Here is a 144,179-nt window from a genome sequence, read left to right as displayed (position 1 = left end):
ATTTTTTGGCCTGTCCGTTTTTCCCTTTTCTGAAGTTTTCCTTTTCAATGTAAAATCCTCCCCCACAAGTCTGTGAAGGCATCGTTTTTATTTCCTGTAGCTTTTGGCTATTTCTCAGCTAAGAACTTCAATATACACAAGCCCCCTGTGAGTATGTGTGTGTAAATGTATGGGTTTCTTAGCCTCATGTCATTTTGATGGAGCCATTTTTTTACTGTTTCCAGTGTCGAGTTATGGGTGGATCTTTTGACATTTCTTAAAAGCCCTCACATAACATCCCTTCACATTTGCTTCTTAATGGAAGATTGAGGTGCTTAAGTAAGAGATATGACTGTAACATTGCAAACATTAACACAATCATCACATCCAGTTGTGTGCTTCATAACTTTTAAGTTAATGGTGGAAATTTTGTAAATGTTGAGGTTGATGAAGAAAATGATACCCGAGAATGTTGCATGCCTACAGAGATGCTTCATATATTACAAACCTGTAGTTATATGCAAGTAAACTGAATCTTTTTATTCCAGTTGTAAATGATTCATTATTTAAATCTCCTATTGAGAAAAATTCAATTGCTTGTTTTTTTCTGCATTGCACTTTTGGAGTCAATTCATTGTATGATGGTGGCATTTAAAACATATTGATCATTCCAATTACAGTGTGAATTTTTTTAAATCACAGACAATCTGCTCAGTCTATTATTCAATTTATAAAATGTTTAAACACGTACAATGGTAAATGTAGCTTTTTGTAAACATCAAACTGATGAAAATACACTACTAAATATCCTTTACAGATCATGACAGATTTGTGAGCATTCTTCTGTCTGGTATGTTGCTGTTTTCTCAACATTGGCAAGTTAGAAGTAGTGCCGGGGAGATGGATAATGCGGTGGATGATACAGTGACTGTGAGGGTGGATGATGCGGTGCCTGTGAGGGTGGATGATGCCGTGACTGTAAGGGTTGGTTGATGCAGAGAAGCATTCAGTTTTTCCGCTTGCAAGTTCCGCCAAGTAAATAGTGAATCTGCCATGGCACAAGCGCAACTGGCTCTTCAAGGGAATGGGAGATGAAAATCTGATTGGTTTTCTGCATGTTACTTCCAAAACACACCCATTACTCATTAAGAGAACATGGACAACCCTTTAGATCATGCGTCTGGCGCAACAGCTGTTTGTCCGTTTGTTAAACTAGCAAAATTGGATTTGGAAACCCACTAAGCGCATTTAGATTTATGTGCTTAGATTATTGAAATAGGGCCTCTAGCTTTCAGACCAACATGCCCCCTGGGCGAACAGATTGAAGAAAATGCTTTTTTTTAAACAACGTGGCCTGGTGTCCTGTAGCTCATTGGTTAGAGCATGGTGCTAGCAATGCCAATGTCACAGATTTGATCCCAGGGATTGCACATTCTCAAAACAACAACAACGTTTGCTTGGATTAAAGCGTCTGCCAAATGCGTAAATGTAGTAATTTATGAACATTTAAATTCACACACATGTATTTTATGGGGAAGCATGGTGTGCACAGTAGTGCTTTTTGCTACATTTCATGAAAATGTCAAACAACTTGTATGGCGTTAGAAATTAGACAAAACTAAGTGAGCGTGTAAACACAGCGCGCAAGCAGATAACAGATGCACGAGCACACTGAAAATGCTTGCGTGTAAATATGAACCTGTAGATATCGCAAATCTCCAAGTTGAACAGAAAAACCAGATTGTGCACATAAATCAACACTTGCGAGGGGAAACAACAAACCCCTGAGTCAAAGCAGATAGCGAGTCATTTTGACTTGGCACCAAGGGGACGGGACACCGGGATTTTGTAACAACTAATGCCATTGGCCCTGTGTAGCATGTCTGGAACGGACTCCCGAACACAAAAGACCTGCTAGAATTTCCCCCAAATCATCCCTTGGTAAACTTACCAAACCAGGACACATAGTCTTCACCCTGTTGCTAAACAGGGGTAAAGGGAGTACAAATTTAACCCCCCTAACTATCAAATATGATTACATACCTGAATTTAGAGCAGTCAATAAATCCACTATATCAACGTAAGAGACATTATAGACGAAAAGGACAGGCTGGGATGCAACAAACAATCTGTCAATACGGAGGAATGTGATTAAGGAAAGAAAAGGCTGCGACATGTTACATGCTTAACAGCACATACCTTTAACTACCGCACACAAACACCCACAGGGAAAGATCTGGACGTGACGCATGCTAGGCTGCACACAACCACATCTATATAGCCGGCACTGGTCGCTATTTGGCTATCCCAAATGTCAATCGCCACACATTCACTAGCTCACACTGTCACACAGTTATCAGATCGCACAGTCAATGCGCTCTTAAAGCCAAATTACAGTTCCTTTATAAAGTGACCACACAGGGAAAAACTAATTCATTTTCCTGACTAGAAGCACAACAAAACAGGTTAGAAGCCTGAGTGGTTGCAATAGGTGGAATATACGCATAGCACACACAGGGACTACACTTTCTCCCATTGAGGACATCCATAAGAACTACGTCGAGCTCGCAGCATTCTCAAGGACTCCTCTCACCCCACTCATAGACTGTTTACTCTCCTGCCTTCTTGTAATTAATATCTAGTAAATGCAGTCTCCCGGTGGTTTATTTTGCATATTTTGCATTAAGTGAATGCTTGGTTGAAACGATGTGTCTGATCCACGAATAGTGTCAGGAAGGCTTTTACAGAGTTTAGGTGCTACATATGAGAAACCTGGACCCCCTTTGGTGGATTCAGGGGGCAAAAGCATAGGGTAGAGGTGGCAGTTAATCCGCATCTCCGACACCCGCTGATTCTTTGAACCAATTGGCCTCTTTTCAGTGATTTATTGGGGTATCAATGTGTGGGTGCCGCTTGGGGAACGGGGGCACAGGGAGGTGGCGCACTCGTGCAGGCTGGCGAGGCCAAACCAGGTCGACACCGGCTTCTCGTTCAGGGGAACGGAGTTGATTGGAGAGGGAAATCCTCCACGAACACGATGACTTTCCCCTGGAACAGTTCTTTAAGTTTGCATTGATGAATCCTTTAAGTTTGCGTTCAAACTGGTCTGTTATATGGTCAGCCTCTCCATACGACCGTGTACCTATCCTTACTTTGCGATCATAAAAGACCGGTTGTATCGAGTAACCCAAGATACTCAGACAAAGGAAGATACAACCCAGTTATTAGTTCCAGGGGGCCGCCGGGAAATGCTTTTCCAGGTGTCACATTGTAATCCTATTGGGGGGGGGGGCATTTAGGACAGACAACGACACAAAATCGCCTAATGACCCGTTTTGTTTTTGGCCGGGCATTCACGAGAACGTGAGCCAATCAGTTGGTAAACCCACCGGCCTCCCCAAAAGCCTGATTGCGCCCACTGCCGTTAATGCAGGTTCCCTTCGACAGAATTGTGATGGACCTCATCGGCCCATTAGAGTGATCAACGAGAGGACATCGATTAGCACTAGTCCTAGTGGATCCTGACCCAACCCGATATCCTGTAGCAGTACCGCTCCACAGCATCTCTGCTAAGAGTGTTGCGGAGGCACTGTTTCGCATAATCTCCCGTTTGGGGATCCCGGGATATCCTCATGGACAAAGGCACAGCACTCATGTGACATATGACGCACATATAATACAGTCATGATCAGGTGCCATTTGTATTCCATTCAACGTGCAGTCAGCTCCCGGTGTGGAGAGAGATTAGCGGTTTCACATCAAAAGAGGAATAAATGCTTTTTATGCTTTTCGAGTTATCTTCAATTAGCTGTATTTGTTTGCTCACTATAACGCTGGATTTGGATATCCTTTGAAACTGATAGATGGCGCGGTCCCAGTGCTTAAAGATGCCGGAAATGTCATATGTCTGTGTGGCAGGAAGGGCGTTTCTGTATTTCATCATTGTTATTGATGGCCATTCTAGCCTATCATCTGTGTTCCTCGGCTTTAAAACAGCAGCGCATTTACAACTCGTTAGGCGTCACATTTTGAATCGTTGCATCGTTAACGTGCTCCGTCACTGCTTCCTGGAAACCAGATGCGAGCACCCGAGCCAGTAAGGAGAAGACAGTGCTAGTTGTCTTTAGCTCATGAAGTGAATTTAGTTATGAGAAGTGCATTCTTTTAATGTTCCTTTTAGAGACATCGCTTTGCTTTGGAGAGTGTGCTTTTGTCTTCCACTGCACAAGCTTGTTACTATTGTTATTGTTGGCGTGTACTTGATGTGGACACTGGAGAAGGTAGGGAGAGGTTGCTAATCTCTCGCTAATCGTGCTCCGTTGTATGAAATGTGTGTTTTAAAGTGCTAGTTGGTATTTAAGTTGGTGTCCTAATCCATGACCAAACCTGAGTTCCCCCTCCAGAGAAAGCTACTTTTCATTTTCCTCATCGATCGGTATGTATTAGCTTTACGTGCATGCATTAAGTTAAGAGAATTTATCTGGCAGAGTAACAATCTTATGTTGTTTATCGGGCCCTGTGTATAAGTCCATTAGGGGCTATAACTGTATTCCAGTTGGGGTGCTCCATGTTCATTTACGGCCGCAATGCTGTCCTGTTTCGGACCTGTTTCAACTGCATCAACCGTCAACTTATTCAACTGCTGCTTGGGACCTCAGTTGATTCTTTTGTTTCTTTTTGTTTTTTATTTAGTTTTCATTTTATGTTGAACTGAGATTAGCTACAAAGATTGGTGCTAAACCTGAACTGCAATCTTCGCTCTTCTCTCATTCTAATTTATTTAGCTTGCACTTAAAGAAGATTAAAATTGACAGCCCAACACCGTGGTATAGTGAACAAACTCAGGCTCTAAAGAAAGCGGCACGGAAAATGGAGCGCAACTTTAAGAAAACTAAATTAGAGGTATTTCGTACAGCATGGAAGGATAGTACTCGAAAATACAGGAAAGCCCTAAAAACGTCTAAATCCGCCTACCTTTCATCACTTCACACACTCAGTCTTAGGGCCTATACTCTTCGCATTATACATGCTACCTCTAGGCGATACAGCGGGGAAAATAAGTATTTGACACATCAGCATTTTTATCAGTAAGGGGGCTATTGACACAAAATTTCCACCAGATGTAGCCATCAAGCCAAATATTGAATTGATACAAATAAATCAGAACATTTAAGTATACAAGTTGAGTCATAATAAATAAAGTGAAATGACACAGGGAATAAGTATTGAACACACTTTATTTAAAACTTTGTAGAAAAGCCTTTGTTGGTGATTACAGCTTCTAGATGCCTTTTGTATGGAGAGACCAGTTGTCTGAATTGCTCAGGAGTGATTCAAGACCATTCTTCCACACAAATGGTCTTGAAGGTTACTTGGGCCTCTTTTATGAACTTTGATCTTCAGTTCTCTCCATAGATTTTCTATGGAATTTAGGTATGGTGATTGACTGGGCCATTCAAGCAGCTTGATTTTCTTTCTTTGAAACCACTTCATTGTGTCCTTGGCCTTGTGTTTGTGATCATTGTCTTGCTGAAATGTCCACCCTCTTTTCATTTTCAGCTTTCTGGTAGATGGCAGCAGATTTTTATAGAGAATCCCCCGGTTAATTTCTCCATTCATCCTGCCTTCAATAATATGAAGTCTGCCAGTACCCCTTGCTGAAAAGCAGCCCCAAACCATGATGCTTCCACCCCCATAAGTAACTTTTGGTATGGTGTTCTTGGAGTGGTGGGCAGTGCCATTTCTTAGAATGACTGTCAAAAAGGTCAATTTTGCTTTCATCTGACCATACTAAAGTCTCCCAAAAATCCACAGGCTTCTCCAAACACTCTTTCGCAAACTTTAACCAAGCCTCAAAATGCTTTTTGTTCAGCAATGGAGTCTTGCGTAGTGAGCATGCATGGATGCCATGGCGGTTCATTGCACCCCTTATAGTTTTCTTTGAAACAACAGTACCTGCTGATGCTATGCCATTTTGCACCTAGTTATCTTCATGTGTTCAATACTTATTCCCTGTGTCATTTCACTTTATGTATTATGACTCAACTTGTATACTTAAATGTTCTAAATTCTTTGTATGAATTCAATATTAGGCTTGATGGCTACATCTGGTGAAAATTTTGTGTAAATAGCCCACCTAGAAATCCCCTTACTGATAAAAATGCTGATGTGTCAAATACTTATTTACCCAGCTGTATATTAATCGACATGGAGTTAGCTTTCACTGTTATGCTGATGATACACAACTTTATATTTTCTCGAAGCCTCATGAAACACAGCAATTCCCTCAAATAAGCGAATGTATAGTCAATATACAAAAGTGAATGAGTAACAATTTGTAATTACTAAACTCGGACAAAACAGAAGTGTTACTTTTTGGACCGAAAACCGCCACACATAACAACCAAGAATACTTCTTAACTATTGACAGATGTTCCATAAAACCCTCGACATCAGCAATCTTGGCGTTTCATTCAATAATACTCATTTTGAGTCCTTTGAGAACCATGTCGCCAACTCCTGTAAAATTGCTTTTTTCCGTCTTAAAATATAATATATATATATATCTAAACTTTGTCATATGCTGTCACCATCAGATACAAAGAAGGTAATTAATGCATTCATGGCATCAAGACTAGATTACTGTTATGCACTATTACATGGTTGCCCTGCAAGCTTATTATAAAAACTCCAACTTTTCCAAAATGTGGCCACTCCAGTTCTTACACGTACAAAAAAGTATGAGCAGTTCTGTCAACCTTTCACTGGTTAACTATAAAGCATTGCATTAACTTTAAAATCTAGCTTATTGCCTATAAAGCCCTATAGGGTTTAGGTCATCACTACTTGAGTAAACTTCTCTTGTATTACAGTCCTTCACGTCCACTACACTCTCAGGCGTCCAGTCAGTTGATAATACCTAGAATTTCGAAATCAGGTGGTAGATCGATTCGAAACACTGTTACAAAAAACCTCTTATTGGCATTCGAGAATAGAGTTATTTGACAACTAAGGGTCTCCTGTGAGACTGCATTTATTAGATATTATTTACTAGAATGATTGCTTTTTCTATAAATATCAGGCACTGTGCTGTGTTTGCATTTTCTGTTTTTTTCTGTTTTTCTTATTTTCTCCTGTAAAGCTGCTTCGAAACAATGCACATTGTGAACAGTCCTATATAATTAAAATTGTATTACAATATAGAACATAAAAGAGTAAAGTGTATTTTGTAAATGAACTGAAAATGTATTTTCATTACACTACTGTTAATTAATCTAGATGAAAGTAGATAAAGAAGATGAAAAGTTAAAAAAACAAAGAACAATATAAATTATTGTTTACCTCATTTGTAAGCTGCTTTCGATAAAGGTGTCTGCTAAATGACTAAATGTAAATGTCATGTAACTTGGTGTGCAACACAATCCAGTATTATTATACAGTACATTATAGTGTATAACTGCATAAATAAATAAAAGTGGCATCCTCCGCACCTTTGGACCAATTTTGTAAAAGTATACTATAGCAGTTTCTTGGTCATCTCTGAATTCTACAAAAATACAGAAGATGTGTACATTTTACATTTACATTACATTTATTCATTTGGCAGACACTTTTATCCAAAGCGACTTACAAGTAGTTTTCTACAGTGGCACATTACTGCAGAGCAATCAAGGGTAAGGTGTCTTGCTCAAGGGCACTTCAGTCATGATCTGGAGATTTGAACCGGCAACCTTCTGATCGCAAGCCCAACTCTCTAACCACCAGGCCACAGCTGATTTTACCAAGGTCATTGGTTTGAACCCGGGAGATTGCACATGTTAGAAACAAAAAACTTTTAGCTTTTGATAAAAGTTTTGCTACTGAATGTGTACTGATAGATAAATGTGTGCTATTTGAGTTTACATCGTGACACTTCAGTTAATTATATTGTGTTTTAGTCTTTTGAATGAGAACATGTTTAAACCTTTGCAAAATAAGGATGTTTTTGTGTAGGGTTTTGCAGAAATCACTAAAGGAATTGACATGCGAGTGAAAACCATTGAAATGTGTTAAATGTTTTGAGAAATGTGTGTTCCCCTTCAGTCGGTCTCTCGACGTTGTGAGAGACTGACTGGGGTTTCAATTAGAACCTACCTTCTCCGAGATAATTAATTATAAAACGGCAATGGGCTTGGCGAATGGCACGCGCACGCCAGTCTCCGCCCCGTACATACGGGTATAAAGGAAGATGGTGGCGGTCATTCACTCATCCTTTGTTCTTCGGAACCTGTGTGTTTGCTGATGCTACACGCGATACTCGATTTCGAGAAAACTTTTAACCTGCTGGATTTATGACGCGGAGCAGCGGACATCTCCTTTCGGTGGACTTACCCTGGGCGTTTCGGCAGAAGGCTACAGACCTTAAGAGGTAAGTCCCTCCGGCTACGAGCATGTCTCGTAGCTGTATCCTTGGGTGCGACAGACTCATCCCGGAGTCTGACGGCCATGATTCCTTTGTCACATGCTTGGCAAGCATGCTGAGGCAGGTTTCACTGATGCGGTATGTCCCGTGTGTGCGGACATAGCAATCAGGGTGTTGCGGTCAAGGTTGGCTACGTTCTTTTGAGCGCTGCCACCACCCCGTCTGTTTCCCAGGCGTGTTCAGCTGCCGTTTCGGCGAGGTTGACCGCTTTGGCGAGCGGCGGGGGTGATTTAGGGACTCCGATAGATGTTGCTCCGTCAGCTTCACGCTCGCGGACCATCTATACCCCTTCACGCTCACCTGGTTCGTCCCCTACGAGCGGCAGACGGCCGTCTCATAGTGGTAAGAATCCGCACACGGATGATGATGCTATCTCTGTCGCTGCGTCGGACAGCTGCCTGCTGGCATCGGATGCGGAAGACTCCTCTGATCTCCTGTCGTTAGGCAGTCGAGCTCCGGAGGAGACTGACGCTGAGATGTCGGCCATGCTTTCCCGGGCAGCCGCGTGCATCGGGTTGCAGGGTGTAACAACACCCTCCCCGGAACGCTCGCGGCTAGATGCGCGGTTTCGGGGCCGTGGTCAAAAGCCACGCCCGCTCCGTTACCATTATTCCCGGAGGTGCATGACGAGCTTGCCAAGTCCTGGAATGCGCCCCTTTCGGCGCGTTTCAGGCCGGAGGGCTCGGTGGCTGTGACTTCCCTGGTTGGTGGGGCGGCTAGAGGCTATGTTGACGTCCCCCGGGTGGAGTGTGCAGTCGCGGGCCACTTGTGCCCGCAGACAGCTGCCACTTGGGGGGCTCGACCTAGACTCCCGTCCAGAGCATGTAAGCTCTCTTCGACACTCGTGTCGAAGGCTTGCAGTGCTGCTGGACGAACCGCCTCCGCTCTCCACGCCATGGCGGTCCTCCAGGTTTTCCTGAAGGATTTGGATGGCGGGAAGTCCAACCCAACTCGTATGAGTGAGCTGCGTACTGCCACAGACCTCGCGCTACGAGCGTCGAAGGCCACGGCACGTGTCCTGGGTCGGTCGATGTCCACAATGGTGGTCCAAGAGAGGCATCTGTGGCTTAGTCTTGCGCAGGTCTGGAAGTAGACTGAGGCGATCGGACAGATCCTGCCACGCCGTAACGTGCCCGCCAACAGGTCGGCATGGTCTCGGGCGCAGCCTGGTTCCCAGCAGCCCTGCCCTCCCGCGGCGGCCCTCCGGTTCCAGGAATCTTCCAGAGGACGACCCACCAGAGACGTAGACCCCCGCGGAAGAGGGCATCTGTTCCCCGTCAGCAGCCCGCCAAGAGGTCCTTTAAGCGGCCCTGACGGGACGAACCAGGGGGAGATTTTACTGGGCCCGATTCCCGGCCTTTCCAACGCCGGATCGGAGAAGGACGCTGCCTACCGCATTTCCATAGAGTCTGGGCCCTTTTCAGGGTCCGGCGCCCACATACTCACAAAGAGACAAATCTCCCCTGGGTTTTCCTCCACAGCACTCTCGTCCAGACGGTGTCTTGGATGGATCGGGCCGCCGACCACAATCTCCCCCAGACGTTGCGTCAGGCTGCCTGAAGCAGGTAAACATACAGAGCCGTTAACCTCCCGGGGGGGTCCCCCCTGTGCGAGGTGACCGCACTGTCAGCCACCGAACCAGCCTCCCCCGGCACGGTCAAGCAGATTGTCCCTCTGGTCCCGGCCGCTGCTACGGTTTGCGTTCGGGGGAAGGGAGTATCAGTACAGGGTTCTGCCATTCAGTCCTGTCTCCACAGCTTTTTTCCAAACTAGTGGAGGCTGCCTTAGCTCCTGTCAGGGAGCAAGGCGTGCGAGTGCTAAACTATCTTGACGACTGGCTTATCTTGGAACACTCGCGAGATGTGTTGTGCACGCACAGGGACCTTGTGCTGCGGTACCTAGACCGTCTAGGCCTCCGGGTCAACCAGGAGAAGAGCAAGCTCTCCCCCGCACAGAGCACCTCTTACCTCGGTATGGAACTAGACTCTGTCAGTATGTCAGTGCGTCTCACCAACGAGCGTGCACAGTCAGTGCTGCGCTGTCTGAGGTTGATCAGGCAGAATCCCTTGACGCCGCTGAAGAACTTTCAGAGGCTCCTGGGGCACATGGCGTCCTTGACGGGGGTAATCCCTCTCGGGTTGATGCACATGCGGCCGCTTCAGCACTGGCTACAGAGTCGGGTTCCCTGGACGGTGTGGGACGCCGGTACCAGGCGGATTACGGTAACGCCTCAGTGCCTTCGCACTCTCTTACCCTGGTCAGACTTGACCTTTCTCCGAGCGGGGGTTCCGCTCGGACAGGTTTCCAGGCGTGTCGTGGTAACGACAGACCCCTCCCTGCAAGGGTGGGGTGCGGTGTGCAAGTGGGCACACAGTATACGCTTATAAGTGGCGCCAATTTGTCCTGGTGTTCTCCCCGGGAGGAGAACCCGCGGAGTTGCCTGATCGGATCAGTGCTGACCCACAGGTAAGTATCTCCGTCAGCACTACCGGGTCACCAGGTTCCTCAGGAGCGCGAGAAGGGTGTATCCACCTTGGCCGTACTCCGTACCCTCTTGGGACCCTAATGTGGTCCTACAGGGCCTTGGTACGGCCCTGGTGAGCCCCTAAGAATTGCCAATCTTCCTCAGTTGGATGAAAGATGCACTCTTGGTGGCGCTCACCTCCATCAAGAGGGTGGGGGACCTACAGGCATTATCTGTGTCCCAAAGGCGCCTGGAACTTGGGATCGGTAATTCTCACGTGGTCCTGAGATCCTGTCCCGACGACGTGCCCAAGCTTCCCACTACTCCCTTCCAGGACCAGGTGGTGAACCTGTAGGCGCTCCCCTCCGGAGAGGAAGACCCAACCTTTTTATGTGTTGTGTCCAGTACGCCTCGGTCTGAACCGCACACAGAGCCTCAGAAGCTCTGAGCAGCTCTTTGTCTGTTTTGGGAGACAGCACCCGGGGGGGGCTGTCTCCAAAAAGAGGTGGCGCAATGGGTACCAAACCCAGGATCGCCGTGCCCGCTCGCAGTGAGAGCCCACTCCACTCGTGGGCACTGGCACAGGGCGCCTCTCTGGCAGACATTTGTAGAACTGCGGGTTGGGCTACGCCCAGTACCTTCACGAGGTTTTACAATCTCCACGTGGAACCAGTTGCAGCACATGCCCTTAAACGCCGCCAACGTTTAGGTTGGGCTCCTGGTTTGGGCGTACGCCTGCGAAAGCGCCTTCTCCCCTCCTCAGGTGAGACTAGTGCGCTATTGTAGCCTCCCTACTTTCCCCTCTCGGGCGAAGTATAGGCATTCCATCCATCACTAAGCATTTGCACTTGGTAACAGACTGAGCGGAGCCATCTGTTAGAACCAGGTCCGTTATAGGTAGTCATCCCTGCTCAGGCAGACCCCTGTATTAGGACTAGTGCCCCATACGTAGTGACTCCCCTCTGGGTCGTCCCGTGTGTTGAATTCCTCACTCAGGATTTCCCGATTGGTGAATCTGTGACCTCCCCGCCGGTGGTAATCCCACCTGGATTGTCCCCCTATTCGGACTAACACCTTTCCGCATGTTGTTCTCCCCGCCGGGGAGACCATGTTAGTGTCTCCACATGTAACCTCCCCTCCGGGTAGGATGTGGCCTCCGTAACACACTCTTCTAAGAGGAGAGCAGTGTTTCCCCAGTGTTCGGCTCCGGACAGCTCCTCGCTACTAGAGGCGTACGCCACTGTCCGTGAGGCCGTCAGTAAAGGCTTCTCAGTATGACCAATACAATGTGACTGGAAGATTACGTCTCGCGGTAGCACTCTTGTGACTCGCTAGCCCAGTCAGGGTCGCTCCGCTAGAGGTCGTGATATCGGTGCAAGCGCTGTGGCGTTTAAGATTGATCCCCAGTCAGTCTCTCACAACGTCGAGAGACCGACTGAAGGGGAACGTCTCGGTTACGTCTGTAACCTCCGTTCCCTTATGGAGGGAATGAGACGTTGTGACTTCATGCCACAACGCTGCACCGAATCACTGCAGTGAACGGGAGTGCCCTCTCAGGTTCCTCAGTACAAAGGGTGAGTGAATGACCGCCGCCATCTTCCTTTATACCCGTATGTACGGGGCGGAGACTGCCGTGCGCGTGCCATTCGCCAAGCCCATTGGCGTTTTATAATTAATTATCTCGGAGAAGGTAGGTTCTCAAGATCAAACCCCAGTCAGTCTCTCACAACATCTCGTTCCCTCCATCAGGGAACGGAGGTTACAGACGTAACCAAGACGATTTCTTTGAGAACTGAATGAATGGTTTGGAAAATTGTGTCAACTGTATCAGTTTTAGTGTGTTAGCTATCGAGAAAAATTGTAAACATATTTAGATAAATGAATCCCTAATAATTTGTTAACGTTAGTAAACATTAGTATGCAGTTTTTATATTAGTATGTCATTGAATCTAGTATACAAAAAGCATAGGTTTGCAAGAACCACACTTTACATAAAGAACTCTATGAATTCTGATGAGATCTTTTTGCAAGTTCATACTTACAATACAACACACACAACTGTACCTTTGTGTTTCGTAAAATTTTTACTGCATGTAACTCAATCCCCCAGGAGCCGAATTAACAGCTTTCTAACCTGTCTTTTGTTTCTACATTCCTTCTGTCACACTCTCTCTTCCTTGTTTGTCTGAGTTATTTTGTAAGTCCACGCCTGTCGATGAGCTCACTGTTTCAAGCTCATATTTCAGTCTCTTACAGAAATTTCGGAGCGCAGCCAGGTTCTGAAAGTGAGGCTGAAAGAGGTAGTGAAAAAAAGATTCACAAAATACTCACGATTCCCCAGGGCGATGATGGGTAGCAGTCCTCCAAAGAGAGTACTACTCGTGTCCAAAACTTTGTCCGGATTAGATCAGATGTTGTTTTACTATGTTGCTTATTTGTTGGTAGGTTGCTGAGTAAAGAGCAAAATATAACTATTTTAGCAAAAGCCTTTCGACCTTGATTTATGTTTGCAGGATGAAATCCAGTTATAGAATTTATAGAACAAGAACAAGATTATTTTATTCTTGATAGTTTAGGGTCTAAGTGTACATGTATGATGGGACATAACAAAGGCTCTACTATTTGCAGAAATATAAGCTTTTTGCACATCAAGAGATTTGCAGAACAGCCAACGGACATTGTTATTTATGTCATGTTTATCTGACCAGCTACAGATACAATTACCATGAAATCGCATAACGAGCAGATATACTTCTATTCGCTTTTATTGATAGATAAATAAGCAGTTTTTATGATTATTTAAGAATTAAATAATGTTATCATTATTATTATATTTTGAAATAGTTTGTTATGTGATACTCAGAATCAAGCAGTGGCTTTGTATATTGTACTATAAGTCATATCTGAATGGCATAGCAACACTTTGATGTGATGAATAAGGCTAATGAAGTAGTTCCAAGCCTGTTGACTAATATTACCGTTCCATATCACTTAGAAAATTATTTTATTTTATATTAAATAGCCATACTGCCCAATATAATAAAATAACCTACATAAGACAAAGACATTGGCAAAGTACAGCAGATTTTTATTTTCTGAAATTACTTTCGCAAACCACACTCACTTTACATTTAAGGTTTATCAATTACTTATGGAGTTGAAAGACAATTAGCTCTTATAAGATGTTAACCCATCTGTTATCAACATAATTTGTCTACAATATGTTTTACACAATTCAAACACACCAATCTTTCACGATAGGCTATTAAAACTCCAAACACATCACCACAATTTCAGATCAATTAAAATGAAGTTGTCTACAAAAACAAACATCTGTTTACATTCTAGTTTATGGATATGTTGTGCTTATTTGCATATTTGTTTAGCTCTGGACTTATTTCAAAAAACATATTTCTGTTTGGTTTCTACTTCTTGAGAACACTAAAACGGAAGTATAAAACAAAACAGGAGAAAACTAAATAGAGTATTTGTTTAGAAACAGTAATTTTATCAACCATAAAGGTAGGTTCCTCATAGTGTTTTTGTTTATCTTTTGTTTACTTCACATGTGTAGCAGAAAGAGTGGCCTCTTTTACTGACAGGAAATATCTAAGGGAGCACTTCAGGGCAAGATATGAGGAATCTTGAAATCAACCCACCTTCACCCCTCCACCGTGGCAGTTTCACAAGTGCAATAGGCTAATCTCTCACAAGACTAAGACTCTCATCTGTCAGGAAACTCTTTCCCCCAGTCAGGAATGTGGAATGAGTCACTGGCTGAACTGAACAGGGGTTTTATGACAGCACACACCCCTGACCTGGTTCCCATGGGAACCTTTTTGCTGTGAACCCAGTTGCTTTTTATCCATTACATTTCCGGTAGCATATTCATTTATCAATTACATTCTGAATATGCGTAGATGGAATCAGTAGTTTGTTTAAAAAAAATCTATATTAATACAAAATATTGCTGTGAAAAAAATTATTTCATTAAAAGATAAGTAACTTATACAAAAATACAATAATTTTTACAAGCAATCATTTGAAGTGCGAGAGTAACAGAGCAGTTATATACGCAAAAGAAAAAGAGAAAGGTTTTCTAAACAGTAGTCCATCAAACACTCAAATTTTAGCAACACACTTATATACACATGTAGACCTTTTTTATATTATCATATTTATTGATGTATCTCATTCTCCTGTGACCTACCCGCAATTGATCAGAATGTTGTTTTTTATTACTTGATCTACCTGCCCGCGAGTATTTCTGCTATCAGATAAATTCTAGCTATTTGCGCTTAACTTCTGTCCTGTGACTTTCAGTGAATGATAATTTATACTATATTTTACTAGATACTTTTACCTTATAGCACTTTGAGCACAAAAGCAGTTGCTTATCCTTCTTTACTTATAGTAAATCAAAGTTCAGCAAGAGTGATTGGAAAAAGTAGCTTTCACTCTTGCAACATTTTAATGTTGTACACCAATTGGTCAAAGCACGATGGCTTTCAGCCTCGGAATTAGTCAAACGCACCTAATAACTGGCAGCTCTGACTCGGTTGAAAAACTAATAAAAACTTATAAATTAAGCTAGTGGGTGGGCAACCCATGCTTTGATGCTCATCCAGATGTGCCGTGATTGCCTGTTTGTTCCCAGGAACCCGTTGTCCCTCTTTCCAAGGCGCCCGGTTCACTGAAAGACCCCGGCCATGCAATAAATTATCCGCCGCCTCACGGACATTATGACCAAGCAGCAGCACTTTACTGAACAGCTCACTCACCGGCAGGAGAGACTGAAACATGCGTTCGAGACGATGCAGGTGTCCGCAGCCAGAATCTCTCTGCCGGACACCAGACTTGCGCGCACCACCACATCACCAAGCTCACGGAGCTCGATGACATCGATGCCTACCTGCACACCTTCGAGGTCGTCACTACCCGAGAGGCGTGGGATAAGGCAGAATGGGTGCGGCTTCTGGCACCCTTCCTGACTGGCGAGGCACAATAGGCTTACTTCTCCCTCCGAGCCCCAAAGAACGAGGATTACGAGAGGCTGAAGGCAGAGATCCTCGCCCGGGTGGGGTTATCACACTGGTTCGGACCAGTGTACTAGCCCCCCGGCGAACAAATTCAAGGATCCCCATCACCTTTGTTCACGGGGACACCAGAGAGGTGCAGAGCCAGAAGAACGAAATAGCCACAGAGCCGTGTACCTGGCCCGTGGAAGTAGGCGTAGTGGCCAACCTCCCCGTACCGGTTTTGCTAGGACGAGACTGGCCCGGGTTTGACCAGCTGTTGGCCATGAGGATACAGCCCCGCACCCGGAAGGACCGTCAGCCATTGCGTCGCCAGACCTCGAGACCCCAGCCCGTCCTGATGAGAAGTGAGGGAGAGTGTCGTTTACTTTCTAACCCACTGTCTGACTTGTTCCAGAGAGTCACAGAGGGAGGATCCTTTGGGCGAGAGCAGCGGGAAGACGAACGACTTCGCAACTGCTGGGGCCAGGTTCGAGTTGTAGACGACATAGGCTGTTCCCAGAGTGCTGTATCAAGGCACCTCAGTGGGAAGTCTGTGGGAAGGAAAAAGTGTGGCAAAAAACACTGCACAACGAGAAGAGGTGACCGGACCCTGAGGAAGATTGTGGAGAAGGACCGATTCCAGACCTTGGGGGACCTGCGGAAGCAGTGGACTGAGTCTGGAGTAGAAACATCCAGAGCCACCGTGCACAGGCGTGTGCAGGAAATGGGCTACAGAGAAGCAGCACTGGACTGTTGCTCAGTGGTCCAAAGTACTTTTTTTGGATGAAAGCAAATTTGCCAAAAATGCCAAAATGCCTGAGTTCCAGTGTCAAGTACCCACAGTCAGTGATGGTCTGGGGTGCCATGTCAGCTGCTGGTGTTGGTCCACTGTGTTTTATCAAGGGCAGGGTCAATGCAGCTAGCTATAAGGAGATTTTGGAGCACTTCATGCTTCCATCTGCTGAAAAGCTTTATGGAGATGAAGATTTCATTTTTCAGTGCCAAAACCACTGGTAAATGGTTACTGACCATGGTATTACTGTGCTCAATTGGCCTGCCAACTCTCCTGACCTGAACCCCATAGAGAATCTGTGGGATATTGTGAAGAGAAAGTTGAGAGACGCAAGACCCAACACTCTGGATGAACTTAAGGCCGCTATCGAAGCATCCTGGGCCTCCATAACACCTCAGCAGTGCCACAGACCGATTGCCTCCATGGCTACGCCGCATTGAAGCAGTCATTTCTGCAAAAGGATTCCCGACCAAGTATTGAGTGCATAACTGAACATAATTATTTGATGGTTGACTTTTTTGTATTAAAAACACTTTTCTTTTATTGGTCGGATGAAATATGCTAATGTTTTGAGATGAGGGTTTTCATGAGCTGTATGCCAAAATCATCAGTATTAAAACAATAACAGACCTGAAATATTTCAGTTGGTGTGCAATGAATCTAAAATATATTAAAGTTACATTCTTATCATTACATTATGGAAAATAATGAACTTTATCACAATATGCAATTTTTTTGAGAAGGACCTGTATTAGCCCGGTTCTGTCAACCTTGCACTGGTTACCTATAAAGCAGCGCATTAACTTTAAAATCTTGCTTATTGCCTATAAAGCCCTACATGGTTTAGCTCCTCACTACTTGAGTGAACTTCTCTTGTATTACAGTTCTTCACGTGTACTACGCTCTCAGGCGTCCAGTCACTTGGTAATACCTTGAATTTCAAAATCAAGTGCAGGTGGTTGATCCTTTTCCTATCTTTTGCCCTTAACTTTGGACTTCCACGTCTTCCTCGCACTGTCCCGGAGGCAGACACACTGTCAGTTTAAATCTAGACTAAAGGTGCATCTTTCTAATCTTGCATACATAAGTATTCCTACGGTTTAGGCTGCACTAGTTGGATCAACAGGAACCAGGAACACTTTCAATAACAACTGATGTATTTGTTGCATCTAAGAGTACTCTACTCTCAGCCAGTCTTGTCTTATTGTTCCAATGTGAAATCCATTCCATTTGGGTTCCTCTCCACCATTTGCATCCGTTTTGCACTATTTGCCTGGCCGGGGGCTACTTGAATTTTAAAATTTTATTTAATTAACACTGCATATAGGAATTTATAGTCAGTTCAATATTTGACTTGTGTTTCTCTCTCCTTATCTTGGGTGTGTGGCACTTGCTGATGTACCCTGTGTGCGTGCGTGCGTGCGTGCGCGTGCGTATCTGTCTGTATGCATGTCTGTATGTATGTGTGTCTGTGTGTGTTGGTGCGTCATGTGTGGAGTGTTTTGTGTTTGTCTGAATCTATGTCTGTGTCTTCTGTGTTTTCAGCTTTTTTGTTTTGACTTGCATAACCTTATATGTTTTGTTTATAGTCAGTATGTTTTCTTGTACAGACTTACATTTACATTTATGCATTTGGCAGACGCTTTAATCCAAAGAGATTTACATAGCATTATCCTATACATTTGTTGCTAATTATGTGCAATCCCCTGGGATCAAACCCACGATCTAGGCGTTGTTAGCGCCACGCTACAGGAAAGCTTGCAGTCTGTTGTCATAACAGATTGTGTGGGCAAATACATACATACAAATGCATACATATATTTTGTACATACATTTTGGTGTCATGGTTCAAATGAATCGTAATGATACTAAAATGAATGTGCAATATCTGATCAAAAGTGTTTTATGTGGAATAATAAAGACTCCTGCAGTATTTAACAACTTGTTAGCCTTTTTTATTAGATTTTAAGGTGGCAAACAATATGAAGACTTTGTTTTTAAAAAACAGTCTGCTTAGACATTTAAGTGATTGTACTCTGTATAGCACCATCTACTTGTAGCAACCTGGATAAATTCATAATGGTTAGACTCGTTATTACTATCAGAATTTATCAGGGATTATTATCATTACAGAGAATTACAACCGACTGGTTCGTGATGAGCTGCAATGGCGGCTACATACACTTTCAGTGTGGATGGGGAGAGATTGTGCTCAAGTCAACACACTCCCGACCGAGCAACTCTGGGGGTCTTCTCCTTGAGAAGAGCACCAGGAAGACAGAGGGAAAACCACTTAAAGGCATGCTGCCGCCTCTTGGCAGGGGCCCTAGCCTGAGTGAAGGGCTCAATGACCGCAAGGGGGTAGGCCACTCAGGATACCCTCGTACCATCCAGGAGCCAGACATTGAGGTTTCAGAGGTCTGGTCTTGGATGCCACAACTTGCCCTTCCCCTTTGAAAGAAGGTAATTTGTCAGGGGAATCAGCCAGGGGGAATTGTCCTCATGAGCATTAGCTCTGAGAACCAAGTCTGGTTGGGCCAGTATGGCGCAACTAGTAGCACTTGATGCTCCTCTTCCCTGACCTTGAACAGGACCTTTGCAATGAGGCCCACTGGGGGCAAGGCTTCCGGCCAACTGTGTGCTAGGGCATCCGTGCCTCAGTCAGGGAGACCATAGCGGGCAATGGGTAGTGTCCAGGGAGGCGAACAGGTCTATCTGTGCCGGCTCAAACTTCACCCAAAAAACTGTGCCGGACTGCGCGGGGGTGGAGTCAGCACTCTCTTGGGGGGTGTCGACTGACGAGAGAGCGCATCAGTTGTCTGGTTCAGGTCGCCCAGCATGTGTGTGGCTAGCAAAGACTTCGTCACCTGCTGACTCCCCAGGTTGAGGCGTCGGGCGAGTTGTGATGACTGCCGTGAGCGAATGCCACCCTGGTGGTTGATTTTCGCCATGGCAGTTGTGCTGTCTGACAGGACCAGCACGTGCTTGTCCTGCAAGAGAGGTTACAACCTCTTCAGTGCAAGTAGCACAGCCAACAGCTCTAGGCAATTGATGAGCCAATGGAGGCGGGGAACTGTCCACTTACCCGACACTGCATCCATATTGCAGACAGCACCCCAACCCTGCAGGGAAAACCTGCTCAAGAGGGACCCCTGTACGTAAAAGGGTAATTGAAGACCACAACCTTCGTGAAGACTTGTGGAGACAGGGACAGACCGAAGGGGAGGGTACTCATATGCCCAACCTTCTGCATCAGCATCCTGAACACCAGCTTGTGTAGGTGCTTGTTCAAGATCTAGAATGGGGCACAACCCCCCGCTTTTCTTGGGGACGATGAAGTACGGGCTGTAAACCTGCAGAACACTCGATCGCTCCCTACGCCAGAAGGGTGGCAACCTCGGCCCGAAGCACGGAGGCATCCTTGCCTCTGACTGAGGTGGCGAATTGGATCACATAACAACAGATTTCACCAGTCACCATGGAAAAGTTTAAGGAACTTAAAGTCCTGGTGACATGCAATATTGCATTGTTTGTTATAAATAGCTTATCAGTGTGGGTCATTCCTTTTTAAAATTCTTGTGCTTTCATGATCTTTAATCCAAATCTGAAAATGCACTTCAACCCTCTAGTGGCTATCTGTCTCAGATGATGTCAGTTAGACGGTTTAAATCCCTCCAAAGCATATGCAAACACAAGTGGTTCTCTTGCTACTGGTTTATTTGAAGACTCTTCTCCATTTCTACCGTGAAAACTAAACAGTACAAACAACAAGATACAGAAATATAACATTAGCTTAACACAAAACAAAAGCATACACAAAGTGCGTGCAAACAGACGTAATGGCATTTAACGAACACAAAATACAAGCAAATAAAACAAAATACCTCGTTGGCTGCATGCTGCGAGAAAGAGAAATAGTCTTAGAACATTCCTTATAAATGTTCAACTCCTTTGTGATGTTTAAGCCTTCTGAGCACCATGTCCGTGCCTACCGCTTGCTTGCATGAACTAGAAATATAACGTGAAGTTAGCATCTGCCGCTTAACTCCATCTTTCAAAATAAAGGTACTGCAACTTATAATAAAATAAATATATAAATAACAAACAGCTTAAATTCAAATTATTGTAATGATTAGCGATTAAAGAAAAATAAACAAATTATATACACATTATATCAACAATATAATGGCAGCATTTACAGAGCAGAGCCGTTAACTCCTCCCCTTCAACGGTCAGTCTGCAAAACTGCCTGTTTTTATACATCCAATATAATCGCAATGGAAAAAAACAAGCCACGGCTGCAATCACTCAAAAATATGTCAGATTGCAGAAGTAAAATCAATCGCAACTCCTGGTTTTTGACTGTGAAACGTTTGTAACAGAACCACTAAGACGGCGACAGGGAAAAGCTTCAACAATGTTTATTGTACACACAGGAGATAAACAGGTAAGTAATAAGCATATGGTATAGGCTGATGGGTAGGTTACTGAATAATATTCTCCTTGTCTAGCAAGAGAACATGGATGGCGGGCTGTGGAATCCGGTTGAGTTCAGATGAGTAAGTGTACCGTGAGGAGGATGAGGAAAATGTGGAGAACTTCCCGCACAATTGGGCTTCTTCTGAATGGGTTCAAATGCATTGGACCCAAGCAGCTTGCCTTTTCCTTGCTTTTATTTAGTTAGGTTATTTCAAAACGTTCGAAAATAATGTTTAGTGAGTGCAATCATAAACAAATTATTCCTCAACACAGCACTATTGGTTCAGTTGAACCAGTCAGGTCTGGGTCTGGGATAGGGAGACCTGTCAATCAATCTACCGTTGATATGTGATATTTTGGTGCGATAAAGGACCCAATTTTGTATAATGAAGAGATTGCAATTCCTAAAAGGCCCAAAACTTTTTGCAGTTGCGTGGTAGGGATTAACTCAAATCTAACAACGTGTATTACACATGTGGTGACAGACGACTCGAAGACTTCGTTAATAATAACGTAATATAACTATAACTGAATTCAGAGCACAGTTGAAGGATTTAATAAAAATCTAACTGAATATAGGATTAAACTACTTCTGTTCATCAGCAGTACAAAGACTGTAAATTACTCTGACAACCTCGCCCTTGACAGCTGCTAGACTTGCTAAATTTCGCATTATATTGTCATGATTCTCGTGGTGAGACACAGAGAGCGGACCCAAGCGCAGACAGCGGGTAAGGGGTTAACAGATAATTTAATAAATAATAAAACAAAGATCCACGAGGGGGTAACAGCACAAAACATGGATACAATAACATGACTAAGTCTAACTACACAAAGACTTAACATAAACTCAAAACAAGAACTACAAATACACTGAACTAGACTTGACCAGACACATGGACTCACCACACAACCACAATGAACCAGCACAAGACAGAAGACACAAGACACAAGGGCATTAAATAAGGGAGCAAATCAAGAGGGAAACAGGTGAAGGGCATTAATCAATAACGAGGGTAACGAGAGGATGGGAACAAAGACGAGACAGGAGAGAGAGTATGGAAGGCCATAAGAACAATAATTGCCTCTCTCCACACAAAACATGAGATTCTGTCACGATCCTGCCACTAAACCAAGAGAAACATGACATGATGCGGCAGAATCATGACATATATGCTCTGCAATAAATACTTCACAAAAGACGTAAATTACTGTAGTTCTGTTAGATATTAAGGCAACTCTCAAAGGTAAATGCATTATTGTTGCTGCTGTTCTTTTTTGTTCTGTCGTATTCGTATGTATCACTGAATTGCTAACTTTTTGGCTGCCGTGGTGTGTGCATGAAGTTCATGAACAAGTTAAATAATGGCTACTTATGTTGCATTCCCATAAATGATAGTGGGCACTTTTCGAACAAAATTTAGCATAGTGATGCTGCATGTGTTTTTTGAGGGTTAAAGTAATTGGTTAGTTTCTTGATTGTCAATTTGAAGTGGTTTCTTGACATATTAGTCATATTTTCTAACTCTCTTTAATTTACATTTACATTCATGCATTTGGCAGACAGTTCAATCCAAAGCGATTTACATTGCATCATATATCGTTTTTTTAATGCATCAGTTATGTTTAATCCGTTTGATCTGTGACAGGTAAAACACATATAGAATATATCAGTTCCCTTTCCGTCGGTCTCTCATCGTTGTGGCGCCACGCAATGGCGAGTATAAAAATATCGAACCACCACCCGCAGGGTCGATGAAGATGATCGTACCTTTAGCCCCCTGTTTCGGCCCCTGGGTGCTTGGTTAGCACTCCCAAACGATCATGGTGGGTAGAGAATACGATGCCAGCACTCCCCTCAAGTTTCAGGGCATCCTCTTCACCTCAGTCAGAGGCAGGGATGCTCCCGTGCTTCGGGCCGAGGTTGCCACCCTTCTGGCGAAGGAAGTGATCGAGCCCATCCCAACGAGCGTTTACGAAGGTCGTGGAAGTCGTCCTCACTCCCCTAAGGGAGAGAGGTGTGCGCATGCTCAACTATCTAGACGACTGGCTCATCTTGGCTCACTCGCGAGATCTGTTGTGCTCTGGCATCTAGAACGTTTGGGATTACGGGTTAACTGGGAAAAGAGCCAGCTCACCTCTGCACATAGAACCTTTTTTAGAACTCGACTCTGTCTCCATGACGGGTGCTCACTTACGAACGATCTCAGTCAGTGCTGAACTGCTTGGACCTTCTCAGGCAGCAACCAGTGGTCCCTTTGAAGTTATTTCAGAGGCTCCTGGGACACATGGTGGTCCCCCTCAGGTTGATGCACATGAGACCACTCGAGCTGGCTACAGAGATGAGTTCCCTAGAGAGCGTAGCACACCTGCAGCAGGTGTATCGTCATTACGCCTCTCTGCCGCCGCATCCTAACCCCTTGGTCTTCGATTACCTTTGATTACCGGGGTCCCTCTTTCAGGTATCAAGGTCTCTTACGATGAAGACTGCTCTCCTGCTGTCCGCTTGCGTCCTTCAAGAGGGTGAGGCATTTTCCATGTCCACTGATTGCCTAAATCTCGGGCCCGGTGACTCTCACGTGATCCTGAGAACCTTGCCTACGTGCCCAAAGTTCTCGCCACTCCCCTTCGGGACCAGTTGGTAAACTTGCAGGCATTCCCCACCGGGGAGGAAGACCCAACCCTGTCAATGTTGTGTCCAGTACGCTCACTGCACCTCTACTTGGACCGCACGCAGAGCTTCAGGAGCTCTGAGCAGCTATTTGTCTGTTTGGAGGTCAACAGAAGGGGGGGGGGGGGGCTGTCTCCAAACAGAGGTTGGCGCACTGGTGATGGACCACGTCCTACCGATCCCAAGATCTCCTGTGCCCACTCGCAGTGAGGGCGCATTCCACCAGGGGTGTGGCCTCCTCGTGGCTCAGGGCGCCTCTCTGGCAGACATATGTAGAGCTGCGGGTTGGGCTACCCCAATATCTTTGCAAGGTTCTACAGCCACTGCGTGGAACTGGTGTCAGCACAAGTCTTACATGGTACCACCAGGTAAGACCGGCAGCCAATGGTGCTTACGACTGCGAAAGGCTCTAATCGGGCCTAGAGCTCCACACGTAGTAACCCCGCCCACAGGGCGGTTCCGTCTGATTTTTCCTCATGATTGGCTCCCGTACGGTGGCACATGACCTCTCCTAGGTGGACTTCCACCTTCTCGCGGCACTCCCTTGCAGTGCGCACATTCTCCCACAAGCTCTCCCTGATCGGCTAGACCGTGTGGGTCTCCACTAAACTCCCTGCGGTAGAAAGTGGTCTCTGTAGCGCGTTTCGTCATGTCTGACACAACCAGGCCAGTCAGCGTAGCTCCGCTAGAGATTGTGATGCGGGCACAGCGCCGTGGCGTTTTCATAGGAACCCTATTCTGTCGACACAAGAGACAAGAGACCGACAGAAAGGCAACGTTTTGGTTACGTATGTAACCTCCGTTCCCTGATGGAGGGAACGAGACGTTGTGTCCTTCATGCTACAATGCTGTGAATGAATGCAGCACGCCATCTCCCTTTTATACCCAGATGTACCGGGGGGAGACCAGCATGCAAATTTAATTCGCCAATTCTCATTGGCCTTTTCAAGTCAGTCAGAGATGAAAGGTTCTCAAGTCAAACAACATTCTGTCGACACAATGTCCTGTTCCCTCCATCAGGGAACGGAGGTTACATACGTAACCAAGATAATTTTTCAGAGAATTTTGGTACCAACTATTTTTTTTAAACATTTAACATGGAAAAATGTAATTAGGTTTTAAATGTTGGCCCAAAAAGAAAAAACTACAATTATGCCCATAGTGTTGATCAGCTCATAACTACCGATCAATATAATAGATGGAATCAAAATCAATTCAGTTTTCAATTCAAAGTGTGTGGCAGACTCATTAGGCCATGATTTATTTGAAGGTATTGTGGCTAATGACTTGGCGGTTTACATTAAACATTTGGTAACTGTTGAAAAGCATTCAGGCATTTAGGAAGTGACTGTAACAATGTACAAAGTGCAGTTAAAGCAGATGGCAAATGGCTTGGAGGATCTGCTGTACACAATTGGTGTATTTACGACTCTTACCAGTTTATGGAGGAAATCGAATTAACATTCCAATGGATAGTGAGGTTTGGCAATTGTGCCTTAAACTGAATGAAATGGTTGAGCAGATTTGTGCTCCCAAAATTAGTCATAATGAGATTGGGTACCTCAAGACTTCAGAGGTATCTGGTGTTGTTTATAAAGGAACCAAATATTCCAGTGGCCTTGCTGTTGTATATCTGTGGGTATATCTTTGGGAAAATATTACTGATACTCATTAGTGTAACTGATATTCACTTTGTTTTAGAACTTTATGAATCCATGTTTTTGACTGACCTTGTAGTTCACTCTCCCCACAACTCATATACACATTTACGTGTGTGTCAATGCAGATAATCTCTTGGATTAGTACCCTCTACCAGTGTAAGAAGTGGCAGACCTTTCTGTGGTGTCATTACATCACTCAGTATGTTCTTTTTAACTGTAGACACAGAGATTCAACAAGAAATCAAAAGAGTACTTCCAGAATTGGACAATATCAAACTTCTCACAGTAGTCAATCATTTTTGTTTTGTGGTTGAAGTTAAAAGGAAACACTACCTTACACTAGTGGAGGTGACGGACCTTCAGGACTTTTTATTTCCCATTCAATGTTGAACACTCATTATGGACTTCAAACAAAGAGGTAGGTAAAACCTTTATTTTCCTTAAAATTTGTATGCCATTTTTGTAAAACACACTAAACAGGTGAACATTTAGATAGAACTGTTCCATGTGAAGTATGTAGTCTATGAAGAGTCTGAAGCCTTTTGTACTTCTTTTACAGCATCTATAAGCCAAGTGGATGTGACCACCGTAACCCAACTACAACCTGACTCTGCCATATCAGAACAGCCTTCCACTTCTTATACTCCTGCAAATTCTGACTGGCTCAGTATGTTCAAGATTCCTTGGAACCCCATGCAGGCAGCCCTTTTTAATGCAGCACTTAATAAGTAGACTTGGACCAAGGAAAGAGTTTGTATGAACTGTTGTGGCAGCCATGAGGGAACTTTCCCACACTTACCTGACTATGGGCAAGTGGCAAGAAACATATTTTATAAACATCCCTTAACCTTTGGGGACTTTTCAGAGGAAGGTGAAAACATAGGAAAAGGCTATAGTTCGCTTCAAAGACAGCTGAATACCAGGGTGGAACATGTTAATAGAGACAATGTAACGCACAAGATTCATCATCCCTACATGGACCAAAGTGCCCCGTCTCACTGTGTACTGGATTTCTAGTGCAGAACAAGAATTGAACAATTGCGCAGTCAAAAAAAGTTATTTGTAAAATGGACAGTTATGGCAACATACCTCCATGCCAGATGGAGAGACCTCAGAATCTCTTGAAATGAAGAGAAAGGTTGTTTTAGAAAAGTTTCAATCTGAAGGCCCAAGGTCTGCTGAAGGGTCTGATGTGGACAACCTAATGCAAGAGACTTACATCTGTCAGCCCCATAAGATTAATTCATGCCCCCCTCCAGCTATTAGTGACATAGAACTTGAGTGGCCATGTTTATTCACTAAAAGAGGCCTATGCAATCACTTTGAAACCCTTACAGGGATCGACATAAACAGTCACCTCAGTGAATGCTTGACTGGAAAAAGCCAAAGAATTATTAACTATTTTCAAAAGCAAAAGCAGACATTAAAATGTAATTCAGAGGTTCAGGCTCTCTTAAAATAAATTGAAGCCACACCAGCAACCAATCATAAGAAAGTCATATCAGCCATCCTACTGACAAAAAAATACTTCAAGGAAGAGGAAAACTCCCTCTTCGTTTTAGTAGATGTAAGTAATAATTACATTACAGCACTAGTAAATAATCGTTCACAGATATGGATTCTGTTATGTTTTGGTGTAGTATGTGCTCCTTTTTTCTTTGGTTTTATTACTTATGTTGTTATATTTGGTTTCTTTTCTTATTGCCAACATTCCTCCCGCCTAGTCACTGGTTTACCCAATTATCATTTTGTTCATTGGACATACCTGTTCCCTATTAGCAATTTCACTATTTATACCACAGTGTGTCCCTCACTGGTTGTGGTGTTGTCATCTTTACTTACCAACCCTAGTGGATTACGGTGTGTTTTGTTTCTGTCTTTTTCTAAACAGTTTCACTGAAGCCGGTTTGGAAGTTATCTCTCCCATTTGGTTTCCCTGTTTTACCAGACGGATCCGGCGCTTGCTCGCCTTCTCTGGATTATAGTTTTTTTGTTATTGTTTGCTGCCTTCGAGCCGGGAGTGCCCCGTCTCACTGTGTACTGGATTTCTAACCAATAAACAATTTTTGTGATCTCACCTCCTTCATCTGAGTCATTATTCGCACGCATTACAGATTCAAATTAAACCAGGAGTTGGTCTCAGTTAAACTATTGGACATTTAAGCTTTTAAACATGCATTTTAGACTGGGATTATAAATAAGGCTTGATATGAAATAAATTTTAAGAAACAACCTCAGGTATTAAGAATTAGGAACACTTTGGTAATCCATTACTATAATTGCATCGCTCATTTTATTATCTCGTTTCTAAGAAAACTTCCACAAATATGTCACTGGAAAATGATCTAAACCTACCAGCCACACCACGGTTAATCATGCTGGGTAAGTAGAAAATATGTAGTCAATAAATTGTGTTAAGATGTTTTCACAGTTTTGATGGTGAGCCTCTTATTTCAGGAGATACACTTCTTACTTCAAGTGGATCATCAGCATTGAGGGGAAAGAGACACATTGCATTGATGAGGAGCTAGATTTTGCTGCAGCACTCACATGTTTTTTTTGCTTGCTTTTATGTTTTTAATATTGAGTACCAAGAGTCAGCGAGTGCCACACTAGAGTTCATTCAAAGGTAAGTGTTAAAAGAAACATTATATGCACAGTACTGATTTTAATTATATTATATTATGTCTGTATTTGTTATTGTTAGTGGTTCTCATGATCCTGTGTTTGATTTGTTACTAACTGATAAAAATCATTTGATCTTGATAACACCTAGAATAACTAAATCCACCAAAGGGGGCCGAGCTTTCTCATACGTAGCACCTAAACTCTGGAATAGCCTTCATGACACTATTCGAGGATAAGACACACTTGCCCATTTTAAATCTAAATTAAAGACACATCTTTTCAGCCAATCATTCACGTAATGCAAATTATGCTAAATAAACCACTGGGAGACTACATTTATTAGATATTATTTACTAGAATAATTTAACTTGTTATATAAACACCATGTACTGTGTTTTACATTTGTTGTGTTTTTCAGTTTCTTATTTTCCCCTCTAAAGCTGCTTTGGAGCAATGCACATTGTGAAAAGCGTTATATGAATAGAATTTTCAGATTCTTTGTGAGGATTAATCCTGAGGGGACAAAATGTGCTGCAAAAGCTGGAACTAGCCGCAAAACTGGCTCATCTGTTACAAGAAAGGTTCAAACCATGAATCCACATGTTCATACATTTTTGCAGCGGCTCACCGAATTTGAGTGGACAACATGTAATTAAGTAAGTGCAAGCAATATTTATGAATACAATTATTGTAAACGCATAAAGAGTTTATTAAATTTGTGCTGAGTTACTACCGGTTTGAAACAACATGCTAAACCAAATCCACAAATGATTAGTATTGTTAATACATTTTTTATGTTTTTGTGTGTGTAATATTGTAAGTGAATATTTTACATTTTTGGTAACTTTTATTGTTGTGACTACTATTTAATTTGCAAAGTTGTGATGAAAATATGTTTAATGAATTGATAAGTGACAAAATTTATGTTATTTATTTTTAAAATAAAATAGAATGTATTTGGTTAACATTTTGACTGATCTTTGCCATACATGTCCAATATCTACAATACAGTGTTATTGTTTTCTATATTTTCCTTTTATTTTATTTACACTTTTATTTGCCATACACTAGCAGTGGATGTTTTGTTTCAGAATAGCATTCAGTTTTGTTTAATTGTCTTATGTAATTATGAATTTTCTTGTGTTTTGTATGTATGTTTTTGTTACGAGTCTGTGACATGTTTGTTTTTTTGTTCTTAGGAGGAGCTGCGGGAAAGCCGCACGGGATGGGAGCCAATTGCGTCATCGGGATTCCGGATATAAAAGGGCTGCTACTCCGTAATGGCGCTCTCGGTCTCTCGGTTTCTCCCTTCCATTGCTCTCGGGCGTTTCTCCCAGCGCCGCCTTGGATTAGTTATTGTTTTGGTTCTATTCTGTTTGGAATTTTGATAAGGTTGTTTTTGTTGTAAATTAGCAGTAACGGGTAAGGTTTTTCTTTGTTTAGTTCACATTTTTATTTATTTAGTATGGAGCGAGGTAAGCAGTTGCCCGGAAGACTCACCTTAATACTTTATTCGGGAGGTAGGTAAGATCTTTTTCACAGAGAACAGGTGTAGTTAGGGAATCTGTTTTCTTAGTTTCCTACCCGTGAACTCTTCCTGTGAAGAACCCGTGATTCTTTTGTTTATTAATTCGTTGGATAAACCTTTTGAATTGTTATATTTGTCTGTTGAATTTCACGTTCATCAATTAAAACTGAAGGTGATTTAGAACTCAATCTGGAGTGGTGTTTTTCATATGTTCGGCCTATTTTCCTTTCTTTATTTAATAGTTTTGGTTGAATTAGCCAAACTGGTTATGGGCTGTAACAGTTTTGCTAAAGTAATAAATTACGTTTGTTGAAACCTTTTGAATCTTTTTAGAAAATAATACCATTAAATAAAATTGCATTTTGTAGTATTCTACTGTGATTGTGTTGCATTACACAAAATAACTATCACTAATCCTGCCAGTTATTAGCTGTTATTCTTGATTTACAGTACAATACTGACAAAACTGTTGCCAGTTAGTCGGTCTCAGTTACTGTTAAATATTGGCAACACTGTTGAATATACATTACAGTAAGTAGCTAGCAACAGTGTTGCCAGTATTGACTGTAGAAATGCATGGAAAGGTCCAACAGTGTAGACTAGGTCCCAAGGCACTACTCCATTGACCTCAAGGGTGAAGTACAACGTGTAGCTATAAACAGTTTTGTGATTGCACTTACAAACTCTGATAGTGAAAAAACTTGTGCTTACTATACTTAAACATCTGGGTTATAGCAGCAATATTTACTCTTACGTCAACTTATGAATATGGATAGGAACTTTGTCTACTACCACCTATGGAAGCACAGCATGAGTACACATATCTGCCCTTAACAGCTGACCTGGGATTAGCCAATAGACCAAATCACCTAAATGATCCCAGAGGAGGCAGATAAAGGAGAAAAAACAAAACAGCTTGCCCTTTCCCTAACAATCTTCTTGCAAACACTTGGTGAACTGCACTAATCTCCAAAAAAGAGCTACTTGCAAAATTGAAAATGACAAGACAAATTATATTAAGATTTACAGTTTAAAAAGATTGAAAAGATTTGCATATTTAAAATAAAAAGAATGTACAGAAAATGGGAATAATAACAAGATAAATTGTACAGGGTTGTGTGTTGTTGAATTTACATATTTACAGATGGTAAAGGCACAAAAAAATAGTTTGTGCCATCCAAAGGTGTTTGTTATGAGGCCAAAGGGCTCATTTGACACACCTTTTTATCTCTCTCCACTGGCTACCGGTTGAAGCCCGTATTAGATTCAAGTCACTGATGCTTGCCTACAGAACTATCACTACACTCCTACACCCCATCAAGAACCCTGCGTTCAGCAAACGAGCGGCGCCTTGAAATGCCTTCTCATAAGGTCATTAAATCCCTTTCCCGCTCATTCTCCTTCACAACTCCTTCCTGGTGGAACATTCTTCCTAAAACGGTGCGGTCAACAAAATATCTCACAACTTTCAAAAAACGACTTAAAACCCATCTCTTCTGTGAATACTTGACAGACAAATGAAAAAAACTAACTCTCTCTCTTCCCTCAACAGGTAGTGGTCTAGCTTTTGTTGAAACTAGAAACTTTGTATTAGCAGCTAATGTACTATTGCTCTTTTACGACATATCGCTTATTGCTCCCTAAACTCTTTGTAAGTGAATTTGGATAAAAGCGTCTGCTAAATTACTAAATGTAAATGTATTTTAAACAGGGCACTTTTAATTATTTTTTTTCTCATAGAGCAAGTTACATTTAACATAGCCCAGTGTAACTAACATGTAATTAGGGTAGCTGTTATTCACACATGAATTTGTGCTGACTCATGTCATAGTGTAGGTTAATTCTTGATTAGTACATCCCTTAAATCATCATTAGTTCATAAAAAAAGTAACACTTAGTTTGAATATTAGTACATAATAATTTATGTACTGTTATTGTAAAGTGTTACCACAGTGCCTGACATCGTGTTTGCGAGATTACACACCTATTTAATATTATCTTTTGTGATCTAACATAATTTCTGCCCACGTGAATAACAATCTTAGTGAATTTACGATTAGTCATTTAAATTTGACTTGATGGCAGGCGCTCTGGCTCTCCGTAAATATTTGACTATGGTGGCTGGTGCCTCTATATTAACGTTCCGAAAAATAGAATCACCGATAAATAGGACACTTTCAGCAAGTTTCTCAGTCGGTGCATCACTGAGAGGGGCAAACCTGTTCGAGACTGTAATTATATATACGACATCTCACAGTCACAAAGTTTCCCAGCTGCAGGGGATGTCAGTACACGATCCGTTCCACCTGCACGATCCCTTCTGAACATGCGCGTAATTCCGTATTAGAAAACGTCATGGTTTTCCTACACTATTGGTACCACACATTTGACGGCCAGGCGGCATTTTTTAAGATAACGTTTAACCGTTCACGGCGAGTCTGTTTTTGTTTTTAAATGTTGCTCACGTTACCATTACGATGTGTTTAAGTGGTTGCCAATCCAAAATAATAGAGTTGTTACATGAACATAGATGATTTTGGTTACATGTGGAATAAAGTATTTTTATCGACTGCTAATCTTCAGTTTCCTCCAAACTCCATTTTGCGATTCATTGCTGTATGGCATGTCTATTTACCTTACCGTGTTTCATTCTGAGGTCAGTAGTATTGTCAAAGACGGTTTGTGTTGTTTTTTTATTAAAATCTGATAACGCAAGATAACTTTAAATATATTCATGTATTAGTATGGGTCTATATAGGCTTATATATCTATCCATTTGATCTAAATTAGTAAAATAATCCCTTCAATGGCGTTAACAGAAGGCAATAAGGAACACTTATGTCTAACTAGACTATTAATTTACATAAAGAAATAACTACAAACTACAAAGTCAGGGGAAACATTACAGTATTTCAAACTGACTTGACAGAACGCATAGTGAAATGATACCAGGTGGACAGCAGCAAAGTAAATTGACTATTGTATTTTATTTAACAGTAAAAAATATAAACAAAGTAAAACAAAGCTGCACAAGTGTGGAACAGATCGTGCGCTGTCGTAAATCGTCGCAAAACAAAATCATCATTTGCGCATGAGCGGTTTCTACAACGTCGTTGTGCGCATGTGCGAACGGATCGTGCAGGTGGAGCGGATTGTGTACTGACAAGGGATCTTCAACCGGAACTGAGCTGTGCGCGTTAATTGTTTTCTATGGTCCTTACACTGTTATTATCCTCAGATAAAGATTGGATGCAAGACTCTAATTTTGAGATCTCTGTCAGACAGTGGCACAACTGCACATTTTCTGAGGGGTATGCAAGATCAGTTTTGGCCCCCACCCCCCTCCTCAACTCAATATAGAAAACACATAACAAATACAAAATTAAATTAAAAAAAGTTGTATATTAACTTTTTGAGTCATTCTAGTGTTATGATGTCCAATCAGATTGGCATCTATAACATAAGCATAAAGGTTTCCTTTTACATAAACACTTTTCCATCTGTTTCACAGTGTAACAGATACACAATTCTGAAAAGATAGATAACACATCTGAAGGATAATAAAACAATTAAGTAGTAAAAGTACATAAAATGTATGTTCCGACATACACAATAAATTACGGCTGCAACTAACGATTATTTTTATAATTGGATGATTGTTTTTTTTTAATCGGCTAAACAAATTTTAACTCAATCATTTGCTTATAATAACTAAATAAAACTGCAAATAAGGGTATTTATTGTTTTTTGAGTTTTACTTATATAATCTATAATTTTGACATGTAATACCTTTTATTACAGTTTTTCTCAAATGCTAAAACACAATAGCCAATCCTCTAAACCAAATGACCAGTTGTCTAAACACATTAACTAAATCTAGCCATAATTTTCCAATATCATAAACACATTTCACATGAAGACACAATTCACAAAACACAATCCTCCGTTTGTCATGATTCTGCTGCATCATGTCATGTTTCTCTTGATTTAGTGGCAGGATCATGACAGAACCTCATGTTAAATGTGGAGAGAGACATTATTGTTCTTATGGCCTTCCATACTCTCTCCGGTCTCGTCATTGTTCCCATCCTCTTGTTACCTCGTTATTGATTAATGCCTACACCTGTTTCCCTCTTGATTTGCTCCCTTATTTAATGCCCTTGTGTCTTCTGTCTTGTGCTGGTTCATTGTGGTTTGTGTGGTGAGGTCCTGTGTTATGTTAGTTTAGTCATGTGTAGTTTATGTCAAAGAGTTAATTTAAGTTTTGTTTCAGTGTAGTTAGTCTTAGTCCTGTCATGTTATGTATCCATGTTTTGTTCTGTTACCCCCTCGTGGGTCTTTGTTTTATTATTTATTAAATTATTTGTTAACCCCTTACCCGCTGTCTGCACCTGGGTCCTCTCTCTGTGTCTCACCACGAGAACCATGACACCGTTCTCATAAATCTTAACACATTTTTCCTTGCTAAAACACAAGTTGCAAAAGAACTCTGCTCATATTCTCAAATGAAAGCTAATGTGATGCAAAATGCTTGCTACAGTCAGCAATATTTGAACACAATGAACACACCTGTCGTCATTTATTACACACAACGACTCAAAATTGAAGACACTTGTTGCTAATGTTGTGACCACATGTATAAAAGCAAGTTCAGAGTGCACAGTTTGCTGAAGATTCCAAACAAACCGAGGAATTTGAGTCAGAGGAGGGAGAAGAGCTGGCCATGGAAGAAGAGGAGCAGGCCAACAAGGGAGAGGAGAAGGTCCAGGAGGGAGAGCAAGACAACCTAGCACCATCATTACGGACGAGATGCGAGCAACAGTCATTGACTATGTCATTGTCCATGGCATGACAATGGCTGAAGCAGGACTAAAAGTCCGTCCAAACCTGAGTAGGTTCACCGTGGTCACCCTTATCAGGGCATTCAGACAACACAACAGGTATTGTACTCTATTGCTTTCTTTGTCACAATACAATTTACAAGCCTGTGAAAGTAGTCTATTGGTTTCAAATCAGTTGTTACTGTATTGTTAAACATGTCAATGGACAACACATGTTTCTTTAGAGTTGAAAGAATGCCACATAGAGGTGGGAGGGTTGCCATATATACAGCGGCATAAGAAACCCTCATTGTGGATAAGGTTCGTGAGAAGAACCTCATCAGACTCCGGGAGATCAGAGACAAAGTCATTGCCGATAATGTCAACTTTGAGAGCATTGATGATGTCAGCTTGGCCACAATAGACCGAGTTCTCTGGCACCAAAAGATGCGGATGAAACAGGTCTATAGGGTTCCCTTTGAGTGCAACTCTGCGCGACACAAAGACCTACGTTACGAGTATGTGCAAGTAAGTATACATCCATGTTCACAGTACAGCTAGTGGCCTACATTACTTCTGGACAATACAGTGCTACCTGACTGACTGTTGTTCTGAACACCTGTGCACTTTCACATTTTCACAGAGGATATTACAGTTGGACGCGATGGCCAGACCTCATGAGTATGAGGCTGGCTTCAACCTGCAGAAACGAAGGCAAAGAGGCCGTAACATCATTGGCCAAAGAGCCATCACTGAGGTTTCTGGCCAACGGGGGGGTAATATTACTCTTTGTGCGGCCATGGGTTTGGAGGGGCTTGTCCACCGGCATGCTGTCCTTGGGTCTTACAACACCCAACGTCTCCTCACTTTCCTAGAGGAGCTAAAAGACATTCTCCTGGACCGCCAACAACACCATCCTGGGCCCGCACATCACATTTATGTGATCATTTGGGACAATGTACGCTTCCACAGAACAAACCAAATCAGAGAGTGGTTCACCACCAACAGTAACCACTTTTTAAACGTCTGTCTGACACCCTACTCCCCTTTCCTGAACCCTATAGAGGAGTTCTTCTCATCGTGGAGATGGAAGGTTCATGACAGACAACCATACACTAGAGAGAACCTCCTAAGGGCAATGGAGCTGGCCTGTATTGACATCCCAGTGGAGGCCTTCCAAGGATGGATTCGCCATTCCAGGGCGTTTTCCTGCGGTGCCTGGCAAGAGACAATATAGCCTGCTATGTGGATAAGGTGATGTGGCCCGATGCAGCTCAGCGACATGATTCCGCACAGTGATTGTGGTGTGAATAAAGTAAGTAAAAAAACTTCACACCCTGATCATGTTTTTGCAGAGATCTAAGAAGATCCATTACTGTAAAGTTTCTAAAAATATGCATTGGCAGTTATGAAACAAAGAACCTTCTCACAAATTGAGCATTGTGTTTTCAATTGTTTTGCTGTAGTGTGTAATGATGTGTATAGTGTTTACATTTTTGAAAGCTTCGAGCTGCTCTTTTGGTGTGAAAGTTTGAGTTTTGAAGTGAGAAGGTGTGGTTGTGTTTATGTAGCTTTAGAAAAGGGTGTTGTGTTTAGACATTGGGGAACATGGAGGAAACATTTGTGAAATGTGTTTTAGCATTTGAGAAAAACTGTAAAAAGGTCTTGTCCCATTTTAAACAATAAAACTTCTTTAAATATCCCAAATATAAGTGTGGTAGGGCTGATAAGTCTTGCGCTGATTGGTGAATTTGATTATTAGTTGTCCTATCATTCGATATGGGGGTGTATATATATCCTATGTGAAAGCTGTTTTGATATCACTAGTCCCGTCCCTTTGCTTTGGTGTTACATCCGGTCGTCCAGCAGGTACATAGTGCTGTGGATTATGTCATTGGTAGCATGTGGTAGCTAATGTTAGCGGTTCTTTGCAGAATGGCACGTTAGGAAAAACCTTGTGGCTGACATTTGGTTGGCGTCGCCCCCTACAGGTAAATGTACTGACTGTGGTGGTTTGATATAAGATTGTGCTAGTGGTGACACTAGACAGCCTTTGTTGTTTACAGGCGAACGCTTGAGTGAGCTGGAGTCGAGCTTGGTGTCTGTTATGGATATTTTGATGGTTGGCTGTGTGCGTACCCAAAAAATGGAACAAGTTGTCCTCCGCACATTTGTGTGATTACCTGATCCGCAGTGTTACGAGATCGGATGTGTACGGTGGGTTAAACAGCGTCCCTGTTAGCCACTGTAATGAGTCGTGCCTCTACCAACAAGTATTTCCCATGTTTTTGAGCTACATGGGAGCCCCCCCGGATAAAGAATAAAGAAACAATTTTTCTTTAAAAAATAAAGAAACAATTTTTCTTTATTTTAACTTGTTTTGCTTGTTGTATTTGCTGTTTCTACTTTATTCTTTTATTTTACTTTACTTTGTTTGTTTGGCACTACTGTTTTCATGTTTTTGCTTTCTTTTGTTTAATTGCTGCAGTTAACTAGCCGTGTTACATTGGCTAGCCCTGGTGTATGGGCATCTTTAATTTACTTTGATTCTATTATATTGGTTTCTTCATACTTGTTATTTTGTGAGCAGGTAAAGCGCCTACTTGCTATATTGCAGAGTGCGTGCACCCTTGAAACTTGTGCCAAACCTATCCCTATCCATTTTCTCTACAGGAGCTGAGTGCTGAAGGCGGGGCGGAGTTTGGGGTGGCGGTGTTCTCCCACGAGTGCTGTTGTGTGCGGTGTGTCCCTAGTCCCTGCGGTCGTGCCACAGTTCCTGTTCCTTTTCATTTTGGTCTGTTAAGAGGGGTTTGTTGGCCTAGGCCGCTTACTGTGGTATTTTCCCATCCTAGTTATTTTTTAATAACTACCCCCAATAGACCGATAGGACCTACTCGAGAAAACGCTCTGTCATCTTTACGTTTAAAATTTGTTCTTACAGTCACAAGGAGATTTAATTTTTCCGATCTCAATGACCTGGACGGAATGTATATAGACAACAACTCAGAAAGGAAAACCAGAATAATGATCTTGTAATGTACTCTATACTCGACTGGCAGCCAATTTAGGGATCTCAATAAAGGGGAACCCCACACAATAACAGCGACCTCCAGGACATGCAATCTTTTACACACACAGAAACAGATCTATCAGCAAGATATGATTTAAACCACTTAAGGACATTCCCCTTTAGGCCGACCCAAGATTACAGATGCTGCAGTAAAATATTGTGGTCCACCATATCAAACGCAGCACTGAGATCAAGTGCCATCAATACAGAGTTTTCCCCTTTGTCCAAAGTAAAAAAAATCATTGAGCACCTTCACCAGTGCTGTCTCAGTGCTATGCCTCAACTTAAAACCAGATTGAAACACCTCAGTTATGCAGTAACTCTTTCTAGCACCTTTGCTAAAAATGGCAGATTTGAAATCGGCCTAACATTTTTTGGGTTGTCCATTGGGAGGTTTGGCCGTTTTAACAAACCTTCTAGTGGCAGAATCATGACAGACCCACGTGTTTTATGTGGAGAGAGACGTATTATTGTCAATCAGGACATAATATGCGTTCTCTGCAATCTCGTCATTGGCCCCGCCCCTCTCGGTCCTAGTATTGCTTTCCACACATGCTTTCCTAGTCTCATTCCCCACACCAGCCCATTGCTATCTCCTTTATTAGTTTCCCTATTTAATGCCCTCTTGTCCATTGTCTTGTGCTCCTTCGTGGTTCCAAGTTCATGTTCATGTACGTATATTTCCAAGTTCCTCGTCCTTTGACACTGTCGTGGAATTTTCTCATTCCTTAAACTAGGTGAGTCAGCCCAGACAACGCACAGAGAGGCATGAGGTACTTTGCAAAGTATTTTATTGTCGTTCAATCTGCATCACAAACAATGAAGAAGGCGCTCTTCTTACCTGCCCACAAGCATTATGTAGTATTCCAACGTGACACCCCCTCCCTTTGCCCCCATCAAGAATCCTGAGCTGGTTTACGAGAAGTGATGCCTGTTTTTCCAAACAGAACATCTTGGCCTTTGCTCGAGGGCAAAGGCAGAGTGGTATGACGCGTATAGAGAAAAACATTATAAACATTTAAAAGAAAACAAAGAAAAACATTTCATGAAGCAAGGATAGAATAACAGGAATTGAAAACAAAGGTAAACCAACACGTCATGAAGCAAGACTACAACTTTTATCATATATGATCCAAACTCTTTATACTTTGACCTGTAAGATGAGCAATGTCCTTTCTCTTACAGGTTTCATTCTTCTATCTAAACAGTTCTGAAAATAGTGAATTAAACATGGTAACATAATCATAACCAATCCTACAAGAATCGGCAAGGCAAGGCAAGTTTATTTGTATAGCACATTTCATACACAATGGCAATTCAAAGTGCTTTACATGGAAGAAATTAAAAATATCCATTTGATAAAACAGTTAAGAAATAAGAAAAATAAAAGTAACCAGTTAAGAATAAAAAATTAAATAACATAGTTTAGAAGAAATAAGAAAAATAAAAATTAACCAGTTAAGAATTAAAATAAAATATAGTTTAGAATGGATAATAAATAAAATAAAGTACAGCACAAACAGTCGGACGGTCAGAGGCACAGTGGCATATTAATCAAATGAAAAGTTAAACAGATGTGTTTTGAGTCTGGATTTGAATGTGGCTACTGTGGGAGCACATCTGATCTCTTCTGGAAGCTGGTTCCAGCTTCCAGAAGAGCAACACCACCTGCTTGAGCCCCACTCCCCAACCTTGGCAATTCCACCACTTCAACAGGCTGGTTAGTCATATCATCCAGGCTTCCTGAATGTAGAAACAAGAACTGACCGAGAGCATTTTTCACACACCGCTTTTCTCTGCGGTGAGCATATCTAAAACTTACCTACTCTGCAATCCTACTTCCCTACTTCCAAACCGTTCAATTTTGTACTTAACTTACCACCTGGTTCTCTGCACTTTGTATTTTCTTCGGTCTTGTTGGTGCTGTTTGCAACTGTCAACAGGGTTGTGACTTTGCAGGGTAATAGACCCTTCAGCCTCTTCCGGTCCTCTAATTTCAGAGGACTGACTTTCCATGCCTGCTCGAGATGCATAAACCACAAACAACTCTCCACTTCTTCTGCCTCTTTTTCTGCACTTATCTTAAACCTTATAACCTGTGTTCTTTCCTTTCTCTCCTCGACCACATACACCAATACTGCCCTGCTTCGTCTCCTTCCATATTCCCACTCTTATTTGGGAAGTTGCTCCCGTTCCCTCATAATTAAAATGTTTCTGAGTTAGAGCTAATCGAAAACACTTTCTTTTGGCTTTTTATTTCGCCGTCCCAGGGGACATAATGGCCCACATTTTCAAAATGTATTGTCTTATCCACCACATCACCTGAGGTACACGTACCTCTACACAAATACATATTCTTTCCCCAGTACCTAGCAGAATTAGGGTCCCACTGTCCCTCCCCATACCATTTTATAAAACCTCGGAATATAGGGTTGCACAGAAACAAAATGTATTTTCCTTCTTCCTCTCTAATTTCTAGGGGGTTCGATGCGTCCCAACTCGAACAGTTGATTCCCTTTGCGAGCACCAGCATCGCCGCTTGAGTCAGCACGACCATTGCGAAGAGCCATGTGGATGCCATTGTGATGGGCCTACTGTTGGGGTTGCCACTCCTTGGATACCCCTTTTTGCAGTGGGAGGCGTGTCTTTTCCACGACTTCCTCCTGAAATCTTTGGGTGCTTCTCATTTCTTATTTGTGCGTCCTCGTTTCCTTTCCTCGTGTCTTAGCTCCACCTTTTCAGGATGAGAGAGAAGGATGGAAAAGACGCAAGGACTGAGGAATCGAAGCAAGTGAAATGATATATCCTCGCCCTTTAGCATCACTTCAAAGCGTCGTCAACTAATGATGACTGATGACCGCTGGATTTAGTTTGCACATCAGGATTCTTGAACATAAGATTTGTTTCAACCTCCACAAAATACCACATTTGTTCTTATTTTTTTACCAGTTATTATTAATGAATTATTGTTGTTGTTATTTCACATACATTGTGTCTTGTACATGTAAACAATAATGATAATGATTATAATTATAAAAATAATCATTAATAAACAGTGGCAAGAACACCATCCATCCATCCATTTTCTACCGCTTATCCGGGGCCGGGTCGCGGGGCAGCAGTCTAAGCAGAGATGCCCAAACATCCCTCACCCTAGACACTTCCTCCAGCTCTTCCGGGGGGACACCGAGGCGTTCCCAGGCCAGCCGGGAGACATAGTCCCACCAGCGTGTCCTAGGTCTTCCCCGGGGTCTCCTCCCGGTCGGACGGGCCCGGAACACCTTCCGGGGAAGGCGTCTAGTAGGCATCCGTAACAGATGACCAAGCCACCTTAGCTGACCCCTCTCGATGTGGAGGAGCAGCGGCTCTACTCCGAGCTCCTCCCGGGTGACCGAGCTTCTCACCCTATCTCTAAGGGATTGCCCAGCCACCCTGCGGAGGAAGCTCATTTCAGCCGCCTGTATCCGGGATCTTGTCTTTCGGTCATGACCCAAAGCTCATGACCATAGGTGAGAGTAGGAACGTAGATTGACCGGTAAATTGAGAGCTTCGCCTTGCGGCTCAGCTCTTTCTTCACCACGACGGACCGGTACATCGACCGCATTACTGCAGAAGCTGCACCGATCCGTCTGTCAATCTCCCGTTCCATCCTTCCCTCACTCGTGAACAAGACCCCGAGATACTTAAACTCCTCCACTTGAGGAAGGAACTCTCCACCAACCTGAAGTGGGCAAGCCACCCTTTTCCGACTGAGGACCATGGCCTCGGATTTGGAGGTACTGATTTTCATTCCAGCCGCTTCACACTCTGCTGTAAACAATCCCGGTGCATGCTTAAGGTCCTGGTTTGAAGAGGCCAACACGACAACATCATCCGCAAATAGCAGAGACGAGATCGTGTGGTCCCCAAACCTGACACCCTCCGGCCGGGGTTATTTAACCGGACACCCTCCGGCAAAAGTCTGGGTTATTTAACTATGAAATAATGCACAATACATAGCCTACTGTAAAAAAAATGTAATGCTTCTACAAACATACATGGATCAATTGTTTATAACGCTACTTGCTAGCCTAGTGATTATTGTTAATTCCATTACATCATCATTGGACTTTAATAAGAGTCAGGTGTGTATTCTCTATATAAATCAATTTGCGTTACACATTTCCATCTACAATTACGATGAAAACGATAGTAGGTATATCCTGTGCCCTATCATTACACCACATTCTTCAGCAAATTGCACAACATGAAAGGGTCGTTCAAGCAGATGGAAAGCACGATTCCGTCATTGTGTCCTACTCCTAGCTGAGGTATTGTTAAAAAAGACTATGTGCACATACTGTATGTTTTGGTGTTAATATTGAATTCAGATTCACAGCATTCTATGTTGTTCTTAATTATAGGTTAATAGAACAGCTACTCCAATTTATACTGAAATAAATGCCACCGTACCACTGCTGAAATTATACTTCGATGGTAGGCAGAACCTCAAGGTGGACTTTCGACTCAACCGGGACTCATGGAAGCTTTGATGAGGATTGCTGCCACAAGATGAAGCACATGGATGGGGACATCTCATAACCACACTGATACTGTGTACTGGCTAGCACATGGTCTGTCATACATTGTGGTGTCCCGGGCCTTTCAGGTGCCAGTATCGTCTGTTTGTAGGCTGGTTCACACAGAAAGATTGCAGCCTTGCACCAGCAGGTCATTCAGTTCCCAGATGCACAAGACCTTGATGAGGTTGTCCTTGGTTTTGAAAATTTGGCCAACAGCCCCATCTTCTCCAAGTTTGTGTGTAGCACATGCGACTACAATCTGCATAAAGCACTTTCCAATAGCTTGGACAAGATCAAAAGAACCTATGTTCGCTCTTGAGCCAGCGTTGCAGCAAGACAAGGGAAATGACGACAAGAGACTATGATTGAAAAGGAAAATAGGAATTATTAAATTCTACTTATGTTTTATTGTATTTAATACTACATAGTTAGAGTTATTTAGTATGTTATTCTTTAATTAGCTTTAATACTCCTTATTTACTCAGTTTAATTTTCTAGCTTGGTTTGGTTAGCTGTATACCTTTAACAACCTTTTCCTTTTACATACAGATGGTATAACCCATTTACACAATTCACAATTTTATAACAGCTTGTGCTCTCTTTCCAGAACAATTTCAAATAAAAATAAACAAAGATAACAAAATAACCACAATAGGGACAATGCTCAAGAAAATTTCAGATGACACAGAATCAGAGTCCTTTTCAATTTGATTGTGTTTGAAGCAAATAACTCAAACAATTCAACAGAAATTTAGTTCAGTTCAATATTCCTTCGTACTCCTGTTTCACGGCTCCGTTAGTGTGTAAAGAGCGCAGATTCGCAATTCCAAATTGAAAAGTGCCGAAATAAAAAAATTTAATAATAGTTCTTGTTCACAGAATAAGTGAGCTCCTACCACTTCGAAGAAACAATTAAATGATGTCCAAGCTTGGGAAAACCAGGTTGGCTCGCCAGTTTCCACCAATGTTGAGCACTTGTCGTTGTTGGCAGAAACAGTTCAAACTCAAAACTCCTCGTTCAATGTCAAGAGAGATGCAGAAGGACCGGAAACAACAAGATAGAAAAAAAACAAAAGACAAAAAGGAAAAAAAAACCTTGCAAAGAAAAGGCAGAAAAATCACAATGAATTCCCATTTAACAATATTAATATTTCAATTTAGCATTTTCAGCACAATAATTGCTTTAAAATGCATCAATACACATTTTAACACTTGTTCCTTTTCTTTTTTTAACATTTGTCAACAGAAATATAACTATTGACCAAGAATAACATCATAAAGTGACCTATGTGCACTCAATTAGCTAGCTCGTAGCACATGGCCCGCATGGTTAGCAAAACTCACGTGAGCTACATTACACTCATCACACTCATAAATTTAGAAACCGGACTTAAACACTTTTAAACAGCAAATCGACACCTAATTTAAGTGATAAATTCACATTTGAACTAATTTCACAACATATTTCACAAGAAACATACATCACAGTATCATCACGAACACTTGACTCCACAAAAGACTGAAAATGCACAATCATAACTAAATAAGGAGATTTATGAGCTCACTTACCAAGATTAAATCAACAATGATCAGAAATGATCTCGATGAATCAAAGAAATCTGTTTTATGCAGATTGTAAGACGAATCAGCTCCAATTCTCACTTAATCCTTAGAGTCAATACAAACGCAATTAAAACTATTTAAATAAAATTTCTTTGTTAACGATGCTTCAAACTATGCATTTCAATAATTAATCTCACTTACTTTCTTGACTTTAGGACTGCGATTGACATGCACCACTGCTCAAGCGGCCATTTCACTTCACTCCGTGGCGAGAGACTGTTTACCTCTGCTCAGCGCTAGAGATGACGCAACACCCTAAAGGCAGAGCTATTCCTGATTGTTTAATTTAATTCTTTTTTCAATCTGCGACATTTTCTACATTTGTTCAACTATATATATATTTTTTCTTTTTTTAAACATTAAATAAATCAATAAAATTGTTTGTGAATTTTAAATTATTTTCAGGTTTGACATGGGCCATAGTAACCAGGGTTACATGTGGGTGCTATATATGGATGTCATATATGTGGGATATCCTGGTTCTGTCCACGACACTAGAGTCCTGAGAAACAGCAAGATGTTTAAAGATGCATTGTATCCTCCACAAGGATACTTCCTTTTGCATCATTCATCCTGTGGCCATTATTACTGGGGAGCCAGTGCAAGGGAGAGTGCAGGCCCGCTTCAATCACTACTATGCCAAGGCTTGCTCCATAATTAAGCGGGTCTTTGATATGATGAAAACACGCTGGAGGTCCCTGCTTTTCAAGTCTCTTGAGGTAGACAACACCTTAGCCCCAACAGTTATGGCGTGTGCAGTTCTGCATAACATTTGTCTGACAACAGGAGACATGATTGTAGCCCCTGAAGTGGTGGATAATGTTGGTTTACCTCCACCCTGTGCAGTGAGAGGGGTCTGTAGTGGGAATGCCTGACATGATAATCTGGCAGCAAAACTCTCAGCTCCTCAGGGGCATCCGGTGGAGTTAAATGAACATGATTATTTGTAGACACAAAGACATATTTTGCGCCTCACAATGTTAAGGTCCAGATTGTGTATGGAGAAAAAAAAATCCCTGTCTCGCTAGCCTCATGGGTATTGCTAATAATTTAATGCATATCACCAATAGATACAATAGTTTAATGTAAATAAACATGTTTACCAATTACACCAATATTTTTGTTTTGTACTCATATGGCAACCGTGTTTACCGTAAATTGTCCATTAAGGCACATAAATGAACAAAGCAAAAACTAACAAACAAACAGAGATTGTGTTCAACTTTTTTTAATCAATTGTTCAAAGAGGTCAAGGAACCTATTTGAAGTGGATTGCATTAATTCTTGCGTGGCTTGAAAACATTCCTCTTTTTCTGTCTCCTTTTCTAGAAAATCTAGAACTATGTTGGTTATTTTCTTTTTAGGTGGCGGGGGACCCAAAGAAGTACAGGGTGTTTCCTCGTGAAAGTTGCCTGTGCCAGACGGTGCAGAGGTTGTGGAGTCCTCCTCCCTTTCCTCCACAGATGCAGATGGTGACAAGCCAGGCTCATTGGACACAGCAGAACTGACAGTGACTTCTGCGTCGCATGAGTCTATCAGAATGGGAGTCTCAATAGACTGCCTCATGCATCGCAGAAAACCACAGCCATGTGGCTGCTGTGGCCTCCCCACTATCTGTTCCTGTTCCCGTAGGAGGGCAGCGGAACTCCTAAAATAAAAATAAATATATTGTCTATTAAACTAGCAAGAAGAAAATGCACAAAATTAAATACATGCATTCAGTTTGTACCTTATATTTTCTTTTTAAATTGTCACATTTTATGGAAATTTGGTTTTGTGTTATAATTCCATCCAAACGAATCCTCTGAAGAACTTGTAGACCAGCGTCAAAAGGGGGGATGTTACAAGGCAATGTGTTTTTGCTCTCAAAATATTTGTGCAGGTCAAAGGAGCAGTAGCAAACGGAGCTTACAAATCATTACACAGCTTCCAGCCAGGAGACTTCGAAGTAGTCAAAGATTTCAGGAGGAAGTCGTAGGAAAGACATGCCTCCCACAGCAAAAAGGTGTCCAAGGAGGGGCAACTCCAACCGTATGGCTCTTCGCAATGGTCGTGCTGACTGAAGCGACAGGAGAAGCGACACTGCTGGGGCTCGCAAAGGGAATCAACAGTTTGAGTCGGGACGCATCGAACCCCGAGAAATTAGAGATTATAGAATTTTGTTTCTGTGCAACACTATATTCCAAGTTTAATAAAATGGTATGGGGAGGGACAGTGTTACCCTAATTCTGCTAGGTACTGGGGAACAATATGTATTTGTACCTCAGTTGGTGTTGTAGATAAGGCGAACATTTTTTTTTAAATGTGGGCCATTATGTCCCCTGGGACAGCCGAATAAAAAGGAAAAAGAGAAAGTTTTAGACTAGCTCTTACTCAGAAAATTTGAATTATGAGGGAACGGGAGCAACTTCCCAAATAAGAGTGGAAATATGGAAAGTGATGAAGGTTTATGAAGGTGATGAAGGTTTAAGCAGGTCAGTATTGGTGTATGTGGTCGAGGAGAGAAGGAAAGACAACGATCAGAAGGTTCAGATATCATTGCAGCCAAGGAATTTTCAGGCAGAGCGGGCAGGAAAAAGAGCTAGAATGTAGATATGAGAAAGACAATATTACAATGCAAAGGCAATAAGGCATGTGCATTGGCACTGATAGAAAAGAAAGAGGTTGGAATGAATGACAGTTGTTGGTGGTGTATGCGGCTCGAGCAGGCGTCGAAAGTCAGTCCTCTTAGAGGACCGGAAAAGGCTGAAGGGTCACCCTGCAAAGTCACAACCCTGTTGACAGTTGCAAACAGCACCAACAAGGCCGAAGAAAAGAGAGTGCAGAGAACCAGGTGGTAAGTAAAGTACAGAATTGAACCGTTTGGAAGTAGAGAATTAGGATCGCAGGGTAGGTTAGTTTTAGATGTGCTCACCGCAGAGAAAAGCAGTGTGTGTGTGTGTGTGTGTGTAAAAAGCTCAGGGTCAGTTGTTGTTTCTACATTCAGGAAGCCGGATGATATGACTAGCAATTCCACCACTTCAACAGGCTGTTCAAAGTTGGGGAGTGGGGCTGAAGCAGGTGGTGTTACCAATTCTAGTGGGATTTTAAGAACTGTTTAGATAGAAGAATGAAACCTGTAAGAGAAAGGGCGTTGCTCATCTTATGGGTCAAAGTATAAAGATTTTGGTTACCATAATATGGTAAAAGGGGGGAATGTAATGGAAATTTTCTAGTCTAGCTTCTTGATGTGTCTGTCTATATGTTTACGAAGTGTTTATCTACGTTTTCTTTAAAAAATTTATCATGTTTTTCTCTATACATGTCATACCACTGTGCCTTTGCCCTCGAGCAGAGGCAAAGATGTTCTGTTTGGAATAACGGGCATCACTTCTCGTAAACCAGCTCGGGATTCTGGCTAGGGGGCAAAGGGAGGGGGTGTCACGTTTTAATATATAAACTCTGGGTGCAGGAGGAAAGAGCGCCTTCTCTCTGCACCATGCTTGTGATGCAGACTGAATGTCAATAAATATAAAATACCTTGCAAGGTAACTCATCCTCTCTGTGTGTTGCATTTGTCTAAAGTGTATCAAACTCACCTTGATTAAGGAATAAGAAAATTCCACAACAAACTTTACTACACAATAAAAATCAACAAATTCTTTACTCAAACAAAGACAAAGATAGTGTAACAATATTATGATAAATATTATCTAAAACCTCACTGCATTTATCAAACAAAGTGAAAACTAAATGTTTCTCCATGCATACTACTGGAACAGAACTCACATCCAGGCTTTTTTGGCACTGTTCCTCTTCCCAGTGAAGTCGGAATCCAGCTCCATCCTCAATTTAATTAACTGTTCAGTCTCCTCATCAGTCCCTGTAAGAAAGAATTTTACACCATTGAAGCAGTTCGAAATAATGTGTTGCATATTAACCGGCATAAACAAATATACTGTGTAATCAACACATTAAAACTAATTCACTACAGGCCTTAATCAAAATCATTCTCTATTCCCCATTTATCATATTTAAAAGCAATAAGCCAGTAAAATAAAAAAAACATAATAAACATAATTAAAACTGTGCTGAAGAGTACACTTTATACATCGAAATTAAAGGCAGTGTCAAAAAAAGAACACACATTTACAATAACTTTGTGCTTAGTCACATTTATGTATGTTTAAATGTTCTGCCATGGTTAGCACTTGGAACAGATGTGAAGTGGGAGGAGAATTTATATGTGCGTCACGTTTAGGCAATAAAAAACTTCCGCATAGGATACACCTGTGTAGCCAAGCTCATGACTCCCCAGTGCAATTAGAGAATTAAGATTTCCTTCAATATGGCTGAGCTCGATCGCTTTCCGGGTCATAGGATGGAGGATAGAGGAGCGAGGAGACGAGGAGGGATATTGAGAAGCACCCTCTGACTACCACAAAGTCTCCTGGCTGGAAGCTGTGTAATGATTTGTCAGCTTCGTCTGCTACTGCTCTTTTGACCGGCACAGATATTTTTGAGAGCAAAATCACATTGCCTGTAACATCCCCCCTTTAGACGCGTGGTCTAGGCCATGCAACAGGGTGAGGAGGGACACAATCATCCTCCGGTTGGTGTTTGTAACACGTCATAGATGATGGGTAAAGGAGACAGAGGGGTTAAATCATTATATTCTCTGGATCATAAGTGTTAGAGGGTTTAAAACCTTCTCTCCATCATCCACGCCTGTGCCATTGACCTCCTCTCCCTCGCCAGTTTCCTTTTCCACAGTGCTCAGCTCTCGTAAGCATTGGAGTAATGTTGAGTTCTTTGGCTTGTGAAGCTCTTTCTTGATCTTCCACAGGCCATTTACCCTGTAGATTTCTCAGGTAAGATGGTTTCAGTTTGACCTTCAGCAGTCTCTCTAATTCTTTCATTGAGGGTAAGAATTCTTTGCAAAATGCCAAAAGTTCTTTGTACGTCGGTGCGCTCTTTCTTGCTTTTGATGCACCACGGGCTGTGGCATGTGCCGCACTGGTGCTGGTGGAGACGCTGGTGGGGGCACTGGAGATGCCTCGATCGGGTCTGGGATGGGGTTCAGACGTCAGTGAGGAGGGACACAGTCATCCTCCAGTTGCTGTTTGTAACACGTCATAGATGGGGTAAAGGAGACAGGGGTTAAATCATTATATTCAGGCAAAACAGGGTACAATGGAGTTTTGGGCGGTGGAGGTGTATGACACGGCGGTGGCAATTCTTCCAAAGCCTTTTCTTTAAAAACATGGTCACGTCTATTTGCTTCCCTCTCCCATAAATCTAAACATTTACATGCTTCATATTATTTTTCTCTTTCTTTTCTAGACATTTTATGCAAAACTGATGACACACCAATCAGAATCTCATCATAATATAAAAAGCAGCACAAGTGATAGTGCCATGAAACTGCATCATAGAATCATATACAGGGCTTTATACTACTTACTGTAAACTGTAAGGGAAACATATCTATTTAGCTAAAAGGGAATTTCAAAAGGGTCGACTCTTTACAACCGAACAAGTTAATCATCCAGCGCTCATTTACAGTTTTTTTAACTGCTTACACACAAAATGTTTACTTGTCACACAATTTATGAAACCTGACACTCAAACACAAGAACCACACACCAAATGGCCAAAACCAAACCAAAAAGAGGAGGAGGACTTGAAGAGTGGTCTTAAATGAGATAAGGGCTAAAGTCATTGATCATGCATAAACCACAGGTTCCTCTGTCGGTCTCTCGACGTTGCGTCGAGACTGACAGAATGGGGTTTGACGTGAGAACCTATCATCTCCGATTATACTTTGAAAAGGCCAATGAACTTTGTGAATGGGACGTCAGACTCCGCCCAGTACATACGGGTATAAAAGGGAAGATTGCGTACCCATTCATTCACCTATTTCGGCTGAGGAACTTGAGAGGTTCTGCAGCGGGCCAGCGCAGCGCTCTTGGCATGATGGACACAACGTCTCGTTCCCTCCATCAGGGAATGGAGAATACATAGTAACTGTTTCGTATACACAGAGCAAACAAATTTTTTGATTGGCAGATTTGTCTGCAAAAAAATTATCGGATCAACATGGTCTGACCTAAGGCAGCTTCTTTGTGTAGACTAACAGGCTCCCTCATCAGTCTTAAATGTGTTGTCACGGTCGTCTTCAGACAAAAGGGGAAGGGATCGCCTTGAAACGAGGATCTAATGTCAAAGCTTTATACAACGTTTCCTTCAGGCCATCATAACAAAATGTGGTAAGTGGATTTTAAGTCCTTGATGATTGTAGAGTCGCTGGGTGCAATTCTCATCTCCTGTAAAAGCTGTGCATGCAGAGGACCAATAACTGTTGAAGATGCTGCACACTCTTCAGACATGGCTAGTGTGGCAGCTATCGTGGGATTCAGAGCATTCACACAAATCTTTTGCTGTAGTTATTTCAGACTCAGACAAACTCAATAGACCGTTCTCACTTCTGAGAAATTCAGGTGAGAGCAGCGCTGCAGATATGGATGGTTGCTACTCCAGGAACCACTCTTGTATCTCCAATGCGCTGTTCCATTGAGTTACAACGTCAGTCTTCAGCTTATGTGAGGGTAGATCCAGTAGCTTTTGTATGTGCGTAGCAAATGAAGTGAAGCACATTCATTAATGCCGCCACCCGTACAGACCATGTTTGCTGCATTGTTATGAGAGCCGGTTCTTTCTCTGCAATGTTCCATTCAATTAGGGCCTCGTTCAACAATGCTGTGATGTTACTTGCATGTTTTGCAAACCTGGGCTGGCCACACAGCAACGCGAGGGTCCAGTCACTTGTGATATAGTGACATGTTATAGTGACATACGAGTCAGTCACCCTGGAGTTCCAGCTGTCACAGGTTAGGGCAGCTCTTTCTGCTGACTGGAGAGAGCCTTTTCACTGAGGTACTTGCGAGTCACCATTGCGTATCTCGGCTCCAAAACATTGATAAGATTGTGAAAGGCCTCGTTCTCAACTATCGTGTATGGGCATAAATCCTGACTATGGCGTCAGTTATATTCTTAGCGCGAGGTGAATCTGACTGTAATTTGCAGGCCAAAGCAAAAATGTCTTGGCAATCTGACAAACACACTTGCAAACAAAAGACAAGGCCTGTGGTTTGACCATATATAACTATATTCCCAAATTTATTATAACAAGTGATAAAATGCAAACATGTTGTTATTTTCTTGCCTAGAAATTAGAATACATATTCTACCTGGTTGTTTTTGACTGTTCACAGGGACATGGATGTTATTGGAGAGGATGCTACATCAATAGAGGGACATGAAAGTAGTGAAAGTCCTACAGGATAAGTATCAAAAGACATCAGCTAAAGAATCTAGCGAATGAGGATGCCCTTTACCTGAAGGCGGAATGAGATGAGGTCAACAAATATTCATTCTTGAAGACTCCTTAAGGTTTAGTGTTCAAATTATAAAAGTTCACAAACCCATTAACGTGTAGAACACTGAAACTTACAAAATCCTGGTTTTCCTATGCTTGTCTTTTAACCAATTTCAGCTTTATCAAGAAATTGTCTGTTAATGAGTGAGCATGCACGTCCAAGAAAATTCTGGAGATATTGCATCCACTGTGCTACAGCTTGCTCAAGGCAAAATCTCATTTGACAAAGCCGCACAAAGAAGCCAAAGAAGAATCTCTCATTGAAAACCATCTTTGTAATAGTTGTTTTCCTACCTTCATGTCATGGACTTTTATCCATCTTTCTAACACAAAGAAAGGAACTATAAATTAAGTCTAACAACTTTCTGTCCCTCCATTGACAGCTTGCAAACTAGCACTCTCTAGGGCCCGAGAAGTTGTAATATTATCACTCTTGTTTAGATTTGTCAGCAGTTCTTCTCATGTTGCCAGGCTTGTTGAGAGATAAGCTTGAGCACTTTATTGTGCTTTGAGAGGTGAGCATATGTTTGACCTAAATGTCTTTTACAAGTGCTGTGTTTTAAGGAAAGCTCACAGAGAAAAAACCATAACCACAAGAGTTTAACGAGGAACTGAAAAAGCTTTCTTTTGGACAGAATGATACAAAATAAGTTATCCTCATTCAGAAAAACTTCTACACAACAGGAATATAATAGGATCTGCCTCACAGAAATGGTGTTTCTTTCGCCTTTTGATTGCTCACAGAATCCCTCACGCTCTCTTGTAAAAATTCAATCAATATTTTATCCATGAATTTAGTTTATTTACAGTGAATGAGTGTGAAAAAAGGCAATGAACTAGTAGTAGTTACCCAGCAGAATAATCCCCTGTTTTGACAACTGCTTTGACACTGGGAGAAGTCCAGTAAGTAATCCCAAGGATAGCAGTCAGGCATAGTGGCATGAGGCAAGCAACGATCTGACAATACAACACGGTAAACGTGAGTCAGATATAGGCAGCTGTTAATGCGCACCAGGTGCCATTAATTGTCAGCAACCAGGTTACCAGGCAACGCTAATGAGACTGACCTGCAGGATTGAACGCACAGAACCGGCAACCGTGAAGGGGATTTGAGAAAGTTGCTGGACGTTGTGTGAGCATGCCATTTCAGTCTTTACCTTCAGCTCTACTGCATTCAATAAGTGTAAACAATTACAGCCATGTCAATTTTGAAGATAAACAGATTCAGTGAGTAACTAAAGTAAAGATTAATGATGTCAGTTATTGTGTTAATGATGTGTTTTCTGTGGGTCACCTGCATGCTGAAAATTTTTCAGATTAAATACATTCTTAATGTGGACACAAACAGTGTTGATTGCTGAATCTTTTTGTCGTCATTATTATAATTTCTTTTAAATATGAGAATGAATTGACTGTCCTCTCACTAGGTGAAGATTTTGATTGCACTAGACATCTAGCACTAGGTATTCATGCTGAACAACAACTTAAAATAAAACATGCAGTCACAATGACAGTAAGTGCCATTGTTTTGTCTTCAAATGCACACCACTCATTTTATTTTCTAAATAAAAAGAAAAAAAATAACCTAATTTAATTAAAAGGCATTGTCTTGGCTTAAGCTATTTCCAAAGACGCACTGGTATTACTCGCAACCCCTAAAAACTATATCTGTGGTGCTCAAAAGAAAAGATGAAAAGTTAAATTATTTTTTTAAACTGGTAAGAGGAATTTATTAGAGACAAATATAAACAATTATGACATTTATATGGTTAATGAAGCTCCTTCCCCCAGGTATCCATTTGTTAGCAGGAGCAGATTAATGCACAGGCTTGAGTAGACTGCAACCTGATTGGACAGATTTTTTTATTTCATTTAAAGTTTAGTTCAGCACGAACAAAAAAAGAAGTATAACAAAAAATAAGCTTGGATAGATGTGACATTTGGGTCAAATCCTCATCAAGCGCTAATTTGAAATGTTCGGGCTGACCTGTTGCGTGCATAATTTCATTAAAAACCACGTATAATTATACCTATTTTATTTTTATAATGAACAGGCTGTCAAGTTTAAGGTACTGGAATATTGTGTGTGCGCGTAAGGCACTGGCGCAATCGCTTGAGCTGTTATATCAGCAGGAACCACTTGAACATTTCTTTGATGATTTAAGGTCAAACAGATGACTATGAGTACGTCATAAGATACTGTAAAGTTAGCTACTTTTAGTCATGTACACACTTGCACTAAAAACAGAACATTGTGCTTTTGTAAAATAAAGAAAACTTACAGGATGCGCCCTGTCATCTCCTTTCCTTTAATTTATTGTGGAGCGCTGCACCTCACAAACTAAAAAAACCCAGCAAAATATTGTAACCGCTTTTTTCCTTTTGTTTCGTCAATTTGTTCATTGTCAAATGTTCCGAGTATAGACACTTCAGAGAGAGATATTTGTGTTGTTGGAAAATTCTGTGAAGATGCAGAAGAACTGATGAAATACGGTTAACGGATAATAAACTGCATAATGCTTAAGATAACATCGTACATAAAGAAATACTTGCATACAGTGGCGCAAAAAGTGGGTATGCGCTATATGCGGCGCATGGGGCGCCGCACCATGGGGGGTGCCAACGCGATGGTTTAAAAATTTTGAAATAGTAAAAGTTATATACATTTTTATAAAATTATATACATTTTAGAGGACTAAACAGGCTAGGCGGCACCGGTGCCCTCATAAGATTCCATCATATAATTTATATAGACATAGAAGGGTAATATCGCGAGTGGGCGGGGCGCCGTGAGTTACGTTAAGTACGCAGTAAATTTAAAATGTGACGTCTATTCTTGCAAATACAATATTCATGTTAACAGACTAGTTAGCTAGCGAGCTTGCTGAGCAACCGACCGTGGAATCATGAATAGATTTGCTACCAAACTTGGAGGCTTGCAAATATAAATGTTGACTGGCAAGTGTTTGCAAACTTAATGCAAAATAATGTTGCTGCTGATATCTACATTTAGATTTTGGTTAAACCCTATTGTACCAATGCCATTCATGAAATATCTCAATTTTATTAAAGTAAAATAAGAACTGGTAAATATAAGGTAGCATGCACAATAAATGACTAGAAGCTGGAAAACATTACTTATGCAATAAGGCTGGTTTATCATGGATTTGTTTTTACCATTAGCTTCATGTTAGCTCAGCTGTGCTATCAGACATACAGGCTACTTTACATCTGCTGGGTGACATGGAAGCTGGAAGGGCCACATTTCTCTCTCTTTAAAGATCCGTGCTATATGTGTATGTGTGTATGTATGTATGTCAGCACAGACCTTTAAAGAGAGAGAGATGTGAACCTGTAATGACTTTTCTATATGTATGTGTGTGTCATATTTGTACTTTTTTAAATAAACAAGAAAAAGAAAGAAATGGCAGAGAAATTTCCATGAAGACATTTTTAGATATTTGTGTTCATATACCATATAATTACGGTAGGCTTACAGTAGCTGTCTGATATACTTTTAAAATAAACCTTTATTATTTCAAGCCCATACATGATGATGTCCGGCACACTTTTTTATTTAGCAGGGGGGGCGCCAAAACTGTTTCTGCATACCCCCTTAACATTGGGTAGTTGCGCCCCTGCTTGCATATCAAAATGATAGCAACTCTTTTTAAGATAAACGATTTTAACGTGAGAGGATCCGCACAGTGTCATCAGTGTCATCTCTGTTTGTGCATGACTTAATTAAAACATTGCGTGGCGCGCTTGAGCATGCATGGACTTTCAGATAAAAATGTCATTTTAATTTGCGTCTTACCAAATTAATGACGATTAGCTTGGAAGGGATGCAGAAGAACGGACAGTATTGTTTTGTTTTAGCGTGATAATTTGACAAAATATAACTTTGGGTTTTTAGTAGTCTAGTTTTAATGAAGAACCAGGGTACCCCCTAAGTTCAACATTTTAGACCTTATTAGGAGTCCCTTAAGGCATTTGAGGGGCCCAGGACTGCCCCATCCCCCCTCAATTCTAACCCTGGTTGCATTAGCCTAGTTAATCGGTGATGTTCTACCACCCAATGCGCCTTGCATACCTTGACAGAAAGATAGCTCCTCAACCAATCACGACGCTGTACCAAATGTCCAAAACACTTCCTTTAATGGATGACCGGCAGTAGGGTAAAACTAAAAGAATACAATACAACAACTGTAAGAATTTTATGACATTTGATTGTACATGTTACGCCTGAGAAAAAACAGGAAGAATAATCACAATAGAGAAGTGATGTTTTCTGAGTGTTGACGTTTACTCGTATCTTTTGTGAAACACACATAACTCAGGTTCATATACAGATATTCTCAAACATTTATCACTCTTTTCACCATCAGTGAATAAAGCATGAATGGAGTTGCCTACACTCTGATGAAACTCACAGAGAGAAAACAACAGTATGACACAAAATACAAAATAGAGAAACGTCTTTTAGCTTTCCCACATGGCAAAACCCATATTAGCATAATGCGACCATGCGGTAGGCTCTGTGTGCTTGGCTCATAAACACAACATTAAATAAACTGTGTCTGTAGTGGGGTTTCTACAGGCAGGTGGTCACATGGGAGGAGGAGGTTGCGATGTAGAACGCTGGATCTTTTCTTTCCTTTTTCAGGTCTGAGCTCATAGACAGGGATATATTTACTGACTTGACACACAACTGTGTGGATTGTATCCCCCCAGTGATTTCTCAGTTTTCCGGAGGCTTCAGTTCCCTTTCTGTCGGTCTCTCAACGTTGTGTCGACAGAATGGGGTTTGAGTTGAGAACCTATCATCTCTGACTGACTTGAAAAGGCCAACGAAAAATTGGCAAAATAAATTTGCATGCCTGCCTTCGCCCCTTACATTGGTGAACATTCGATCAATGTTCTGCGCGTTCAAAATTGGAGAGAGGCCAGTCAAAGTAAAATCTTGAAGTTTATTGATCAGAAGATTAAAACAAAATACATCAGCTGTGTACACCAGCCGATGGGTGGGTGGGCTGCCTTAGACTCAGTCTTACAAAAAGAACTGATATCTTTACAACGGCCCGACCGACAACCGAAAAACAACTTCACAGCATATTTATAATATTTCTTGGGGTGCCTCTTCTTCAGCTGGGGTCCAATCAGCTTCTCTCCTCTTTGTCTTGTCTCAGCCAATCAGCTCACTGCCTTGTTTTTCAAATCACCTTCCATCTGTAAGACATTACATGATACCCTCACACATTCCAACACGCTCTGTGCGTAACCTGACCTTAACACACACACATACCCATTTCCTATGGAAAAAGCCCTCAGTATGAGTCCTAAATTCTTGGTTCACATACTGGTCATATTTTCAACATGTTATGCACAGTTAGTAATGAATAATGAAATTTGGAGCATATTAAATGTAAAGGCACGTTTAAACCATCATAAAAATCCTTCAACATCCAGGTATAAAAGTGAGCCGGCGTGCTACATTCATTCACCTTTTGTTCTTTAGAGCCTTCGCATCCTGATGCTGACAACTTCAACGCAATCGCATTCCAACGCAATGTTACGATCGTGGTGCAGCGGACTGTCCCTTCTCCAGTGACTTCCCCTGGGCGTCTTTTATGTTTAAGGCACACAAATCTCTTCATGACATTATCAGTACAATCGGTCCTGTATCAATGATGCAGTTTTGGGTTCCTCGCCACCGTTTGCATACTCTTTTGCACTGTTTTGCCTGGCCGGGGGGGCTGCTAGAATTTGGTAGTCTTATTTAATTAACACTGCATATAGGAATTTATTGTGTGTCTGATATTTGACCTGTGTTTTGAATTCCATAACCTTTTATGTTTTACTTATAGTCATTTTTTCTTGTACAGCTGCTTTGTAACAATGAAAATTGTAAAAAGCGCTATATAAATAAAGCTGACTTGACTTGACTTGACTTTTGTCGACACCTTGGTGGCCCATTTCATGGAGTTCTTTTAGCACTGTACTTATATGTTGTTTATGGAAGAACCAGTTGTCTTCTGTTTACTGTCTTCCTGTACAAGATTCCATTCTCATCAATCTCCAGTTCTCCTGTCAAACGTACTGGAAAAAAGTTATTTCATTACTGAAGTTAGTACACCTGTCTCTCATAACTTAAGTTGTTGCGCTTAGTATTGTGTCACATGTTTAATCTCTTGCCCATTTACACTCAAGTACAGTAGGTGGCCGATAGGCACCACAAACATAATTTGCTCCCCGCCATTAAAAAGGAAAAGAAGATCATCAATTTGACAGACAACGGCCGATCGCATTCATGCTATACACAGTCACGGAAAACAATTCGTACCCATTAAACCCCATTGCGTACTTACCTACTGAAATTGAGTATGTACCCATTGAGAATGTGATTTGTGGTGAAATACCACAAGATAAACACAGGGAAAGTTTATACACAGGCTAACAAGGTAACAAGAGGAGCTAACAAGACAAACCTGGGGAGACTAATCAACATTAAAACTACAAAGAACAACAAATTGGGCACACGACAGGAAATAACCAAAGTTCACAAATAAAAAAGACAACATAGGCTACAATCATAACAAATATACAATTTGCACACCCACAAACAGTTTAGGGAAATTAGAAACTGAGAAATAAAAAAAGATTTTTCCATTACAATCAGTGCAGACATTTTGCACAATCTTCTTTGCAGGGTCCTGATAGGGGTTTACTTATTTTGTCTTTATTTTCTTGTTTTGCTCTGTCAGTTTAACAAACAGTGGAATAGTGTGACCGCACAGATTTGGGCTATGGAGATTCACCTTTTGACTCCAGTAACATGATGGACGATTTAGTCATAGCAAAAATTTGGGGAAATACACTTTTATAAACAAAGGTGTTAAACGATGCTATGGAATAATCATTTTTGGTTGTGTGGTTCCATAAGGAACTTTTACATCCTCACAAAAAGATATTGTAGTGAGGTAGGCGGGACGAGAGCCGGGATTCGAGGCCGGTGTGATATCGAGCATCAGCTTTACGCGCACCGGTCTCGTATCATGCAGGAGATTGGGAGCATAATAGGCTGAGCGACCGGACCACCAGTGAGAGAGGACCAGCCCTGGCTTTTTTAGTTGTTTGTGTGTCGCCGGCAGTCGCCTGTGAGGGGACTGCTGTCTGTCTATTTACGTTTTTATTTATTAATTAAAAGTTGTTTTATGTTCCCCGGTTCCCGCGTCCTTCCTTCCTTTTATTGAACTGTGTTACAGTTATTTATTGTGGAAGGTTCTTCAGACTATAAAAAGATATGGTTTTTGATTTGATAGTTAACAGTAACTTAAGCCAGGGCCGCATGCTCCACACTATGAAAGTTGTTCTCAGCTTTAGTCCTATAGGAACACAGTCCTTCATATCTTGTATATCCCCCTTACTTGGCATACTTCAGTTCATAGATCTGCTAACAAACCGTATGAAATAAAATATCTCTGAAAATAGTGGAATACGTATCCATAATTTTACCAAGTGCTTACCAAGTGCTATCAGAAAAATAAAATATATTTTCTTTTTGCAAGGGAATCTGATAGTATGTGAGGGAGACATTCAAAGCATGCAGTGCTGTGAATTCAGAAAAATTGCTCTATTAACAATGTCAAGTTTGTAAGCAGACAAACCAAGCATTGGTTGTCCTTAAAAACCTTATTGAACATTCCCAAACACACAGTCACGTCTACACTCGACTGTTGGTCTGACATTTGGCTGTGGTTTTTATGCTCGCTTTGAGAGAGACAATAAGGAAACAGCTACCAAGCTCACACCCTCTGCTGACCACCCAATCATCACACTTAACTCCACTGATGTTCACACTGCACTAAGCCGGATCAACGCCCGCAAGGCTGCTGGCCCAGACGGCATCCCTGGTCGTGTACTCAAGGCATGTGCGGAGCAGCTCGCTGGGGTCTTCATGGACATCTTCAACCTGTCCCTCGCCCAAGCAGTGGTTCCAGCATGTCTTAAATCCACCTCCATTGTGCCCATCCCAAAACATTCGAACCCAACATGCCTTAACGACTACCGCCCTGTAGCACTCACACCCATTGTTATGAAGTGCTTTGAGCGGCTGGTCCTGGCACACCTAAAGGTCTCCCTACCACCCACACTGGACATACCAATTTGCAACAATAGGAGCACGGATGATGCAGTGTCCATGGCGCTGCACTCTGTGCTCACACATCTGGACAATAAGGACACTTACGCACGCATGTTGTTTGTAGACTTCAGCTCTGCTTTCAATACCGTCATCCCTTCCAAGCTAATCGTCAAACTTGGAAACCTACGCATCAACAACCCTACCTGCAACTGGATTATGGACTTCCTGACAAACAGGCCTCAGCTTGTTAGGTTAGGCCACATCTGCTCCACCACCACCACCCTCAACACTGGTGTACCACAGGGCTGCGTACTGAGCCCCTTTCTCTACTCGCTTTTCACACTCGACTGCAGGCTTGTGAACGGATCTAACTCCTTCATCAAGTTTGCAGACGATACAACGGTGATTGGCCTCATCAGCAACAATGATGAGACTGCATACAGGGAGGAGGTCCGGCACCTGGCCACATGGTGCTCAGACAACAACCTGCTCCTTAACACCTCCAAGACAAAGAGATCATCCTGGACTTCAGGAAGGCGAAAGGAGGCACACACGACCCCATCAACATTAATGGGATGGCTGTTGAACGTGTTTCCAGTTTTAAGTTCCTGGGGACTCACATTTCGGAGGACCTGTCCTGGACCACCAGCACCTCATGCCTGGTCAAGAAGGCTCACCAGCGTCTCTTCTTTCTGAGGACACTGAAGAAGAACCAACTGTCTTCAACTATCCTGGTGAACTTCTATCGCTGCACGATAGAGAGCATCCTGACCAACTGTGTCACAGTCTGGTACGGGATCTGTTCTGTTGCTGAGCACAAGGCACTGCAGCGGGTGGTGAAAACAGCCCAGCGCATCACAGGGACTACACTTTCTGCCATTGAGGACATCCAGAAGAAACGCTGTCTGCATCGAGCTCGCAGCATTCTCAAGGACTCCTCTCACCCCGCTCACAGACTGTTTACTCTCCTGCCTTCCGGTAGGCGCTTCCGGTGCCTCCGGACAAGAACCAGCAGACTAAGAAACAGCTTTTTTCCCAGAGCTGTTTCATTATTGAACTCTGCCCCCAACTGATTCCGCTACCTCTCTTACCTTTAACTCCAATGCTGCTATAACATTTTTTACATTGCACCACAGGGCAGCGTGCATGACTGAACTGTACACACCAGTACTTCATGTTATCTGCTCTACCGGACTGTTTACACACACACAGCATCATTTGCACTCTATACTGCTCACTTGCACACCAGGAATATTTAACTGAATGCTCATTTGCACTAATGGACCACTTCCATAACTGCACTAACTTATCTACTGTCTGTAACTCTATTAACTGCATCTACTCATCTATTGCACTGTAACCTCAATAACTGCATTAACTAATCTACTGAACTGTAACCTAATTAACTGCATCAACTCATCTTCTGGACTGCAACCTATTATAAACTCTTATACTGCACCGTAACTTTAATAACCGCATTAACTCATCCACTGCACTGTTACTTCAACAACTGCATTAACTCACCTATTGCATTGCAACTGTAACAGCTAATGTCAATAATCTGTAGCGACAATGAGTCTTGGGGAAAAATCAAACTCAAATGGATTGAATATTCATTGATTTATGAATATAATCTGCTGGTCGTTCATATTAAATCTCAATTTTCCCGATAAGGAAAAATGATTAATTTAGTACAAGTAACCTCTATAGAATTGTTTAAGTTATCTGACTATTTCGTTTGTCCTGCAAACTATAGTTATGGACTTCCCACTCAATTCTCAATAAGGGATTACTGCCTTACGAACGTCTAAATAGTCTTAATTTTCTGATCAGGACAAATTAATACTTCCTAGGTTCGTACAGTTTATATCACTGAAATAGTAATATACTAAAGCGTAGGTAACGTCAATATCTTAGTTTCATTGACTTCGAGCATGTGGTGCAAATAACAGATTCAGTTCAAATGTACTTTTTGGGATTTTAATAAACACAAGACAAAGGGGAAATAAACCAACTAACTAAACAATCATGAACAATTAGACAAACACCCATGGAACGTAAAAGCAGTAAAGAATGAAAGTAATAGACAAAGAAGGAGTGGCAGTATTACCTCAGCAATTCACATCTGCATAAACCATCAAGGACAATCTCCTTATTGAAAGGGGTAAAACTTATGCGCAGCTATTTATAAATAGACCAGATACTTGCATTGGCTTTTAGATGTGCTGGGACATGTTCTGGTCTGCGCTGATGGAAGTCCTGATGCGTTTAAAGCGAGCGGTGAGTCCGTTGGGTTCTCCCTGAGAACCGGATTGGCTGCCGAAGGAAGTACGAACTTAGCCGAAGCAAACTGCTGAAAAGGGCTGTCTCCAGGGAGGAGACAGGTCTCGAGATATTGAAGGAACAGCAACGAGCGCATTTTCTTCCGTGCACAGATGTTTTAACCCTGAGGGCGTCACGCCCCTCCCGAGTGGGGGATCCAATGTAGTGAGCTGATTTTTGAGCGGGAAATGTTCCTTTGTCCTGCTCAACAGCTCATTTGCATTTATGGTCAACTGGAAGTTTTGGCGCTGTAATATTCTTAGATGAAAATAAAACGAGTATGGTATACAATACATTACTGTGCTATACACCATCATCTAAAGAAGGAAAAGGGGAACCTTTATGTATGAAACATGATAGGGTTGTTAGAACATTGACCCATAATTTGTACAAGAACACAATTATGAGCCTAGTTACGGTGTAACACCTCTGCCTTTGATATTATGGTTAGGCTAGCATATCATGGGAACAAACATAAACGGTAGAAACAATTATTTACACTTTAAGCCTTTCTAAGGTGGCAAGAGGGGAGAAAGAGACATTCTTTGGTAGACTTTGAATCTCTCTCTGTTCCTGGTGCCACATGGCTTTTGTCACCTTAGGACGCATTCGGGACCCCCCCCCCCGAGAATGCCTTTGAAGCTCAGGGAGAGTGTCGGAATGTCCCCTGGTCAGTCCAGATAGGTGATAGCTCGGCCATTTACATTTTACGATCCAGTGTGTTGGCCTTTGGTCCGACCAGACGCTACATATCCCCCCTTTCGGACGACAGGGTTCACGTAGAAGCTTAGTCGGGCGATGGTTGTTTGGATCGTAATGGCCGGGGTAATAGGTGGGTCTTACTGGTCCTCAGTGCTGTGGCGCACTGGCAGTGGGTCGATCTCAATGAGGTTAGGCTCGGGCTTGGCTAGTGTGTTTCTCTTTCCGTGGCTCCATTTGAAAGCCCAAGGAAACACTGCCGTATAGTTCTTCACACACTCCTGCATTCCATTGACCCTTTTGTAAAGCAAGGGGAATAGGCCGAGAGTAAGGGCATACCCTAAGGTGGTAGTTAGGCATAGTGTGGCGTTGTCAGTAGTTTGGAGTGACGCTATGTCAACATCTGAAATCTGTGGAGCCAGTGCTAGATGGTTGTGATGCAGGTGTAACAGCATCTGCAAGGCGTTGGCTGCGTGTTATCGCTGCCACAGATGGGTTGGACAGCTAGTAGTAAAATCCTTTGCCTCTCTGTTGACAGGCCTGGCATCATGATGCGGTTGGGTGCCTTCTAGGGTCAGCTCTGGGTAGTGTTCGGAGACAGGGAGAATTACAGGATTTTTAACAGTTCTTTCAGAGATAGTCTTTTGCTTAACATAGGCTTTATGGGCTAGGTCCCGCAGCTGTTGAGTTGTCATATTGCGGGGGCATGCCACAACTCCTAAGTGCTGACTCACACTATGATGCAGGTTGCGCAAGAAAAGAGTCCTAAAGTTGAAATCCTCCTCCATTCCCGGCTCATTTCTGGCCCCAAAGTAGGTTTGTCTCAGTCTGTTATAGTAGGCCTGTGGGGTTTCGAGACGGCCCTGTTTAAGTTCCATGGCAGCAATGAGTCCCTGTTCAGACTCCGGGTCTGAAAACTCCATTATGAGAGCCTGTTGCAGTTGCTCATAATCCCCTTTGATAGTGTCCGACTGCCGGTCCAGGAAGCTGCGCACTTCGCGGCTGGAGGTAATCCTGAGCAAGTACAGTTTGGCTCTGGTGGGAACATTTACCATGGTTTGCAAATGAAAGTTAATATCCTGCAGGTAGGCGTGTACGTCGTGTCCTCCTGCAGGGTTTGGGGTAAACGTAGGGATGTTTCTAGCCACTTTGTCCAAATCCTTGGGAGCCATGCTGTGGGTCCTTGTAGGGGTTCTCCGGAGATGCTCCCATCCCTCAGTGGTATCTAGGGGCTCTTGGACGCTGGCGGACGATGTTTTAAACGGCAGGTTACCAGCTTCCTCTTTCTCTGATGATGCTTGGCTGGGAAGTCTGGTCCTGCTTGTCGGGGGAAGTTCAAAGGTGTCTTTTCCCCCCTTTTGTTCAGCCTGAAATAGATATGCATACTTTAGTTCTCTTTGCACCATATCGAATTCAGCTTTGAGATGATCTTGTTGCTGAGCCAAGGCTTGGGCTTCAGCTTGGGCTGCTTGAAAGTGTATTTTAGAGGCTTTTGCTTTTGCCTCTCTCTCTTTCAGTTAGGTTTCAGCCCGTTTTAAAAGAGTCTCTGCTTTTTGGAGCTTGCATTCCAGGTCTTTGCGGGCCTGGTTTTCCAACCATTCTCTATGCTCTGCATCTGCACGGAGGCATGTCAAGGTGTCCTGGAGCCTTTCAAACTCTTCCTGTAGCTCTGGGCACCGCTCATTCGTTGCCGGCTGCCGGGTTTGGGCTTCCAGGTTAAGTTGATCTAGGCGTCTCTGGGCTTCCAACTGGTTATGGTGAGCCTCCTCCGCCTGAAGCCTTAGTGCTGCTGCCTCTTGTTCCAAGAGGGTGACGCTTCCGTCGCTCAGCTTCGACTGGATGATGAGGTTGTGGGCGAGGGCACCGATGATCCTGGCCAACTCCTTGTGGGTGTAGCTCTGTAATGGATCGTGGGCCATCAGCCGGTTCAAGTCATCATCCAGCTGCTCACGGTTCAGGTTCTGTAGGTGCTTGGCCGCCTTGGGCAGGAGGGCCCCCGCCATCACGCTCAGCCAGGTCTCTAGCTGGTCCCAGTGGGTGGCAGGGCTGGATGATCTGGACATTTTGGTGCACTGGGGGCGAGAGAGAAAAGCACACAAGACCAATGCAAGTCCCTACACTCTATAATACTTATGTATCATGTGTTGTGCGGTTAACTGGGGTGGACAGTCAGTGACGCGACCTAACACCTATTTATCCTGGCGGTGAATTGGCAGGGTGGATAGTAGGGGTGTGAGTGTGTGGGCACAGGGACAGAGTCTGGGTAAATGTGTTAATGGGTTGAACTTAAGGTGTCATTTTAACAACCAGGGAAGTTTACTTCATCAACAGTTCACAGAGAATTCCCTGATGGTTCATGCAGATTCTGTCTTTTAGAAACTACAGGTAAAACACGACAGGATTAACCATAACAATACAAAAAACAAAATTATAGAGATATCATAGGGAAAAGAGAAAGTTTCATTACTTGGCTCAGCTGGTTGGCAACACTAGGGTTATGAAAGGGCCTACATGTAAAGGGCGCTATGGTTTCATATGGCCTAGGGAAACAGCTGAGCTCAAACAACAGGGACACTAAGCAGTTTAAAATAAAAAAAATAAAAACTGATGGGGGAAGGGAGCGTTCCTTCTCTGTCTGCCTATAGCAACTCAGTGGGGCTGTACCTTGTTCAAATAGGCTTAGTAGTGAAGTGAGAACTCTCAAGTGGGTTCCAGTCATGCGGGTCCAACTCTCCAGCCTTTCTGGACACACAGCGGCAGACACCTCGGACCCCTTGCCCTACACGCCACTCAGGTGCGACCACTCAAACAGTTACAACTCTCAGCACACCTGGCCGTACCAGGTGGGTGACCGACTAGTGAGCACAGAGAAAATTGAGGTTTTACCCAGGGGTGCCACTCGCAACAGACATAGCCCGTAGGCTTTTCTTCCCGCTAAGTGGCACTTCCCGGCGTTATATACCCCAAGATTACTGCAGTGCACCAGCCAGTGCTATTGGTCCCCACTTACAGAGGAGTGCCAGTGGCTGGAGTCTCCCTGCGTGCCGTCACCTCGAGTCGGGGACAAAGGAATCCGGGGCCATCCACAGCCAGTGCCAGGCATGCCAGAACAGCCAAACCTGCAGACCAGATACCTTCGGGGAGAGAGTTGTCACTTCGCTACCCAGGCGTCCCAAGGGAAGTACTATCTATAAGGAAACACAAAGGCTGACCGGGGGTCAGAGTTAATGCAATAAACAGGGAGAGCAAACTAAGTTAAGCAAGAGCTGAGAAAGCAAACTCAATATAATTAACTGTGTTTTTAGATAGGGAGCAGTATAGGTAATAACTGAGGGAGGAAACATGCAAAAATTGCAATATTGGAATAAGGAAAATAGAAATTGAAACCAAGAAATCTGAAAACTAATTATCATTATAATAATTAATTACTGAAATTAAAAATCAATGAAAATAAAGAAATCATAAAAACAAGTAAACAAATAAAATAAACGGCTATGAGGGAATTTAAAGACTGGAAGGGCTGACTGAGTGCGCCCACAAGTTGGCGTGGTCGAGCCACTCCCAAGGGAAGTCAGGTAGGAAGGGGTGGAGTTAGGAAAATGTTGGTCACTCATGACACACTGCCCTCTGGTGTTTGTAAGACATAACACCCTACCCTAGACTTCAACGTGATTACGTCTTAGGTTTAGAACTCGTTTTAAACAAAGACTTCAACAATCACTTAAATTTAAACACTCCAGCGGCAATTGCTGTTGAAAAGAATGCACATCAAAAATTACGTCAAAACACGTGTCACACAATTGTGACCTTATGAAGCTTTGACCAGATCTAAATTTGAAGGTTCTTGACTACGCCACCTGGTGCCTCTCACACCAGGATATACTCTGCACCTCAACTGCCAAATACCTAATCTAAGGCAAACAGGTTCGTAGCACTACACTAAAGATGAACTGGACAGAGACGTGCTTCCGATAGAAAAACAATACTTTATTACACACTGTTATGATTAAAAGTGCCGCAACATCATGTTCGAGGCACAGTAGGTCCAAAACAAAAGAATTGGCCTCAAGAGACCCGACCTGGTATTGGCTGATACAAGGAACAATATAATTAACCATTTAATTGGGAGAACTACTTATTCACTGTCAATGCAAGTTACCTGTCCGGGATACGTGTGACATTCACCACCCGTGCTCTGGACTCTGGTGTCCACCATCACATGCACACACACACACACGCACATGCACACGCACACGCACACGCACACGCACGACCACTACAAGTCAATGATTCAATCAATATGGTGAAGTGCAGTTTACCACTACAACACGTGGTGCAGTGCGCGAGGACGGAACCAGGAACCTCTCGTGAGCAGCTACTCTAGCACTCCGGAAGAGAAGGAAAAAAGACGAACTGTTATCACTAGCCGTGTAGACAGAGAATATAACACTATATGCTACTAGAACAGCCAACACCACATCGGTCAGACAGAGAATTAACTGAGGCCACAACACAAATAACGAAAAGTAAAATATATATATAAAACTTAATTTAGGCAAGGCTAAGCAGCAGGAGCAATCTGCCTGCAGACACAAAATCATTAAATCAGTGCTTGATATACACATACATAATTAGTCAAATAGCATCACAAACATTTCATAAAAACCTTATTTTCTTTTTACCTCAATGTTGACATACGGAAATGACACAGTGGAAAAACAGCCCCTTTGCACCAGTCTTCACAATCCTGCACAACAGTTGTTACACACAGCGTATTTAATAAATACATTACCATTAAGAATTGACAAACACAACTATGCATTACATCAGGGCAACACAAACTCATTTTGCACGCGTTCCACGCCATTAGTCCTAACACCCCGGATCCACTCGTAACAAACACTAAACATTTACCTTTTAGACGTCGCGTCTTATTTGCGGTACAGCTACCTGGCGGGTGCTTTGCCCAAGACCTTCGGTAATCCACAGCCCGACTACCCGGAAGTATCTGCCAATCAGTCAAACCCCTTCGCTGCACAGGAGAGCCACATACCCAAGTCCTAACAAGACCGAAGACCTATCTGGACACCAGCGAATATCTCAAAGCCCGACCGTGCAGACCGTCTTATAGAGACTAGCCTAGCCACAAATTAGTTGTTTAGCCACTCACGGCTAACCGGGTGACGTCAGAGGGCTGCCGTAGCTGCAGAGGGACAAACTTCAACCCGACAGTGACTACTCTGCCGGTTACACTCTACCCCCCCAATTTTTTATCAGCGTCCCGCCGATAAACTCAAGATCATAGCCCTACCTTCAAAGAATGAAGAAAAAATAAGTAAAAAAAAACCCAGAAATAAACATTTAAAACACCAACAAGGTAACCTATTTCCAGGGACGGAAAACCATTGTCACTTTACTGCTAGACCCAAGTACTTGAGAGTTAGTAGCCCCATCTGCCCTACTCACCACCGGAACTGGGAGGTGGTGTAGGTTGGCATGTCGTCCTGCATTAGTCCGAGCTGTCCTCCGGGGTGCCACCGAGCCAGCTGAGGTCTCAACCGTAATGGGTGCGAGCTGCCGGAAGTCAGGCAAGGCCAGCATGGGGGCATCTGCTGGGAGAGTTGTGGCAAGCTGGTTGGGTGGAACATCTTCCCGAGAGCGGACCAGGGCCCATTGGCCAGGGGTGTCCCCATCCGCTGACTGGCTTGTTTCCCCCTGCAGTTCCACAGGCCTGTCTGGTGTTTGTGGTTCCTGGTCCAAGTGGGCAGGCTTTAGCATAGTTCGATGTACTTGTCGTACTTTGCTTCGGTCCTGTGCTGGGGCCACGGAGTATACCACCCCACCAAATGAGGGAGCACGGATGACCTGATGTATCGTGGCGCCCCAGGCATCTTGGATCTTCGAACGGCCCCTCATTGTATGGTCTCTGATGTATACGTGCTGTCCTTCTGCCAGTGGCTCACTCTGGATTTTCTGGTCATGCCGTTCTTTTCTCTTGGAAGCAGCAGCTTGCATTCGCGCCTTCGCATTCTGGAAGGCCACATTAAGGCGCCGCTGGTGCTCTCGAACCCATTCACACACATGCCCGTGTCCAGGCTCTTGTACTCTGCCAAGAAGGAAATCCACCGGTAACTGGGGGTCTTGCCCAAACATCAGGTAATACGGAGAGTCGCCAGTTGTCTGATGGACAGCCGTGTTGTAACTAAACACTAACTGGGGTAGGTGCTCTGGCCAGCGGCGCTTCACATCCACGGGCAGGGTACGGAGCAGATCGTGCATCGTGCGGTTAAAACGCTCACACTGGCCGTTGCCCTGAGGGTGATAAGGGGTGGTCCGGGTCTTCTGAATCCCGAACAGGGCACATAGCTGGTGGATGATGGCATTCTCAAAGCTGCGTCCCTGATCTGAGTGCAGGCGAGCCGGGACCCCAAAACGGAAAAACCACTCCCGTATAAGTACGTTGGCCACAGTCGTTGCTTTCTGGTCCCTGGTGGGCACAGCCTGTGTGAATTTAGTAAAAACATCAGTCATGATCAACACTTGCTCCCTACCATCCATTGCAGGCTCCAGGAAAGTGAAATCCACCGCCAATATCTGGTTTGGACGAGATGCCAGGAGGTGCCCCATGGGCGCACGGGGTCTGAATTGTGAAGACTTCGCAAGGGTACACCGCTCACAGTTCTGACACCACTGCTTGATAACTTCCCCCATTCCTGGCCAATAACACCGTAGTCTTATCAGCTCTGTGGTACGTTCAACCCCCTGGTGGCCATGGTCGTTATGGAGCTGTTGTAAGACTTCCTCCTTTAGGCATGCAGGCAACAAAAACTGACGCACCTCTTCACCCCCATCTGGACGGAAAGTTTGGCGGTAGAGCAGTCCATCGGCTCCCACAACACGGTCCCATTGTCGCAGCAGCACACGGGCAGGGCCAGGCAATTTCCGCCGCACTGTCGAGTCGGGCAGTCCCTGTGCCAGCCAGAACGGCAGGAAGGCCCCAATAGTGGGATCCGCTGCTTGTAGCCTTCTTAACTCCTCGAGGGTGCGAGAGGGGAAGGCAGAGACAGCCATCTGGATTGCCAGTGGAGGATCTTGACAACTGGTAGTTTGTTGTACGAGAACTGGTATTGCTGTCCCTAGTGTGGAAAACTCTGTGGTCTGCCCCTGAAGTCCTGTAGGCTGTCGGGAGAGGGCATCTGCATTCCTGTTAGTACGACCAGGCCTATACCGGATGGTATAATTGAAAGCAGCAAGCTCAGCCTCCCACCGCTGTTCAGTCGCTCCCAACTTGGCAGTCCCCAGATGGCTCAGGGGATTATTGTCAGTCCAAACAGTGCATTGTTGGCCCCACAGATATTCCCGAAACTTGTCGGTCATGGCCCACTTCATACCAAGGAACTCCAGCTTCATTGAACTGTAGTTCTTTTCTGCAGGACTGAGACTACGACTAGCATAGGCGACTGGCCGGATCTTTCCTTGCTGCTCCTGCGAGAGCACTGCTCCGAGACCAATGTGGCTGGCATCCACCTCCAGAATAAATGGTAGGTTAAAATCAGCGAACGCCAAAGTGGGGGCACTCACCAACCTCTGCTTCAAGGCCTGGAAGCTGTTCTCGCAGACATCTGTCCATAGTCCATCAAACCGTGCCCCTTGGCCCTTCCGGGTCTTGGTACCGGCAAGCTCTGCCCCCAGGCGGTTCAAAGGAGCTGCCAGCTTGGAAAAGCCCTCCACAAACCGCCTGTAATAGCCCGCAAACCCAAGGAAAGACCTCAATTCAGACACGGTGGAGGGACGGGGCCACTTAGCCACTGCGGACACCTTGGCTGGGTCAGTGGATACACCCTCGCGGGAAACAAGGTGGCCCAGATACTGGACTTCCTTCTGGAAAAAACAGCATTTCTCCAGCTTTGCTTTCAGACCCTCCTTCTGTAGACGGCTCAATACTAGATCCAGACGATGTATATGATCCTCGACACTAGAAGAAAAAACAATTATATCGTCCAGATATAGTAAAAGGGACTGACAATGCTGTGCTCCGAACATTCGCTCCATCAGTCGTTGAAAAGTGCTCGGAGCGTTACACAGTCCAAAGGCCATACGGTTAAATTCAAATAACCCAAAAGGCGTACAGAAGGCAGTCTTTGGGCGATCTTGTTCAGTCACAGGTACCTGGTTATACCCACTAGCCAGGTCCAGCGTGGAGAACCACTGAGCCCCCGATAGTGCATCCAATGACTCCTCGATGCGGGGGAGAGGGAAGGCATCCTTTCTGGTCCTGCTGTTGAGCTGTCTGTAATCAACACACATACGTAAGCCGCCACATTTCTTCCGCATGATCACAATGGGAGAGGCGTAGGGGCTACTACTCTCTCGTATGACCTGGCTGTCTAATAACTGTCGCAGATGGGCCTTAACAGCATCGTAATCAGAAGGGGGGAGACGCCTGTAACGTTGCCTAACTGGTTGGTCGTCCAGCAGAGGTATATCATGAGAGATAAGATTAGTACAGCCAAGGTCACCCTCAAAAGCCGAGAACACAGACTCATGTTTTAACAAGAATGCCCTTATCTGTTCTTGCTCAGCCTCCACTAGCACGGACAAATCAAGGGCCTGTATCTGCTCACTCACTGACTTAGGCCTGACCTCCCCATTAGAAACCTGCATGCTAGCCACAACAGCCTCTATTTCCGGTTGGTCTTCAGAAATACCCACAGGCAAGCCCTCAAGAGTAGCATGAACAAGCAACCCTAGCGACTGGCGGGGGTATAACGTAGCACGTGTAAACCCCACGTTGACTACAGGAATAAAAGCTGTACCTTGTTCTACACGAACTAGCGCAGGCGAAACTAGGAGACCACTAGGTAAAGCACCACTAGTCGGTTCCAACAGGACAGCAGGAGCGTCACCAAAGTGAGGGGAGCAGGTGGCTGCCACCAATTTTACAGTGCCTCCTGGTATATAAATGGGCCTTCTACCTCTTACTTTAGCTACACCTGTTTTGGGTGGAAGAGAGCCAAGCTGGACCCGATGACAATGCTGCAAGGCGTGCCGCCATGGGAGTGAGGCATGAATTACCGGTGGGAGATCAAACAAAGAAGAACCATGTTGGCCAAACAGTTCAGCATAGCATTCTCGAATAACATTCATCCCGAGCACACCTGGCACAAGTGGAGGGGCGAACTGACCTGGGGCATCTTTAACCACTAGCCAACCTCTTTGGGGGATTACTTTTCCCAATACTTCAACCGTTAGCTCAGCATACCCGATATAGGGTATGTCTAGACCATTTGCAGCCCGAAGCTGCAACCAATTACACTGTTGAGGTTTATCCTTGAAATGTTGCACAAAGAAACTCTCCACCAAGGTAGATACCATGGACCCTGTGTCTAAAAGACAACTGACAATTACTCCCCCCACTCTCACAGCTACCTTCGGGCACTGAGCGACAAGGGAGGTTACAGGGTGGTTAAAAGTGTCCTGATTCTGAGAGCCGCTAACATCCCCTCTCAGCGTGTGGCTCTGTATGCTGAAGGGAGCTAGTTTTCCGACTGAGAAACTGCAACATCCGCCTGAGCTTGGGTCTGGGGAATGTGATTAAGAGTTACCACTCTCTCATTGTTACACTCTCTAGCGTAGTGACCAGGCTTTAAGCATCGCCTACAAGTGACCGTCACCGGCCGACTAACTAGAGAAGGGCGACGGGAGTAGGCAGGGCGAGCTACTCCTTGTAAAGTAGTACAGACACTAGTTAAGTGATTAATCTGTTCTTGTTGCTTCAGCAACATGGACCGCAGCTCCGACATTTCTGAACTTGCCATACTAACAGGCGACGAAACCCTGCCTGGCTGATTTTTGGAGTACTGCATAGCGCAAAGAGAGGGAACTGAATGACTCCTACCCCTATTGAAGTCACTTGGCCTACCCTCACACTCCCACCGGATGGCAGCAGCACGCATTTCCAGCATAGACATCCCTGGGGTCTGACGGACCAGTCTCTTCAATTCCCTGCGGAGGTCAGAGTCAATAACGTGCTCTGCAAACTGGTCACGGAGCAGCATGTCAAACTGGGGTACCGAGTCAGGGGAGACCTGTTTAACTTTATCCATCAAAGAAAAAAGAGCATGTGAATATTCTTGTAAAGATTCACCGTCTAATTGTTTTCTAGAAAAGAAACTTTCGTGTAAGGCCACATAAGACTGGGAACACCCATAGAGTTCTTTGAGAATATTTACAATCCTTTCCGGGTTTTCCCGATCTGCCCTTGGCCTATAGCGAATCTCATCCTTAGCCTCCCCATCCAGATGATCAAACATAAGGTAAGCTGTGTCAAGTGCACATAACCGTCTAGTACGCGCACAAACCTCCACCTCTTCTACCCACTCAACAATGCCAATACCCACCCTACCCCGAAATACAGAACACTTCCGTTCCCTAGGGAGATAAATCAACCGTTCATGGGAAACAGGGTTAGCAGAATTGTCCGGCTGAGGCGGCGGTGGTTGCTGCTGCTGCAGGCGACCATTGTCTGCCTGCAGCTGACGGATCTGCTCTCTCAGCTGTTTAACTTCATCCATTGCAGCAGCCGAATAATGGTTACGTTGCAAGAGAGGCGATGGGGTGGTCAGTGGTCTCCCAACTGCTCCTTTAGGTCCCACACCGTGCCCGCTGCTGCTTTGCCCTTAACCTACTACTATGACTTACAAGTCAAAATATGCGTAAACAAACCAAAAAAAAGAAGAAAGACACGTCTCTGTGTGCAAGTATCCTGCCGACTACACCACTTTGTGACCTTATGAAGCTTTGACCAGATCTAAATTTGAAGGTTCTTGACTACGCCACCTGGTGCCTCTCACACCAGGATATACTCTGCACCTCAACTGCCAAATACCTAATCTAAGGCAAACAGGTTCGTAGCACTACACTAAAGATGAACTGGACAGAGACGTGCTTCCGATAGAAAAACAATACTTTATTACACACTGTTATGATTAAAAGTGCCGCAACATCATGTTCGAGGCACAGTAGGTCCAAAACAAAAGAATTGGCCTCAAGAGACCCGACCTGGTATTGGCTGATACAAGGAACAATATAATTAACCATTTAATAGGGAGAAATACTTATTCACTGTCAAGGCAAGTTACCTGTCCGGGATACGTGTGACATTCACCACCCGTGCTCTGGACTCTGGTGTCCACCATCACATGCACACACACACACACACACGCACACACACACACACACACAGGCACGACCACTACAAGTCAATGATTCAATCAATATGGTGAAGTGCAGTTTACCACTACAACACGTGGTGCAGTGCGCGAGGACGGAACCAGGAACCTCTCGTGAGCAGCTACTCTAGCACTCCGGAAGAGAAGGAAAAAAGACGAACTGTTATCACTAGCCGTGTAGACAGAGAATATAACACTATATGCTACTAGAACAGCCAACACCACATCGGTCAGACAGAGAATTAACTGAGGCCACAACACAAATAACGAAAAGAAAACTATATATATAAAACTTAATTTAGGCAAGGCTAAGCAGCAGGAGCAATCTGCCTGCAGACACAAAATCATTAAATCAGTGCTTGATATACACATACATAATTAGTCAAATAGCATCACAAACATTTCATAAAAACCTTATTTTCTTTTTACCTCAATGTTGACATACGGAAATGACACAGTGGAAAAACAGCCCCTTTGCACCAGTCTTCACAATCCTGCACAACAGTTGTTACACACAGCGTATTTAATAAATACATTACCATTAAGAATTGACAAACACAACTATGCATTACATCAGGGCAACACAAACTCATTTTGCACGCGTTCCACGCCATTAGTCCTAACACCCCGGATCCACTCGTAACAAACACTAAACATTTACCTTTTAGACGTCGCGTCTTATTTGCGGTACAGCTACCTGGCGGGTGCTTTGCCCAAGACCTTCGGTAATCCACAGCCCGACTACCCGGAAAAAAGTATCTGGCAATCAGTCAAACCCCTTCGCTGCACAGGAGAGCCACATACCCAAGTCCTAACAAGACCGAAGACCTATCTGGACACCAGCGAATATCTCAAAGCCCGACCGTGCAGACCGTCTTATAGAGACTAGCCTAGCCACAAATTAGTTGTTTAGCCACTCACGGCTAACCGGGTGACGTCAGAGGGCTGCCGTAGCTGCAGAGGGACAAACTTCAACCCGACAGTGACTACTCTGCCGGTTACACAATGAACTCCAAAACCGGTTATTAGGAGAAATTTGACATTGAGCATTTGACGTCAATTTGATATCAATTCAACACAAATTGTCCGCTGGGGATCATCACCGATGGTGACGCTCGGTGATTCGAAACGTTACGCGTCAGTTCATTAGATGTCCTGACGCGCGGCAGGATCTCCTCGCTGCCCAAAACGTTTAGTTAAACACACAGTAACAAACAACATGAAACAACGGGATTTCTACGCCGTTGTAAAATTTACTCGATCAAGATTTCATAACACTCACTTTTAACGATCGTCCTCTACGATTTTTACTGTATTAAAATACAATGAAGACCGTATCCTCACGCCTCCGTTTACCCAAAGAGAAAACGAAAAAGTCCACATTAATTTAGCTAAAACTAATGATTAACTTCGAGAGCGGTGCAGTGGTTGAGACACATTACAATGCATCGATCTAACTTACACAAAATTCGGCCGTATACACGAAATAGGAAGGAATTCGCTTCTTCTCTATTTCCTTCGCGCTAAAAAGATTTATTAACTTAATTTAGGGCGGCAGTATTGAGACTCACTATAAAAGATTTCTTCGTTTTATAGGGTCACAAAATGTGTTGGAGACAGGAATTATCGTCTGTCGATTTCACATTTACAAGAACTTAGGCCTATTATTGAAATAAAGGAATCTCGCTTTATTTCGATCTTCCGCTTGAACAAAGAAACTCGTTTGAATCAACGCGGGTAAAACAATATTAAGAATGTGCTGTTCAGAGATTTCGTTATCCCCGGGACATTTAATATCGCAACATAAGTCTAGTTATACTTTCATTAATATCAACTAGCTTTTCAAAGTTTACCGTTTATCTTAACGATATAATAGTAGGCTCTTATTAGGCCTATTATTGAAATAAGGGAAACTCGCTTAATTTCAATCTTCCGCGTGAACAATCGTTTCAGCGCGGGTAAAACAATATTAAGAATGTGCAGAGATTTCGTTATCCCCAGGACATTTAATATTGCAACATACGTGTAAGTTATTCTATACTTTCATTAATATAGGCTTATATATCAATACATTACTCGACATGTATCAGTATTCGTTCAATATGCTTGAGCTGAGCTCGCGGCTTGTGCCGGTCACTTTAGTGAGTTCGCTTTGCGCGATTGGTCTCACAATTCGAAAACGCGCGTGCGTGCTATCAATACCCAAAAATACACATGCATCTGAATATGAATATTGCTCACATACACAAACGTTTGAAACTTGCCTAAGGATTCTCCACCATTAATATGTAGCGACAATGAGTCTTGGGGAAAAATCAAACTCAAATGGATTGAATATTCATTGATTTATGAATATAATCTGCTGGTCGTTCATATTAAATCTCAATTTTCCCGATAAGGAAAAATGATTAATTTAGTACAAGTAACCTCTATAGAATTGTTTAAGTTATCTGACTATTTCGTTTGTCCTGCAAACTATAGTTATGGACTTCCCACTCAATTCTCAATAAGGGATTACTGCCTTACGAACGTCTAAATAGTCTTAATTTTCTGATCAGGACAAATTAATACTTCCTAGGTTCGTACAGTTTATATCACTGAAATAGTAATATACTAAAGCGTAGGTAACGTCAATATCTTAGTTTCATTGACTTCGAGCATGTGGTGCAAATAACAGATTCAGTTCAAATGTACTTTTTGGGATTTTAATAAACACAAGACAAAGGGGAAATAAACCAACTAACTAAACAATCATGAACAATTAGACAAACACCCATGGAACGTAAAAGCAGTAAAGAATGAAAGTAATAGACAAAGAAGGAGTGGCAGTATTACCTCAGCAATTCACATCTGCATAAACCATCAAGGACAATCTCCTTATTGAAAGGGGTAAAACTTATGCGCAGCTATTTATAAATAGACCAGATACTTGCATTGGCTTTTAGATGTGCTGGGACATGTTCTGGTCTGCGCTGATGGAAGTCCTGATGCGTTTAAAGCGAGCGGTGAGTCCGTTGGGTTCTCCCTGAGAACCGGATTGGCTGCCGAAGGAACTTAGCCGAAGCAAACTGCTGAAAAGGGCTGTCTCCAGGGAGGAGACAGGTCTCGAGATATTGAAGGAACAGCAACGAGCGCATTTTCTTCCGTGCACAGATGTTTTAACCCTGAGGGCGTCACGCCCCTCCCGAGTGGGGGATCCAATGTAGTGAGCTGATTTTTGAGCGGGAAATGTTCCTTTGTCCTGCTCAACAGCTCATTTGCATTTATGGTCAACTGGAAGTTTTGGCGCTGTAATATTCTTAGATGAAAATAAAACGAGTATGGTATACAATACATTACTGTGCTATACACCATCATCTAAAGAAGGAAAAGGGGAACCTTTATGTATGAAACATGATAGGGTTATTAGAACATTGACCCATAATTTGTACAAGAACACAATTATGAGCCTAGTTACGGTGTAACACCTATGCCTTTGATATTATGGTTAGGCTAGCATATCATGGGAACAAACATAAACGGTAGAAACAATTATTTACACTTTAAGCCTTTCTAAGGTGGCAAGAGGGGAGAAAGAGACATTCTCTGGTAGACTTTGAATCTCTCTCTGTTCCTGGTGCCACATGGCTTTTGTCACCTTAGGACGCATTCGGGACCTCCCCCGAGAATGCCTTTGAAGCTCAGGGAGAGTGTCGGAATGTCCCCTGGTCAGTCCAGATAGGTGATAGCTCGGCCATCTACATTTTACGACCCCAGTGTTGGCCTTTGATCCGACCAGACGCTACAAATCTATGCACATTTAATCACTTGCACTATTGTTTAGTCTAAATTATTATCTGCTCATATCCACCTGTACATTAATGTTCATAGTGTTAATGTTCATAGTATATAGTCATCTCTATATATTGTTCATAGTACATACCTACTGTAAAATATTTTCATAACTGTATAATATTTTATCAATATTGTATTCTGTATTTATTCTAACTGTATATCCTGCACTTGCTAATTGCACTTCTGGCTAGACCTAAATTACATTTCGTTACACTGTACTTGTATATGAGTAATGACAATAAAGTTTAATCTAATCTAATCTAATAAATGTACTGTTTACAAGACATCTCTCCAGTCCAGGGGTCTCATTTATAAAACTATGCGTAGGATCTTTACTAAAAATGTACGTGTGCCTGAAAGCCAAAAATAGCATATACCCAAAAACATTCAGACTTATATCGAATTGAACCTACATTAAGTGGGGGCCTAAGGCAAAATTATTCAATTAGGCCCTTCTGAAATTTTTTGGTGAATGTAAAGTACAGTCAAAACAAATGAAACATAAAATAAAATGTTTTTATATAAATGTCAATCCCAAAATATTTATAATATATTACCAGTACAAAATGTGAAAATTAAGAAATGCTCCTAAAGGTATGGTTAGCATAAATTTGTTTGACACTTTTCTGTTTTAGTCACTGTTTTGTGAATGTTACAATTTTACCCCCATTTTATTACACAGTTGCATGTGGACTATGGCTTTATTTCACTATACCATTTAATGTGTTTGAAAAGACATGACAACATACTACGAATTACTAAAACCTTCCATTTATTATTACAGTTTCTCATTTGTGAAAACATGTAGTTTAAAGACAACAGCAAATCAAGACATATTACCCGAAAGCAAAAAAGAAAATCCAGACTGAAGACTGTCATTTAAATTCCTTGGGACCCATCATACAGGCACACGGCTTCTATTGGGATTATGATGTTTTATGTATTATAAATTCATGTTTACTGTTGTTTTACTGTTAAATATAATGATATGAGTATGTCCATGCTGTGCTGGGTTTTTTGTCTTGAAAACTAGTTGGCAGAAGTGTGTAACACAGCCCTGAGGTATGCAGAAGCAGGGTCTCAGATTACAAGTGTGTGTGCGTTTCGGCAGGACCGGCTATTTTCAAAATGTTTTGCAGGGGCCAATAGTTGGGGGAGAATGGAGTCAGATTAACATGTCCCGAGGTGATTGGTTCCGGAGGATTGAACGCCCGTCCAATGAAGGGGAGGAGCCGAAGAGAGAATCGACGTCACATATTTTATAAATACTTGTAACCCGAAAGTGTGTATTCAGTTGTTGTTCGGCTCATAAATATATGTTTGAGTGACAACCCCAGCTGGAAGAAGCTTTTACATCTGATAATAAATTCTACTTAAACTTATTGGGAAAAACGATCTCTTTGACTTTTCTTCAAATTTTTGAACACGCAGGACTCGAGTTTCAAAAAGTCCATTACTTCTCATATGACTGTTATGCTGACGACACCCAGATCTACATCTCGTTGATACCACTGTAGCAGCTCGCATAACAGCCTGCCTCAAAGACATCTCAGCTTGGATGAAAGAGCCTCCAGCTGAACCCGGCCAAAACAGAACTACACGTGTTTCCAGCACACCCCACAGTGCAACACGATCTCACCATACAACTTGGCAATTCCACAATCACTCTCTCCGAATCAGCCAGGAACCTCAGAGTCATATTCGATGAACAGCTGTCCTTCAATGATCACATTGCAAAGACAATGCGATCCTGCCGATATGCCTAGTTCAACATTCGAAAGTTTAGACACTGTCACTGAGCATGCGGCAAAACTCCTTGTCCAGGCCCTGTTAATCTCAAGGATGGACTAATGCAATGCCCTCCTTGCTGGTCTTCCTGCAAAGGCAAAACCACTCCAGCTGGTGCAAAATTCAGCAGCACCAAAAAGGTCCCTTTTCATCTCTCTCCACTGGTTAACGGTTGAAGCCTGTATCAGATTCAAGTCACTGATGCTTGCCTACAGGACTATCACTGGATCTGCACCGGCATACCTTCAGGCCCTCCTACACTACCTACACCCCATCAAGAACACTGCGTTCAGCAAATGAGTGGCGCCTTGTATTGCCTTCTCATAACAGCAGCAATGCTTTCCCGCTCATTCTCCTTCACAACTCCCTTCTGGTGGAACATTCTTCCTAACTCGGTCCGGTCAACCACATCCCTCACAACCTTCAAAAAAATACTTAAAACCCATCTCTTCTGTGAATAGTTGACAGACACATGATAATAAAATTAATAAAAATAACCCTAAAAGTTAGTAAAAAACAACAGGTATTCTCAACAGGTATTGGTCTAGCTTTTGTTGAAACTAGTAGCTTTGTATTAGCACCTATTGTACTATTGCTCTTTTATGTTGCTCCCTGAACTCTTTGCAAGTCGCTTTGGTTCAAAGTGTCTGCTAAATGACTAAATTTTAAATGTAAAGACTACATTTACAACAATTTTGGCCATGACTGTATAAATCCTGAATTTTAAAGCTATATTTAAATGTTAAATGTAAATGTTAAATGCAAAAGTTTTATCTTTATCCTATACATAAATGCAAATCTTGTTTTAAATGCTGTGGCAGGCAGAAAGCAAAACAGACTTTTATATAACAGGTTTTATCCCCGGAGGGTGATTTATTAACGAAAACGAGTCGTGCACGGTGAGGTGAGAGCTGTGGGGGAATTTGCTTGGTGTCCAGTGTGCTTCCAGTCGTGTGTTGTCCCGGGGTGCGTGTAAGTGTCCTGTGGTGTCTGCCGATCGTTGGCCGCTGGTCTCTGTAAACAAGGAACAAATAGTCAAGTCAAGTCAGCTTTATTTATAAAGCGCTTTTTACAATTTTCATTGTTACACAGCAGCTGTACAAGAAAACATTGACTATAAGCAAAACATAAATGGTCAAAACACAGGTCAAATATCAGACACACTATAAATTCCTATATGCAGTGTTAATGAACCGCAAGCCTGTTTTTTTTGCGTGAAAAATGCTGGTGTGCGGATACAGCTGGGGATCATTAGGAGAGAAATTGAGCCCTCAGATTAATATTTTCACAGACCTGCTCAGATAAAGGATGGAAACTTCAGAGTTCACCTCAGCCTTTGAGTGACTGACAAAACTCGGGACTCACTAAACTCAGCACTCAAGAGGAACCATTTGCTTTTCATCAAAACAAAACCTCATTCTCATTATCACTGTCACAGTTTTCCCAGAAGGATTTTGGCTTACTCAAATCCATTTTGGCAAACTGTAGTCTTGCTTTTTTTATGTCTCTGTGTCAGCAGTGGGGTACTCCTGGGTCTCCTGCCAGTGTTTCATTTCATTTAAATGTCGACGGATAGTTCGCGCTGACACTGATGCACCCTGAGCCTTGAATTTCTTTGGAACTTGTTTGGGGCTGCTTATCGACCATCTGGACTATCCTGCGTACCTTAACTATTTAGATTTAGATTAAACATTTAGATTGAGCTTTAAATCTGGTGAAATTTGACAGGTTTTTGGTACACATTTCAATTTACAAACGGCGCCTCATAACATCAAATATATTCATTTTTGGGTGAACTGTCCCTTGGACTACATCAAGTGCAGAAGGCTATTGAATCCAGCATTGATGTGTGTTACCCTTTTTTCTTCATTGCAAAGCCATGAGCCGTTGTACACCAGTTGGAACCAAAACAAACTGAAAAAAACAAGGGAGGTTTCCATGACCATACAAAAAGTATATGACCAATTGCTAAATTGCATTTGAACTTTACTGTAAATCTTAAAGACAGTCCACCCAAAAATATAAATTCTGTTATCATATACTCACCCCAGGTTTTTCCAAATCTGTATGAATTTCTTTATATATAGAATATAGCGCATTCGTCCAAATACCTTTCTCTCTGTTTATCACAACAAGTATTCAGTGCTCTACACACAACTTATAAACAAGTCATATAATCATCCACTTATCTTGTGAGGTGCTTACCAACCTGTGTGCATTGTAGAGCAATTTGACCTTAGGAACCAGGAAACGTTTCTTAAAGTTCTGGTACCGTTAACGTCAGTTTAATTGTTGGTCCGAAAAATGCTATTTAACTGTGAAGAAATATCTGTTGTCTCCCCATTCAAGTAGATATTGTAGGACTCAATGATCTTTGCTAGTCTTGCGTGTTCAAAATTTGGAAGGATGAGGGGAACAGACTGTTTTAAAAGTAATAGAGTTTATTCATCAGATTTAAAAGGTCTTCACATTGATGGTTTGTTGCCGTCTCCATACGAGTCCAGTCAACAACACAAAAGAATATATATAGCACACAATATGGTTAAAACAAAGGTTATATGATTAAAACATATCTATTAAACTTTAATCATGTCACGTGGGAAAATACATTTGATTAAAACAAAATTACTCATCCATTTCTATATCGATTGATCTTAATTCCCACAATTCCCTCTCTTGACCTCGAAAGAGGTCACACATAATTTTCCTCTCCTTCTAACTCACTGGACAACAAAGGCATGATGTACTGGGTCGGGCCTTCTTTTGTCTCCTATGGACCCTACAATTGACATCACTAATGCTTTCCATTTCCCCAATGCCGGATTGTCCACTCCCGAGTGTTCCTTCATTTCAACAGACAAAGCTTTCAAACCTTCCAATGCCCTAGTTACTGATCCGTCTGGTGCCGTATTATTAGGGATGTAAGTACAACAAAGATCACCAAACATAACACATACTCCTCCCTTCTCTGCCAACAGCATGTCCAGAGCCAATACGGTTCTGGATGGCCATCAGGGAAGTTGGCGCTAGTTGCTCTGCTAAACCATCAACGGCATCCCTTGTCATATTTGCTAATCTCATCACATTATAATGCACATAATTAATCCTATCTACATTCTTGTTTGGGCTGAATGGAAAAAGAGCAGCTATTATTGGTATATTCTCAAAACCTGCTCCACTTGGTTTGCTAGTTTATATTCATCTGGTACTCCTCTTGGGATTCCTATCGTGTCGATATACGTGGGACTATTCAATGACAAATCTACACTTGAACCTATTGCTCTCTTTTTGAGGATGTGTCTCCTACGTCTTCTAGTCAATGTTGCTGAATTCATGGTTTCCGTTCTGACTGCTCTGTCACCTATCAGGGTTATCGGGGCTCCCAGTCTTACCATAGCACACACTCCCTTTGCTTCCTCAGGTCTAAACAATCTTCGATCTCCACAATAATAATGCAATCCCGCTCTAGCCCAGGTTCCTATTTTTGTCCCATTATCTTCTATTATCTGATCACACCACTCCTTGTTTATCTCACCCAGGTTGCTGGTTGGTGATTGACGTTAAATATCATAACATATATAATTCGCTTTCTGTGGTGTAAATGGACCTGTCTTCGAACGGTTTGTTATTGGTGGGAATATTGCTGCTAGTGTAGTAAATTTTTTTGGACTGGCCATCCTTGTTAGTGCCAGCATACACTCATAACCCCATGTATCGTTTTTGTACAATGGTGCGGGTTCACTATATAAATGGGGTCTTGCATTAGCACATCCTACACAATCATCTAACCTCTGTTCTCTGGCTGTGGTAATTATCCATTCCAGCCACAAATTATTTTCTCCATATCCTGTGGCTCTTTCTATCATATCTTCTGGTTTTAACATGGTGTAATCTATTTCTACTACTCCACTCTTTTGTTGTACCGAAACTGGCTCAGCTACTGTCTCATTTCTTTCCTCCTCAGGTGAGCTCTTCACAACAAATTTTATTACTGCTTTTCTATCCGTTCCTTGCATGTTCACCCCCATTATAAGGAAAAATTCCCTTGTATAATTGGTTGATCCCGTTCTGGTGGATATTGAAAGGGTGAGTGGATTTTGGCTTGCACTGTAATCTCTTTGTATTTTGAAATCAATTTTTGCCGAGGTACGGGTCCAAAGGCTGGGTTCTTTCGGGGTCCAACCACCGGTATATACTAATTACACTATTCCATGCCGGACACCATTCACTCATTAGGGTTCGCCTAGACTGGTGCGCCTTACAAACACTGTCCATATTCCAGTCCATGCATACATATATGTCGTAACCCCTCCATGAGCTATTTTTTCCCCCACAATTTATGACAGCGCATAGGTCGAAAGTAAATGATGTGGTCTTACCCCAAACATAGTTAACTACGAGTTGTCCACATGGTAACCTCGTATCGGCTATGGCTCTGTTGTGTCTCGGTTTCGATGTGGTGTTGTTGCTTTCCTGACCCTCAGTTAGGCTAACAATTATTCCCACTGTGACTCCTGAAATTATTAATAGGATCCCCGACAGCTTGCAGTTTTCCCACCGCTTCATCTCGTTACCCTCTCTAGTACTTTAAAAGGAACAATAAACACACTCTTGAAAATTAAAATGGTTAAACACACAGTATACTTAATGAAAATATGCGATTAAGAAAAGATATATGGTTAAAATCACACAAAATGTACTTAATTGTAAGGAATAAATGGTTATATGTTAATGAATATGACAATATGAAAATCACAATAGCAATAATGAATATTGATTATAAAGAATAATGGTTATACGTATTTCCACATCCGTGAACACTTCACTTAAAATTCGTTGTACTCGCTCAAAGTACAATTTGTCCAGACCACACCCTAGCCGGGGTGTTGATATCCCTGTCACTTTATTCTCAACATTATTTGCAGTTGTTGTTGGACTGGTGGTGTTGTGTTTTCACCTGTGGCTTCTTCAGCCTCTGGTTCTCCACCCGCACTTCCCCTCTCTTGGACCTGACTCCTCAGGTCCACACGTGTCTCAGTAAGATCCCTAGACGGGGGCTCGCAAGCTACACATGAGGTTAAATGAAACCAAGTGTCACCCTTTCCCTGTAATTTAACACAGTGTGATGTCCTCGCTGCCACCCTGTAAGGTTGTGACCACCTGGGCTCATTCCACTTCCTCCTGAATGCCCTGAGCCTCACCCAGGGTGCTGTTGCTGGATGGGGGTCTTCAGTCGGGGCTGGATTCACCTGGCAAGAAAAAGTCTTAATAAGAGCAGTGAGTTTATCAAAATACACAGTATAAGACAATGGTTTTACAGGTGCCTCAGTCAGTGCTGTCTTGGGAGCTGGAAACTGGCGACCTGTCAACAATTCAAAAGGGGTGAAACCTGTAACTCTGTTAACAGATGATCTTACCGACATTAAGGCCAATGGCAAGGCTGACAACCAATTTAATTTAGTCTGTGCACAGATTTTAGCCAATTTGAGTTTCAGGGTCAGGTTCATTCGTTCGACTTTACCTTGCCTGGCTGGATGCCAAACGGCACCGAACGCATGTGTCAGGCCTAGGACATGTTCAACAACTCTCAAATGCTTGTTTTTGAAGTGACTGCCGTTGTCTGCTCTTATACGGCGGGGGAACCCATAATGCGGTGTATAATGATTTATTAAACTCTTAATCACTGCCGTACTGTCTTCTCTTCCGACAGGATAAGCTTCAGGTCATCCAGTGAAATAGTCAACAATTTCCAGAAAATACCGTTTCCCGCGCACCTTGGTGATCATGTTTGTGAAGTCAATCACGATCTCATCTCCTGGACCACCAGTCAAAGGAAACGAACCTTTTGTTGGCTTAATCGTGGGTTTTACGTTATGTTCCTGGCAAATCTCACATGTACTCACATGTGCGGTGACCATAGCTCTTAAGAAAGGATGCCACCAGTGCTCAAGAGCTCTCATCATATGTTTGTCTCCTACATGGCTTACTCCATGAGCTTCTACCATGATAGAATAACACAGACTCGCGGGAAGCGCTGGACGTCCGTCCGGACCTTGCCAAAGCCCATCAGAGGCAAGGACGGCTCCGTGCTGTGCCCACACTGAGATTTCTTCAGGGGTACAGCGCTGATGCTCTTTATAAAGGTATTCTCTTGTGAACCTGGGCAACAGATCGGTCGATATTCTTTCTGATCTACAGAGCATCTGCGAGGGCACATAACCAGCAGCAGCCTTTGCCGCCAAGTCTGCTGCATCATTGCCTCTGCTCAAAGGACTATCTACCTTAGAATGACGAGTGCATTTAATCACTGCCACCTCCTTGGGGATCATCAGAGCCTCTAAAAGGTCTCTGGCTTCACATGCATGTGTAATTGGTTAACCAGAGGATGTGATAAAGCCACATCGTTGCCATAAGGGCATTTCAACATGTACAGCTGTAACAACATAAGCAGAGTCAGTATAGATGTTTACACGGTGCTCACCAGCATGATGCAAGGCTTTGATCACTGCTACCATTTCTGCTCTCTGTGCTGACTGCTTTCCTTCTAACCTTGCTGCATCCCTTGTAATCGTAGCGTCCCCTACCTGCTCTACTACTGCATATGCTGCTTTCAAACTTCCATCCTCTGCCCTGAAGCAGCATCATCGGTGAACAAGGTCATCACTGGTTCAGGGCCAACCAGGGGTTTCACACACAGACCTGGTCTGACCACTGAAGCCCTCTCTGTGATTGGGGCGCAATCATGCGGTTCACCGTCTTCTAACAAATCAGCCATGTTGATGCCATCGTGTGTGTACACAATATGGTCCGCGAGCAAAATTGCTGCGATGCGTCGCTGGCGCAAAGGGGAAAATGTGAATGACTCAGAATTAACGAAAGATGCGATTGAGTGGGTGGTTCAAACAACAAGGTGGTGGCCCATGACAATGTGAGAGGTTTTGTTCATTATCTTTGCCAATCCTGCGATGAATCTACTGCATCGAGGCTGTCTAACTGCTCAACACTGTCTAACAACATGCTAACGTACATCAACACTTTTCTACCCCCTTGGTCTTTCTGGTAAAGTATACCATGTGCACTGGAACCTGTCTCAGAAACGTCTAAATAAAACGGTAATCTGTAATCAGCACAGCTCAGATTAGCTGCATGTGCCAATTGTTGTTTCAGGTCGATGAACGTCCGTTCAGCTTCCTGTGTCCATTCCATTTCTGCTCTCAGATTCTTCATACCCTGCTGTACAGATCTTTACAAGATCTCTCAAAGGGGCTGTTAGTGAAACATACATTGGAATATAGTGTCTACTGTGACCTGTGAGGCCTAGGAATGACAACATCTCCTTAACCGTGGTTGGTTTTGGATGACTCAAAATTCCTCGTCTGTGGGCTGCAGTTAGCGTGGAGCCTTGTGGGGTGATCATGCGACCTAGAAATGTGACACAAGGTCTGCACAATTGCAGCTTTTCCTTGCTTACCTTGAAGCCACTTTTGTGTAATTGTCTCAACACAGCTTCGCTCCCCACCAGGCATCCTTGCTCTGTTTTGGCTGCCAAGAGGAGGTCATCAACATACATGATCAGCACACAGTCTTCAGGCAAACTGCAGTCTTGTAACTGTTGTTTTAGTGCATGATTAAAAATTCCTGGGGATGAAACAAACCCCTGGGGTAACCTGTTGTAAGAGTATTGACAATCCCTGTAAGTGAAAGCCACGCAAGCCTTGCATTCCTCCGCTAAAGGGATACAGAAAAATGCATTAGCTAAGTCAATACATGTAAACCAATTGTGTTCAGGTGTTATCACAGAAAGTGCAGTGTACGGGTTAGGCACTGTCAACGATGGTGTAGCCACAACAGCATTGATTGCTCTCAAATCATGTACCAACCTGTACTTGCTTGTGCCTGGTTTGGGCACCGGAAAAATAGGTGTGTTCCACCTAGACTTGTATGGTGTAATAACACCTCTCTCTAGGAGACCTTTTACTGTTGCGGCCACACCCTCGTCCGCCTCAGGTTTGTTGCGGTACTGTGGAATCCAGATGGGGTCAGGTGTTTTCAGCTGAAAGTAAACTGGAGACATATTACAAAAACCTACATCTGTTGGTCCCTGGGACTCTCTGCCATGGAATCTAGACACCTGCACATGCTCTAGAACTCCAGTGTCTCGTGTATAACCCCCTATCCAATAGGCTTTGTTCTTAGGTGAATATTTAACATTTGTTTTCTCTGTGGGCTCCCAATCCTGGGTGGCCAGTAATATTTTTGTAATTTTACCTAGCTCCCTGGCTTCATAGCTTGGGTGTAAGGCTAACGATATGTGAGGTGCTGCTGTGTCTGCCATCTCATACCATTTATACTGCTCTTCTGTCAGCTTCACTGGAGCTGCCACTCCTCCTTTACTCACGAAAAGTCCTGCTCCCTCCAATACCCATCTGTCGCCCTCCACTTCCTGGAACATTTCTTCATAATTGGTTATGTCATTTCTGTCATAAAATAATGTACAATGTAATGGGTCTATTGGGGGTTAATAGATGTCTAACGTGGAAATCCATGATCGGTAATTATTATACAATTCCATTGCTGTGCCCCACGGTGGGCCATCATCTAGTTTTACCCAGTAAAGGTCAGCTGCCTCCTCCTCACCACATGAGGTCAGCATCCACTGGCTGTCCGTCGTGTTACCTGAGAGGGAACAGTTAATAGTTGTACCATCTGGAAAAGTAACTATAACCCCTTCTGCCGAACACAGAATACTAGCCCCTAATTTTATCAACAGATCTCTCCCCAAAAGAGGAATGGGAGCATTGCTGGAGAAAAGGAACGAGTGTGATAAGCATTGATTTGCCACTGTCTTAGGCCAGTTTTCTACCCCCCCAGAGAACCCGACGACCGCCACAGTTATGTCACTCAAATCAGATTGTTTTATGCCGCCTGTGACAGTCGAATAGGTGGCTCCGGTGTCCTCGAAATGGTTTGTTGTTTACCATTAAAGTCATGAGAGGTTCAGCCCTTCCCCCCCTGTCAGTTCTCTGAAGGCCCCTTCAACAATCCCCCGCGCCACCCCCCGGGCCCCATGTTGGGTGCATAGGCGCCTGGAGGGTGGTGGAGGGTGTTGCCCCGGGTTGTATGGGGTTTGTGGTTCCCTGCTGCGACCACCCCTATCTGTGTGGTGGACTAAATGTCTCTCCCATACCTCGTTGCTGGCAATTGGAATGTCAGGGTTATTTTCCATCACTTGTTTAACACCATTAGGGGCACCTGCCATAACTGCTGCTCTAAATATGTCTCATGTGATAGGGTTGTTCAAACTATTTTCTTCCACCATCTGTTCCCACTCAGCCGCGCACCTGAAATAATAAGCAGCACCCGTCTCACCTGGCTTTATGCGAAACTTAATGTTTTGGTATACGGTGGGCGGCAATGGATAAAATTGTCTAAGTTCAACGCCCACGCTTGTGCACACTCCTGAAAAGGGTGTGTCATTTGGCGCTCTAAGGGTTTGGGCTTCGAGTTCAAAACTACCCATTTTAGAGGCTGTCAAAATCTGACCCAACAGACACCTTATGTCACCCAAAGCCAAAACGGTGCCATGACTGAAGGCGGTTAGTTTACTCAACCACCTAGAACCTCCTGATGTAGGTGGAAGCTTACTAGCAATGGCGGTCATGTCGCTGTGTAACCAAGGCTGGTAAGGCACCCCTGTCCTTTTGGCCAATAATGGCGCTTGTAGCCCTGTATACAATTGTTCCGCATGGTGACTCATAGCCTGTTCTCTTTGCTGTGGCTCGTTAGGGGGGTGATGATCAATTGAAACGTTAGACAAATCCTGCTCTCTTTCCCTTCCCCAGTACCTTTTGCTATTGGCTCTTCATCCATTACCATTGTTCCCTTAATACATACTGTGTGCATTGTGCTATGGACCTGTTGTGTGTTCAGGGCTAGATGCGCTTAAACTGCCCTCTTCATCTTCGCTTCCTTCTCCATTACTACTACCACCATTTCCCTCTGGAAGCTCCATGTGTTCTGCTTCATTGCTCATTGACTCATTCACCTACTCTCGTGCGGCACGTACCTGTCCTGTTACTACCCTGCCCAGGTATTTTACCTCTTGTCTAAGCTCTTCTAATTCTTTCACATCGCATTCTAGGGTTCCTTCTTTTACTTCAACCATAACCTGTTGTTTGCTGAGAGTTGAATTTGGTGGAGCGTATGGTGGGGGCTGACTGAGGGTTGGATAAAGTGGGTTGTACTTCTCCGGGGGGCGATGCTGGTGACTTATACTCATTGCTTCCTTTCTGCACTTCCTGTCTTTCTACTGTCTCTGAAACAATCACTTCCTCTGTCTTTGTTCTGTTCCTAGCTGGTGAGAGAGCTGTTGCTATGAGAGAAAATCGAGTCCACTTTCTTAACTGTTTTTCTAGTTTCCTCTCTTCATTTTTTCGTTTACCTGCATTATACCTCTGGCTTTTTCTCTGTCATTTCCATGTCTAATCAATCTACAATGGGCCTTTTTTTCCATATTTCAAATTTTAGGCGCCAATGGTACTTTCAACTTTTCAGCTTCTTTTTTGTTCCATGCACAATCCTCACACAAAGTTATCCAACATTCCCTGTGCAACCAATCAGGTCCTGTTGGACTCTTGCTAACCATGTTCCGTTCTCTGCAAGAACATCTGGCCAGAAATCTTCTGAAACCAGCCTTTGTTTGCAAGTTGAATTGCCTTCTGTGTCCATGTAATTAGACAAAATTTCAATGGTTATATAGCACACAATATGGTTAAAACAAAGGTTATATGATTAAAACATATCTATTAAACTTTAATCATGTCACGTGGGAAAATACATTTGATTAAAACAAAATTACTCATCCATTTCTATATCGAGTGATCTTAATTCCCACAATATGACTATGGTCTTGCTATGAATGAAAAAGCTGCCCGGAGGCATGGCTGCTGAGTGCCACGATGTTCCTAAACTGAGTTTGGTGGTACTGAATTAGTGTGCAATGGCTAATGGGTACATTTCTGTAAAATCTTTCAACTCAGACTGCCCGAAATCTGCAGACTAGCTGTCACGAGTGAAGCTCCTGCTTCGCTTCTCGATCGCCACTAGAGGGAGACATCTCCAGAGTATTAACATTTACCCGGACTCCACTTCCCATAGACCCACATACCGGAACTAATTGCACTTGCACCTGAACCTCATTGGACTGCCTACTTAAACCTCTCACTCATTCACATTCACTGCGAAGTCTTGTTTTGCCCTGGCACCAATTCTGAGCGTTATCCCGTGTATGTTTATCCCGTGTATGTTTATCCCGTGTATGTTTATCCCGTGTATGTTTATCCCGTGTATGTTTATCCCGTGTATGTTTATCCCGTGTATGTTTATCCCGTGTATGTTTATCCCGTGTATGTTTATCCCGTGTATGTTTATCCCGTGTATGTTTATCCCGTGTATGTTTATCCCGTGTATGTTTATCCCGTGTATGTTTATCCCGTGTATGTTTATCCCGTGTATGTTTATCCCGTGTATGTTTTGGAGAGTTTACTTACTTGTTTGCTGCCTGCCCTGATCATCCGCCTGCTTTGTGACTACGAGATTGCCTTACCCTTATATATGTGTTTGCTGGAGATTGACCTTGCCTGTACGACAACGATTGTGAAGATTAAAGTGTGCAAATGGATCCTCAGCCTTCTGGTGTTCCGTTACACTAGCACATATTTAAGCAACTTTTCCTTATATTGTATTCTGTAGTTATTGACTGTATATCCTCCACTTGCTAATTGCACTTCCGGTTAGACCTAAACTACATTTCGTTACACTGTACTTGTATATGTGTAATGACAATAAAGTTTAATCTAATTTAATCTAAAACTTTTGTCGACCTGTCCAGATTGCAAACTGGGTCAAAAACCTGAGCTAATATTTGAAGTGTATACCAACCTAAAGGTGTCTGTAGCGAGCAGGGCGGGATGAGAGCCATGAGGGAAAGGCGCGAGGCCGTGCATGTGAGTGATAACGAGTGTCAGCTGTGCGTGCACCGTTCTCACATCTCTCACGGAGGAGCTTTGGGAGCATAAAAGGACGATCAACAGGAGTGTATGACAAGAGGACCATGGGTGTATTCCAGAAAGCTGGGTTAATTTACCATCAGATTAACCCTGAACTGTGGGTTGATTAACCCAAAACCTGCTTACTCTGGGTATGTCGGTTCCAAAACACTTGTGTCGAGTTAGTTTAATCAACCTACTGCTAATAACCTTGAGTTAATGCGCGCGCACGGAGAACATATCAAGGCATTTTCAATAGAACGCCGAATAAAGGAGTCACCATGGAAACTAAGGGTGAAAAGTTACGTGCCGCGTACTTCTCCGAAGCGGAGTTAGAAGTTTTAATGTTTGCTTATGAGGAGTTCAAGCCCATTATAATGAAAAAAAGTAATACAGCTGCATATGCGAGGGACAGACAATTGGCTTGGCAAAAAATAACTGACAGAGTCAATGCGTAAGATTGTTTTTATAACATTGTAAATATGCTTGCATTTTGTTAATTTGGAAAGTTGAACAATTGTCTTTTTGAGCATGTGGCATGACTCGACAAGCATTTACTTTTCTCTACATCAGTTTCTTAAGAATACAGTGCAATGTATATTGACAAGAAATATTTAGGCCTCTTGTTTTATAAGGTGTAATCCTTCTGGAGCCAAAATAACTCTTTCCAAGTCAAAATGAAACACAAAAGCATTCTCCAAAAAGGTAATATTTTATTTTAACTGTTGTAAGATCAATGTCTTAAGTTACTTTTACAGTATTCTTCCTATATAGCTAATAGAAAGAAGGCTGAGGCCCGTCTAACCTCCACCTCATCTGAGGAGTTGGCTCTTTCGATTAATAAAGGTCGCCCTGTGGTCGATGGGATTCCAGAGGGCACTTCGTCAGACTTTGCTACCTCCCACAACAACTCAAGTGACTTGGTACAATGTAGGTAAACCATATTAGTACTTATGATTATTTAGTCATACGTTTGGACAAAATGATCATTACCTCTTGTCATTAGGAAGAAGGCTAAATGATGTATACAGTAATCTGTATTTTTTATTCTTGCATGTTCCTAATGCCTTTATTCAGTGTCTGTCATACTTTAGTAATTTACACATTGGGTATATTTTTTTCTTGCAGTTGCTGATGGACGCATTGTATTATTGGATCCTCCTGAAACCACACAGTCTGTCACAATTGTTAGTGATGCATTTTAAGAACCAGTTGCTTTTAGATCTTTCAGTTTGTCTGCCAGACAAAGTAACCTTGCATATTTCCACTCTAGGATGATGATGAAGAAACCATATCTGCTGTGACGGAATTAGAAAGTGCTAGGAGACCCACAGAGGTATGATGCATATACTGGACAATGCATAGCTTTTTAGATGGAGTGACAAATGTGTAATTTGTCATGTGACAGAATCTAGCTGGGGATGTACATGCAGATGAGGGTCCATCTACCTCTACACATAATCTTAGCAGTGTAAGAACTTGTCCCTGGTTGTCCTTATTTACATAATGTTACTATGTGGCAGATTTTCTCCTTCAACCATCTTATTTACTTTGCCTTCCTAGTTGTCTGCAAAGGAGCTGTATAAGGTCCATCTATTAAGGCAAATTAAAAAAACGGACATGGACATGGACCTTATGCAGCTTCAGCTAGAGGAGAAAAGGCTGGCCATTAAAAAGGCCAACCTTGAAATAGAACTACTGGAGCATCGCCTTAAGGTGAGAATCATATGTGAACATTAATCTGTTATTTTTTGTGTGTGTGTATAAAGTAATAAATACAAATCTGTCATGTCTCTTTTATTTCAGGATATAAAGAAATAGAACACATTAAATAAAGTGATTTTGACAAATCATGTCTCTAAGCATTCTGCCATCTCTGTGGTCTGCTAGATTCAATGGGTGTTGTTCTAGGTCATCTTCATCAGGACAGGGGGGATGCCTCTCTCCTCTTATTGTGGCAATGTTGTGAAGTACCACAAAAGCAACTGTGATGTCACATGCCCTATTTGGAGTGACCCTGAACCCACGCAGACACTGAAACCTTGCCTTCAGAATGCCTATTGTCATCTCCACCTTGGCCCGTGTTCTGCTGTGAGACTGGTTGAAGCGTGTCTGTGGTCCGGCCTCAGGATCAGGGTAGGGTGTCATCATATAGGGCAGGCAAGGGTATCCTCTGTCTCCCAGCAAATAACCATAGAAGTGTCCTGTAATGTTTGAGGTGCTTTGTAAATGTAATAAAGACTACAAGCATTTGTCTAACAAAACGTACCCTGTTGAAATTTGTTGCACAGAGATGACTCTCTAAATATTCTGGCATCATGTACAGACCCAGGCCATTTTGCCTCAACATTAGTGATGAGGTGAGTTGCATCACATATTACCTGTGAAGAACAATAAGTTTATTATTTGTAACACCAAAATTAAGGAGCCAAAATATAGCCATTACCTGACACATTGATGCTATGCACAGACTTCCTATTAACATAGTCTCCCTCATGGATTGATGGAGCTTTACTAGGAATGTGGGTGCCATCAATGCACCCAATCACGTTTGGGAACCCTGATATTAAGATTAAGAACAAGTTTAAAAAGTCTGTGTAGCCTTTACGTGTATGTGTGTGCAGTCAAAATAAACCTATTAAGAAATGTCATTTAATTGAAGTAGATGACAGAATTTCTGAGAGCAAACCTGCCACCCTGTGGAATTCTTCTTTAATAAAGCGCACAGGTTTATGGCCAGGGAACTGTACAAAAGTGTAGAAACCGTTTCAGTGCCATGCATACTGTACGAACTGCTCTACACACTGTTGCCTTTCCCACATGCTCTGCATCGCCCACATTGTAGAGAAAACTCCCTGTAGCAAAAAAGCGCAGAGCAATACAAAGAATTTGTTCGCCGCCAAGTGCTGACCCGCGGTTTGTCACGTTTGAGATGTGTGGTTTTAGTAGGTTTGTTAAATAAATTAACGACTGCCTAGAAAAACGATAGCGCTCCTGCAAATATTCGTTAGGATAAGAAAAGACATCGATACGTGGTCTTATCACCCTCTCACGGCGAAAAACCCCCCGTATAATCTGTGCCTCTACGTCCACAGGGGAGTAGAGCGCACTCTCTGGAGTACCCCCCGGCCTGCGTGGGGCGATGGGGTATGTGTCTAGTAGGGTAGGGACAAGAGCCATGAGGGAAAGGCGCGAGGCGTGCACCAGTCTCGCATCTCAAATTGGATGTGCTTCGGGAGCATAAAAGGATGAGCGACAGGTGTGTATGATGAGAAAGGATCAGGTCTGGAGTTTATGTTGTCTTTTGTTATGTTTGTATGGCTGGCAGTCGAGCGCTGTTTTTTAAATGTTTGCCGGTTCCCGTCTCCTTCCTTCCTCTTATTGAATCTTGTTACAGTGTCTGAATATGTTGTCATGTGCACTTGACTTTATTGACTTAATTTACTTGGTTAATTGAAACATGTATACATTTTAAAACAGAACATATAACTTAAATAATTAGACATTTCATTTTATCAACCTGAAAACTGATCTCAGGCAAACTGTGTCAGTACTAAGGTCAATAAGATAGAATCAGTACATCCAAAGCAGATTCTAGATGTTCTTATAATGTCAAACTTAGGCCCATGGGTGTGAAAAGAGCAGTGATAAACAGAGATTAGCACTCTGAAATGTACCCTTTCTATGCCAGTGACTGTGATCAGTGTGTTCGGAGCTCTGCATCCATCACAGAGATAAAACAAAGCCACGCAGGGAGGCCACTGAGCTCAGCAGAGATTGACTGAACAGCCTCCATCAATGATGGATTTGTTTACTGATGTGAACAGCTTGTTATGAAAGAGGACAACAATATATGTATTCAGTATTTGTAAGCGTTGATCAATCAAATCCCTGACTGATAACCGGTATGCATGGACAGAAATTCTTAAAGGCTCTCTAAAGGTTTGGATATGTTCCAGTCGCCTGATAGGGCCCTGCAAAGTGAACATCACAGGTGAGCCATCTTAAGTGAGATTCCACATCGCATTTGGAAGTACTGTATTCCAAAGGTCACTGCATGAAGGTTACTCTGAACTCAACTTTATTTATATAGCGCTTACAATTTCATTGTAATGTTATGGAAATTTCTAATCTTGCTTCATGATATGTCTATGTTTTCGGAATGTTATCATGTTTTTTCTCAATACGCGTCATACCACTCTGCCTTTGCCCTCGAGCAGGGGCCAAGATGTTCTGTTTGGAATAACGGGCATCACTTCTCGTAAACCAATGCGGGATTCTTGCTAGGGGCAAAGGGAGGGGGTGTCACGTGTTAATATATACTCTGTGTGCAGGAGGAAAGAGCGCCTTTTCTCTGCACCTCATTGCTTATGATGCAGATTAAACGACAATAAAATACTTTGCAAAGTACTTCTATTTTTCTCTGTGTATTGCGTTTGTCAAAATTGACTCATCTAGATTAAGGAATAAGATAATTCCATGACAGTAACAAAGCAGCTGTACATTAAATGTTTTGCTTATAGTCAAAATGTTCCAAGTTATTCAAGTAAAAAACTAACGGTGAAACACAGAAGACAGACATGCACACACAGGTTCAAACACATCCACATACAAAACACGGACTCACGACTGCACACACAGAATACACACTTACTAACACACACACACAGACGCCCGCGCACACACACACACACACGCACAGGGGTTATCACAAAGAGGGTAGTGCATGTGAAGGACTGTAATACAAGGGCAGCTCCCTCAGGTACTGAGGAGCTAAACCATGTATGGCTTTATTTTAAAGTAAATGCGATGCTTTATAGGTAACCAGACTAATATGCTCATACATTTTTGTATGTGTAAAAACTCGACATATAGACAGAGAAGTATCTGGGAGAAGGGGAAGCACAATTTGCATGATTTGCATATGTGATTTGCATGATTGAAGAAACGTAATACTGTTTATGTCATTTGTCTTTTTGAAAGATGAGATATTTCTCATTAAATAATGTCTCCAGCAAAAACCGTGCGAAGACATTAGCCAATGGGGTTTGAGTGCAGGTTCTATCAGAGCGTTTTTTTTTTCTGGTTGAATGTACTACGCCCTTCACTGAACAAACAATGATCCGATCAGTCATTTGTTTGTTTAAAAGACAGAATATACAAGGATAGATGTAGGCTGATAAGGAACAGTGCAAATGAGGTCTTTAAAAGGTTGTCACTGCCTGTATTCTGGTAGGTCTTGTGTACGACATAATGTCTCTGGTGATTAATTGAGGAGGTCATCATTATGTGAGTGTTTTTGCTTCGTTTTCATCATTTTGTGTGTTTTATTTCTCTCTAACTGTACATGAAGATTAAAAATTGTACTTATGTTGATGCTTTCTTTGTACAGTATCCCGACTGCCGTATTTTTTACATATACTTGTTTTGATGTACACTTTGTGGGTCAAGAACCAGTTTTTGTATCGCCTTTTTGCGCAGAGTTGTGTGTACTGAATACAAATTTCTGAACAATCAGTTAATCTTAGTAATTGAATAAACCACAAAAGTAAATATAGTGAGGTGGGACGAGAGCCAGGATTCGAGTCCGGTGCGTGAGTGATAAAGAGCGTCAGCTGTACGCCCACGGTCTCTTATCATGGAGGAGATTGGGAGCATAAGAGGACGAGGGACCGGACCGCCAGGGACCCGTTTCAATAAGGAGGTTCAAGCAACACTGAGTTAAAATGTGAACTCTGAGTTGATTTACTCAGATAATCGCTACTCTGAGTTTTCGGTTTCAGAACAGCTGGTTTCAATGAGTTTAATCCACTCTGAGTAAATTCACCCTAGGTTACACGCGTTAACCGCGGCTTTAAAAAGCCATCATCAATTGAGCGAAGATAACACGATTCACCATGGCAACGGCACGTGAGTAAAAGCGCTCCGTTTATTTCTCGCCAGTTGAATTGGAGGCATTGTTACAAACATACAGCGAATATGAGCACATTTATAGAAAGAAGAGCAACAGAGCCGCAGCAGCAAAAGAGAGAGAATCGGCGTGAGAGAAAATTGCTTTACATGTCAATTCGTAAAGTTTAATTGCTTTGTGTGTGTGTGTGCGTGTGCGCATATCTATGCTTTTTGTCATGTAGGTGCAATCCGTCTGAAATAAAAAGAACATGGCAGCAGCTGAAAATGAAATATAAAAACATAATTCAGTCCGGTGAGTTTAAATGCTCTTGCTAGTAGAATGCCTGACTGGGAAATGTTTGATATATTTAATAAACTGGCCTTGAAAGTTATGAGGGTATGAGAACCGAGCACTGTGGCTATAGAAGACAGAAAACTGGCCATGCTTGCACCTGCTCCCCCACGAAAATCATGGCTGGTCTTTCTAAAACATGTTTGTAAGACAGCTATGTACCCAATTATATTTATTTATTATCTTATTATCTTATTATCTACAATTATTATCTTACTTCCAGAGGTTGCAGCAAGACCACATTTATTTGATCAGCCTAATTCAGAAAGACGTACACCATTCATCTGCAATCCCATGAAACTCCTCTTTGATGGCTCTCACAGGTTTGTGGCGTGTTTGATATACCTCGCGTTCTGAAACTGAAAACCCAGAGTATCCCGTTTTCTGGGGTTAACTTACTCTGAGTTTGCACTTACCCTGCTTTCTGAAACAGGTCCCAGGCCTGGACATTATGTTGTGTTTTCTTGTTTGTTTATTTAATTAAAAGTATTTTACGTTCGCCGGTTCCCGCCTCCTTCCTTCCTTTTATTGAAGGTGTAACAGTAAATTTAACCCGTTAAATGTGTTCCGAGTGGTAAATTTAAATCCCTGGTCACATATAGACTAGGCCTTTGTCACAATATAACGTGCCGTTATTTATAAAATGCACAATATGTAACTATTGAAATTATTATATTGCAATTATCACGAACATGGGTTAACAGTTAAGAAGACACATAATATAAGCAAATAACATTTTGTCACTTCACAGCTGGAGTGTATCATCTTTCACATTATCAATGTAATAATGTCATCATGCTCTAAATCACCATTGTCTTGTTTTACGATATAGCACAAACAAATACTGTCAAGCAAAGTGAAATCTCCTACTGAGTGTGTATATGCAGCATTGAGATCTTCATAGGGATCCTGTCAATTGGAGCTCAGCAACTGAAAAAAGGGCTGGATGCAGAATACACTCAAATCCCCTACCTACATTTTTCTTCTGGATTTTTCTTCAAGGTTCATGGTGTTTCTTATCACACAATCATCAAGTATTGACTTTCAATTGAAACACTTCAAACTTGTAATCCCTCTGCAGATAAAACAGTTCAAAACACTTTTATTTTTCTGTTCTGAACTCTACAGGTCTGTAAACGCTATAGTTAAAGAAACAGTATTACCACAGTGAAAACATATTTTTATACCACCAAGGTGAGCAATGCACCTAACACTCGGCAGCTTTTCAAGACCTTTAACTCTCTTCTTTGCCCCCCCTCCTCTGCCCACTACCTCTTTGACTGCTGAGGACTTTTCACTTATTTAGCAAACAGTTCTCTGCACTGAAGACCTCGGTACGCACTACCCTCACCCGACTTCTCTCCCGCCACCCCACCACCTCCCATCTCCTTCAGGCCAGCACCCTCACACCTTCACTCACACACATCATCAACACCTCCCTGCTCACCGGTACTTTTCCATCCACATTCAAACAGGCCCAGGTCACGCCCCTACTCAAGAAACCCACATTGGACCCTGCGATTACGACAGTTAAAATCCTGTCTCTCTCCTCTCTATTATTGCGAAAACTCTTGAAAGGGCAGTTTTCAACCAAGTTCCCTCATATCTATTGTAACACTAATGAGGATGTAGGCCATCTGGCAGGTCGCGTTGTCAGATCACGCTAAACACAGGCCCTGTTGTTCCACAAGCATACCAACATAAGTTTATCCTGTAGACGCCACAATGTCTGCAGCAGAACTGTTGACCAGTCAGTTTTATTGCCCTCAGGAGATAGCCGATCTCCGCGTGACTTTTATTGCCCCCCCAAATGGCCCAAGCCAGAAGATCTCCGCACTGCGCACACACATAGTCCCCCAAACACACGCGGACTGCATTTACGCACACACCAAGAAATCCACAAGGATCTTCCTTTGACCATATAAGGACTTCTTGAACAATAAAAAACACCTCGAGACTGTATTAAATGTATATGTTTATGATTCAATGTTTTCAAATGCTATACATAAAACAGCCATGACGTTAACTGTATGTTCAATGAACCCTGTATGCCGGTAACTGTGATAATCATGCATCTACGTATTCTTGATGCACAGAATCCTAGTGTTTGATACCTCTTTAATCACAAAAACTCGACTGTATAGAATCTCGTTTAGAAATTACCACACGATGCATTATTACAAAAGTACCAGCTTTCTGAGGGTAAATGCATCTTTTCGCTACCCTCATTAAATTAGCCAAGAGGATGGACCCCGCAAAACAAAGAGAATTCTTCCCGCCTCGATCTCTTATATCTGATTGGGCCATCGTAAAAGAGAGGTGGCAGCCAATCTTATCTATAAAAATAGATGCCGAACGTCAATCGTGGCATTCCGCCAAAAGAGAAAACAGCTCCAACTCCCAAGAACATCTCCAGGAGACCTCTACGGCCAGACCCTTTTTCAAGAAGTTTTCGTTGCTTTTCTGTAACTTTCGTTTCGTTTATAACTTCCTTTATTTGGTCATCTAAGTTCGACTAGAAGTTCTGTATAGCCGCGAGCAAGAACGGACTCCCGTCTAATTATCACTTAGCAACCGCGACCTTGCTTTACGCAGCCTGGAGCCACACCCCACAGGCCCCGGAAAGGACTATTGAACGCCGCAGAACATTTGAACCCCGATACACACACATTCGAAGCAGAACAAAGCAAGTATCTTCTTTTACAATCAAACTGCATTTAAAGGTCGTCTAATTGCTCGCTTTCGGGGATAATTTAAACTGTTTGAGGTCTCTTGTAAAGAACGGAGTGAAACGTTGTTACTCTCTCTTTTTCTCTCTCTTTCCTGTTACTATTTCGTTTAGTGCCTTATTTGTTTCGTTTTACTATACATATATGTCTGTGCATATTTACTCTGTGTGAAATCGTAGTGTTATACCCTCTAGTTGTGTTTATTAAAATCCCAAAAAGTACATTTGAACTGAATCTGTTATTTGCACCACATACTCGAAGTCAATGAAAATAAGATATTAACGTTACCTGCGCTTTAGTTTATTACTATTTCAGTAATATAAACTGTAAGAACCTGGGAAGTATTAATTTGTCCTGATCAGAAAATTAAGGCTACTTAGACGTTCGTAAAGCAGTAATCCCTTATTGAGAATTGAGTGGGAAGTCTATAACTATAGTTTGCAGGACAAACGAAGTAGTCAGATAACTTAAAGCAATTCTATAGAGGTTACTTGTACTTAATTAAACATTTTTCCTTATCGGGAAAATTGAGATTTATTATGAACGACAAGCAAATTATATTCATAAATCAATGAATATTTAATCCATTTGAGTTGATCTTTCCCCAAGACTCATTGTCGCTACACTATCCCAGAACAATCTACTGGATGACAAGCAGTCTGGCTTCAAAACAAACCACTCCACTGAGACTGCACTGCTATCAGTCACAGAAGCACTGCGGCTAGCCAAGGCGGAATCAAAATCCTGATTCTGTTAGACCTATCTGCAGTGTTTGACACGGTCAATCAACAGATACTGTTAGCAACCCTGTCATCCTTAGGAATCTCAGGCTCCCCTCTCTGATGGTTCCAATCTTACCTCTCCGGCAGATCATTCAAGGTGTCATGGAGGGGCTTGCTGTCCACTGCTCATCACATGATCACTGGGGTCCCTCAGCGTTTAACTCTTTGTCCTGATCCAATTCAATTAAATTCAAATTTATTTATATAACACTTTTCACAATGTGCATTGTTCCAAAGCAGCTTTACAGGGGAAAATAGAAACCAAAAAACACAAAAAAGGTAAAACACATGAAACTGTGTTAATATATAACTAGTTAAATTATTCTAGTAAATAATATGTAATGTCAGCAGTCTCCTGGTCGTTTATTTAGCATATTTGCATTAATGAATGCTTTGCTGAAAAGATGTGTCTTTAATCTAGATTTAAATTGGGCGAGTTTGTCTGATCCTCGAATAGCGTCGGGAAGGCTATTCCAGAGTTTAGGTGCTACCTATGAGAAAGCTCGATCCCCTTTGGTGGATTTAGTTATCTAGGTGTTATCTTAGAGAACGTGATGGCTTGTAGTGTGATAGAAGCTTTGTTAGGTAGGCAGGGGCTAAACCTTTTAAGGCTTTATAAGTGATTAAGAGAACTTTAAAGTCAATACGATAGTTAATGGGTAGCCAGTGTAGGGTTGATAACATTGGGGTTATGTGATCGTATTTTCTGGACCTGGTAAGAACTCTGGCAGCTGCATTCTGAACTAACTGTAGTTTGTTTATTGATGATGCAGGACAGCCACGAAGTAGTGCATTACAGTAGTCAAGTCTTGAGGTCATAAATGCATTAATAAGATTCTCTGCGTCAGCAACTCACACATTATTTTTCTTAATTTGGCAACATTTCTAAGGTGGAAAAAGGCAGTTTTTGTGACATTTGAGATGTGATTCCGAAATAACAGGTTGCTGTCTAATATAACGCATAGATATTTTACTGTATTTGTTGGAGTAAGAGTACATCCTTCAACTTGCAGGTTATAATCATAAATATTACTTATCGGACCAAATATTTCGGTTTTATTAGAATCTAAAAGAAGGAAATTACAAGTCATCCAATGTTTTATATATTCGATGCACTCTGCTAATTTGGATAGCTGGGAGGAATCATCCGGTCTTGATGAGATATATATCTGGGTATTATCTCCATAGCAGTGGATGCTAATTCCATGTTTTTTAATAGAGTGAAGAATAGCAAGGGTCCTATAACCGATCCCTGAGTTATCAAAAATTTACTTGCGTTAGATTTGATGATTCCCTATTTAAATGTATAGAACTGATGTCTGTCTGATAAGTAAGATCTGAACCATTGTAGTGCCTCTCCCTCAATATTGGTATAATTGTGCAAGCGATCTAGAAGTATGTTATGGTCTACAGTATTGAATGCAGCACTAAGGTCAAGCAGGACTAGAAGTGAGATGTTACCTTTATCTGATACTATAAGCAGGTCGTTTGTCATTTTAACGAGCGCAATTTCAGTACTATAATGCGGTCTAGAGCTTGAACTTGAAATTTTTCGTGTATGTCATTGTTACAAAGATCCATAAAAGGGAAGGAAGGAGGCGGGAACCGGCGAACTTTTAACAAACTTGAATAAAATAAAATAAACAATAACACGGAAGTAAAGGACCGGCAGCCACCTCACAGTCGACTGACGGCCCCAAGAAGATAAACACAAACTTAACACATGTCCGGTCCTCTCTCGTCATACACTCCTGTCGCTCCTCACTTATGGTTCATGAGCTCCTCCGTGTGAGATGCTAGACTCGTTATCACGCACGTGACCCCTCGCGGTTCTCGTCCTGCCCTGCTCGCCACAGTAATTATTTTGCAAGAAAGAGCGTAACTGAGTGGGCACTACTTTTCTAGTATTTTTGACAGGTAAGGGAGATTTAAAATCGGTCTTTAGTTTCCTAGTTCGTTGGGGTCCAAGTTAGGTTTCTTGATAAGAGGCTTAATGACGGCTATTTTAAAGGGTCCTGGGTCATGGCCTAGATTATTTGATGAGTTGTGTCATGATTCTGCCTTCTCTTGTCTTGGTTTTCTGGTCTAGAGGCAGAATCATGACGGACCCACGTGTTTTATGTGGAGAGAAACATATTATTGTCAATCAGGACATAATATGCGTTCTCTCCTGTCTCGTCATTTGGCCCCGCCCCTCTCGTTTCTAGTATAGCTTTCCTCCTGTGTCTCATTACCCACACCTGCCCATCGTTATCTCCTTTGTTAGTCTCCCTATATATATACCCTCTTGTTTATAGTCTTGTTGCTCGTTCGTTGTAAATGTTTCCTTGCGTGTACCTGTACCTTGGCTCGTGTTCATGTTCCCTTGTAGTTTGAAGTCTTTACTTTCTGTTTTTGTATTGTGCCTCCGTTCAGTTTTCCCCCCATTGTGGGTGTATTATTTGTAATTTGCAGTTTTATTTAGTATTAAACTCTTTTACCCCGTATTGCTGCCTGCGCTTGGGTTCTTCACTACCTGTTCCGTGACAGAACGAACGAGCCAAAACAGAACCCAGCAGCAGCATGGACACTGGCCGGTCTAGCTTGGCCCGCCGCCTCTGCAGCCTTCGCCAGGGAAGTGAGATTGTGGATGATTATGTGGAGAGGTTCCTGGACATCGCAGGACAGGGCGTCTTCGGGGAGGAGGAGCTGGCGGTGCTGTTTAACACCGGTCTCAGAGAGCCACTCTCTCGATCGGAGATGAGGGCGATGAGGCCGTTGGACTTCGACGCTGTGTGGGATGCCGCCACAGGTCGTTCGTGGTCCACGACCTCATCGAACTCCTTTGACTCATCTCCGCTGGTTGCGATACCAGAGAGTGGTCCTCTGCAGATCAGGAATGTGGGCATCGCCACGCACCACTCCCCAACCTCTGCAGCCTCTCCACAACCGCCCAGTCTCACTGGCAAGCGAGGGAGACGGGAATCCTGGGGGTCCTCGTTTGAGACCTCCAATCCCGAGCCGCTCATCCCATTCTCTTCATTCCTGCAGCCGGCCTCCAGGCGGGGGGCTCGGCTGAAGAAGAGGCAACGGAGGGCGGCTCGAAGGGTGGTCCCGTCGATCCCGGTGGTCCCGTCGATCCCGGTGGTCCCGTCAAATCCGGTGGTCCCGTCAAGTCCGGTGGTCCCGGTGGTCCCGTCAAGTCCGGTGGTCCCGGTGGGCTTCCAGCCGGTGTCTCAGCCGGCCTTCCAACCGGCCTTCCAGCCGGTGTCTCAGCCGGCCTTCCAACCGGCCTTCCAGCCGGTCTTCCAGCCGGTGTCTCAGCCGGCCTTCCAGCCGGTGTCTCAGCCGGCCTTCCAACCGGCCTTCCAGTCGGTGTCTCAGCCGGCCTTCCAACCGGCCTTCCAGTCGGTGTCTCAGCCGGCCTTCCAACCGGCCTTCCAGTCGGTGTCTCAGCCGGCCTTCCAGTCGGTGTCTCACTCGGCCTTCCACCCGGCCTTCCAGCCGGCCTTCCAGCCGGCCTTCCAGCAGGTCTTTCAGCAGGCCTTTCAGCCGGTGTCACAGCAGGGGACTCCTAGAGCCTCTATGACTCCCCCTAAGACTGTTCCACCCAATCCATGCCCTTTTGGACTGCCCCCTAGGCACTCTTTGCCTCCACCCCCCTCCCTTGTTTGTTATTTTTATTGTCTCACCCCAACCCTTCTGTTATTATTTCTTGTATGCCCCTAGTCATGTTTGCTATGTTCTGTTGGTTTATGTCTGTTACCCAGTCTGTCTTGTCTTGTTAGTTGCTCCCTTGGTGAACGCCAGGAGTCGTTCATTAAGGGGGGGATTCTGTCATGATTCTGCCTTCTCTTGTCTTGGTTTTCTGGTCTAGAGGCAGAATCATGACGGACCCACGTGTTTTATGTGGAGAGAAACATATTATTGTCAATCAGGACATAATATGCGTTCTCTCCTGTCTCGTCATTTGGCCCCGCCCCTCTCGTTTCTAGTATAGCTTTCCTCCTGTGTCTCATTACCCACACCTGCACATCGTTATCTCCTTTGTTAGTCTCCCTATATATATACCCACTTGTTTATTGTCTTGTTGCTCGTTCGTTGTAAATGTTTCCTTGCGTGTACCTGTACCTTGGCTCGTGTTCATGTTCCCTTGTAGTTTGAAGTCTTTACTTTCTGTTTTTGTATTGTGCCTCCGTTCAGTTTTCCCCCCATTGTGGGTGTATTATTTGTAATTTGCAGTTTTATTTAGTATTAAACTCTTTTACCCCGTATTGCTGCCTGCGCTTGGGTTCTTCACTACCTGTTCCGTGACATGTTGATAATGCTATAAATGGGGTCAATTGCAAAGGGTAGTAACTCTTTTAATAATTTAGTTGGTATGGGGTCTAATAAGCAAGTTGTAGGTTTAGCAATAAGTTTTATTAAATCTTCCTGTTTTATAGGTGAAAAACACTGTAGCCTTTCTTTTGGGGCGATGGTTGGTACTAATTCATTGGACAGACTTGGAGGTTGAGTTTTTACTATTTTGTCTCGTATGATTTCATTGCTACCAAGGTGCGGTGGAATATCCAGGTCAGACGATGCCTGTTTATTTGTTAATTTAGCAAATAAAACGTCTCGGTTACGTATGTAACCTCCGTTCCCTGATGGAGCGAACGAGACGTTGTGTCGAACCGACGGATGGGGTTTGACTTTAGAACCTATCTTATTCTGACTATTTTGAAAAGGCCAATGAAATTGGCGAATGAAATTTGCATGCCAGGCTCCGCCCCGGATATGCGGGTATAAAAGGGAGACGGCGTGCTGCATTCATTCACCTTTTGTGCTGAGGAGTCTGAGAGCATCTCTTGACTGCTGCAGCGGGCGACAAGTGTTGTGGCATGAGGGACACAACGTCTCTTTCCCTCCATCAGGTTCCTATGGAAAACGCCACAGCACTATGCCGCGTCAAAATCTCTAGCGAAGCGACGGTGACTGGCCTAGACGTGTCAGACGCGAGCGCTAACGCGAAATTGTAACCATCCAGTGGGTTTGGCAGGGCGTCCCAGAGCTTTGGCAAAGATGAGAGGCACCTGCCCTCGGCCACCACAGACGGAGGCCTTGTATCTCTAATGGCGAGAAGCCGTCCAGTACCGTAGGGCCACTGGGGAAGCGCTGTTCCCTGAAGGGGGGATATGCGCTACGGAGACCACTTCCCACCGCAGGGAGGAATATAGTGGAGACACCAACATGGTCTCGCCCGCAGGGGAGAACTCATGGGAGGTAAGCGTGGACCAAGGTACCGCTAGGTGGATGTCCACCTGGAGGAGGTCATGGGTCACCACGACCATCTCATGAGGAAAACGTCAGATGGAACCACCCTGTTGGGGGGTTACAACGTGTGGGGCACTAGGTCCGGTATGTGATAACTCAGCTGATACGCGGCCATAGGAGGCAGGCTGCTCCGCACAGTCCACCGCCATGGAGTGCTTAGTGATGGATGGAATGCCTGTTCTTCGCCCGAGGGGAAAGAAGTGAGGCTGAATTAGCGCACTGACCCGCCCGGAAAGGGGGGGAAGGCGCTTTCACAGGCGTACACCCTACCGGCCGCCGGTCTCACGTGCTGGCAACATGCAAGACTCGGGCTGACACCGGTTCTACACGGAGGTTATAGATCCTCGTGAAGGCGTAGCCCAACCGATATTTGCTCTACAAATATCTGCCAGAGAGGCGCCCTGAGCCAGTGCCCCTGAGTAGGCCACACCCCGAGTGGAGTGTGCCCTCACTGCCAGTGGGCACGGGCAGTCCTGTGATAGTTATGCCGTCGTAACCGTGTCCACGATCCAGTGCGCCAACCTCTGTTTGGAGACAGCCCTCCTTATGCTGACCTCCGAAACAGATAAAGAGCTGCTCAGAGCTCTGAAGCTCTGCGTGCGGTTTAGGTAGAGACGCAACGCGCGTACCGGCCACAACATGGACAGGGTTGGGTCTTCCTCCCCAGTGGGGAGCGCCTGCAAGTTCACCACCTGGTCCCGAAAGGGAGTGGTGGGAACTTTGGGCACATAGCCAGGCCGGGGTCTCAGGATCACGTGAGAGTTACCGGGCCCAAATTTAAGGCAATCTGGGGATACGGAAAATGCTTGTATGGAAAATGCTTGTAGGGTCCGCTACCCTCTTGATGGAAATGAGCGCCAGCAGGTGAGGAAGAGCGGCCTCCTAGGGGCTCGAAGGGGGGCCTCTGAAGGCCCGCCAGGACCACATTGAGGTCCCAAGAGGGAACGGAGCGCGGATGGGCCGGATTCAGCCTTTTCGCGCCCCTCAGGAACCTAATGACCAGGTCATGCTGCCCCAGGGGCTTTCCAGCAACTGGTTTGTGATGAGCGGCAATTGCGGCTACATACACTTTTAGTGTGGACGGGGAGAGTTTCCTCTCCAGCCTCTCCTGAAGGAAGGACAGCACGTACCCGATCGAGCATTTCCGTGGGTCCTCTCCACGAGAAGAACACCAGGACGAGAAGAGGCGCCACTTAAAGGCGTAAAGCCGCCTCATGGCCGGGGCCCTTGCCTGTGTAATGGTCTCTACCACCGCAGGGGGTAGACCACTCAGGGTCTCCTCGTCCCATCCAGAAGCCAGACATGGAGGTCCCAGAGGTGTGGTTTCGGATGCCACAACGCGCCCTTCCCCTGCAAAGTCAGAGGAATCAGCCAGGGGGAGTTGTCGTCAAGAGCATTAGCTCCGAGAACCAAGTCCGTTTGGGCCAGTAAGGCGCAACTACTCAGACTTGATGCTCCTCTTCCCTGACCTTGCACAGGACCTGTACAATGAGGCTCACTGGGGGGAAGGCGTACTTCTACTTGTCCCGCGGCCAGCTGTGCGCTAGGGTATCCGTGCCGAGGAGGCCCTCAGTCAGGGAGTACCAAAGCAGGCAATGGGTGGTGTCCAGGGAGGCAAACAGGTCGACCTGCTCCTGCCCGAACTGCACCCAAATGAGCTGAACTGCGCGGGGGTGCAGTCGCCACTCTCTCCGAGGCGTCGACTGATGAGAGAGCGCATCGGCTGTCTGTTTCAGGTCGCCCGGGATGTGTGTGGCACGCAGGGACTTCGTCACCTGTTGACTCCACAGGAGGAGGCGTCGGGCGAGTTGTGTTAACTGCCGTGAGCGAACGCCACCCTGGCGGTCGCTAGGCAGTAGTACTGTCCGACCTGCCAGCACCTACTGCCAGGGGCGCAAGTAGAACAGCTAACAACTCTTGACAATTGAATGCCAGCGCAGGCGGGGGCCCGTCCACAGACCCGATACTGCATGCCCGTTGCACAGCGCACCCCAACCCTGCGAGGAGGCGTCTGTTGACACCATGACTCGCCTCGAGACCTGCCCGAGAGGGACTCCGGCCCCTAAAAAAAGGTTATTGAAGACCAGGGGGTTAGGATGCGATGGCAGAGAGGCGTGATGACGATACGCCTGCTGCCTGTGTGCCACACTCTCCAGGGAACTCGTCTCTGTAGCCAGTGCAGGAGCGGTCTCATATGCATCAACCCGAGGGGGACCACCCCCGCCGAGGATGCCATGTGCCCCAGGAGCCTCTTAAATAATTTTAGGAGGACCGCTGGTTGCTGTCTGAGAAGGCTCAAACAGTTCAGCACTGACTGTGCACGCTCTAGGGTGAGTCGTGCCGTCATGGAGACAGAGTCGAGTTCCATACCGAGAAAAAAGGGAGCTCTGCGCCCGGGAGAGCTGGCTCCTCTCTCGGTTGACCAGTAATCCCAATCGGTCGAGGTGCCGGAGCACCAAGTCCCTGTGTGTACACAACAGATCTCGCGAGTGTGCCAAGATTAGCCAGTCGTCGAGAAATTTGAGTACCCGCACACCGCTCTCCCTGAGGGGAGCGAGGGCGGCTTCCACGACCTTCGTAATGGCCCATGGAGACAGGCCGAATGGGATGACCCTGTACTGATATGCCCGTCCCTCGAAAGCAAACCGTAGGAATGGCCGATGACTAGGGAGAATCGAGACATTAAAGTATGTGTCCTTCAGGTCGATGGCTACGAACCAATGCGCCTCTGCGTGAGCATCCTGAATGGCAGCTTCTGCAAATGCTTGTTCAGGGTACGCAGATCGAGAATAGGGCACAACCCTCCGCCTTTCTTGGGGACGACAAAGTACGGGCTGTAAAACCCGATAGACATCTCGGTCGGGATTTAGTGGAGATTTAGTGGAGAAAGCGCGTCCGTGTACCCACAGTTGAAACACTTCTCTGGATCATAATTACTAGAGGGTTTAAAACCTCCTCTTCTTCGCCATCTTCCATTTCCTCCGTGCTCTCCTCCGATATTCATTAGAGCCATATGGAGTTATTTGTCTTGTTTATGTTTCTTCTGAAGCTCTTTCTTGCCTGTTTGTCTTTCTGCGTGCACAGCATGACGGACGATCTCACTCATTCTGGTGCGATCTGGCTCGATGCATGATTTTTCAACTTCTCGTCCCAGCTCTCCTCGGAGGTTTCGCAGAAAAGCGGATCTGAGATGTCCTTCGAACGGACCAATGTCTGGTCCGTCTGCATCCGGTTGAAGTCCAGAATATTCTTTAAATACCTCCTCCAGCCTGGCCAAGAAATCCTCCACTCTTTCATCTGTTTTTTGCACACAAGCGTCGATCTTGTCCAGGTTCAGAGATTTGGGAAACGTAGTTATTAGCCCTTCTAAGAATTCTTCCAAAATCCTGCTGTACTCGGCGTTGTCTGCTTGCGACCAGTTGACATGTTCCCTTATATAATCCTTCCCAGGCCATTTGTCATGGTTTATGGATTCACTGCATCATCTAGCGCTATGTCTTTAGGTTTTGATTTGCACTTGTCTATGTCGCACTGATTACTCACTGGGAACAGACGTGGCTCATCAGCACGACTAGACTTAAGCTCTCAGTTTTCTGTCCTTTGTTGTCAGGTCATCTCAGTTCCTACCGGGTTCTGGTGGTGTCGAGGCTGTTAGCTGTGTCTAGCCTTCTATGGTGCCACTCCTAGTCTGTGGTGGAGATTATCCCGGGGTGACTTCTCATCACTCTCATGCTGGAGTTACTCACTGGATTACAGCCATTTCTCCGGGTCTCTGCAGTTGTTCTCACACTGAGACTTCCTCACGGAATCAGGATCACAGCAAGGTCTGGTGTAGAACACCAAAGGACTATCCATCGGACTTGATTTGCCTGACTCACTATTTACTTGTGAAGCAATTTCTAATAAACATTTATTATTACACTCGCTACTGAATCCTTCTTACTTTCCCTGACATAGAGAGGACACTGTTAGACTTTGGGATCTTCCCCCACCTTATCCTCTGGTCTGAAGTGTTCTTTTTTCTGCTTTCGTTGCCTATTATTCTTTATTAATATTATTTTAATTTTTTTAAGTGTTATGTTCATGGTGGCCTGTGTGGCTGATAATTGACATTTCAAATGTAGCAGACTTCTTTCAGTGCCATTCCATTGGTTTTTATGTGAAGTTTGTTGTGTGTATAATCTTCTGTAAATCTTAAATGCAGTTTTTTTTCTCTCACCTTTGTTTTATATACAGCATATTTTAGATAATGGTTTTGTATATTTCTGTTTATATCCTTTTTTAATTATTATATTTTTGTATTATTATTTCTATATTAATATAAGATTGTTAAGCTGACTTTCTGCGTATGTAACCAATAAGAAAACGTCAATAAAGATTTGATTAAAAAAACATGTCACCAACCCCTGTAATATTGCTGTCACGATTCTCGTGGTGAGACACGGAGAGAGGACCCTGGTGCAGACAGCGGGTAAGGGGTTAACAGATATTAAATAATAATAATAACAACAAAACAAAGACCCACGAGGGGGTAACAGAACAAAAAAATGGATAAAATAACATTACCAAACAGGACTAGGACTAACTACACAAAGACTTAAAATAAACTCAAAACAAGAACTACAAATACACTAAACTAGACTGACAAGACACATGGACTCACCACACAACCACAATGACCCAGCACAAGACAGAAGACACAAGGGCATTAAATAAGGCAATAATCAAGATAGGGAGAGGTCATTAATCATTAAGCTGACTTTCTGCGTATGTAACCAATAATAAAACATCAATAAATATTTGATAAAAAAAACATGTCGCCAATACCAGTAATATTGCATTTTCCATCTTAAAAATATATCTAAACTAAGTCATATGCTGTCACTATCAGATGCAGAGAAGTTAATCCATGCATTCATGACATCAAGACTAGATTATTGTTAGGTGGTTGCCCTTACTCCAAAACTCCAACTTGTCCAAAACGTGACAGCTCGAGTTCTTTCACGTACAAAAAAGTATGACGATATTAGCTCGGTTCTGTCAACCATGCAATGGTTTCCTATAAAGCATTGCATTAACTTATTACCTATAAAGCCCTTCATGGTTTCGCTCCTCACTACTTGACCAGGCCTGGACTTTATGTTGTGTTTAAGTGTGTTTGTATGGCCGGCAGTCGACCGGGAGGGAGCTGAGGACATTTTAAGTTTGTTCTATTTTTTGTTTATTTAATTAAAATGTTGTGTTACATTTGCCAGTTCCCGCCTTCTTCCTTCCTTTTATGGATCTTTGTTACATTGGTACCAATACCCGGGAGGAAGTAGAGACATGCTGTCGGAGAGCCATTACTGTAGAGGGTGATCGTGGTGCTGAGGAGTTCCGGCAGCGCTGACGAGGGAAGTCGGATTGGACGGAGACCTCGCTGCCGTGCTCCTGGGTCGAGGTGAGGTGGCTAACATCCGAGAGGGAGCAGAGGAGCTGTTTGCCGTGGGCCGGAGCCTGCTGCCGTCCGCCATGAAGGGGAGGAGCAGAAAACAGGGGAGGAACTGCCAACTGCCCTCAGCCGGAGGAGCCATCTCCGGCCGCCAGGGGGTGGAGGAGGATCAAGCCGTCCACTGAAACCCCAGTATCATCGAATGGCACCTCAAGGAAGAGCTTCTCGGCTGCCTGAGGACCAAGTGGCAGTGTGTCTGGGAACCAGACCAGAATTTTTTATCTTTTTCCTCTCTCCCCTTTCTCATATCTGTCGCTCCTTGTCCTCTCTCGTCTCGTCTGTCCATACCCCCAGGTGCTGCAGCCGGAGAGACTGGCCCCCAGGGGAGGGTAGAGCACAGTCTCGGGGGTACCATAATTGTGGTAAATTATGTTTTTGTGGTATTTTAAGTTTGTTTTATTGTTTGTTTATTTTATTAAAAGTTGTTATTTTGTTTTAGTGAGCACCTTTGCCGAGATAATCCATCCACCTCATAGGTGTGGCATATCAAGATGTTGACTAGACAGCATGATTATTGTACAGCTGTGCCTTAGGCTGGCCACAATAAAAGGCCACTCTAAAATGTGCAGTTTTATCACACAGCACAATGCCACAGATGTATCAGGGAAAACAGAGGGATGGAGACTTAAATGCAAGGAAAACAAGGCTTTACTGAGAATCACACAACAACAACAAGGCAGCACAACACCAGCCGCCCGGACAGCTTCTGCAACAACCGGTCTGCATAACCAAAGACCATTTCAGGGAAGCTCATCTGCATGCTAGTCATCCTCATCGGGGTCTAAACTTGACTGCAGTTTGACGTTGTAACTGACTTGAGAGGCCAAGGGCTCACATTTGATGGCGTCTGGCCCTTTAAAGAGATGTTCTCTTCACGGATTAATCCCGGTTTTCATTGTACAGGGCAGATTGCAGACAGTGTGTATGGTGTCTTGTGGGTAAGCAGTTGGATGATGTCAACGTTGTGGATTGAGTGGCCCGTGGTGGTGGCTGGGTTATGGTATGGGCAGGCATATGTTTTTAACAACGAACACAGGTGCATTTTGAATGCACAGAGATACCGTAATTCGATTTTGAGGCCCTTGTTAGTTTGCCATTCATCCTGCCAATATCCAGCAACTTCGCAAAGCTATTGAAGAGACGTGTACCAACATTCCACCGGGCACAATCAACACCTGATCAACTGCGAATGATATGTGTTACACTGTGTGAGACAAATGGTGGTTGCACCAGATCCTGACTGGTAAAAACTGCACATTTTCAAGTGGCCTTTAATTGTGGCCAGCCTAAGGCACACATGGGCAATAATCATGCTGTCTAATCAGCATCGTGATATAATAATTAAATTAATTTAAACTAGTTATGTTATCTTTCCATCTATCAAACGATATGAGAGATGAAATCTTTCCTTCTGTAAATATCTCAACCTGCAAGATATTTAAAACGCTAGGCAGGAAGCTCGTTGGGAGCGGGACAGAACGCTCAAGGCTGAGAGGATTTCAGCGTATTAACACGTTTGCTGTTGTTTGTTCGTAAATTTCTTTCCAAAACAACAATGCTAGTCTTTAATTTTGCGTTTAACGTTATCTTCATTTGAATTTAGGACTTTTAATGCTGTTTATTGGGAACACTTATGTGCTAACTTACATGATAAATGTAAAAATATATAATTATTAGTATCTAATATGTGACCCTGTCTCTGGAATCCAGGCCAGAGTCTTAATCTAATTTTGAGATTAACAGTCAGATAGCAAACGTATGTGGGCCACTTCCGGCAATGATGTGACACTGCAGGCCTTCTTGTGGCCCGGACAAAGTGGAGGTGGACGTGAAGTGGCCCACATGTAATGTTGCAAATGTGGCCCAGTTGTATTAAAATGTATCCGGGGCCAGGTTCGGCAAAGATATGGCACAGTAAGTGCTGGCACATGTGGTTTTGAGCCTAAAGTTGCCCAAATGTAATGTTGCAAATGTGGCCCAGTTGTATTAAAATGTATCCGGGGCCAGGTTCGGCAAAGATATGGCACAGTAAGTGCTGGCACATGTGGTTTTGAGCCTAAAGTTGCCCAAATGTAATGTTGCAAATGTGGCCCAGTTGTATTAAAATGTATCCGGGGCCAGGTTCGGCAAAGTTATGGCACAGTAAGTGCTGGCACATGTGGTTTTGAGCCTAAAGTTGCCCAAATGTAATGTTGCAAATGTGGCCCAGTTGTATTAATATGTATCCGGGCCAGGTTTGGCAAAGATATGGCACAGTAAGTGCTGGCACGTTTGGGTTTGAGCCTAAAGTGGCCCACGTGTAATATTGCAAATGTGGCCCAGTTGTATTAAAATGTATCCGGGCCAGATGTGGCAAAGGTATGGCACAGTAAGTGCTGGCTTATGTGGGTTTGAGCCTAAAGTGGCCCACATGTAATATTGCAAATGTGGCCCAGTTGTATTAAAATGTATCTGGGCCAGATTTGGCAAAGATATGGCAAAGTTAGTGCTGGCTCATGTGGGCTTGAGCCTAAAGTGGCCCACATGTAATGTTGCAAATGTGGCCCAGTTGTATTAAAATGTATCTGGGCCAGATTTGGCAAAGATATGGCAAAGTTAGTGCTGGTTTATGTGGGTTTGAGCTAACATGTTACGGTATACTCAACAATGTTGCAGCTGGTTTATACTGTGTACAATTGGTATATCACATCATGATAAACAAGTGTCTGTGTTTTTGAGTTGTGTTATCACTCTTAACTGTGTTGTAATTGGGTTTACGGTTTTGCAACAGAAGTGTAAAACAGTGTGAAATGTGTTTAGAGGTTTGCAAAAAAGTGAATAAATGGGTTTAGGCCACTGGAAATTTAGCTACGAGAATGGAGATGAGTGTTAGCAATTCAGAATAACTGTAAATGATCAGTGAGGTATTTTGAGCTGAATCTTCACAGACACATTCTGGTCACACCTGAGACTATATCACATCTTGTAAAAATATGAGCTCTTTACATATTTGTTTAAAATCTAAAAAAAATCTTATCTAAACTAAATAATAATATTTGCATCTGCAATTTCACTTGAAGGCTACCAGGCATCCTGTTTTAGTCACATTCCACAGTATGTTTCAGAGAAAATGGGATTGCTTAACAATATTTTTTGTTTGGAAATGAATCAAAGTAAATGTTGGTGGGGAAAGAGGAGTGAAATAAGAGATGGACCAACAGTCGGGATCTCTGATACGATAAGGGTCACAAATGTTGACATACATTAACATTTAGTCATTTAGCAGATGCTTTTATCCAAAGCGACTTACAGATGATGGAAGCAATTGGAACAACATCAGGACAACAAAAACCATAAGTGCAATAAAAGAAAACTGGTCTCATATACAGTGTACAGAGCTAGTAAAAAAGAGATAGAAGTCAGAACTGATCAGTCAGGGGTTGACAGAAGAGAAGTGTTTTCAGGCGGTTCTTAAAGATGGCTACGATCTTGTAGGAGCGGGCAGGTCATTCCATAAATGTGGCTCAGATTCCGAGAAGGTACAAGAGAGAGATTTTTGTACCTTTTTGGGATGGCACCACAAGACGTTGTTCGTTTGCAGAGCATAGGGATCTGCAAACTTAAGTCTGCAATAGTAAAAGAAGGTAGGGGCTGAATCAGTGGTGGGCTTGTAGGCCAGGAGCAGAGCCTTGAATTTGATGCAAGCGACTATAGGGAGCCAAAGTAACTTAGTGAAGAGATGAGTTAATATTCAGGACCGGGTGGTGCTGGCATGTTGAAAACCCTTGCTCATTCTTTCTGCTCAAAGGGTGCAACCAAAATCTGGACCACTCAACCATTGCATCAACAGCATTTTTCTTGTCAAAACAACATTAACAATATTAGCCTTCAGATGATATTTGAACCACACATTCCAGTACAATACAATGAACACATGCTATCTACTGACATATATGTGAAAAAATATTTAAACGTTAAAAATAAAAGTTCACAATTTATGTAATACTCCCTCGATCTGATGTTACTGTTTTAGGCCAGAGTGTAATAAATTCAATGTATGTTTTCTGAATGAAAATGGTTGACAGTGTTATGTTGGTTTATTTTTTCAAACATGAAGTGTTTTGTTGGTCTGGGAGAGTTTTGGAGGTGAAATTAACTGTTCATTATGGAGGATGTGTGAAGAGTTTTCTGCTCGTTAGCAGTTGAAAAAACTGTAAGATGTACCGCTCCTCTAAATTTGTGTAAATCAGTGTTTAATTCAGGATTATTTGGCACAAGTCTGAATAAGACCGAACTGACTGCTTCTGATTGATGTTATTTGTCGCCAGTCTAATATTACTTTTGTGTGTCATGTTAAATCGTAACTAATCCGTAAAACGAATGCAGTTAATATGATGTTTACAAGACATGTTCTCGACATTATGGTGGTTATGGTTAATAATGACCACATAAAAGGGGCTGATACTTAGTAATATGTTAATGATGAAGATGTTGTTTTAATAGTGGGAAGTTAATTTAGGTTATCAAATGAATTGGTCTGTAGCCTATTATGTTTTTACTATGTACTGTTCCCTTTCGAGAGCGGTCACTTCGACATTGCGGAGAACCGCATATGAAACTCCTCCTCTTTTCCACTTTTCCTGAAGTCTTATAGAATAACGCCAGTAAAAAACTGGCCAATTGTCGCAAGACATGCAACAGTATGCAAATGCTGACGGATCTAGACAGTATAAATACGGTGCATGTGACAACAATACCTCAGAATCTTCTATTTCACGCTGCCATCGTTGAAGACGCAACTGGATACTTCTTCACCGCATCCAATGGCTTCATTCTGTCGTCTTTGTGCAGGCCCCATTGGCCCGCAGGATACTCACTGCATTGCCTGCCTGGGCCTTGCTCATGCGGAGGATGCACTCTGTGAGTCTGATTGCGCGGACTGTGCGGACCTGCCGGCGCGTGTTTTGAGGACTCGCAGGAACATCGCTCATGGACTCATACGGTCGAGGCTCACCTCATAGGGTCGAGGCTCCGGGCCCCCGTCCTCTGCCGTCACCTCATTCCCCAGTCCTCTACGTCGACGAGGGCCTTCGTCCTCTGCCTTCCATCGCGGACGCCGTTTCCTTCGGCGTCGAGGAAGATGATGACTCCATGTCCATATCAGCTTCGGACAAGGACTGGGCAGGATCGGAGCGAGATCGTCCCGATCCGGAGAGCACCCCGGACCTCCACGAGGAGTTCGTCAGGGTTCTCGAGAAGGCCTTAAGCGAGCTCGAAATCACCTGGGATCCAGGTGAAAGAGTAAGCTCGACTCCTGGTACTTTCAGGCGAGTCGCCGCCAGGCCACGTCGAAAAAGAGTTCGCCGTTCTTCCCAGATGTCCACGAGCACGTGGTGAAGACGTAGTCAGCACCTCAGTCGGCGCGCGTTCACGCTGCTACGCCGGCCAGGTTCGCCCACGTTGTCGGGGCCGAGGGCCACGGTTACGTGCACATGACACCCATCGAGGAGACCCTCGCCGCTAATTTGTGCCCTTCCTCCACCTCATTGGGCTCGGACCCATGCCTGCCCTCGAAGCCATGCAGGTTTACCGCCCATCTCGCCGGTAAGGCATACGCGTCCGCCTTGCACACTATGGCGGTTCCAGGCAAAGATCCTTCAGTCGCTGGATAGCGGCAGCCTGGAGGCGGACGATCGTTGCAATGTTGTAAATGTCCCCGCTTCAGCTGTGTGGTTCCGTCGCTTATGTCAGCGCAAAATGCGCCTGTGTTGAGGCAGGAAATCTGCAACCTGCTTGCGAAAGGAGCGATCGAGCGTGTCCCTCCGAACGAGCGAGAAAGCGGGTTTTACAGCTGGTATTTTGTAGTGCCCAAGAGAGATGGTCCGATTCTGGACTTGAGACCCGTCAATCGAGCGCTTCACAAGCGAGCGTTCAGAATGACAACTCTAAAACAGATCATGGCGCAATTGCGTCCCGGGGACTGGTTTGTATCCGTAGACCTGAAGGATGCGTACTTTCATGTTCAGATAGCCAAACGCCACCGAAGATTCCTGCGATTCGCATTCGAAGGTTCAGCGTACCAATTTGCTGTACTCCCGTTTGGACTGGCGTTGGCTCCGCGCACATTCTCGAAGTGCGTGGACGCGGCGCTTTCCCCTCTCAGAGCGGGCGGAATGCGCATTCTGAATTATCTGTACGATTGGCTGATTTTAGCCCAATCCCGGGAGGTGCTAATCGGTCATACGTAGGTGCTGCTTGGTCACTTGACATCACTGGGACTGCGAGTGAATATGCAGAAGAGCAAGCTTGCGCCGAGTCATTCGATAACGTATCTGGGGATATGTTTTGACTCAGTGGAGATGCGCGCTCGCCTCTCTCCGGAGCGGACGGAGTCCATCTCTTCGGCTCTACATTTGCTCAGGCCGGGCCAGTCTGTTCCCCTGAGGGAGTTCCAGAGGCTTTTGGGTCTCATGGCGTCAGCATCGGCGGTCTGCCACCTAGGTCTTCTGCACATGCGACCACTACAGTTCTGGCTGAAGGCTCAGGTCCCATGGGATGCATGGTCCTTGGGTCGTCTGAGAGTCACGGTTACACTCAGCTGCATCGGTGCCCTGAGTCCGTGGCGCGACCCGAGCATGTTCAGTCGGGGAGTTCCCCTGGGGCTGGTGACGAGACGCACAGTCGTTACGACGGACACGTCGTCCTCGAGTTGGGGCGCGGTGTGCGAGGGCATGCCGGCATCCGGCCTTTGGTCTCAGTCTCTGAAAAAGTCGCACATAAATCGCTTGGAGCTAAAGGCGGTGTCTCTAGCTCTTCAGACTTTTCAGTCGAGACTGGAGCAGAAGCATGTTCTGATTCGCACCGACAACATGTCCGTGGTTTCGTACATAAATCGCCATGGAGGGATCCATTCTGGAGCTCTCTTCAAACAGGCTGCAGGTCTCCTACTGTGGGCAGAGCAGCGCATATCCCCGGTCATCTGAACCGCGGAGCAGACATGCTTTCGAGGGAGGGTCTTCCGCACGTGGAATGGAGGCTTCATCCCGACTCAGTGCTGTTAATTTGGGAACGCTTCGGGAAGGCGGAAGTGGATCTATTCGCGACAGGCGAGAACGTGCACTGCCCGTTGTATTTCTCACTGATCCACTCCCCCACGGATGTTCGGCTTTACACGTTTCCTCCGGTGAAGATTTTACCCCTAGTGCTGTGCAAAATCAGAGAGGAGACGTGAGCACATAACCCGATTTCGTCGCTCCGTCACTGATTCTTGTCGCTCCGTTTTGGCCGAATCAACCATGGTTTCCGGACCTGAGCGAGCTGTTGACGGCAATCATTCCACTCAGGAGAGACCTGTTGTCCCAAGTGAACGGCACGATATGGCACCCCAGCCCAGAGCTGTGGAACCTCCATGCCTGGCCGCTTCGGGGGTTTTAATTGCACTCCCTCAGCGTGTACTGGACAATATTTCGGAGTCTTGTGCGCCGTCTACCAGACGTTTATACGCTTCAAAATGGGGGGTGTTCGTTAAATGGTGCAGCAGTAACAGTATCGACCCGATGTCCTGCCCCGTGTCTGATATTTTATCCTTCCTGCAGCACAGGCTGGACAGCGGCGGCCTCCCTTCAACGCTGAAGGTTCATGTGCCTGCTATCGCCTCATTTCGTTCACCGGTTGACGACAAATCGATTGGTAGGCACACGCTGGTGGTCAGATTCCTCAGAGGTGCGAGGAGACTTTTTCCCCCACGTTCCCCTTCGGTGCCACCTTGGAACTTAGCGCTGGTGTTGAAGGCTCTCTCCTCCCCCCTTTCGAGCCTTTGGAAGCGGCTTCCATAAGGGAGCTCACGCTAAAAAACGTTCTCCTTCTCGCCCTTGCTTCGGCTAAGCACATAGGGGAGTTACAAGCGCTCTCAGTCGGCGCTGATTTCATTCGTTTTGGACCCGGCGACTGCAACGTCACTCTCCGGCCGAAATCGGGTTATGTGCCAAAATCTATGTCTACCCCTTTTAGAGCTTAGGTCATTTCTTTGCCCGCTTTGTCTTCCGACTCGTCGGACTCGCAGGAGGCTAACGCCCAGAGAGCGGTCTGCCCGGTAAGGGTCTTGCGGGCTTACATTGATCGTACGGCCGGGTTTCGGCAGTCTGAGCAGCTCTTTATTTATTTTGGTGGGGGAACTAAAGGTCGGGCTGTCTCGAAACAGAGGCTCTCTCACTGGGTGGTGGACGCTATTACCTTGGCGTACGAGAGTCAGGGTCGGAACTGCCCCTTTGGTATCAGAGCTCATTCGACTAGGGCTATCGCCTCTTCGTGGGCCTGGTCTAGGGGCACATCTATTCAGGACATATGCTGTGCAGCTGGCTGGTCTTCGCAGAACACCTTCGCCAGGTTCTACAGATTGGACGTGTCCTCGTTAGCGTCTCAAATCCTCTCGGTGAGTGCTAATCACGCTTTATCTACCTTGTAATCTCTTGTGCTACACAGTTGTTGCCGCATTGCTGTTTACACTGTGCTTGCTGTACTTTATGTTCGCTATTCTATCGCCCGGGATTCCGTGCTGGTTCTACTGCTGTGGTGTCTTCCCTATTCAGTGCAGCCCGCTGCGTCTATTGGGTTTGGATATGCAAATTTACCATGAGCCCGTCCTAGCAGTTCATTGGCGTGTTCACTGATCTATCAGTTCATAGGCCGGGTTCAGCCAATCAGCTGTTAATGCTTGGGACGGCTTCGCGAATTGTATGCTCCTCATACTTGTGTGTGTAACCCAGTTTGTTTGGCTGTTTTGCTAGCTCTCACGGCAGGATTGTACTACCGTTCCATATGCGGTTCTCTGCAATGTCGAAGTGACCGCTCTCGAAAGGGAACGTCTCCGGTTTCTTTCGTAACCTCGGTTCCCTGAGAAGCGGGAACGAGACATTGCGTAGATCGCCGTGTTCGCCGCGCATCACATTGCGGGCTTTCTCTCGTGGATTCAGAGGTATTGTCGTCAAATGGACCGTATTTATACTGTCTAGATCCGTCAGCATTTGCATACTGTGGCATGTCTTGCGACAATTGGCCAGTTTTTTACTGGCGTTATCCTATAAGACTTCAGGAAAAGTGGAAAAGAGGAGGAGTTTCATATGCGGTTCTCCGCAATGTCTCGTTCACGCTTCTCAGGGAACCGAGGTTACGAAAGTAACCGGAGACGTTTTGAGTCATGATGTTTTTGTAGCTAATACAGCTAATACAGTTCAGTGTGTGCTAAAATTTTAGTTAAAAATTAACTAAAACTCATAGAAACAAAGATATACAAAGAGAACAAAATAACAATAATCCTCTCGAAGGCAACAACTTTCCATAGTTTTCCCAATAAGGCTGCTTGATTATTAGATGACAAAGATGAGTAAAGACGGAGTAAAGACAAGATTATTTATGGTCACATCTAATATTTGTATAAAACATTTGTAATATAACAGACAACATCTCAGACAGCTAGCAACCATTGATCCAATATCATTTTCCAGCCAGAATAATGTTGAATTTCAAATTACCATCATGGTAATCAGTGTTTGAGAGACTTTTATTAGGTTTATTCTCTTTCAGTGTTTGCATGTGTTTTAGTAAAAATACTTGTGCAAACAAAAAAAAAGAAACCTTGTGGGTGTAAAACGTCACATTGTTTTGTAGGAGTGGTTTTCATGACGTCTTGCAACAAATAAAATTAAATAATCCTTGAGTTAGGGTAGACTTTTGTGACTGGTGTGAATGTTAAGGTTCATAAATAAAGATAGATTATGACAAGGTACAAAAAAAATCACTGAAACACTTGCACATCAACATTTGTCATACAGAGCTCAACAATGGTGACAATCATCAAACTAATTCAGATAAAAAGTTCAACTACAATGCATGCTGGGAATCATGAATGAGTGATTGTTGACTGTCACCATTAGGTACGTTTTCATGGACATATCGGATTGAATTTATTCAGATCATAACAGTCAATAAAAAAGGTCAATAAAGTGATCTGATTAGAATTAATGTTTAATGACAGCTAATTCAGAAATTTTAAAGTGATAATACAAAGATTCATATCTGCACTAATTGTAAACGGAGATGGTCGCGGTGGACGTGGCTATCATTATAATATTCACACAAATGGCTACTTAAACAAGTGTTACATGCACAGCTGTGTTTATTTTATGTCGCAGACGCCAGCATAATAATGTACAGTTCATAAACGCAAAGTAGGCCAATGTCAACATATCAATGAAGCAATGTCGTTTTGCACAGCTGACTTGCCATGGTAAAACCGGTAAATCTTTCCAAAGCACATGCAGGTAAATGATAAGTAAAATAAATGTTCAGTAAATATACAAATAGAATTTTATGATAAGATATTTTATCATGTTTTAAAAAGAAATGGAGAAGTTGCTGTTAAAAAAAAACTCCAGGGAAACAGTTAAGACATTTTAAATGCGTAAAAATATGAATATGTTCATTTAGAGATGACAAGCATATAAAAATGTGTGCCGCATTGTCAGATTTATGTATTTTGGTTATACGCACCTACGTCTGTACGACAGAGTAACGTCTTTGCACATGCGCAAAACTTCCTACTTCTTGTCAAGTGGATTACAAACGGCATAAACCACCCTTTACAATCCGACAAAAAATTATATTGGTTTGGGCATTTTTTATCTGATTGACGTGTTTATATGAAGGCATTTTCATTCGGATTGGATTTTTAGTTGGATTACAATGTTCCATGTAAATGCAGCAAATGATGTAATTCATACGCTGATTCTTGCATGTAATTGATTCTGTGGTCACAAATGTTTTGTATTGTAGAAATAATGTCATATCTACAACTACTCTCACAATGTAGTAGCACAGGTCTGACAGTACAATTTATTCCTACATTGACAAAACTCACTCTTAAAGGAATAATAAATGTATTATTGGATGAGATTAAGATGGTTTTCTCTTTTAATTAAGCTAACTATTGCAGCTTAAAGTTGTTAATGCGTTGAAGTGTTCGCTTTTGCAAGAAGTATGTGACATTTTGTATCCATGTTTGGTGGTATTGTGTATAAAGTTTTGTGAAGTGGAGCCCTAGTTCAGAAAAGTTGTGTTTCAGCAATTTGAAACAAACTATAATTGCTGTTTAAAATTTTACAAATAATTTGAAATAATTATTTTAAAAACATCAGTTTAAATGTACTGTTCAGTGACACACACCATGGTCTCCACATTAGGGCTTTCTGCACATGGTGAAATGTATCTAGGTTGAAATTTTATTCTGTCATTTAATCATTCTATTATATAATTTTAATCATTAATTATATTCTTTGATTTTCTATTGCGTGTCAATAATTTATTTTATTTGTGTATCCCTTAAAAAGCCTGCAAGACTGCCATGGAGCTGATGGGCCCAGTCAAGGAGTTCATTAAAACCTATTTATTTGGATGGTTCCTGTCTAATTAAAAGTCTAACTAATGGTCTAATTCATTTTTAACACCATTTCTGTGTTTTATTTGTTTTTATTGTTATTGTTCTTTTTTGCATATTCAGATTGCTTCCCAGTTTTGATTAGATGATTAGATTAGATTCAACTTTATTGTCATTACACATATACAAGTACAGTGTAACGAAATGTAGTTTAGGTCTAACCAGAAGTGCAGTTAGCAAGTGCAGGATATACAGTTAGAATAAATACAGAATACAATATTGAGAATATAATACAGTGGGCATGGATTATAAAAATATTTAGCAGTAGGTGTGTTCTATGAAAATATGACAGAAGGTATATACTATGAACAATATATACAGATGACTATGTACTATGAACATTAATGTACAGGTGGATATGAACAGATAATAATTTAGACTAAAATAGTGCAAGTGACTCAGGTATGCATAGATTATTGACATTGGTTATTAAAGTTATTGCAGTGCAATAGGTGAGTTAATGCAGTTGAAGTTAATGCAGTTATTAAAGTTACGGTGCAGTATATGAGTTAATGCAGTTAATAAGGTTACAGAGCAGTAGATTAGTTAATGCAGTTATTGAAGTTATAGTGCAATTGTTGAGTAGATGCAGTTAATAGAGTTACCGTACAGTTGGTTAGTTAATGCAGTTATTGAAGTTACAGTGCAATTGATGAGTAGATGCAGTTAATAAGGTTACAGTGCAGTTGATTAGTTAATGCAGTTATTGAAGTTATAGTGCAATTGATGAGTAGATGCAGTTAATAGAGTTACCGTACAGTTGGTTAGTTAATGCAGTTATTGAAGTTACAGTGCAGTAGATGACTAGATGCAGTTAATAGAATTACAGTGCAGTATATAGGTTAGTGCAGTTATGGAAGTGGTCCATTAGTGCAAATGAGCATTCAGTTAAATATTCCTGGTGTGCAAGTGAGCAGTATAGAGTGCAAACGATGCTGTGTGTGTGTAAACAGTCCGGTAGAGCAGATAACATGAAGTACTGGTGTGTACAGTTCAGTCATGCATGCAGCCCTGTAGTGCAATGTAAACAATGTTGTAGCAGCACTGGAGTTAAGGGTATGAGAGGTACTGGAATCAGTGAGGGGCAGAGTTCAATAATGAAACAGCTCTGGGAAAAAAGCTGTTTCTTAGTCTGCTGGTTCTTGTCCGGAGGCACCGGAAGCGCCTACCAGAAGGCAGGAGAGTAAACAGTCTATGAGCGGGGTGAGAGGAGTCCTTGAGAATGCTGCGAGCTCGACGCAGACAGCGTTTCTTCTGGGTGTCCTCAATGGCAGAAAGTGTAGTCCCTGTGATGCGCTGGGCTGTTTTCACCACCCGCTGCAGTGCCTTGCGCTCAGCAACAGAACAGTTCCCGTACCAGACTGTGACACAGTTGGTCAGGATGCTCTCTATCGTGCAGCGATAGAAGTTCACCAGGATAGTTGAAGACAGTTGGTTCTTCTTCAGTGTCCTCAGAAAGAAGAGACGCTGGTGAGCCTTCTTGACCAGGCATGAGGTGTTGGTGGTCCAGGACAGGTCCTCCGAAATGTGAGTCCCCAGGAACTTAAAACTGGAAACACGTTCAACAGCCATTCCATTAATGTGGATGGGGTCGTGTGTCTCCTTTCGCCTTCCTGAAGTCCACGATGATCTCCTTTGTCTTGGAGGTGTTAAGGAGCAGGTTGTTGTCTGAGCACCATATGGCCAGGTGCCGGACCTCCTCCCTGTATGCAGTCTCATCGTTGTTGCTGATGAGACCAATCACTGTTGTATCGTCTCCAAACTTGATGAAGGAGTTAGATCCGTTCACAGGCCTGCAGTCGAGTGTGAAAAGGGAGTAGAGAAAGGGGCTCAGTACGCAGCCCTGTGGTACACCAGTGTTGAGGGTGGTGGTGGTGGAGCAGATGGGGCCTAACCTAACAAGCTGGGGCCTGTTCGTCAGGAAGTCCATAATCCAATTGCAGGTAGGGTTGTTGATGCCTAGGTTTCCAAGTTTGACGATTAGCTTGGAAGGGATGACGGTATTGAAAGCAGAACTGAAGTCTACGAACAGCATACGGGCATAAGTGTCCTTATTGTCCAGATGTGTGAGCACGGAGTGCAGCGCCATGGACACTGCATCATCTGTGCTCCTATTGTTTCGATAGGCAAATTGGTATGGGTCCAGTGTGGGTGGTAGAGAGTCCTTTAGGTGTGCCAGGACCAGCCGCTCAAAGCACTTCATAACAATTGGTGTGAGTGCTACCGGGCGGTAGTCGTTCAGGCACGTCGGGTTTGAATTTTTGGGGATGGGCACAATGGAGGTGGATTTAAAACATGCTGGAACCACTGCTTGGGCGAGGGACAGGTTGAAGATGTCCGTGAAGACCCCAGCGAGCTGCTCTGAACATGCCCGGAGTACGCGACCAGGGATGCCATCTGGGTCAGCAGCCTTGCGTGCGTTGATCCGACTTAGTGCATTGTGAACATCAGTGGAGTTAAGTTTGATGATTGGGTGGTCAGCAGAGGGTGTGAGCTTGGTAGCTGTTTCCTTGTTGTCTCTCTCAAAGCGAGCATAAAAGTCATTAAGCTCGTTCAGGAAGACGGCATCTGTGGCTATGGGGGTGGAGTGGTTAGGTTTGTAATCACTAATGGCCTGGATGCCCTGCCACATGCGTCGAGGGTCAGAATTGGAAAAATGCTCCTCTAGCTTCAACTTGTAGCAGTGCTTGGCCTTTTTGATGCCCCTCTTCAGATTTGCCCTCGAAGTACTATAGGCCTGTGCATCTTCCGATCGGAAGGCAGTGTTACGTGCTTTCAACAGGAGGCGCACTTCCTTGTTCATCCATGGCTTCTGATTAGGGTACGTGGTGATCTGCTTCTGGGTTGTGACACTATCAATGGTGGAATTTATGTAGTCCAATACAGAAGAGGTGTAGCTGTTGATGTCCGTGTGAGAGCCACTGGTGGCCTGAGAAGCAAACAGACTCCAGTCTGTGTGTTGAAACCTTTCCTGGAGTGTAAAGTCTGCCCCCGCAGGCCACACCTTGATGGTCTTCACTGATGGCTTCACACGATTAATGAGGTTAATGTACTTGGGGGTAAGGAACAAAGAAAGGTGATCAGATTGACCCAGGTGGGGGAGGGGGGGTCGCGGTGTAAGCTTTAGCCATGTTTGTGTAGACATGGTCCAAAGTTTTGTTTCCTCTTGTGTGGCAGGAAACATGCTGATGAAATTTAGGGAGCACTGTCTTTAAGTTTGAGTGATTAAAATCTCCCGCAACAATAAATGCAGCCTCCGGGTGAGCAGTCTGTTGTTTACTGATGGCTGCATGAAGTTCTTTCATAGCAAGTTTGGCATCAGCATCCGGTGGAATATAAGCTGCCGTTATAATGGTGGAAGTGAATTCCCGTGGCAGATAAAACGGTCTACATTTAACCATGAGAAACTCAAGGTTAGCCGAGCAGTGTCTCCCGACAATAACAGAGTTCGTGCACCAAGTTTTTTTGATGTAGATGCACAATCCACCTCCTCTTGTCTTACCGGATTCCTCTGCCGTTCTATCCGCCCGGTTTGTGTTGTAGCCCGCTAACTCAATAGCGTTGTCCGGTATACCGCTGTGTAGCCATGTTTCCGTGAAGATTATGACATTGCAGTTCAAAAGTCTTTTGCTGTTGATGATGCGGAGTCTAATCTCGTCCATTTTGTTCACTAATGATCGAACATTAGCAAGGAAAATGCTGGGTAAAGAGAGCCGGTGTGGTGTTAGCTTTAGCCTAGCTCTTAGCCCTCCGCGCTTCCCCCGCCTTTGTTTACGATCTCGACGCCGCCGACGAGCACTTCCGCCCGGCCGTGTGAGGTGCGTAGCATCGGATGTTCTGACGATCTCAGGGACGAGTTGAATGTTGCTGATGCAACTTCCGGACATGCGTAAACTGATATCCAAAAGCTCCTGCCGGGTGTACGATGTAAATGCACAACTGTTCTGGACGAACAGACCCGAGATGAGCAAGAAATACACTATATAAAAGCTAAAACTGGAGAGACGCTGAGCCTCGCGATGTACACGCGCCGCCATCTTGGTCTTGTATGTGTAATCATGCAATTTTTGTTTTTGGCAATATTAATAAATTAAGTTTGTTTTAAAAAAATGTCTGTCATGATTGTGGTTGAGACCTGGCAAACGAGTGGACCAACAAAATGCCATCATTCCATGCGGTATATGGGCCAGAGCAAGGTACTGGATCTACTGTTGCCCAGATTTGGGCCAGATCTGCTTTATTTGTTTAGAATTTGGCTGACATGTGGCACTGCTAAGGCTTTCTTGAGTTTAAGACCTGGCGAATAGGAGTGAATCACCCAAGTGCCATCATTTAATGCAGCATGTGGGCCGGAACAAGGTGTTGGATCTGGGCCAAATCTGGGCCAAAATTAAATTTACTGTTGCCCAGATTTGGGCCAGATCTGCTTTATTTGTTTTGTATTTGGCTGACATGTGGCACTGCTAAGGCTTTCTTGTGGTTAAGACCTGGCGAACAGGAGTGAACCACCCAAGTGCCATCATTCAATGCGGTATGTGGGCCAGAGCAAGGTGTTGGATCTGGGTCAAATCTGGGCCGAAATTAAATGTACTGTTGCCCAGATTTGGGCCAGATCTGCTTTATTTGTTTTGTGTTTGGCTGACATGTGGCACTGCTAAGGCTGTCTTTTGGTTGACATCTGGCAAACAAGGGAGGACCGCTCAAGTGCCATCATTCCATGCCAAAAGTGGGTCTGATGAATGTGTCCAATGTGAGCCAGATCTGGGCCACATACATTTTGCTATCTGGCCGTGTGCGAGAATGGGCATCATTGTATCTGCGCTCTCGTGGAGTTTGTGGGTTGGTGAGGGGGGTTAAAAGCCACGTCTTTAGTGGATAACCGCAGTATCCTGGAGGGTTATTCAGTAATTAAATGCAAACAAATATATATAATAATACAATTAGATAAAGTATAACTTTAAATGCATCACTTACCAAGAACCAAGCAAATTGCGTTTTAATGTTTGGCTGTTCAACTGCATCATATGGGAACCTTATATACCTGGTAGACATGCGGATGATCCCGTCCCATACCGCTGGCATTGTGCGGCTCAAAGACGACTGGCTTATTCCTGAGCGGTCTGCCAGTTCCCTTTGGAAAGAACCAGTTGCCTGGAAACCAAGTGTTGTCAGCAACTGCAAGGGAACGGGTATTGCGCGGCTCCTCACTGTCTCCCTCTTTAGATTCGGGCCCAACTCAGCACAGAGCTCCAAGAGGATAGCCCTTGGAAATCTGAAACGGCTGATAAGCCTTTGTTTGGGCTTGCTAGTGGACCAGATATGGCAAACCTTAGAGGACCACCCAAATGCCATAATTCCATGCAGTATGTGGCCCGGAAAAAATTGACAGGTCTAGTCCAGATCTTGGGCCAGATTAGGGTCAATTCTGCTTTATAAAGTGTACACTTGGTTTACATGGGCATTGCCATGGCTTACTTGTGGTCGAGATTTGGCCAACAGATGCGGACCGCCCAAGTGCCATCATTCCAAACTGTATGTGGCATGTAAAAGGTTGCCAGGTCTGGTCCGGATCTGTGCCACAATAAAAGAGAACAGTGTGCCAGATTAGGGTCAATTCTGGTTTATTTGGTTTACATGTGGCATTGTCATGTTTTCTTGTGGCCCAGATCTGGCAAACAGGAGTGGACCGCCCAAAGTGTCAGATTTGGGCCGGATCTGGGACACAGCAATTTTGCTATCTGGGAACCCAGAGTGCTCCCCCTGTTGTCCCGCAGGAGCAAAACAGGCTCGTGGTGAGGAGCCAGGGTGATGGAGGGATGCTTGGGGAATGTTCTCTTGTATGGAAAGGGTAGAGGCTGTGATTACTGATAGCGGACCAGCCAGGTTGATTCTCATGCTCCTCCCAAACATATTTAATTAAAACATAATTTGTGCTTGGTAATCATTTGGAAGATTTGAAGAATGCAGGATAACTTCACACATACTGCAAGTTATGACACTAAATATACAAACCATTTCCTCCTCACAGCTTCACCTGGAGTTTTACTCCCAAGAAGGCTTAGATAATGGACCTGTAACCAAAATAAAATATAATTTAGCACTCTGCAGGCTGCCTTATTCCAATATCAACATCAGAGAGGAATGTTGGGAGAAAAGGAATGACACAAATCGTAAACAAAATTCAAGCTAATTTTAATTGATTAACTTACAACTTTTTTCTTGTATTCCTCGTCTTTCAGCTTTATGCACTGATCATCCAATTCATGTGTGCTCTTGCAAGGATGTACCATGAAGTCGTCGACAGAGACACTTTGTTGTGGGACAAGACCTAAAAGCAAAGACTTCATATCTGACAGATTCTTGTCCATCTTGTCCAGTCGGACAAATATGGCTCGTTCCAGTTTCTTCAGGTCTGAATTTTGTGACATTGGTGCTATTAACACAAAAGAGAAACTCAAAAATAGTTTTATGGTGAAGACTTTTAGGGTAAAGTGTCAAAAAATGACATCTACATATACTATTACTGATCTAAACTGCACTTACTGAAAAAACAGATTTTGACTAGTTAGTATAAAAATGTCAACTTTATATTTTTAAATTCCAATTATGGAAATCTTTCACCTTGATAATGTTCTTCCATTTCAGATGTTGAAGCAGTGCAATTCTCAGTTTGTGAGGTACTTTCAAAAACACCTGAAAAATACAAAATTGCTTACTTACAGCTATCTCAGATGCGATGCCTATGTGTGCTTGGCAAAATACTCACAAGGCTCTGTTTGTCCAGTTCTGTCACAAAAAAACTCGGATCTTGGTGTAACTTAATTGTTAATTTGTAACAGTGGGTTTAAGTCAACATTGGATTTAAAGTATGCAATAAAAAACTAAGCTCATCAAGAAATAAACTTACATATAGGTGTGCTTGGAATGCATGTCGTTGGTGCTGATGGTCCTTCCTCACCTAGCCCAAAAACAACAAAAAAATGTGCAGATCAATTGTAGGTTACATTATGCAATGAAAACATAAGCTCATCAAAACAATTAACTCACACGTGGGTCTGCTTGCAATTCTGCGCATTTTTTGTGTTGTTGGGACATCAACATCATCATCTATTAAAAAAATATTATCAGATAAATAATGTCAATTAATCCAGAAAGTTAAACGTCACTGAAAAAAAAACAACAGATACATCTAAATGCAGCACTTGGCTCACAGCACTGCCAAGAAGGTCAACATTTTAAGTTGCAACTAGCCAGTGAACTGACAAAATGTTGTAACACTGTGCAGCAACATTACACTTTTATAAAAGCTTAAATTCTCAAAGCAAATTGTATATTTCACCTCCTCACGCTTCTACATACAAGAGATAATACAGAACATTCCAAAAACCCAGTCTACACTCTGCACTACTTTCATATATAGTCTGTAATATAGACAAAGGGAGTGATGCAAACAATGTGTGATTATAATGGGATATAAATATTTTAAAAGAATTTTAAAAAATCTGTTATCTTACTCAGAACAGCTGCATGACAGATATCTGTACCTACATTTTGTTAATCACACCAAGTGTCTATAAAATAGAGTAATATTGTAGAGTATTAACAAAAAGACTGTACTGTACCACTAGTTAATGCTCTCTGGTATCGTGCTGGTGGTCTTCTTTTTCTTTGAATATGACTTTCATCTTCGTCACTCTCCAAGTTTAAAGTCATGGTTGCTTGGTTTGCTTTGCACCTAGCTTCTTCGTAGCTGTCTGGAAATAAAGAATAGATCAGTAAAAGACAATCAGCATAAACCACGAAAACATAAGAAACCTCAAACAAATTCTTCATACCTCCATATACCAGAACAGATGCGACATGCTTCGACCAAAGTGTAGTATCCGTTTCACCTTGGCCGTAAAGTTTTTATGTGGCCAATAGCAATATACAGCCTGTAAATTTATTAATTTAACAATTAAAACGATATCCACCTGCTACAAGCTGTATTTTGCCGACTAATGATACACATTAGTAAAAATTTTAAGCATAAGATGAGAATAATGGGTAATACCTAATTTGTTATATCAAGCCACGTGGAAGGCACAACATCAACATTGTTATCTTCAGGAAATGTAATAACAGCATAGCAGTTTTGCAATTTCTGAAGAAGAAACAAAAATAGTAAAGGTATGAAATAGTACTTCATTAAAGGTTTTGTCTGAAACACACAGTTAAAACTGTCAAGGCTTTACAAGGTCTTACAGCAATGTGTAACAGAAAATCTCTGCACTCAGCACCTATTCCTAAACACCTTGATTAGTTCAGATGTGTTTTATCAGCTTCAAGCTGCATGCAAGAAGATCTTAAAGAGATACTTAGTAAATGATTACAGAATTTTCATTTTCGGGTGAAGTATCCCTTAATCTTGCGTGACAAAGTTGAGAACCACTGCGTAAAAATGACAAAAATAATATAACAATGCATTGTGGAATAAAGGTTGTTTATTATTTCTCTCCACTGCTATATATCAGAAAATATGGTTATCTTATAGCTGTAAGAAATGTAAGGCAAACCATAAAAAGATGTCATCCTAAAGAAAATTGTGTCTAAAATGCTGATCTCATCAGAAAAACTTTACCTTAACCATTGACAAGGCAGAAAGATGTTGTAAAAGGCACATATCCGCATGATAGGCATTGTTGGTTGTAGTGTTAAATAAATATCAGACAGTGCTGATAAAGTGTCATGACAAATAAGTTTCACTGGCTTATTACTTGAACAACAGAAAAAATGCTAGGAGGTGGTGGGGCTATGGTAAAAAATTTAAAAGATCACAGCTCAATATGAATGAAGCACTGAGAGTACAATGCAAGCACCGTCTTCAGCCTCACATAAAAATGCCTTTCTCACCAGTTGCCTTTCAGACATTGTTTTCACTCTAGTGTGCCTTACATGAGCCTTGAAAACATCAATCAACCTAGAGTCGCACGGATGCATAAAGAATGGCTCAAGCTTCTCATAAATGCGACAAAGCACCATTCTTCCTTTGTCTCCATTTTCACCCATGACAGATATTACCTCACAGCACTGAACATCACTAAGAGCATAAGCATTGTTGGGTTTCTGAGTATTAAGCACAGGCTTGGGCTGTTTTTTTAACTGTTCTTTGTGCTTCTCAATTTCACTGAGACGTTTGACACACTTTGCGACAGAGGATGTTTACCAAAGCGGACTAACTTCTTCAGCTGATGAAGGTAGTTTTCAAAAGGAAAAGCACTACATTCATCCAGTCCACCATATACATATACATCAGAGGCAAGGTGAACCATAGAGTGCGCATTGTACACCAAGAACTCATCCCCATACAACTTTCTCCCATCCTCCACAAAGTGGACCAAAAGATCTGAAGCAAATGAGTTGTATTCCCTTACAAGGTGTAGTTACAAGTAGTGACTTTACGGCCACAGCTCCGAGTGGCCGCTTCGACAATGGAGGTGGAGAACGTGGTCCACTCGGACTCAATGTCTCCAGCCTCCCTCGGGATCTGGTTGAAGCTCTGCCGGAGGTGGGAGTTAAAGATCTCTCTGACAGGAGACTCGGCCAGGCGCTCCCAGCAGACCCTTAATATATAATATGATATATATTACAGTAATAGCTTATACCGCATTTTAACCCAACGCGACTGCTATAAGCTATTTGTTTGTCCATACCAAACGCAAAAAAGGGGCGGGACGTGTCAATCAATCAGAAGACACAGCTTATCAGAACAGTTTGTCTTTGTCCAAACAGACTCGCACGCTTCATCTGAAGAGTGCACAAAGAGAGATTTGCGTCCTGTTTCTATGGCGTTCCAAAGGGTCCAATAAAATGACTAACCAGCACACATTCATCTTACTGAGCGTCTAACTCCACGTCTTAACTTTTTTTTAATTCTGCTATTTATTGCATTAAATTCAAGACGCAGACGAGACGTTGACGTGAAGTAGATGTCACGTAAATCACGTGCAGCAGTGAAGCGTCCAGTTAGGCGTCACGTGTCATTCACGTGTAGCAGCGAAGTCGTTTGTTTTAATTTTTGCTAACACGTATTGTAACAGGCTACTATACATGGCTTAATGCAGTGTGTTAAGCGTATACTTTGTTAACTTTCACTTCACTCATTCCTCTCAATGAACGTCTGCGTCTGTCCTAGGAACTAACGATAATCTGTTGTTTACTTTACATTCTGTTAATTGTGTTACACACTGGTAAGGACCAGCTGTCAATCTTAGTTTATGCAGTTTGTAATGCTTTGTGTTAAGTGTTCGTGAAATACATTTAAGTCCAAAACCATGTAATATCATTATATGTTGGGCATGTTACTATCGTTTCACTTAGTTTTGTCGTGGCCACGAGATATTACCTCTTGGGAATGTGATAAGCAAGGTAAATGTGAGATCAGTCAAATGATTACAACATACTCAAACTTTTATTTACTATTCCAAAAAGAAAGAATACGCTTACTTTCAGTTAATAACTGTTTAAAGGTATTGTCAATATAAAAACATAAAATTGGTTGTAGCCTATGTTCAGTGAGACGCAAACGTCACGTTCGGCAGACGGAGAGGTCACGTTGAGTGAGACGTGTGTATGCTGGTTAGTAATTTTTTTGGACCGAATGGGACGCCATATTGGACCGAATGGGACGCCATTTGTTACTAACGGCCGTTACTCATTAAGCAGCCATTTCGGCTTGTTAGGACAAAACCTTTGGTTAACATAGAAAGGATACCTTTAATCGCGTGTCGCATCGTGTTTGTTTAGGACACGATGTTAACAGGTTAATTTAAAAATAATATGGTGTTATTTCTGCTGTTTAAACTTATCAGAACGTTCCCAGAACGATCTGGAAAAAAAACTTGCTGGAGATAATCAGTCAACGATGATAACAAATCAACTCAAATATGTTCCTATGCCATGCAAAATCGAGAATATCATAACCCGCAAACGACAAAGTACATAAAACTCTAGTGAAATAATTTTGAGGTCAAACAGATCTGCCATCATTGAGCAACCACTGAATTCAAATATTGGCGAACTGCTCAAAGTTCAACAAAGTATTCAATAAAAGACGAGAGTGACTGAAATCGATAATGAAACATTTACTGCATTTTACTGCACTTTCGGAAGGTTAAAAAATATTAATATATTTTAGTATGTTTTAAGCTAGGCTTAACCATTTAAATGTAAAATATACTTCAAAACACGTCAATATACGGTAATGTAATATCCAGTCACATCTTAATTTAGTAATAATCGCAATAAACACATGAAGATGAGACTAAATAAGATTACATGCTCTGTACTCACCTAGTGAAGCGCCATGTGGAGTGAACAAACGTTCGTTGTGCGCGGTCTGTTTTGCGCGCCATGCTCTTAAAAAGACAGCTTACATTTTAAAATATCAGCTTCATAATATTTCAGATTTCCCATGATGAATGGATGGATAATGAATTGATTGCTTACTTACTTAATAGACACTTAAAATATGATTACACAATTAATAATCATGTCATCAATAATAAGTAAATATATTATTATTTAAGATTTATATAATATAAAATATGTTAATTAATGTTAATATAAATGTAATAGAATCCCACTAGCCAGACTGCTCAACAAACACAGACCAGACTTTGTGCCAGGCCATGCGTCCAGCGAATCCATTTATAATTTAAAGCCATGAAAAACTATAATTGTTGCTATGTTATGTGCAGAGGTGTTTTGTCACTCAATGATGCACAAAAGAGCAAACACTGAGTAGTCCATTAAGTTAAAATGTTACTATAGGAGACAATTGTGCAGGTCTCAATCATTTGTAGTCAGAGCAGCATTACTGTAAATTAAAATGTTACAATGTGAAACAAAGCATGGTGCACAAGATGACAGGACACTGTGCTGCTCAAATGTCAATTTTTGGGTTACACAGAGATCCTGTCTCAACTGGGCATACTAATCATAGACATTTATACTAATCATACTAATCATAGGCCATGTCCCAGGTCCCTTTAAGATGGCCGTCATTAAGCCTCTAATCAAGAAACCAAACTTAGATCCAAATGAACTAGGAAACTATAGACCGATTTCAAATCTCCCATACCTGTCTAAAATTCTAGAAAAAGTAGTGTGCACTCAGTTGTGCTCTTTCCTACAAAATAACGACATGCACGAAAAATTTCAGTCAGGCTTTAGATCTCATCATAGCACTGAAACTGCGCTCGTTAAAATTACAAACGACCTGCTTATAGCATCAGATAAAGGTAACATCTCACTCTTGGTCCTGCTTGACCTTAGTGCTGCGTTCGATACCGTAGACCATAACATACTTCTAGATCGCTTACACAATTATACCGGTATTGAGGGACAGGCACTACAATGGTTTAGATCTTACTTGTCAGACAGACATCAATTTGTCCATCTAAATGGGGAATCATCCTATTTAACGCAAGTAAATTATGGATTACCTCAGGGATCGGTTCTGGGACCCGTGCTGTTCTCCATATACATGCTTCCCCTTGGAAACATTATTAAAAAACATGGAATTAGCTTCCATTGCTATGCAGATGATACTCAGCTATATATCTCATCAAGACCAGATGATTCCTCCCAGCTACCCAAATTGGCAGAGTGCATTGAAGATATAAAACATTGGATGACCTATAATTTCCTTCTTTTAAATTCTAATAAAACAGAAATATTACTTATCGGACCTAAGACACGCAAACCAAATATTTCTGATTATAAACTGCAAGTTGAAGGATGTACTGTTACTCCAACAAATACAGTAAAAGATCTAGGCGTTATATTAGACAGCAACCTTTCATTTCGAAATCACATCTCAAATGTCACAAAAACAGCCTTTTTCCACCTAAGAAATGTTGCCAAGTTACGAAATATTCTGTGTGTTGCTGACGCAGAGAAGCTTATTCATGCATTTATGACCTCAAGACTTGACTACTGTAATGCGCTACTTAGTGGTTGTCCTGCATCATCAATAAACAAACTACAGTTAGTTCAGAACGCAGCTGCCAGAGTTCTAACCAGGACCAGAAAATATGATCACATAACCCCAATTTTATCAACCCTTCACTGGCTACCCATTAAGTATCGTATTGACTTTAAAGTTCTTTTAATCACTTATAAAGCCTTAAAGGGTTTAGCCCCTACCTACCTAACAGAGCTTCTATCATACTACAACCCATCACGCTCTCTAAGATCTCAAAACGCAGGACTTTTGATAATACCTAGAATAACTAAATCCACCAAAGGGGGTCGAGCTTTCTCATACGTAGCACCTAAACTCTGGAACAGCCTCCCTGATATTATTCGAGGATCAGACACACTCGCCCAATTTAAATCTAGATTAAAAACGCATCTTTTCAGCCAAACATTCACTTAAAGCAAATATGCTAAATAAACCACCAGGAGATGCTGACATTAGATATTATTTACTAGAATAGTTGGATTTATTATATAAAACACCATGTAGTGTGTTTTACCCTTTCTTGGGTTTTTCGTTTTTCCCCTGTAAAGCTGCTTTGGAACAATGCAAATTGTGAAAGGCGCTATATAAATAAAATTGAATTGAATTGAATTTAAATTTTCTAGCAACATTTTCTACCATAAATATGTAGTTATTTCTTTCTTAGAAGTGTTGTTTGGCCGAGTACATGTTTCCCATACTCAGAATTTGTGCTCTGCATTTCACCCATCCAAGTGCTCACACACAGCAGTGAGAGTACAGTTTTTGCATACATTTTTGCTGTGGTGCCCGCGGAGCATGCACGCGTTACTTCCGTGTTAAACAGGAAGAACCCTTGTCAGTTTCCGGTTTGCAAGACTTAAAGCAGGGAGAAATGGGAAACTAAGAAAATGTATCAGTTTAGCAGATGCCTTACACTGCAGCACACTGCAGTGGTGTATAGAATAAGAACTTATTTCTCATTTTCCCATTTCACTCTACTTTAAGTCTCCCCAACTGGAAACTGCAGAGAGTGCTTGCGTTAAATGCAGAAGTCACATGTGCTGAAGGGCTCCTTTGGTTGTTGGAACAAGCATGGAGAGAGTGGTGTTTATTCACTCCCCCAATTACATTTTCTGGTGGTCCTAAGACTCCCAACCTTCGGCTTACAGTCCAACTCTTTAACCAATGTCTAAAAAAAGTTCCAATAATGTTGTTCTAAGAACGTATAAGCTTTTAGCATTATGAGAACCTTCATCAAGCACAAAATAACATAAAAACCATTCAGAGAATATTGTTCCAGGAATAGTTATCCTTCAGCATTATGAGAAACTTCATGAAGCCCTAAATAACATCAAAACCATGTTCTAAAAACCTTGTTCTTGGAACGGTTACCCTTAATATTTTGAAAACCTTCATCAACTGCAAAAAAACATCAAAACAATGTTACAAGAACATTGTTCTGAGAACATTTTCCTGTAACATAACCAGAACATTTATCAACTACAAATGACATGAAAACAACGTTCTGAAAACACTGTTCGAGGAACGTTTTCTCTTAATATTATGACAACCTTCATCAAGTGCAGAAAAACACTAAAACAATGTTACAAGAATGTTGTTCTAAGAACATTTTCCTTTAACATTAGCAGAACATTGATCAACTACAAATGACATGAAAACAACGTTCTGAAAACATTGTTCTAGGAACTTTTTCTCTTAATATTATGACAACCTTCATCAAGTGCAAAAAAACACTAAAACAATGTTACAAGAACGTTGTTCTAAGAACATTTTCCTTTAACATTAGCAGAACATTGACCAACTACAAATGACATGAAAACAATGTTCTGAAAACATTGTTCTTGGAACGTTTTCTCTTAATATTATGAAAACCTTCATCAAGTGCAAAAAACATCAAAACAATGTTACAAGAACATTGGTCTAAGAACATTTTCCTTTAACATTAGCAGAACATTGATCAACTACAAATGACATGAAAACAACGTTCTGAAAACATTGTTCTTGGAACTTTTTCTCTTAATATTATGACAACCTTCATCAAGTGCAAAAAAACACTAAAACAATGTTACAAGAACGTTGTTCTAAGAACATTTTCCCTTAACATTAGCAGAACATTGACCAACTACAAATGACATGAAAACAACGTTCTGAAAACATTGTTCTTGGAACGTTTTCTCTTAATATTATGAAAACCTTCATCAAGTGCAAAAAACATCAAAACAATGTTACAAGAACATTGGTCTAAGAACATTTTCCTTTAACATTAGCAGAACATTGATCAACTACAAATGACATGAAAACAACGTTCTGAAAACATTGTTCTTGGAACGTTTTCTCTTAATATTATGAAAACCTTCATCAAGTGCAAAAAAACATCAAAACAATGTTACAAGAACGTTGTACTAAGAACGTTTTACTGTAACATTACCAGAACATTTATCAACTACAAATGACATCAAAATAACGTTCTGAAAACATTGTTCTTGGAACGTTTTCTCTTAATATTATGAAAACCTTCATCAAGTGCAAAAAACATCAAAACAATGTTACAAGAACGTTGGTCTAAGAACATTTTCCTTTAACATTACAAGAACATTCGTTGAGTAAAAATAACATAAATAGAAAGTTTCTAGAATGTTGTTCCCCTAACCTTTAAATACCTTCAAAACAACGTTAGTGAAAGTTGTGGGAACGTTCCCTGTTAGCTGGGCAAATAGCCCTGATGATTGGAGGGGGCCAAATAATCTCAAATTATTCTACTTAAACCACCTGCAAACTCTCAAACAAACAATAATGACCATTTTCCCTGGTTAGGCCTGGTTTCCCTCTGAGTTTTTTTTTCTCCTCCAATGGAGTTTTGGGTTCCTCGCCACTGTTTGCATACTGTTTTGCACTGTTTGCCTGGCCGGGGGGGGGGGCTGCTAGAAGTTTTATTTTCTTATAGGAATTTATAGTCTGTCTGATATATGACTTGTTTTTTGACTTGCATAACCTTATGTTTTCTTGTACAGCTGCTTTGTAACAATGAAAATTGTAAAAAACGCTATATAAATAAAGTTGACTTTACTTTTCTGTTCCACGGTTTATTTTACATTCTGAAATTGATCTGTGCAAATCTTTGATAAATACACAATTTTCTTGGCTTTTTGTTCAAAAGAAAAAAAAAATTGCGAGGTGATAAAAAAGAACAAATGGGTTACGATGCCATTGTTTTTCATTTGTCATTTTTATGTCATTGTTCGAGTCCCTGTTGTTTTATAATTTTCAGGGATTACTTTAGTTCCTTGTTTCTATATAAAGTTCTTAGCAAACAATGACTTAGCTGTCCACCGGTGGTTTTTAGGCGGCACAGATTCAGCAGCTTGACAAAGACGGACCACCGTCTGTGCAGTCGGTCTGCCAGCTTTTTTGATTTGATTTGATTTGATTCAATTTATTGTCATTACACACATACAAGTACAGTGCAACGAAATGTATTTTTAGAAGAAGATAAAGCATAACATGGGGAAGGTGGGGAGAAAAACATGTACACAATACACCAAAGACAAGACTTGCAACAGGGATAGGTTATCCAGTTCCGACAAGCAGCATCTGATTCTGCTGCCATGATGGCGCCGCATGCAGACCCACTTGTCAGGCTGGCAGGTCAAAGCTAGGAGGCACTTGATCTGGGAGTGGGTTTTTTGTTTGTGTGTGTGTGTGTGTAAGAGTCTATGTTGTGATTGTCTATGCAGGTGTTTCAGTAGAATGGGGGAGGTACGCAAGAGCGTCTCTCCGTACTGCTCCACTCAGGGTTGAATTCTAGCAGCAGCCTTGGCCAAGGCTGATACGGGGGAGTCGAAAGAGATAAGATTGATTGTTTGGTCTTAGGGCGAGCAACCGCATTCCACTTCCACGGCTACTCTCTTTGTCCAAAATGGTCTCCAAGATAAATTTTCCTTTGCAAAGTCGTGAGCTTCTCCGTGATAGAATCCATATTGCGGTTAATAGTCTCATTTCCAGAGCCGACCGCTCTTCCCACGACTTCTATCATAACGGGCAGCCTTGTGAGACTTTTGAGAGCTGTTACCGTTTTCTTAATTTCTCGATAACAAACGGCACAGCCTAATCCAATCAGCATAATACCTGTTATCATGGTTCCGAATAGGAAGACATCTTCAATGTCCTCCACGGAAAGAGGAGCCAGACACACGATCCGCCATCTCTCCCAGGCGTCCATCGTGTAGCCAGCTGCGAACGTTCCGTCAGGGCAGGCAGGTTCCCCCGAACCCAAGCTTCTCGTCGAGAAGATCGTTTCAATAGCGTTGAGAGACCATTTGATCAGATCCATAATTTCAGTTGTAGAGCAGTGCAGAGAAAATCTCTCAATAGATGATACGAGACGAGACACAAGATCAGCAGGAAAAAAAAAGGGGAGGACGGGAGCGAGAAAAATGCGACTGCCTCCGTTGAGAGAGCGAAGAGAAGGGTCTCTTCGCCACCCAATTTTTTGGGTGGCACGCCACCAGCGGCTTTTCCACCACTGGGCCTCTTTGATACAGCAGTGGCAAAATGATAGTTTCGTCTGAGCTCTTACAGGAACTTTTTATATTCTAATGCCTAAATGTTTTATAAATATGTATTTATTTATTTTTACAGTCAAATGGATCTTAATGATGGAATATACAGGTGCTGGTCATATAATTAGAATATCATAATTTCACTAATTCCATTCAAAAAGTGAAACTTGTTGTGACCAGCGAAGTAACAACACATACACAGTGTGCAATATACCACCTCGAAGGGTAACTTTTATTAGGAGTCCCAAAGGAGACGAGAGGGAAATTATTAATTTTGATGATTACAACTGACAACTAAGGAAAATCCAAAATTCAGTATCTCAGAAAATTTGAATATTGTGGAATGGTTAAATATTGAAGACACGTGGTGCCACACTCTAATCAGCTAATTTACTCAAAACATATGCAAAGCCTTTAAATGGTTTCTCAGTCTAGTTCTGCGGGCTACACAATCATGGGGAAGACTGCTGATTTGACAGTTGTCCAAAAGACGACCATTGACACGTTGCACAAGAAGGGCAAGACACAAAAAGGTCATTGCAAAAGAGGCTGGCTGTTCACAGAGATCGAAGGGAAGGAAAAGATGTGGTAGAAAAAAGTGTACAAGCAATAGGGATAACCGCACCTGATGAACATTTCTTCAATGTTCTGCGTGTTCAGAATTGGAGAGAGGCCAGTCAAAGTAAAATCTTGAAGTTTATTGATCAGAAGATTAAAAAATACAACAGCTGCTGGGTGGGTTGCCTCAGACGCACACGTCTCACACAAAGAACCGACGTCTTACAAAGGACCCACACAGAAGAACAATTTTACATGGTATTTATAATCCTTCTGGTGTCTTTTATTAGCTGGGGGTTGGGGAAGCATGGGCACACGTCCAATCCGCTTTCTCTCCTTAGTTCTGCTCAGCCAACTAGCTCACACTGCTTTTCCCGACCATTTGTGGAGCATCACACGAAACCCCACACCTTCACCAAATTCCGACGAGCTCTGCGTAATCTGATTTTAACACACACACACACACATATTATTCTGGTACAGAAAGTTCACTCAAATCAGCCCTTAACTCAACTCACACACTGGTTATACTTTCAACATATTATGTACAGTTAGCGATCAATAATGAAATCATAAAGCATATTAAATGTAAAAGCACGTTTAAACCACAATAAAAATCACAATAAAAATCCTTCAGTCCCTCTCTTGACCACTGAAAGTGGTCACACATCATCACAATCATTGTTATCGTCCTCATCTAGGAATCGGTCGCCAGACAATAGAGGCATGGTATATTTGCTATGGGTTCTTTCGGGGTCCAACCACCGGTATATACTATTACCTTATTCCATGACGGACACCATTCGCCCCTATGGGTTTGCCTAGACTGGTACGCCTTACAAACACTTTCCATATTCTCGTCCATTCATACATATACGTCGTACCCCCTCCATGAGCTATTTTTTCCCCTCAATTTATGACAGCGCATAGGTCGAAAGTAAATGATGTGGTCTTACCCCAAACATAGTTAATTACGAGTTGTTTACATGGTAACCTTGTATCGGCTATGGCTCTTTTGTGTCTCGGTTTCGATATGGTGTTATTGCTTTCCTGACCCTCAGTTAGGCTAAAAATTATTCCTACTACAACTTCTAAAATTATTAATAGAATCCCCAACTGCTTACAGTTTTCCCACAGCTTCATCTCGTTACCCTCTCTTGGACTTTAAAGGAACAATAAACACACTCTTGAAAATTTAAATGGTTAAACACACAGTATACTTAATGGGAATATGCGATTAAGGAAAAATATATGGTTAAAATCACTCAAAATGTCAGTAATTGTAAGGAATAAATGGTTATACATTAATGAATATGACAATATGAAAATCAAAATAGCAATAATGAATATGAAAAATATGAAGTCTGTTCTGTGCAATCACCTTTTCATTACCTTACCTTTGTTTGAACTGCTTGGCTATACCTGCACCGTATGCACATTCAGCACTTACACAGTGAGCCAATGGTTCTGTCTTTGGACTTTTGAACACGTCACCCGTTTTTCTTTTTTTTTTGTAGCTGTTGGGTGTTCTTGTTCTTAAGATGGTTCGGTACCTGCTGTCTCAAAAGCTTCAACACCTTCCCTCTCTTGGACCTGACTCCTCAGGTCCACCTGTGTTTCAGCAAGATTCCTACAAGGGGGTGCACAAGTCACACAAGAGGTTAACTGAAACCAGATGCCTCCTTTTCCCTTGAGTTGAACATAATGTGAGTTACGTGCTGTCACTCAGTTGGGCTGTGACCAGCGTGGTTCATTCCATTTCCCTCGGAATGTTCTAATCCTCACCCAGTCTGCTTTGACTTGGGTGAACGGTTCAGCTTTAACATGATTGACCTGATGGGAAAAGGTTTTAATCAGATCAGTTAGTTTGTCAAAATATACATTGTGAGATAATGGGCGTACAGGTTCCTTGTCAGCGCTGTCATATGTGCTGGAAACTGACGACCTATAATCAATTCAAAATTAGTTAAACCTGTCATTCTATTTACAGATAAGCTGATAAACATCAGTGCGAAAGTGAGAGCTGATAGCCAATTAAGTTTTGTCTGTGCACAGATTTTAGCCAATTTTAGTTTTAAATTAAGGTTCAACTGCTTTCGCTGCCAGATCTTCAGCATTGTTACCTTCAGTCAAAGGACCTTCCATCTTAGAGTGGCCAGTGCATTTAATTACTGCCACCTCCCTAGGGATCATCAGAGCCTCTAAAAGTCTCTGTCTGCATGCACATGCTTAATTGGTCGACCAGACGATGTGATAAAGCCACATCGTCGCCTTAAGGGCATTTCAATATTTACAGCTGTGATAACATAATCAGAGTCAGAATAGATGTTCACACGGTGTTCACCAGCATGTCGCAAGGCTTTGATCATTACTACCATTTCTGCCCTCTGTGCTGACTGCTTCCCATATAACCTTGCTGCATCCCTCGTAATCATCCCATGTCCTTCCTGCTCTACCACTGCATAAGCCGCTTTCAAACAACCATCTTCTCGTCTCAAGCAACAACCGTCTGTGAATAATTTAATGAGTGCTGTGACAATTTTTTGCATGGACTCAAGGTCTATAAACGTGCGTTCTTTTTTCAAATGTTAAATTTAACACTACCCTGAGATTCTTCATGCCATGTGGCTTGATGAGGTGTCGCAATGGGGCTGTAAAAGCTACATATTTTGGATTTAATGTCTACTGTACCCTGTCAGGCCCAAAAATGACAACATTTCTTTCACCGTGGTTGGTTTTTGGATGACTCAGAATACCCTGCCTTTGTGTTACAGTAAGCGTCGATCACCCTGTGAGGTGATCATGCG

The sequence above is a fragment of the Barbatula barbatula genome (assembly GCF_947034865.1).
Source record: "Barbatula barbatula genome assembly, chromosome: 15".
NCBI classification, from domain to species: Eukaryota; Metazoa; Chordata; class Actinopteri; order Cypriniformes; family Nemacheilidae; genus Barbatula; species Barbatula barbatula.
The sequence above is the reverse complement of the archived record's forward strand: the minus strand, read 5'-3'. Positions refer to the sequence as shown.